A 138,879-nucleotide genomic window follows, 5' to 3' on the forward strand; every position below is an offset into this window, starting at 1 on the left:
CGCCAGGAACTGGGCGCTCACCTGAGCGGGGGGCTCGGGGGCTGCCTAATTGTGGGCATCCCCGGCGGGCGGCGCGGGGAGGGGGCCGGTGGCCGGGCGCCCGCAGCACGCCAGATGTTCGCTGCTGACAAGCAGAGGGCTGCCCTCGCACTGAGCTAAGCGGTGGCAATGAGATCGGTAGCAGGGCATTGAGGGAGGCGGTGAAAGGCTTTCCCACCTGAGCCGATGGGGCTCGGCCGGGAGGAGAGCGGGGCTTGCTGGGAGGGAAGGCGAAGGATGAGGGATGGGAGATGCTGCTTCATCCCACAGTGCCCACCCTGCCAAGAGGCCCAGCATCCTTCTGGGTGTCCCCCCAGCCTTGTTCCTCTCTGGGATGTCTCCCAGGCTGGGTGCAGCACGCAGGGATGTCTGTCCCCGGTGCTGGCTATACGGTGTGTGCCTGCGCTCGGTATTTCACACAAGGCCATGGGCGCTATGGAGGGTGGCAGAGACCCCCCTGCCCTCCATCCACAGGGTGCTGCCACTGCTCCAGGACAGCCCCGGCCTGACGCACCACCCCGGCCTCCTTCCACAAAGAAGGTGCTGCTGCTTTCCTTCTCTCCCTCGCTGAACAGGGCGAAGCACGGCTCCTCGGGTGCAGGGAAAATGGAGCCTCTTTCTCCCTCTCCCATGAGATGCCCCCACCATCTTCTTCCCCCTCCTCACTACACACCTCCCTTTTGGGAGGGGAAAAAGAAAAAAAGAGATAATAAAGTTCTTATTTCCACCACATTTGCCATTTCCTGGTCTAAGTAAAGAGTGTCATAAGAGTGACAAGCTAAAAGCCACTGATTACTGTGGATTCATGGCATTTATTCTCCTCGTGAAAAGAGCAAACATCAGAAATAATGTGGTCCGGCCTGCCTCGGAGCCTAACCCTGCAATTAATCAGCATTCATGTGCAGAAGGTGCACAAGCATCTGATATGCAGAGAGGGAGTAATTAAAGGCAGATGCAATCTCTGCTTCCCGCAGGCCTGGGGAGGGCAATGGTGCCCCATCCCCACTGGGGTCCAGCTCCCAAAGCCACCACTGTCACCCCTTTCCTCTGGCGCAGCCGGTTGTGCTCGCTCCATCCACCTTTGCTGGGTGCATCGGGGGCAGGCTCTGCTCCCGGGAGCAAGCGGGGTGATAGGGATCTCCCATCCCTCATCCCTTGGCTGTTTGGCAAAGCGAGCAGGAAGGTTTGGGACGTGGTATTTGGATGAGCTTCCGATGCCTTGAACCCTGACACAGCTCGGTGACACCACGAGGTCCCAGGAGAGGGGGATTGCTGTGGGCTGGGGCTTTCCCGGGACTATCACTGGCCTCCTCCCGCCGGGGTCTGCCCCGCTGCTCCCGCTGATCCTGTCGAGACCTTTAATCCGTGGGGGATCAGCAAATTAATCCACTAAAGCATGAAGGGCCTGAGCTGTGTTTAATCGCTCCCTTTTGTGTCAGGGGACGGCTAAATGACCATACAAGAGAAAAACCCACAGAGGGGTCAGAGGGGAGGCGGTGGGCGATTAACCCCCGTCACCTCCCTTCAGGCTGCGGCGCGGGGTGAGACGGGGCTGAGCCTGCAGCCGACGGGGCATTGCGGGCACCGGTTGAGCTGGTGCCCCCTCATGCCTCCATGCCCTGTGTTACGCATCAGGGCCATGGCGTTGTGCAGCCTCCCAGCATGGCCAGAGCAGCCCCAAGCGCGGGCAAGGCGAGCTGTGCGAGGTCTCAGCCTGGCTCCCGGCAGACAAGCTGTTATCACGGCAATTACCCCCCAATACGCCCTTTGGGAGCTATTTCGGCCGTGGGGTCAGTTGGTGCCGGCAGCGGCCGAATCCTCCCCTTGCCCCCGGGGAGGAGGAGCCGTGGCGGGGAGGGGATGCTGAGCGGGAGCTGTCTGCCTGCTCCGGCACAGATTGTGCCAACGCGTGGTTGAGCTCGGCGAGCGCTCGCAGCCAGCACCCTTCAAAAATATCACTCGGGGAACAAATGACACCACCTCCCCCTCGCCATCCTCACACCCCAACGCCCTCACCACAGCAGGGGCGGCCACGCCAGCCTGGGTGCCGTGGCCACCCCCCTCCCTCCCCGGCCCCTCACGCCCATTTTCTTCCAAAGGAGAATAACCTGCAATATATATATATATGTATTTTTTTTTTCCCTTTCTGGAAACTAATGGACTCCTTAAATAGCAAAAATTGCACCCTGTAATTAAGATCTTGCTTTTTAAATGATTAATCATTCTAACCCCTTCCAGCGGCATCCCACTTACTGCTGCTCTCATATTGAAATGCAGATCTGAGAGGGAGGGAGCCGAGCAGGTCTGCAGAGAGGAGCAATTAAATCTTCCAGCTGTCGCTGGTCCACCCCATCCTCCTGGTTTTGTTTCCTCAGGAAGCCCTGGGCGTTGTCCGCCAGGCTGGCTCTGTGCCCTCATCCACGTCCCCCTTTCTGATCCTCTCATCTCCATCCTCCCCACCTCCATCCCTTCTTGTTCTGTTGTCTCTTGGTTTCTGAGCTCAGCAATACCTTGTCACGGCGAGGTCTGACCTTCCTTTCTTTGGAAGTGCTGTCAGCTCCCCAAAAAGCCGCTTGTCGCCCAGTTCCCAAATGAAAGGGGAAAAAGGATGTGAACACAGGGTTATGGTAACGTCGACCAACAATCCCAATCCAGCCCATAACAACCAGCTGCCTGTTTGGGGATTGCATCTCTGCCTGTGCCAGTGTTTGCAGCCCTCCGAGGCCTCACCCCCCTGTCCTTGCCTTGGCTTTTCCCTGAACTACATACCATTGTGGAAAATCAAATCCCACAAAAGGCACCCGTGAACATGTGCCACCCCCCTGCAAGGGGTTCCCCACAGCCTCGGCGCGTCGCCTCCCTCATTCACACCTTCCAGGGAGGATGTCAGGATGCTTCAGCAGGAAAACTGCTCAGCTGTGTAGGAACCATAACCAGAGCAGGTCCTCTGGCCCAAATCCCTCCTGCAGACCCTCTTCAGGTCAGAGGGAATCAGCCAGGTGTTTTCTAGAAGCACACAGTTGATTTTCGTGGTGAAACAAAAGGTGGATGGAAACCAACCAGGAGAAAATCATCTGGTTTCAGGCCCCAGCAGTGTCGGGCTGATGGCTTGGGAAGGGCAGGCTTCCTCCTGATCCCTACCTGAAGGGGAAGGCCCTGGGATGTGTGTTTCTGTTTCAACGCTCTGCAATAAATTCTCCTTTCTGTCACCCCCTCAAGCCAGCCTTTGAGGTGGCCAGGGCTCCAACCTCCATCTCCACGGGCCGAAGAGGAACCCGGTGCTCTGGGTGTATTGAATTCAGTACAACAGACACAGAGTTTCTGCAAGGAATCAGAGAGACGGGTTTCCAGAGCTTCTGTGTTTCTCTGCCAGTTTGATTTTTCTGATACCAAAATAGAGAGGAGGCAGGAAAGTGCGTAACCATGTGAGATTGGGGAAGGGGAATGACAAAGAATCAGAAAATGAGGGGCTGGGATGGAGAGAGGATGTACCTCCCAGAGTGGAAATGAGAGGAAAAAATGCTTTCCCAAGAAGAAGGAGTGCAAAGAGGGCTCTGTGTTACTGTTATCCTTAAAATGCTGCACTTGCCTTCTCAAATGTTTCCAAAAAAAAGAAGATTCCCAGAAGATCTGAGGAAGGGAGAGAGATTGCAGCTGCTCTGGACCATCCACCCCACAGTCACTACATGGTGCTGAGCACCAGGGCAGTGCACGGGAATGATGCTCCATGGGTTGGGGGAGCAAGGAGTAAGCCCCTTCCCCTCCTCAGTATATGTAAGACACTGTTAGCCCTCAGCACCACTCTGATTTTCAGGCTTATTCTTTGTTTTCTGGGTTGCAATATCTGGCTATGACAGGGCTATAATAGGATGTGGTTCTCCTCAGCAGTACCTGTCCCAGGACACAAGGCAATACTGCCAAGGAGGCCAAGGGGTTTTCCAGCCTTCCATCCTTGTCCTCTTGGCATGGATGTATTTGAAAGGGAAGAAGGTCCCTGGGTACCTTGTCCCTGCTGGAGAGTGCTTTGGTCTTTATGATGCATTTAATAGTGTGGACAACACTGATGTGGGACTTTAGCCCTCCCCCCTCTTCCCACTGGAACTCAGAGGCCTTTTTCCCATGACAAAACGGAGACAATATCCACAAGCCATATAATAAGCAATGGGGAGCCACGCAGAGCATGAGCTGCCCTCCCAGAGGAGTGACTCCTTGCAGTCTCCATGCTGCTCTGACACTCTCTCTTGCATAGTCTGGATGCCACAAAGCACTCGGTGATCCTCCAGGATTTTAAGGCATTAAATGCCTGGTTTGGTGGTGTTTTGGCTTTGGTATTGCTGGGAAAAACCTATGCAGCCAGGCACCAGCCAGTTAACCAGCAGAAAGCAGTCAGGTACAGAGTCCTGAAGGGACCACATTCCCAGAGCACCAGGAGGACAGTCAGCAAACCCCACCAAGCTCTCTATTTATGGATCCCCGCTCCTCTGCACGGCCCCTTTCTTCCTCCTCTTTGCTTTCCTCTTATTGCTCCCTGCCCAGAGTTGCAAGGACCCTGTCCCATCCCCAAGCCTTCTCCATGCCATCATTTGCATTTTCACCAGCCTTGATTAATGCCAGAGCCTGTTTATAGAGTTACAATCTCCAAATTAGGTTGCCGAAGGCATCCCGGGCCAGCCCTGGAAAAATCTCAGTGGCTGAAAGGAGCCATAACTAAGCCTCGAGCAGACGTCTTTATTCAGCTGTAATTGACGTTTAACAGACGTCTGTAACTTCGTCTGGACTTATAAAAAAAACCCGAAAGAAAGTTCTCCCCTCTCTTTATGTTCCCCCCTTTTATCCAGCAGTCAAAAGTGTACGAGCCCACCACACCGGCCCCACTCGGTCAGTGTGCAGCAGGGGCCGTGACAATAGTGGTGCTGAGACAAAGCCGCAGCCCACGCTGCACACACTGGCGCCTTGTATGTCTATTTACCTCCTAGAGTGGTTTATGCTAATTTATTGGCGAGAGGCGACCACTTCTGCATACTGATGTGCTGCCACTTCTTCCTGAGCGGGGGCCCTCGTCTGCAGGGAGGCCCATGGGGGCACCCCCTTCCCCACTGCCAGCATCCCAGAAAAGGATGCTGCAATGTGCCCCCCAACCCAGCCAGACTGCTGGGTTGATAGCATGACTGCTCTATATTTCGTTCCTCTTTGGATACAGGGCGCTGATGCCATCCCCTCTGCACAGGGGATGTTCCAGGCACTGGATCCAAACCAAAGCAAACTAAACCCATAGTCATAGGATGGAGCTAAGGGCACAGGAAGAAATGCTACAGATAGCTGTGGAGACAGCCAGATTTTCATATAAATATATCTCCGCGGTGTTCTGCTGACATGTGTGAGTATGGAAGGGTGCTCACAAGTCAGGAAGACACTAGAAATCAGGATAAAATTATTTTCTTCTTTCCTGAGTGCTTACATTGTGTACTATTCTTTGCAGCACAATGGTTTATTTCAGCACTGGGACATGAATTCTCAGATCAGGTTTTACTGACTAGTCCTTGAAGGTGTATTTTCCTTTCTTGCTCCAGAAGACAGGGTGCTGCCCAGCCCCTGTGCTCTCCCACAGATAATCAGGACAGCCAGGCCTCCCTCTGCAGACCACATCCTGCCCAGAAAAGGGTTTGATAGAGAATCTTCAATGCAGAGACTTGCCAGAGTCAGAGTCAATTGGTTTTAGTGGTTCAGGATTCCCCAGAGGAAAACGAAGCCAAACAGGATGCTGCTGCTCTCACCCACAAAGCATCCTCCAGCACCTTCCAAGCCAAGGCAAAGCCAAGGCCTGGAGGCAAAGCCAGGAGAAACAACAGAGGCAAAAGGAATAAAGTCAGGAGCAATTTGTTTTGTCACCGGGGATTTACTGTTTGCAGCACATGGAGCACCTAGAAACTTGGTCAGTGCCGTGATGGTGTGGACAGTCAGACGTGGGTCTTCATGTCCATGGAGTGAGCACTGGGTCATCGTATTGCAGACAATGAAGTGAATGAATAGAAAGCATTAAGGTGAAGTCCTTCAGCCTCACCAGGAGACAATGACGGGTGTGTTGAAGCCCTCCAGCTCTCCCACTGCTCCTCTGAACAGGCAATTCCTGGCTGCAGAGCAAGGCAGATCTGTCTGTGCGATGGAGGATGTGCTTCACGGCTGGCAGAGCCACCCAAAAGGAGTGAGAAATGTGGTCTGAAGATCCAGAGCAGTGGTAAGGTCCCAAAACTGGGAGCCAGGGAAAAAGGGAGACATAGTTGTACAGGTGGGAGTGTGGGAGATATCTCAGAGGTTATCAGCCCTTGCCTGTGCTTTGCTGGCTCAAGCTATCTGTGGCAATCACAGACTGAGAGAGCTCCTGCACTGTACCACCACCTTCCCCAAGAACACCAAATGTAGGTATTCCTATTCCCAGGAACACTGGAAAAAATCATCATGCCTCCGATGTGACTCAGGACAACGTTGGGGCACTGGGAATCCTGTCCCGCTGCCCACAGTGCTGGAGGTGGCTGTGGCATCGGCACAGGTACCAAGGGACCCCCCTAAACTGGAGGAGAGCTCATCTCGCCAGAGAAGCCAGTTTTTCTGCTGATTTGTGCTGCTAAAGCTACAGGAAGGGGCTGAATCACAGCCATGGATCCGGCCTTTTGTGCTTCAAACATGAAGGTTCGGGGTTTCTTTCCTTTTTGTGCTGCTCAAAGCAGCAGTAACTTTTGCAGCCCCTCTGGCACCTTTCCCTGGAGCTTTTTGCACCAGTTAGGTGCAGGACATGCCGTGGGGAGGGAGCAGCTTGTGGTGCTGTGCCACAGTGGTTCCTCTTTCTCATGGAAAGGGAAACAGCCTCCCTGCTGGTCTTTTCCATAGCCCTCCTGCACGTCAGTGCAATGAGCCCTGGTCACCTCCTTGTGCCATGAGATCAAGGGCTTGCAGTGGCCTGGGGTCAAGAAAGTCTTCCCAGGCTGAGGTAGGGATGAGGGAATGAAGAAGGAGGATTCCCTGCATAGGGCTGAGCACAAAGAGCCTGAGCTGCCGAGCACTGGTAATACTCAGGGGTGCCTTTGCTCGGGGTCCATGAAGGAGGTTTGGCAGCGGCACCGAGAGTCGCTGGGGGGGCACATGCACGGAGAAGAGCCTCCTTCCTCCCCCCAGTACCCTGCCTGCGAGGGAGGGCAGGCAGGGCTCTGGGAAGGTGCCAGCCCGGGGCCTGGCAGCCTGCAGCCCTGCTGCACTGCTGCCTTGCAGGAGAGGAGGATGTGAGCACCATGTCTTAGGCGAGGGCACCTCATGCTGGCAGCTCCAGAAATAGCCTGGAAAGCCTTTGTTTTAGTGCTTTCCCTTCTCTCTCGCAGGGTGGTTTGCCCCCGCTGGTGCTGGCAGGAGGAGAGGGTGCTCTGAAGCAGCATGAGAATGCGGGAGCCAAAAAGCTGGATCAAGCCTGGAGATCATCCTGCTGTTTCCTCTGGCACATGTCCCCCCGCAATCCCATGTCCTGAGCCACCCCTGCACGAGGCCAAGCCAGGCTTTTCGTCGGTCACCAGTACCGAGCACCCTCCAAGTCCATGTCACCAAGGTCCCGCTGTGCCCCAACCCACCAGGACACGGGGGCTCTGGGTGTGTGGGGTAATTGCCCTTCTGCAGCCCACTGGGGACACTTCATGCAGCAAACCCCAGACATTTAGGGCTGAGCCCCTGACCCCAACACCTCAAGCCACCCTGCAAAGGCTTCTGCATCTTTCCTTTCCTCCCAGGGTGAGCTGCCTCGGCAGCCTCACCAGCCAAAGGGGAGGGTGAGAAAAGAAACCCCCCCCCAAAAAACCAAGATGTCTGGTGTGAATCTCCTGATCCTGCTAACCCGAGGGCTCCGCTGGAGCCGGCCGCGTGCAAGCAGCGGCCCCGGGTCTCGCTTAGCAACAGGGCACGGAGCAGCCTGCGGCTGGCGTGGAGAAAAAAGGGTCTTTTCTTGTCGGTGAAAGATTCATCGTTGGGCTGAAAGTGGCCCCTCCCCTCTTTCAAATACTTGTCAGCAGGGAGAATACAGCTTAGATACTGGGCTGATCAGATCATGGCTAATCTGTTATTCCTGGCCGCGAAAACTGCCAGAAGACTTTCAAACAACTTCACTGGGAGCGTGTGCGGCGGGAGCGAGCTGCAAGGAGATGCCGAGCAGCCCCACGCCGGCATCCCGAGGGCATCTCCTGCTCGTGAGGTGCACAAAGCGGGTCCCCACTCTGTGCTGGCAGGGCTGGTGACATCCTCTGTGCCATGGGCAGGGCTGGTGGAGGGGAAGAGGTCAGCGCTGAGCGGTGGGAATGGAGGAGATGGGTTTGCAGAAGTGTCCCCTGTGGTGAGAACCAGGCCCTCTTGGTTGTCTGGCTTTTTCTCCCAAACAAGGTGGTTTGGAGATGTTGGTGACAGTGGAAGAACATTTGGCATCTGCAGAGAGTACCAAGAAAAAGGTGTCCAGCTCCGAGAAAGGTGCTTTCCTGGTTACTCCCTCCCTCTGGGGTGAGGTGTTTGCAAGGGAGAAAATAGACCAGACAAATCAAACAACTCATACTCAGTGGTCTGCAGGAATGTTTCATGGTAGCCCAGATCCTGCTTCTGTCCATGGGGGTACATTAAAGACATGCAGTTAGCACGAGAAGTAGGAGCACACTCAGAAGTATGTCCTACACATCCTGCTATGCCCAGCACTGGGCTCCGTGTGGCGGGTAGCCCAGGGGACAGTGGCAATGCACCCAAACTGCCAGGAGCATCCTTCTCCCTACAAAAGCGGGGTAGATGGAGCTGCTTTAACCATTGCCACTGCACACAGAGGTAAGAGCTGACCCCCAGGCCTGGCACACTCTGCTCTGCCTCTCCCCAGATGCTCTGCATGCCCATGGATCTCATCCTGCTCTCTAGCTGCTGCTGCCAGCCTGACTTTACCCCTAGCTCTTCAGGGCTCAGCACTAACTGCGGTTATTATGCAGGACGTGCTGCAGCGATGGACCTTTGATGGGACAGTTCTGCCTGAGATGGAAAGGAAAACTAAATGGCCAAAGTGGCCCAAGCTGATGGGAGCCTGTGGGAGGGGGATGGATGCCCAGTGAGACTGGGGACTGGCCCGCACCCCGGCAGGCTCCTCTTAGTCAGGAATAATGAATTACCTTCTCGAGGATCTCAGCTTCAGCCCTTCCCTGCTCATGCCCCAGCCCAGGAGAGGAGGGAGGGAGGAGACGGCAGCGAAGAGGGTAGAGAATTAATTGGACATTGTGTTGGGAATCGCCTCCTGGTCGCTGTCAATCTTGGGAGTGAACAGCCTCTTGTCTCACTCAATAGGAACTTTATATGCTCCTTTAATCCTTCAGTCCGTATTGTCAGAGCTTCCCCCCTCCTCCTGTCTCTCCTTCCCACCGCAGGACTTTTGATGACCCCAGCTGTCTGAGGCAATACAAAGAAGCCCCTTAACTAACACCCTGTGATCTATACAGGCAATAAAGAGGCTCCCCTTGACAAGGATTTGCAGGCAGAATACATGCAAATGCTGGGAGGTGCGCGAGTGGGGAGGTGTGCCCAAAAAGCCGCCGTGCAGCGGTGCATGGCTCCCGACTCTGGGGATGCCATGACCTAAGTGGGGATGTGGTGCAGGTGAGGAGTAGCGAGTTAAAACCAGGGCTGGCTGCGCACTGTACACCCTGCCATGGGCTAAAGCAAACAGGAGTGCCACGTTCATCTGGCCTGCGAGGTCAAGGCATCCCTGGGCACGTAAATGGGGGGGTCCCGGCCCGTGCCCCCCCTGTGCTTTGCTCCTTGACGGCCACCTCCCGAAGTTAGGAGGCCATGCTCCTTCCCACATTAGCACATGAATGGGGTTAGGGGTGGGGGGGAGGTGGGAAGGGGGGCAAGCCCCCACTGTCCACTCAAGCAAACAATTTGGCTAGCAAATTGACATAATTACAAGGGACAGAGAGAAAAGAAAGGCGAGCCCCCTCCCCTGCGCTCCAGAGGGCCCGACCCCTGCCGAGTTACTTAGACCCTTTGTGCGACTCAATGCTAGGTACTGATGAGGGGACGTATGCCCTTTTCAAGGGCTCTAAGCGACCGGCTGCCCTAATCTGATTACAATTTACAGCACTCCTTCAGAAGGGGCTGCAGCGGTGCTCACACAGGCGTGGACACGCCGGGTCCGACATGCAAATGCTTGCACCAGCGCAAAGGTAGATGGATGTGCACAGCAAAGGTAGATGGACGTGCAGAGCAAAGGTGGATGGACATGCACAGCAAAGGTAGATGAATGAGCACAGCAAAGGTAGATGGATGAGCACAGCAAAGGTGGATGGACATGCAGAGCAAAGGTAGATGGACGTGCACAGCAAAGGTAGATGGATGAGCACAGCAAAGGTAGATGGATATGCACAGCAAAAGTAGATGGATGTGCACAGCTAAGGTAGATGGACATGCATAGCAGAGGTAGGTGGACATGCACAGTGGCACCACGGCACACGTGTGCGAGGGCACACCGACACCACCAGCAACACAATGTGGTTTTCAGTGTCAGTGTTGCATGATCTAGAAGGCTGAAGGCACATCTGTAGGGACACACGGCCCTGCACACGTGAGCACACTCCCAGCAGGAGATCCGCCGTGGCCAGCGCGTGGGGCAGGCAACAAGCTCATTTCAGCCCAGATCTGGGGCTTGCACCACGTACCTGCACCCACACATCAACACACACATGGGCACAGATGGAAGCATGCACACCCCCTTCTCCCGGGCAGGCTTGTAGATGGGGACCCTCTGCAGAGGCACAGGGGTCCCCATCAGGAGTGGGGGCCAGCAGAGCTGAGCAAAGGCCTTCCCCCAAAATCTCTGCAGCAGCTCCCAGGAGCAGGAGTACAAGCAAAGCCACCACCTGCCTATTAAAAGCGGGATTAAATGATGCTGTTCCCCCCCCTTCTCACTCTCTCTACTATCATCCCCTTGGGGAAACCACCACCTTTACATGAGATTTTCCTCTTTATTTTCTAACTTCTTTTCTGCTCCGTGCCCATAGATCCCAGGGGATTAGCGGCCAGGCTGGGCCTTCCAGCCTCCTTGAAGGCAGGTTGTTTCAGCCACCCCCCCCCATGGGAACCTGCCCCAGGACAACTTTGGTCAATGCCTCCGGTGCTTCCCAGCCAATTTGTACCACCTAATCCCCGCGGGTATCGACAGCCCCTTTCTCACACATCCTCCTGCCTGCCGGAGCAGCCCAATCCTCTGCTCCCCGCGCTCCCCCATTGAGAAACCCTCCGTCCACCGCTGGGGCTGCGACCGCACTTCAAACGCGCCAGCCCGACCCCGGCATTGTTTGCCAGGGAATTAAAAGTGCAAGGCCAGCCCCAGCGAGTGATTTAGGTACTGAGACCAGACTGAGCCCTGCAAGAGCACGGGCAATAAAACGCTTCGCTGCCCAGCAGCCTGGGCAATTTAGGGGTCTTCCCACGAGGAGGAGGCAGAGCCCAGCAGGCTGGGGAGTGGGATTGGGGCTCCAGCACGTGCGCATAAGGCAGGACTATCTCCTGGTGCCCACAGACCTGCCCCACTGGAGATACGGGCTGGCCACCTTGCTAAAGCAATGAAGGTCACTCAGTCATTGCCACTACTGATCCTCACGGCCCTTTGCGAGCTGCTGGGTGGAAAGACTAGATGCCATGGGGGCCAGATGCACAACTGGGCGCTGGCTCATCTGGAATGTGGCCAGAGCTCAAATGGTGTGGGATAGAGGGATGCTGGTCCGGTGACACAGTGGGAAATGCTTGCCTGAAAGGTCTGCTGCTGCTTTCAGGTTTTGCAGACTTGGGGCAAAAAGTTCAGGACTCCCTTTCTGAAATGAGATTGTGTACAGTGCTTGTCAGTAAACATCCCCATCTCTGGGTGAAGCTTTGAGCAGAAAATGGCTGTTAACTCCTTTCCTCAGTGCAAAGAGGCTGGGAGGAGATCTCCTTCCTTCAGCAGATCCCAGCACATGGAATCAGGAATTGCCCTTCATTTTCCCACCCCTGCCCTGACGAAAGGATGCAGCTCAACGCACGCTCATCCTCTGCGGGGATTGTGCTTGGGGGACCATTTCTAACACCTTTCAGACCTGCCTTTGCCATCATAAAAGAATATACACTCTACCACCCGCTGGGAAGAGGGCCAGAGCTCCCGATGGCCCCAGCTATGGTATTTCCAAATTCCCCTTTAGCCATCAGCCCTTTCCCTGCATCCCACGCTGCTGCCGTGCTCAGGACCATTCCTGTGGAGGATTTTAGGCCTTATTATGTTGTAAGGTTATGTTGTTACGCTTCTTTTTTCACCAGGGAGGTTATCTCAGGCCAAACAGAGGCAATGCTGGTACGGAAGAGAGTACCTCCTGCGCCTGGCTGTCCCCATCCAAGCGCCATGGCGGAGGAACAGAGTGTTTCAGCGCCTCCTCCTCTGTCACAATGTTTTTCAGCTCCACCAAGCAAAGTGTCCAATTAGAGCAGAGCCTCTTGCTTCCATCTTTGCCGACATTTAATTAACATGCTGCTGCTGGCAGCCGCTGACAAATTCCAGAAACATGTTGTAAAGGGTTTTTGTCTTTACCCAGCATGGAAAATGAGGGTGTCATATCCCAAGGGGATGTGAATAGCTACTTTTGACTCCCCCCCTCAGGTGTGAGAATTACAGCTAGACGCAGTGAAGAGACCTATCAGCCCTCCTACCTCCTTTTTTTTCCCTCCCCTTTTCCTTTCCTGCTCCTCACATCGTAGCACCCTGGAAAACACGCAGGTTTTAGGCCTGATTTTCATTCCCGTCTCCTCCAACTCTGGTTGAATCCTGATGGTCTGGTTAAGAGCCAGGGGCTGTGCTCTGACTTCGGGCTCTTCCCATGAGGACAGAACCAGCAAGTGGAAGGAGCAGCCTGATGAACAAATGGCTGAAACCAAAGCAGAGGAAAGGGTCGTGCCAGCCTGTGCTTTACACACAGACAAGGCTCCCAAGGAGCTGATGGAGGCCTCAGTAGAGCAGGTCAAGAGAAGGTGATGGTGGAGGCACTTAAAGTGTAGCCAGACTCTAAGCTGGCCCTCACCCAAGCCTGCGCTTCCCATATGGGCTTAGCTATGGCTGTGGCAGGTCTGCCTGCTGCCATTTATGTTAACATAAGCCCAGTATACCCTCAGCCCTGCAGTGCCATCGCCTGTACATCCACACTGGAGTGTCCCAGTGGCTCCCCTAGACCCGGCAGCCCAGAGCATTCCCAGTCTCTGCACTGTGCCGCCGGCACCTGGGTGCCATTCCACCCTGTGCCACCACCGACATGAAGGAGCCCAGCCCTGGAAAGAAGAACACACTTTTATTTTATTCACAAAGCTCGTTACAAAAGCAGAGAGAAGGGCAGAGCCGGGCATCTTGTCCTCACGGGAAGAACATGAACCATCGCCCGCCAGAGCAGGACCCGGGTCCCTGTCGTGGGGGGGGACAGCCCCGCAGGCGGGAAGATGGCGGGCAGCCCTTCTTCGTCCTGAGGGGGCAGCGGCCGTGTGTCACGGGTGCTCACGGCGAGGCGGGCTTGTCGGGGTTGTGCATGTGGTACACATCGCTCTCCTCGTCCTCCGGCACCTGCGGCGCGGCACAGCCCCCTCAGCGCCGCGGGGCGACAGCGCCATCTTGTGCCGCCCGCCACCCGCCGCCGGGCTCGGCCCCGCAGACCCCGCCGGGGCGGCGAGCCCCCTCCTCACCTCCCAGTAAATGTCGTCCTCGAAGCAGTTCTCGTCCGAGGCGTCGCCCCAGATGGGCAGCTTCAGGATGGCCCCTGGAAGCAGGATGCCGTGAGGGGTGCAGGCAGGGTGCGGTGGATGCAGCCCACCCATCCCGGTGGCACAAGGGGCAACTCTGTGCTGAGCCCCGTTTGATCCTGCTCCCATGGTTTCCCCCGCTCCTCTGTGGCGGTCCCACTGAAGGGTGTCCCCTCCCCGTGCTCCCCTCCTGCTCACCCACAAGGGCACCCCCGGCAAAAGCCATCAGCAGAGACACCATGATGCCGGCCGCCTGGAACCCGCCTTGGACACTGGGTGTCCGTGTCTGGTACGGGCCAGTGAAGTCAAACGCCTTGATGAACCTGCAGAAAGGGAGAGAATTCCCCATGGCAGGAGATCTTTCCAGGCTCTGGAGGAGCCATGTGGCCTTACTCCTTCAGAGACTCCTTCCTTATCCCCATCCCTCTTCTGCAATGGACCAGGAGAGTGTCACAATGACACGAACCACTGCTGATTTCCTTCTCCTCTGCCCCCTGGCAAAGATTTACTCAGGAGGAGCCCAAAATATAAACGTTTCCTTTGTATTTCAGACCTTCAACTTTACCTGACCCCACAAAACAATGCAGGGATGGAGGGAGGAGCGCTTACCCACCTACCGTGCTCCGGAATAATGCCAAGCAATAAGGTTGTGGCTCGCTTTTTGAGGCCACCACAAGTCAGCTGCAAGAAATGAGTCTTTTATACTTCAGTAAGCCCCACACAGTCAGTGCACCCCATGTTTTTGAGGGGGAAAGGGGCAAATATGGACAATTAACAAGGGCTGTTAATTGCTCCTTGTTCCCAGCCCTAGGAGCCCCAGGTAACATCTATTCTCAGGGAAGGTTTTCAAGCTGTCTTACCCTTCCTTTCCGTATACATCTTCTGTGGCTGCGGCTGCAGTGATGGCCCCCACAATGCCCCCAATAAGGCCCGGCATGCCGTGGAGGTTGTGGATGCCACACGTGTCCTGGATGTGCAACCTGGACTCCAAAAAGGGCTGAGGGGAGGGGAGGTACAGAGAGATGAGGGACACGAGCATAGCCCTGGAAAGGATTAGTTCATTCCATGGAGGACTGGGATAAGCAGAGAAGGAAGAGTGATATTGTGTCCCATTAAATAGCTAAGAGCTTATAGACAAAGATGTGAGCCAAGCTAAAGGTAAAATACCAACATATCCTCCAAACACTCTCCTGTTGGGAGACTGAACCTTCCTGAGCATTTTGGGGCAGTCAATGGGAGTCAGAAGTGCATCTACATAAGAGATGGTGGAAAGCAGGAACCCTCAAAGGGAAGTGAATCCATTTCTGGCCTGCTTCGCAGGACCAGGGCTGCAGACCCCTGGAGCAGCACTCACCGTGAGGTAGACATACCCCACCGTGGACACAATCCCACAGGTGAACCCGACAATGAGGGCGCCGTATGGAGTCAGCATCATCTCCGCGCTGGTGCCCACGGCCACGCCGCCTGCCAGCGTTGCGTTCTGGATGTGGACCTGCAGAAGTAACCGCCCTGCCTTGGCATCTCGGGGGGACTGCAATTGCTCAGGGATGGCGCAAATGGCAAAGCAGGAGAATCAGCTCTGAAAACGTTCCCAGAGGAAACTTCAGGGCCTGTTTTCCTGCTCGCTGGTGAAAAACAAGAGAAGAAGAGGCAGCCTCTGTCTGCAGCACAGGCGCACAGACTCCCACTCCCCGTACCACACACGTTCTTTGCATCCACAAATCCGGGTGGGGAGTTGTGATCAGATGGAAATTGTCTCACCCATGTGTCACGCAAGCTCTGCTGTCACAGAGACATGTCACCCACACACATAACACGTACAAGTCAGCCCCCCGATTGCTCATGAGCTGCTGCGCAGGCCCTGCTCTGCCTTGCTGGAGAGCACTGCCAAACACGGCTCTGCAACGTGCCCATCAGCAGCAATCTGGGCACAGCAAGTCCAGTCCCTGCTGTGATTTAGGTCCACCACACGCAAGGGCATCACCCTGCACCTCAAACACTGCAGGACCCACTTCCCCCTTGCTTATTCTGGGTTTCTGCTTGGAGGCTGGTTTCACCATCACACCCTAAAACCCAACATCCATTCAGCAAGTTCCAATCATTTCGTGGACCCTTGATCAACTTCACTATAAGTCCCCTGGGCTCCCAGCTTACCATGTCCAGCTTGCCCTTCTTCTGCAGCATGCTGGAGAAGGCCACTGTGGTGAGGACACAAGCAGCCAGCGAGCAGTACGTGTTAATGGCAGCACGGTGCTGGGTGTCCCCATGCTCGGATATTGCTGAGTTAAAACTGGGCCAGTACATCCACAGATACAGGGTTCCTGGTGGGATGGGGAGAAGGGGACAAAGAAGGGAAAAGAGAGAATATGGGAATTGAAAAATCCTCTAAAGGAGATCTTTCTGCCCAGTGGGAAGTTAAATCTTGTAGTCCTGCTGCCCCAGAGCTGCATCCCTCAGGATGAGACCAGCATCAGGAGGGGCTGGCAGAGAGAGGGAACCAAAATACATCCTTGTCTTCCCACGTACCATCTCAACCCAGCCACTGATGAAGGGAGCTGAGTAGCTTTGAGAGGTAGAAGACTGGGATGCAGAGCTTCTCACCCCCAGATCCTGGCTTCAGGTTGGTTTTCCCAGAGACCCAGGAGGGACCATCCCTCTGCAGCCAAGTGGTCCTCAGGTACCAGCACCCCTGAGGCAGGGGCTGACTCACCGATCATAGCGAAGAGGTCAGAGTGGTACATGGAGCCCTGCTTGTCCTTGCTCTGCTCCAGGTTGGGTCTGTACAGGATGCATGTCACTGTGAGGCCGAAGTAAGCTCCGAAGGTGTGAATGGTCATGGAGCCACCTGCATCCTTAACCTGCAGCCATGGGGAAATAGAGGTTTGCTTCTGCAGTTGCTGCTCATTCTGGAGCTGAGATCTGGTTTGCATCATTCCCAGCTTGTCCTCCCACTCTTCCTTCCAGCCTGCACTCAGTCATGGGGAGAGGTGGACAAAAATGCTCTGGTCCTGCTGTCTATCCCACTCTCTTGGTCCTGTGCATAACCTTGACATTCCTCTTAGCTTCCCCTTGGAAGGCATCAAGGCAGGGGGAAGTTTCTGACCTGTCCCAATGGCAAATGGTTGTCCCGTTTCTGACCTGTCCTAATGGTTGGCTTCCAAGTGCACTCAGTTCTTCTGGCAACTTGTTTGTTTCTCAGCCCTCCCAGCCCTCCCTTGGAGGGCAGGAACCCTGCCTCTATCAGCAGACATATCCTCTTTGTCACTTAATTTCCTTCTACAACACCCATATTCCAACAGGGGAAACAGATGAGAGAATCTCAGGCATAGAGTGACTGGTTCTTTGTATTAAGACTCATCGTCTGCCTTTGGAGCTGCAGCAGAGGGACCCAGTGCTCTTTGTGTGTAAAGCCCTAGAAGATCTCCTTTCTCAGGGAAGTATCACCTGATGACCCTCTCCTTCACAATCTGTCTACTCTTCCTACCTGAATGCTTGCATTTTGAATGCTTATGAGGCAGTGGCTTGGTGGAGCCGTAGTAAAGGGAGATAATTTGGCGAGATATGGAGAGGAAGGAGCAGAACCAACCTGGTTCTGCTTAAAACCTTACATGAAGCAGGTTGAGGAGGATGTACTCATTCACTGCGAAGAGTGTGACTTGAAACAGAGTCATGACAAGGAGCTGTATGGGGCTGGTTTTTCCTAGGATGGCCCCAAAGGCAATGCACACAGAGCCCACGCAGAAATCAGCATTGATCAGGCTGGAAAAGGGGAAGGCAAATGGTGGTTTAATAAGGAAATACTCTTCTGTAAGTCACCCTCACCCACCCCAGCTCTAGAGATCCATCCCAGAGATGAGCAGATGATTAGGAGACAGCCCAGCACTTCCCACTGACCTTCCTCCCATCCTTACATACTGTCCAGAAAAGGTGCTTTCCCCCATCTTATTTCAATCACATGGGTCATGTGTTCCCAGCACTGGTGTTCATGGTGCCTAGCTTGGGACTAAGGGGTGATGCTCCTCTCACGTTTCCCTTTGAGCACCATAATGGCAGGTACTTTGGGCTTAAAGGTGGAAAGCAAGTGGAGGTACATGGAGGGAAGACAACATTTTAGAGGCTTGATTGCACATAATAGAGGGACAGATGCTGCCAGCTTGCTTCCCATCCCAGCTCTTCCACGCCAGCACCCCAGAGCCCATCCTTACTTCTCCACTTCAATGAGGATCTTCCCATTCTCGAAAGAGTGGAACCAGCCTTGCATCAGGAGAGCCCACTGGATCCCAAAGGCAGCAAGGAGGAAATTGAAACCCACGGCTCCAAATCCATAACGCTTGAGGAATACCATGAGGAAGCCGAAGCCCACAAAGATCATCACGTGGACGTCCTGGAAAGCTGTGCAGAGGGAAGGGGCTGTCAGCTTGTGGGGGGCAGCAGAGCTGTGAGTGCCATTTGGGTTGTGTGGTGAAAGGAAACTCCCCCCATCAGTGGCAGTAGGGGGGAAATTCAGGAGGAAACGTGTGTTTGTTCCAAGTCCCCACATTTCTAAGTCTGAGAATGGCTCAGGTTTCGTAAACCAGCTTTTGGTTAAAAGGCTTTGTCTTGGAAGTATGCATGCAAGAGAAGATCGGAGACTAACGGAGCGTACAGAGGAAAGCATTCTTATATTCAGATTGGGTTTCTCCTTTTGCAAAAACCTCAGAAAATGCATGTAAAATGAGCCGTGAAGTTTTGTTAAAAACACAGGGATGGTCATTTTGGGTAGGCCCATCTCATGCAGGGTCTGGGGGAATGGCTCAGAGCAAGAAGAGTACAAGAACAAGGGAAGTTTATAAACATGTTTTTCAACGCTGCTGAAATCAGTGGCAAAATAACCTTGAGATCAGGATCCTCCTTGTGAGATTTGGAGTGCTTGAACCAGAGGGACCCAGTTCTTCCCATAAATGCTCTGACCTAACTCGAGCCCCTCAGATGCCCTTCCCTGGGGGGAAACCAAACGTGTGTGAGCCTCCTGAAAGACCTTCTCGGTGCAATAAACCTGCTGTACTTTCAATGCTGCACGTTTCTACCAGATAAGCATCGCTTTGCAATTAAGCGAGCGGAAACTCTGCATAGGTACAACTGAACCATGCAAACCCTCACACTGGAGGCCCACGAAAAGAGCAGGAGACCCAAGGGTGGGATCCCCTGCTGGGAGACTCCCACCAGCACACCCTCACTTTACAACAGGTAAACATAGCATTAACAGAGCTACTCCAGCTCTGTGTTATGCAGCACACACACCTGCATAACAGTTTATAGCCACTATAACCAGGAGTGTTTGTGCACCTCAAAGAAAGCATAAGCTCAGGGCAAAGGTTGAGAACCTGCTGTACTCCAAACCTGTGCTGAAATCCAGCAGCCCCATATCCACTCCTGCAGGGATAGTGGGGTTGTACCTGCTGCATCCACTAAGGGCTGGGTGAGGATTTGGGGGAGGTGTTGCTCTGCAGAAGCCATGGCTTTTGTCCTTCGGTGCTTTACAAGATCTTGCAACTTGTTTAAGGACAAGCATTTGGACAGGCTCCAGTGATGTAGTGTCACATTGCAGAGACAGGTTAACCTGCTCTTTAAAAATGCTCCCCATGCCCATGAAATCACTCATAAAAAAGGGAAGGAGACAAGAGCAGGGGCTGGCACTGTTCAGCAGAGGTTACTTCAAACACACTTCACCGCATGCCCAAAGAACCAGTGTTCCTAACTCTGTTTCACCATAAAACCGTACAGGCTCTCCCTCTGCAGCTGTATTTATTCTCCCCACCTCTCTTCTCCTGTGCAATCAGCACAATAAACAGCCAGAATTATCTGCTGCCATTTGCATTATATATTCCCACTTTCACCCTTAAAAGCAGAAACAGACAGGTCAGAGTCAAAGCTAGGGACTGTGCGCCCTCTGAAAACACAAAGGATGCCCACTGTGTGTTAGACCCTGTACAAACCCAGGAGGAACAGCAGGTCTTTCTTCAAGCTGAACCCAGTCTAAAACCTTTTTCTAACCCTTGCATTTGTTTTCCCTGAGGAAGAATAACCCTGGCATCACTCAGAGACAATGAGTCTTTAGGTGCTGCCATGCCCTAAAGGTTTTGTGACCTTGCTCATGCGGGAAGACAACTGGGAAGTGTTTGGGCTTTGGGAATGCTACCTGTACCAAAGTATCTGGTTTCTTTTCCCTAGAAAGCAGACGAGTCACCCATTGAGGAATATCAATGTGTGATTCAAAATGAAAAGGAATTGTCACACTGACTTGACCTGGCAATGGGCACCACTGACACGGTCGTGCATAGGCTCCCCTCTGCCTGCCTTCCCAACCATCTCTGGGCTTGGAGGACCTGCCAGTTCATCACTCCCATCCCACTGCCATTGGGGACAGGTCCTATGGACAGCTGAGGTTGCTGTAACTGGTCCTTGAGTGTTCCACCACCACCACACTCTGTCCTGAAGAGCACTGAATGGAAAGAGAGGTCAAAACACCAGGGCTTGGCTGCCTTGCCATGTTTGTCCATCTTTGCAGAGAGAGAATAGCTTTTATTAGAGAATGGACAAAGACCCGCTGTGCCTTTGGGCACGTGAGCCCTTCTTCAGGTCTGCAACAGAAATGTAATCCGAAGCTAAATTGATCTAAGCAGTTGCTCTTAGGTTCATTTAGTTGTGTGAATCCATGCAGCCGTTTGAGGGGGAATATTTGGCGCTGCCGAGCAGGGGTGGGATATGAGGACAGATGAGATATCATGTCCTTAGCTCCTACAAGCTCTTTCTTGGACCCCTGATGAGGACATCCCAGCACATCAGTGACAAGAGCAGCCCTCAGGCACTGATGCTGCTTCATCCCAACCTGCCTGGGGTTAGTCATAAGGGCAGCCATAGCCATCCACTAACCCGGAGGCCAGCTGAGCAGAGGTTTTCTGCGAGCAAATCCTGTTCTGAACTAGCTAATCCTCAGCAGCTACAGGTTGCTATAGCTCCTTTGATTTAGCAGGTGTTTTTAATGGAAATGTTCTAAATAGATGCATGACTCAGGCCTGTTGCTTCCTTGGAAACAATTGCCCACAGAAGCAGCCTGTTCTGAACGGCTCACAGGGATGACCAGCCCCACAGCCCAAAGCTGGCCAAAGGCACTGCCTGGCCAGGAGGGCTTTAACCACCTGAATAATCCATGGGACAACATGATGCAGTGACCCAAGAGCCCTGGGAGCCTGGCAGGTTAGGAAGATTCCAGCATCGAAATGCCAGGAGCTAAAGGGTAATTTACGAGCGAGGGGGAGGATGTAGGAAGGGGAGGAAGATGTCACAGGATCTCAACAGCCGTTCCTCCGTATGCACAGAAAAGCTTGCTCTGATCCAGAGCTGAGGGAGGGGGCTGCAAGCCGAAACTTGCTGGGTGCTGGGAACACGTCAGCCCTATTCCTGGAAACAAGACGTCATGGTACCCTGCTGACACAGCCCCAAGAGGGGCCGCGAGGCTCTTCTCTTACTCTTCAGTGTACCCCAAAGCAGCCTCAAGGCAGGAGCCTGACTTTCCAGCAGTCAGTGGAGACAGAGCTTCTGGCAGGCTCTTCCATGGTATGGGATAGGATGGGATGGGATGGGATAGGATGCGATGGGATGGGGACTGGCCAGCACCGGGACTAGGCTTCCCAAGTACTCACACGGGTATCGGTAGTAGAAATCGTTCTCTATATCGCTGGTCACGTTCTCCTTCTGCTTCTCTTCCTCCCAGTGTGCATCAGCTTCGGGGCCGAAGCGCACGAAGACCCCGAAGAGGACGACCATGGCCACCTCCCAGAGGAGGCACACGAGCGGGAGCCGCCAGCGCATGTAGGTGTTCTTCGCCATGCCCTGGTGCCTCGGCCGCTCCATCCACAGGGCTCCCGGGGGCCCTCGTCCCCTGCGCCTGGCCAAGGCCAGCAGCATATATAGGAGCGGGCGAGGTGGGGCCCGGGGAGGTGCCTGCGGCAGGATCACGTTTCAGAGCCCGGGAGCTTCAGCTCCTCTCGCCCTCCTTCCTCCCCGGGAGGAGGGACGGGTCTCAGCACCTTTCCTCCGCGCTGCTCAGCGCACCTTTGAGCCCTGCCTCCCCAGGGACCTGGAGACGTGGAGGTCAGCAGAGTGGGGAGTGGAGCCCGGGCGTCCTGCCCCCTGCTCTACCCAGCCACACGCCTCTTCCCTTCCCCTTGCAGGAGCACCCTGGTCCCCATTGCCCCGAGCATCCTCCCTCGTGCACTGGGTGCTCCCCTCGCCACCCCACAGGGCTCTGCAGGCACCCTTCCCCAGCGAGCACCAAGGGTGAAGGCAGGGTGCCCCTTGCTCCAGCTCTCTGCTGTCTCCCCTGTCTTGCAGGGCATGCAACAGCCCCAAGAAGCCCTTTGTCCCAGGATGAGACTGCCCCTTGCTGTGCAGCATGCTTCCAGACAGCTGGCTGCACCCTGCGAAGCATGGTGGAGATGAGCGGGAACAGGCTTGGCACCCCATGCAGGGCAACTCCCAGAGCCTCTTGGGCAACACCAAACTGTCACCAGGGTCCTTTTCCTCTCATGAGCCTCTGTCCTGGGTGCCAAGATGGGGGGACACAGCCCTGCTGCAGCAGGGCTCTGCCAGGGGCTGCCTACCCCCTAACCAGAGCAGTTGGCTCTCTTTGACCAAGAGCATATGGGGCTGAGCCCAGGAGTCACTCTCCCTTGTGATGACCAGAAGACGAGCTGTGGGACCTCCCCACATCCTTGCTGAAGCAGCCTGAGCCACTGGGCTGGCTGCAGGTCCCACTGTTTGCTTTTGGAAAAGCAGACAGTGGAGGAGTTCCAGGAGGAAGAGGAAGATACATGCTTCAAACCAAATGCCAAGATCCTGCATGCATGCACAGACGTGCAGTGGCCCTGCCAAAGGCCCTGCCATGGATCTAGAAGGATTTAAGTGACACGTCCCATGATTTCCTGAAGTGAATTAATCAGCGCATCCTCCCAGCAAGACAAGCTGGGGCTGCACGAACCAGGGCAGTGCTCTGAAGTAGTGCTGGAGACGGGGCTGGAGACCTCAGTGCTGCAGCCTGAACACCCCCTCCTCTGGTATGGGGCCTCCTTTAATTCATAGACATAAACACAATCCTCCTTTTTCCCCATGGTTTGGAACCATATGCTCTTCTCCTAAAGAGCTGGGCAAATCCTCCGAAGGGATCCCAGCTCCTTCCTCTGCCTGCAGATCTCGGAGATGCCTGTCAGTCAGTCTTCACGAGATGAAAGACTGCAGCCCAGGCAAGCTGCCCAAATCTGCTGATGACATCTAATTGTGTCCTGCAGGCTGAGCAAGCAGCGCTGATTGCTGTGGTGATTAGGCAATAATTTGAGTTTATTACTATTTTTTTCCTTGTTTGCTTTCTCCTCCAAATGACAGATGGCAGAAAAAGCTGTGGATGGTCTTGAAGAGACTGATGACCATACAAAATCATTCTCCAACCTCATTCTGGGCCCTGTGCTGGCTGTAGGACATAGGCAGCATCGGGAAGAGCTGGGGAGATGCAGCTCAGGAGCAGTTCTGTGTGGCAGGGGAATGAGGTAGTGATCCAGACACACACTATGGAGCGTCAGCAGGAAGACAGCAAGTGAACAGCAGACCATGGCAGAGCATCAGGAGAGCACTGGGAGGTCAGGGCTGCAGACCAGTGCTGTGCTTCTCCTAGCAAGGGTCCAGACCAGCACCCCTCTCTTCCTGCCTATGGGGTGGCTGAGGAAAAGAGAACCCCATCTGCCTAGCCCCTGCATGAGCAGAGCTCCATGTGACTGCGGTCACTTGGTGAGGACTCATAAAGCAAGTGGATGTTGCTGTTGTCCCGAGGACGGGCACTCCTTCAGCAGCACTGCTCAGGGCCCAACCAGGGTGGTTTTGGGTCTCTCATTACACGTGGTTTCTGCAGGTCGGTCTCAGGTGTTCGCACCAGGAAAGAAGAGATCTTCAGCTGGAAAGAAGCTGAAATCCCTAAACAATACCTGAGCCTTAATTGCCAGAAGCGCTGTTGATAGTTGCGTATTCTCCTGCCACCTATGTGGTAGGACCAGTCTTCAGCCCTACCCTGGAGCAGTTCTTAGACGCCTTGAGAAAGGAAAGACAGAGGCACAAAGGAGCATTTTATAACAGAAGGGATGTTGGTAAGGTAGCGTAGCCACCAGCAGTTGTACTTTGTGATTCTTCTTTAGCAGAAGGAACCAAACTGCAGAGCTTCTCTAATCCGTGGCCTCACTGAACCGACGGTGTCCCCAGAAAAGCAGCTTGTGAAGCCCTTGCAGAGCCCAAGAGGCAGCAGCTCTGTCCCACCTGCTGTCCCCAGCCCCTCTCCCCTGTGCCTGGAGGCCAAAGACAAAGGTTAGTGGCTTTCCCCTGGCTTGATAGTCTCACCTTGCTGCACTGCCTCATGCTGCCCCTCCTTATCGACGTGCAGATCAGCACTTCAGCACTGCAGTCCCGTCCAAGCTGGCATGTTCCACTGCCCGCCCGTGCTGTGAGAGCCCATTAAAGGAGCAGCTTCTCTCTAAGCTCCTTTGCAGGGCCAGGGTAACACTGGAAAGGCTGACAGGGCCATGCCAGCTCGGGTGCCTGCAGCGATACTGGCACAGCGCTTCCTACACTGGGTTAGATCAAGTCCTTTGCATCCATCCTGCAAGGTTCCTAACTGCCTGGTGGGATGCATGGGGCAGATTTCAGGGTGGCCCAGTCACAAATACCTGCTCCAACACTGAATTTAGACCATCATGTCCAGCACCCATAGGAGGGGCAAGGTCTCCCCAAAAACCTATTGGGGGAATAGGGGCAGGTATGTTTGCCCTTCTGCTCTGGAGATGTGGTACTAGATCTTGGTAGGTACAGGACTGGTCCCAGCTGGGTCTTTCCAAGTTTCTCACTTTTATGAGCACTAAAACTGTTTGACAGACGTAAAAACCAAAATCTAAAAGCACACAGAAATCTCTTCCTCTTGTCTGGAGGCCTCGGGGCAGCTTCACCCTAGAGAGGAGAGAATGGGGGCTCTTTGGGTCACTGTGAACTGTCCCAACAGTGCCTGCCTGCTTACCCTCACCTTTCCCTTCTTTATCTCCTGGCAGCTCCAAGGATTCACTGGAATGAGGAGAACCAGGTAAAACCAGGCAGTACCAGGGAACAGACATGCCCACATACAGTGGGCAGTGATCCTTGCTCCTGGCTGCATCTACCCCAGAACTCACACTGGCTTGCCTAGCTCGCTGCGGGGCAGAAGCTACCGGCATCAAAGGTGACTCACTGCTTGTGCAGGTCCTTGAGGAATATCCCAAAAGTGAAGCATTTGAGTTAATCCAAACCCAAACCTTTTTTGGCTGCCTCAGCACAATGGCAAACAAACTTCCCCCCGAGGTGGGACAGAGTGATGGGATGGGGGGAGATCACAAGTTCATTTAGGTCTGGGTTTTCTCAGGCCTTTTTTCAGCCCTCACCAGTCAAAATAAAGCAAGACTTTTTCTAAGTTTAACAAAAATGAATCCCATCTGGACCAAAATGCCAACCAAATGTGAGCCCCGTTTACAAATGATGTTTCTTGTGCCCTTTCCTTCCTTCCAAGAAACTCCATTTATCAGCAAGTAAATGATTGTCCAGAAAGAAGCCAAGGGCTGTGTGTGAGAGAGGAGAAGTCAGTGTCCTTGGGCAGCGTGCAGGGAGGGCGAGCTGCCAGCCGAGGTGCGAGCAACTCCAAGTGTCACACCAGGAAACAGGCGGGTCACCGGAGCTCAGCCAACATCTCTGATGGCTTTCCTGAGAGCTGGATGGCCTTTGAGAGCAAGAACGGAGCAGGAGCTTGAGCAGCCGGCGGCAGTTCCCACGTCAGGAGCGGCCAGGCTTTGCTGGGGAACTCCCCCTTGCCCCCAGTTTGTTTGTGGTCCCATGGAGTGTGATAAGGCAGGTTTTGGTCACACTCTGCTAAGTGTCCTCAGCAGGCTGCTGGGACGGGCGCCAGCGGCTGGGCAATGCAAGCGGGAGCATGGTGGGATGCTCCTCTTGAGAGCTTCAACAAGGGAGTGATGCACTGACACACATGGGATGTCTCACGGGGTTAAAGGCAACCCCCAGGCAGGAGGAGGAGCCCCCATCCCACAGGATGCCCACTGCCCTTGCAGCCGGGCAGCCCTGGTGCCCTTCCCTTGCTCCGGGTGTGCAGCCGAGCGGGTCAGCTCCTGGCTCCAGCTCATTACACCCTGTGTTCAGCAGCGCAGCGAATGGTGCTTTGCTCCTGCTTCTCTTTGTTGCTTTATAAATACGGCTGCTGCTGGTGACACTGGTTTGGGCTGGGGCATTCAGGCTCTGCAGAGAAGGGAGCTGCGGACATCCGGGTGGCTCTGGTCTGCAGGGTGTCCTCTTCCTCCTCCCGGTTACCGGGTGAGATCCATGCACACTGCTGCCACCTCTGGGGTAAGCGGGGTGCCAGGGCCTGCCAGGGCAAGGGGGTCAACGACAACCCAGGGACTTCATCCTCACCCCCCCAGACATGAGCCCATGTCCAGGCCACGCACCTGCTGCCTTTGCACCCATAGGGGGTGGATTGGGCTGGACTGGGCTGAACTGGACTGGGTTGAGCTGGGCTGGGTGGGGCTGAGCTGGAGCAGCTCATCCCAGCCCAGCTCAGCCCTGTTTAGCCCAGTCCAGCCCAGCTCAGCTCAGTCCAGCCCAGCTCAGGCCAGGCCCAGGCTATGCTGGACTGGGCTGAACGGGACTGGGCTGGCCTTGACTGGGCTAAACTGGACTGGGCTAAACTGGGCTGGATGGGGCTGAACTGAACTGGGCTGAACTGGACTGGGCTCGACTGAACTGGGCTGGCTTTGACTGGGCTAAACTGGGCTGAACTGGACTGGCCTGCAACCGAGCCCAGCTCAGAGCTTTCACGGCGGCAACATCATCGTGACGTCACCGCCTTTACGACCAATGAGAGACGAGCAAGACAATGACGTCACCTCCAGGCGCGCCCCGCCGCCTTTAAAATTTAAACCTGCTCTCATCGCGCGTTGGCCCCGCCCTCCCGTGTCGTCACGACCCCCTCCTCCAATCGAAATGCCGCGTTTGTCCCTTAACCGTCCCACGCATGCAGCGGCAGCCAATCGACGGAGAGCAACGCTTGAACAGCCCCGGGTGGGCGCCAACGCGCGCTCCCCACCGCGCAGGCGCGTCACATCCCTGCCGCGGCCGCGGGCCAATAGGGAGCGAGGAGCGCGGCGAGCGGGCCGGGGCGGCTGCGGTTGTACCGGGGCTATGGCGGCCGCGACGTGATGGGCTGAGCCGAGCGGAGCCGGGCCCCGCCATGTCGTGCTCGCACAGCGTGGTGTTCCTGCTGGACACGGCCAGCCCGGGCCGGCGGGCGCGGCTGCAGCGCGGCGCGCTGCGCCTCCTGACGCAGCTGTGCTGCCGGTTCGGGCTCCCGCGCCTCCGCTGGGCGTTCAGGTTCTTCGACTCGCTCGGCGGGCGCGGCGGGGCCTCGCGGGGAGGCGGGTTCCGCCCGCCCGGTCCCCGCGCTTGGGTCCGCTTCGAGGAGGAGCTGGCCGAGCGGTTCGGAACGCGGGGACCCGGCGCCGTCCTGCCCGGGCCGGCGTCCCGCGCCGCGCTCACCCACCACGGCCTCAAGGAGACGCTCCTCGACTTCCAATGGGACCGGCCGGAGATCGCGTCCCCCACCAAGCCCCTGCGCAGGAGCCGCAGGACGGGGCCGGCCGCCGCGGAGCCCCCCGAGGGCTTTGTGAACGCCGTCTTCCTCTTCTCCCCCTGTCCCCGCTCGCGGAGGGACCTGCGGCGGTTCGTGTCGGGGAGCGACGCCGTGGCCTCCCCTGCGGACCCCCCCGCGGCGCAGGAGCTGGCGGAGAAGCTGCTGCCCAGGAGCGTGCAGGAGCTGATCGCGGAGCAGAGGATCGCGCTCTTCTGGGTGGACACCGCGGAGGGCGCGCAGGTAACGCGCTGGCACCGCACCGCTCCAGCCGGGAGCGCCGGGGGGCTGTCTCCTGCGCTGCCTCCCGGATAAGAAGGGAGAACAGTGGGATGCAGCGGTAGGGAAAGGTGTTGATCACTAGCGCAGGATCGTGGCCAGCAGGAGGCTGCAGGCGGATGGTGTCACCCACTGATGGTGGAGGTGGGATACAGCTGAGTGACTGGGCAGGGGTCATCGGGGTGTTTTGGGCTTTGAGTTAGGTGGGAGCTGCAGCTATTCCAGTCAGATGAGCAGTCTGAGAGTTCAGGTGTCTGGACCTGAACCCGAACCCCATCTTGAAAGTACTGGCAGCTCTTAATCCACTGGGAATGGTATTTTCTCTATTGTGTTCCTATGGAGGCTGATAAAGCCCATAAACCCACTTGGGAAGCACTGGGTTTAGATGCTCTGTAGCCATTTCATACGGCAGTTGATTTCTGCATCAATCTTGATTTGTTTGTGAATGTTCTCTCTCTGCCAACACTAACTGGAAACCTCTCTGTTCCTTGATTTCAGGTGATGGAATCCCCAGATCACGTTGGATACTGGATGATGTTGGATCTGATCTCTCAGACCGGAGGAACCATTTTGCCAGCTGACACCTTGGTGCATTTTTTGAGTCCACACAACTTTGACTCCAGTTCCCCAGTGCCTCAGAGCGTCCCTTGGACCACGCTGCTGCCGCTGGATGCGACTTTGAACTGCTTGTTCTTGAAGCCCGCTTTCCCTCTGCTGAGGGAAGCAGTTTTCCCTCAGCAAGAAGGAACATTGTTTCTCAGCATGCCAGGTAATAAGAAAACTCATACAAGTGTCATAGTAATAACTGTGATGTGCCAGGCAGTGCGTTGGAGCAGCTTCCCTTGGAATAGGAGGCGTAGAAGTAACTTCAGATATTTAAGAGTCTGAGTTTAACGCGAAAGTCCTGCATGGCCTCTAGTTCCTCTGATATGAGAGCTATTAGCCCACATTTCTGATTTAGTCTCTTTGGTTTTCCATGCTTCCATAAGTCTTGGATGTATGAAGAACCCTTTGCTAGTTCCACCTTATATAGGTGTATATATGCTTTTTATACATGCTTTGCCTCAGCTTCAATTTAGCTAAACTAAGAATACAAATAAAAAGCCCCTTCAGAAGAAAGCTTAGCTTCAGAGCAGCATGTGGTGTGCATTGACTCTTTCGTTAGTGGTCCCTTGGTGCACTCAGCTTCTTGAGAGCCTGGGGAGGAGGTCAGCTCTGCAGTCACTTACTGGAGAGCTATTCCCTGTTTAACCTTGGAACTTGAGGTTTTTTTGCATTGGAATGCTTTTCACCTCGATGAAAACCTTTTTTTTACTTGTTTTAGGACTTTTGCTTTATCTTATCCTTTGCTTGTCTTATCCAGGAGGAAAGAAGCAGGAAAGCTGTCCTGTGATCCTGGAACCTCTTGCCATGAGCCAAAGGCAACTGCATTGTCCAGTCAATATCTTCCTGAAAGGCAGCTTGTCGGGCTGGAGCTTGGCACAGGCTGGGCACTTCCTCACAGAGAGCTGGATACTGCACCCAGGATCACAGGCTGAGCAGGCAGAGTGTAAGAGGTCACTGTTTCAGCAGCTCTTAAGGGCTTTAGTGACTGAAGAACTGCACATGGTAACTCTTTCTCTTTGCCTTAAACTAACACCTATTCTGAAGTGAGCTGTAACAAAAAGGGTGGCAGTGTATGATGTTGTGACATTGCACATTGCTCATTCAGAGCTAAATTCAGAACATTCTTTAGGAGATCATCTAAGTCTATAACCTGTTTGTAAAGTATCTGTACCCCTCAAGCCTCTATTTCTAGGTAATGTAAACTTTTCCTCTCTCTTTTAATGTAGGTTGCTGAGGTATCTCTGTCCACAAGTTGGTGCTCCTGCACTGCTGTTTTGTCCCCACTGTCTGAGAGCACTGCAGTTCTGACTGTACTTGGTAGCGAGAAGGCTGCTGAAGCTCAGCGCCGCAACCTTGAAGGAGCTGTAGTGGAGAACACTTCCCAGGACCATGCTCTGCACCTCCCAGATATTGTAAATAGTGTGTTGAGTAAAATTGACACAGTGGTGGACGATTCTCTGGCCAGGATGGGTAAGTGTCAGGAAGTGCAACACTCACCATCTTTTGATCATCTCTAGGTCTGATTTGGAGTGGAAGGATCTAAAGCTAATGATTTGCTTTGTGAGGAGTCTCTCACTTCTTTGGGGCTTGTTTATTTTGCTTTGTCCTCTGTGGCTCACACCTTCTGATATGATGCAGGAATCTGCAGTGATGTATCTTCCTGTTTTATTGACAGAGCAGTAATTTCTATTAGCTTGTAGATAAAATGCAGCTGCTTGTGCCTGGGCATGAGTTGTTTGAATGAGATTTCCTGAAATGAATTACAAGCCATCCCTGGCCAGCAGAGCCTTTGTGTAGAAGCAGGGAGGTTGCTTTTAGCTCAACTGTTTTGTGTTAGAGTGAATCTTCTTATCAGTCTCCCCACCTGATGTATTGGCCATTAAATTGCCCCTCCAGGACTGGAGGTTTGGAAACCTCTGCTTTAGAGCGTCTGTGAAGGCAGGGGCCTTCTGCCACTTCATTTAGTTGTTTCTAATAATTTTCTGTGTGTGTGTGTGTCTGCTCACAGAAGAAGAAGCTCCTGTGCCAGAGTGGGTCCAAAGGGAACTGTCCCATACAGGGGGCTGGCATCCTTCAGTGCTTGAAGCATGGTATCCTGTGTCGAATGCTTGTGGAGCGAGCTCAGATCTGATGGAGTCATTCAGGTATGTTTCTGAAACATCTCTCTGAGTAATAATCAAGGATTCCTGCTTCCTGATAAGTGGTATGGTTGTAGTGTTGCTCAGAATTCTGGAATTGAATGCTCCTCTAAGTACTTTTATTTCTGTACTCAGTTTACTGTGTGCTTTTGCTTCATTATATCTTGGTATATGGACAAAAGGAACTGGGAACAGGATATTTTGGTAGTACTTTGAGTGGGTTAAGATTTTGACAGTTTCAGGAGTGATATAGGCAACTTAAAATGACCTAAGGTACTTGGGGAAATGTCAGGCTTCAGCTCTTCTTATGCTATAAGATTCACTGCAACAACTCACAACTACTGAATATGTTATCATAGTTGGTATCTAGTGGGAATGAATAATCCTGCTTTCTTCAGAGAGCTTGTTGAATGGAACATTAACAAAAGCCTAATGCAGGATAGATTAGGTAGCACAAAGCTGCTTGTGTAGTTTTGTGGCATGGGTCAGTGGCATATCCACTGTACATTGGGCTACTCTTGTAATGCTTGTTTCCAACTTTGTGTGACCCTTCTCAGTGGGTGGTGTGGGGTTCTTGTGTCTGAAGAGTTTTGGGGAGTAGGCATTGGTAGTGTACTAGTATGTGTTACTGGTACCTAGAAGAACGTGATTCCTGTCCACTGGGAACAAGGGATAAGCCTCCCACCCCCTTCTTTTTTGATAACTCTGTTGAATGGGTCTTTTATATAGGCTCCTGCAGGTTCCTTGTGACGGCAGGAAGGATGATGTGGACCAGTCTGAAGTGGAACTCTCAGAAAGTCTATCTGAGCTGTACCAGAGAAAATCCAGTGAAACATCTGCTGCAGCTGGACCAGGAAATAGCAAAAAAAGACGTATGTATACTGTGGCATTACATGTGCCTGTTGTCAGTTAAAGATGATGAAGACTTCTCAGCAAGCCTTTTAATACAGGAACCCCGGAGAGCTGTCTTTTGCTGAGTTGTGGCATGCTTCAGATTTTCTTTTTTAATTTGGAGACAGCAATATTTACATATAAATATTAAGATTGTCCTTTAATAACAACCCAAATGCTCTGATTCAAGGCTGCTCAGTGACTGACAAAGCTGTTCCAAAGCAGATGCAGAGCTGTGCAGTTTCACTATTTGTTGACATAGGGACTGCTCCAACTACTAGTAAATATTGCAACCTCTCAACTTTGTTCTAATTTGGAGAAATAAAACATTTCTAGAAGAGAGTTTAATTGTTGCATTTCAGTACATTAGCCACAGTTGATTATACTCTAAGCTGATGTGTTCCCAAGTCTTGCCCTGTTGGCTATTTCTGTGATGTGAGATTGCTTTCCTACATGTAACTTATATGAGTTCTTGTGCGGAACAAGTTTTCACCTGTATTTTACTTAGAGAAGCAGCTGCCTGCTATGCTGCCTATACACTTGTGTAATGGAGAAGTACAACCCCTCTGGGCCATGTTTTCCACTAGAAGATTACTCATCTCACTTGACTTGGCAGTCCTGGGGTAACGGTTGGACTTGATGATCTTAAAAGTCTTTTCCAACCTAGTTGATTCTATGACAGTAACACTGAATTCTGTGTTATGGTCTACCTTGGGTGGAGATCCTGCTCCAGTGTGTGTGACAGTAGAACTCCCTTTCTGTGGTGTTGCAGGTGGGGTTCCCCCAACTCCAGTCAGGCAGAAGATGAAGACCATGTCCAGATCCCTGCAGATGCTCAATGTAGCAAGACTAAATGTAAAAGCTCAAAAGCTTCAACCTGATGGTGAGCCACCAACAGTGAATGAGAAGGTTCCATGGAAGCTTTCAGCAAAAAAATTGAATGAGAAGGTGGAAGAAAAGGAAAAGGCACTCAAAATATCAGTAGGTGTGTGTCGAATTATCAGTCCTCACATTTGTAGGAGGTCATATGGGATTTTTGTGGAAGGGAGAGAGAAGAATAATAATGAACTATAAGGCGCTAGGGAGCAGATCAGTGTTTGGGTTTCTGTATCTTCAGCTTGGCACAGAGTGGTTCCACCCTTCTCCCGGTTAGTTTCTATGAATGTTTACATCCTGGTGTTACAACTACTCCTGGGGTTAGTTTCCTGCCTTGTCTCCATCTGAAAAAAGCAATAAGGAACTATCTTCTTGCTTTTTATTGTTAACCAAAAGAAGTAGAGGGAAGCACCCATCAAGGTGTAACTGGAAATGTCCTGTTTAATCATTATGCAGAAATAAAGGGCATTTCTTGACTGCTGCAGTAGCCCAAAAGCTTGCCGATCTACTTGGAGCTGAGCTTGCCATTTGTCATGGGTCTGAACCTGGGACTGTTTCTATTGGTGTTCTGTGGTCTGGATGCATCTTTGCTGGAGAAAATCTTTTTGGTGACCTCCTGTGTTCCCCTCCTCAGCTGGAATGAGTATTTCATCAGTAAGGTAAAGGGTGGTGGAGAGGATTTGAATTAACTTTGACCATTTCCTTGCAGACTTCAAAACTGAGGAGGAACTGCAGTCCCATTTAATTGCAAGCTACCAGAAGGCTGTTGCTGAGGGGGTTCTTTCGTCTGTGTGTGCCCAGAATATGATCATGGCCATTAAAAGGTTCTTGAAAATACAAGATGCCAAAGAGAAAGAGGTAGGTAAATGCATATGGGTTGTTATTGATCTGGTAATTAAAGTTTTTACTATTTCAGGCTACTTTTCCTTCATGTTACCTGAAGTTCCTATGCACAGTTGCACGTAATCAAAACCACTACTAACTACTATCTGTGCAACTCAGTAACTGTAAAGAATGTGGGAAAATCCAGTTCAGTTACTGGCTTACACGTTTGCTATAGATTTCAACAGATATCTTTCCTTTATGTTGACCTCATTTTGAATTCTGATTTCACTTGTGCAGAAACAGTATTAAAAACCCACACATTCTTGCAAACTATACTTTAAAAAAGTGCATCTTCCAGTTTTGCTTCCTGTGGCAAATCTAGGCCTGTTACTTCTCCAGGCAAGAGAAATGGTTCAAGGTATTTCTTACAATCTTTAACACTATTTATAGACTTACAATAACTCACTGAAAAATTAGTAAACTTGTGAAGAATTGAAAAAAAATACTGTGAAAGCCAAATCCATAGTTACTGAAGGCCTGAAGCTGCAAGCAAGTGACCTCTGATTTCCAGTTAGAAGTAGTTCTATGTCTCATGTCGTTGTGACTTTGTTGCTGAAGGAAAAAGAATCCCTTTCCTTGAAGGAGAAGTTAAAAATGAAGCTACTCCCAAAAGACAAGGAACTGACTTAAAGTTTTTGCTGTAATTATGTATCTCTGCAGGTGGCTTGTGTGGAAAGAGTCAGAAACCATCTCCTGAAGACCAGCAAAGTGCTCAGACAACAGCATGGCTCACAGAAGGAGACCAAAGTCAGAGAGTATGAGATGCTCTATTTACTTCAACTGCTGGGATACTGTGGAGTTGGTTAGCAATTTTTAATGGTGGCTTTTTTTGTGCAAGTGGAAAAGTATTTAGATGGGCTAAATATTCCAAGGAGAATCCCTGGTCACAGTAAAAACACCTCATTAAATTCGGATACACATATGCTGTGTGATAAGTATTGCAGCCTATATCTGAAATGAGGCATCTCCCCTGCCACCAAAATGAAATGCTAACCAAATTATGCTATCAAAAGGAGCCACTTTCCTTTCCACTGCTTTCTTGAGCATAACTTTTGCAGTAATTATGCTGTTTCCCCCAGAAAAAAGGCAGGGAATGATATCTGGTTTTTTCTTAGGTGCCGACTTCAGGTGTTTTTACGCCTCGAGTTATGTCTTCAGTGCTCTTCACTGCAAAGCAACACAGACGAAATGGAGCAGTTGTTAGAAGAGGCAAGTAAATTATAGACCAGGTTGTGTTTCTGGATGGCACTAGGAATGCAGACCTGGAACCTGGAGCTTTTCCTTGATTTTACTGTAGCGCTTAATATTGCTCAAAAAGTTTGGTGTTGCAACTGTCCCAACTTAATCCATTTTCCCACTTGACTTTCTCTTCCAGATGACAGATATGCTGCGCATTTTGTGTCTGACTGAAGACTCGGGGTATCTTACCAGGTTTCTAGAGGAAATATTAGAATTGTAAGTTCTTCAGCATGACTTTAAGTACTTGTTACTGGGGTTATGGTTTTGGTTGGATATGTTCTTTGGGTAAACAGCAATCTGCAGCTTTGATTTACTGCATCTTGTCAACAGTTCAGACATGTTCTGTTTGTTGTGCTTATCTTGATTAAAGAAAAAATAGCTGATAAGTGAACTAATGAAAAAAACAGTTGATTTTCAGTTGGTTTTTTTTAATTGACTTTTAAGAACAAAGATTTAGTTCAAGCATTAAGATTGAAACACTGAAAGTTTTGTGGGGGATTGTATTTGATGTGTGTTCTTTGATGCTCTAGGTATATGAATTCTATGCCAAAGACCCTTGGAGATATTTACTATGGTCTTGGTACACAAATACCCCCGAAGCTGGCATCTGTTCTGCCTTCAGACTTCTTCAGTGATGACTCCATGACTCTGGATAGCAAATCTCCAGGCCTTCCACTGTCTTTATCATCTGCCTTAACTCCCACTGCTGTTTGTCTGCCCACTGAGAGCGATCAGCTGGAGGAGCTGCGCACCAGATCTGCCAAAAAGAGAAGGTAATTCCAAATAGGAGGCAGCTTGTTGCTGCCTGGGCTGTGGCTGAGGAGTTATCTAAACCACAGCTTGGTCGTCTTTGTTTCTGTTGCTGGATAAATAAGTTGAGACAAGCTGCTGATAGCTCTGCAGGCCTGAGAGAAATATTAAGGGCTCCCAAATTTCATTGTAACTTGCCATGGTTGACTATATGAAAGTGTAATATTGATTCTGTATGTGCACTAGTTTGTGAGCATCTTCCATGAAAGGATGTTCCACAGTGCAGTAGGTGACCCCTGTATTGTTAAAACTGCAGTTCACTGTAGATGTTGATGTTGGGGACCTTATGTATATTTTAGCAAATGGTGTAATGAGTTTTAATACCAAGCTTAACGTTAGGTACAGCTATTTAAATTGCAAATCATCTTTCAGTGTTGTAACATAAGTGAAGTACAATTTGGAGTCTGAATTTAGGTAAAGACTTCCTATCTCTAGAGTCAACCCTAAGTTGTTATTAGGTTGATAACTGTGCTTTTGATCTTATTTTAACTTAACCTTTATATACTTTCTAAAGGAAAAACGTGTTAGCCAGACACAGGAGCATGACAGAAGCACCACAGAACTTGCGTCAAATTGAGATTCCCAAGACAGCCAAGATTCCCACCCGAAAGGTAAAACCTTTCCGAAAGGATTGTGTGTGTGGGTAGCTTCTGTCAGGGATGCAGCAATGTTGTGAAGTGACACTTGAGTGCAAAAACACTTGCCCTGCATCCAGTTAGCAAGTTGTCCTGTATCAGCTGTACAGAGATCAAAATTGTTTTGGAGGAGGAATTGAGATAGTGTGGTTCAGAGCTTAATAATAATGAATATTATTAATATTAATAATTAAATGTTACATTACACTTCTAGTAATTCTAGTGAAGCTAACTTATGCTTTTTTGTTTCAGGAGAGCTTGCGTTCTTACCTTGCCTCTGAGAAGCCCCAGCAGATGCCTTCGTTGCAGAAAGAAGCTGTGCAAGGTATATTGACTTCTAGCTTTGCCATGGAAAGGTGCGTCTTCAGCACATGTTCTTCCTGTAAATTCTGGTCATGATGGAATTATGCTGAAGCATGCTGGAAATATGGACAAAGTTTTGCTCAATTCTGCAAAAACTTTGAGGAAAAAGAATGGCTGTATTCTGTGTGCGCTCAAAACCTTCAGACATGTATCCTGAAAAGAGAACCTCTCCATTCTTCTTTTGGATCTTGCAGTTATTTCAGTCTTCTCTGTCCTGTAAAGAAAATGAGGACAAGAGTGAACTCCTCTATCTGGAAACAGGATATCTCTATCTGGAAAATAATAAAATTAAATCTCACATGTGTTCTCTGAACCAACATGTGCTTCAGTGGAGATTTTGTAGCTCCTTAGTGTTGCTCCATATGCGACACTGCCTGGCTGCTTTTCCTGCTATGGCATCTGCTTATTGCTGGAACAATGCAACTTAGTAAGAGAAGTCCAGGATGGATTCAGAGGAGTACGTGTTCCAGTAGCAGAAAAACAATTTCCAGTGCTTTTTGGCCTCTAAAAACTTGTTTTTCTGTTCCCATCTCTAGTGGCCTGACAAAATTATCTTTCTGTGATTTTTCTTTTTCCTCTTTTCCCTGTTTTTACCCCTTTGATCTGATTATTTCTTGCTTTTTCATGTGTCACAGAGGTTACAAAGGTAAGGAGGAACCTCTTCAATGAAGAGATACTTTCACCATCGAAAAGGTCTATGAAAAAGATGCCTAGAAGCCAGTCAGTATCTGCTGTGGAAGGCTTAAGATACAAATGCACTGATGAAGGCACTAAAGGTAGGACATGACTGGCACGTGTAGGATCGTTGTGGAAGAGCTTTTCCTAAAATTCCTCTTCTTGCATCGTCAGATCTATGAAACAATTATGACATGTTTTTAATGAAGGAGAAAATACTCTAGATCATTGCTGTGGCGTTTGGAGGGTGAATAGGATGGTTTTGAAACCGAAACCTATTTTTTTACTGAGTTTCCTATGTCTCAGAACTGATGTCAAAATGCTTGGTTGAAAAAGGATTTGTGAATGGAAGCTGAAGAATGGAAGTTATCTCAGTAGGTTAATTATGTCTGACACAAAGTACTGTTAATAATACTGAGGGAGTGGGAAGCAAGTGGAGATACTGGACTCTCAAATAATAGCTTATGGGTACTGGGAGAGCGATGCACAATGATTCTGTATTGGCTGCCATTCTTAAACTGAAGCCTAGACAGAACTACTTATTTGTCCTAACTGCTTTATGATTGCGTGATGTTATAGCTCTTGCTTGATTTCTAGATCATCGCAAGCTGTTGACCAAAAGAGTGGCAGAAACACCGCTACACAAGCAGGTCTCCAGGAGGCTATTACAGAAGCAGATCAAAGGCCGGTGAGTAAGCTCTTCCTGAATTTCTTCAAGTATTGGATGTATAATTAGTGGCTGCGAGCACAAGAACCAGGGATCTTTGTGGTCGAAGTGTCATCTTCACCTAAGGCAGTAAGAGAGCTAGTGGAGGCTAAGTTCTGTTGTCTGAGTGGGGAGAAATACTGCTTGCCTCATCATGTAAGTCAGGCTGCTTTAGTTCCTGCAGCTAACTTCTGTTTAGGCTCACTTGCTGTTTTGAGGACTTCTGAAGAAAAGGCCTGTGCTGTATTTTGTGGATTCCGGGCTGAAATTTAGCATTTGCTTCCTTGTGGTACTGTTACCTATACAGCTATTAAGTTACCCATACTCAATCCTGTGATAATAGGAGGCAAAGTGCTTACTAATTGCTCACTTAGAGTAGCCCACAAAGCAATACATCATTGTAGAATACAGTGTACTGCTTTTCAGCCTGTGCGGTAAGTTCTGGCTTTGTAAATGTGAACATTATGCCAAGTCCATAATGTCTGCTGTTTCTCAAGGTCTTCTGATCCAGGCTGTGACACTGGTGTTGTAGAAGAATCTCCAGAGAAGGCCATAAATGGTAAACACTGTTTTTTTTATTATAGGTGGCTTTGCTGTGTTGTAATATGTAAGTTAAAGAAAAGGGTAGTGACTCTTTTAAAGGAAAATACAAGAAGGACTTTGAGGGTGAACAAGATTCAGAGCTGCTGTACTTATTGTCAAATCAGCACATGTAGGGTTTTTCTTGATGTGTCTTCAACATGTTGTGCTGTGACCCTAACACTGCTGTGATTTCTACTGTAACAGATAGCCACTTGGCTCTGTGGAGTGACTGTTATGTTGGCTACTGCTGTTTCTTTTCCCCAGGAAGGAAGAAAACAGCATGGCTGAGCAAGCAGGAGTATGAAATCACTAGTAAAAAGAGAAAGGAGAATTAACTAATAGTTTAACCTGGATGTAACTTGCTTTGAACATGGCTTTTCTAGCATTCCTTTCCATGTAATTGCTAGCGAGGAATGAGAGTAATCATGACATAGAGGAGGAGGCCTTATGATTGAAAGACTTGTATGCGTTCATATTCCAAATCTCCAAGAAAGCTGAATCTTTCTTTGCATGCTTGCCTCCCTGCATGTGATACTTGGTTGTGTGGAAGTTTCTTCTTAGCGTGTTCTTTTCAGTTACAAACTGTTCCTGAAGGTGTCCTCATTGTTGAGGGAATCGGAAGTCTCAATCTCCAATCTCCTTACCTTTGCAGAAGCAGGGTTGAGAAGAAGCCCACGCATCAAACAGCTGTCTTTGAATAGGACCTGCTCTGGGGTTTTCTATTCCACTACACAGCCCAGCTCCCAAAATTCACAGCAAGTCCATCAAGGACAAGAAGAAGAGAGCTGTACACTGCAGGATGTGGAAGGTACCGAATGGGATTTGAGCAGGCTGGTGTTGCTGGTCTGAAAAGCTGGCATGGATAGCTCTGATTTTGATTTGATTTGGCTCTGCAAGAGATTGCAAGAAGCTGAGATTTATCATGTAATATCTTCTGTAGACAGAAATTAATCCCCAGTAATTTCTTTTTCCATTGGCAATCTGAATTTGGAGGATGGTGAGGCAGCTATTTCTATGGGGCATACACTGCCAACTTAAGAAACCAGTCAGGCCCATCTAACAAAACCCTGCTGATTGTCAGTCTGCATTCCTCAAATGCAGTGAAATCCCTGTAAAATGTGGGACAGAAATCCTAAAGCTTTCTTTCAGTCTACTCTGGTAGCATAAAGCAATGACTGATGGGATGTTCTTTGCTGGCTTTCTCAGTAGGATTATCAGCTATAAATGGTGACATTTAGTTCTTTATATTGTACTTACTAGAATCCTTAGTCACGAACCAGAACTTTAAGCTACAAGCTATAAATAGAATTAAGAAGCTGAGCTACTTTGTGCTGCTTTTTCCTATTAGAGCACTCTTTCTACAGGTGGGCATTAATTTCATATTGAGAAATAACAATAATTCTGGAGGAGCTTTAACATTTGGCTAGAAAAGAACTAGAAAAGAACATGTACAGGGCTATAGCCTTTGTACATCATTTGTCCATACATCCGAGGTGATTGTGACAATTGTTTGTGGCAGGTTACTTGGTGTTGGTTGAATTGTACTGTTCCAATTTTTAGGCATGAAGCAGCATTCGGAGGGCCCCCCTGTCCACACTCCCAAGAGATTTTTCTTTGGTGCTGTCATTGACACATGTAGTCCTCCAGCAAATCCTTCACCTGGAAGGAGGAGAACAAGAAAAGATTCCTTACACTCAGAGGAGCTGGCTGCTTGTCAGGTAGAAATGCTTACCTCTCTTTCTATCCCTTTTCTCTATTCATGCTCGGTGAGACCTACATATCTTCAATTCAGTGTTTCTGTTAAGTCTAAATGGTTTTTGTTTTAGATCCTGAAGTAAATATCAGGAGGGGTAGATGACACTGCTGGAGTAGAGCAAGCCTGATTCTATATTTTTTTGTCCCCTGCAGACTCCTAGAAAAACACCTCATAAACTTGCCCAGAAGCCACTGAATTCTGCCAGTAAGCTACCAAGGAGATCACCTCGCATCCTTCACAGGACACCACAGAGGGTGGAAAAGAGTCCTGGCAAAAGCCCAGCTGCTAAGAAGACTGCAGTTAAGTGTCTGGGAAAGTACTTTTCTCATCTTGTACAAAAGGTCAAGTCACCATCTGCATTAGCTGAAAGCAAGAGCGTTCACTTACTGCAAGGAACTTCTGAGGACAGTTCTTCAACAGAAAGACTTTCCCCTCCTTGCAAAGAGGCTGGCTTACAAATACCACAACACGAAGGGTTCTCAGGGCTCAGTGCCTCACTGTTATCTCTGACAGATTCAAATCCAGCTGTTTCTCCCGCCACTGCCATCCAGGAAAGATGTTTTCCAGAACTGCAAACTCCAAGACGTTCCTTGAGATACCTCTCAAAATCAGCATCTCCGCTTGGTACTCGGAGGCAAATCCTCCCAAAGGAAATTCAGGTGCAGTCAGATCCATTATCTCAAGCAACTAAAAGTACTCCTAGAAAACCTGAAGATCCAGGTTCAGAATCATGTACCAGCCCACCAAGTACAGAGATAGCCCAGCTCGCTGTGAGGTTAGAGCCTGCCTTCAGTTCTCTCACTGAAAGCTGCATGGACAGTGTGATACTATGTTCTCCTTCCCACGTGGAGACTAGGGAGTCTGACTGGGAATTCTGTGCATCCAAACCATACTCTCAGAAATCTCCAGGTATTACTGGCACTACACTGAGGTCCCTGCTTCACACAGACAAGCAGGCCAAATGTGAACTGAATTCTGGAGGAGAGAATCTTTCAGTTGCATGTGCAACATCTGAAAATATGGACAATTATCATGAGAGTGGTGGTAACTCTCCTGTAGAAAGCCTTCAGCTTTGTCAGTTCCAAGTTACTGAAAATACCCCTCTATTGGAGACAAATAAACAGATGGAGGTAGTGTCCCAAAAGTTTTCTCCAAGACAGGACTCTGAAAACTTAGAGAAGAATCTGTCTCCAAAGCCGCCTCCTGGAGAGCAGGTACATGCACAGAATGTTGAGAGAGAGTGTGAGCAGTGGTTTAAGGAGGGGAACTCCAGTGCAAACACCCGTGAGTCCTTCCTAAGTGGTTCCCAAACAGTGAGTGATGACTTGGAACCAAGAACCTCAAAAGAATACACGGAGCTGAAGGCTCCAAGTCTTAAGAGACACTCCAGATTTGCCCTGAATACTTCACCTCCTATGCCAAAGTCTCCTCCTGCCTATTCTTTGCGCTGCACCGCAGACAGGAGGCAGCGGGAGGCTGCAGCACGGATGGGAAATCCTCAACTTCTAGCCAAGTTCTCCACTCCTAAAGGTCATTGTAAGCTGCCTTCTGCTAGCCCACCAACCTACGAAGTTGAACTTGAAATGCAAGCTTCAGGCCTGCCCAAACTGCGCATCAAGAGAATCGGCTCATGCTCGTCATTGGAAGTTCAACCTGAAGCAAGTGCCAGTAAACCCAAGGGAGGAGAAAGCCCCTTTGGTGAACTGGCTGGGACCTGGTGTAGCAAACACCCAGGAAAGCTAGCAGCTGCTTGTGTTTCACCATCCTGCTTTCGCTCTTTCCACAGCACGCCTGGGAAAGGTGCGGGACAGACCTACATATGCCAGTCGTACACCCCAACAAGCTGTGCCTCTAACACCACCTCCCCATCGCCCTTGGAAGCAGGAGTTCCCTGGACACCTTCTCCAAAGCAGAAGGGGAAGACTACCCCTGATGCTATCAATGATTGGCCTCGGAGAAAGAGAGCAGCAGGCAGCACTGCTAATGTCAGCTGTGCTCAAAGCGAGAAGAATGCTGATGAGTGGAAAATGATGTCAGCAGGCAGAGAGGTGAAGATCTTGGAGCACTGCAGCAGCAAAGGAACAAATGCTCTTGAGGAATTTGAGGTGGAAGGGGTTTGCAGGCTCCAGGACCTGGCATCTCCTGGTGACTCTGAACGCAGGGCTGATGAGGACCCTGCCAGGGCAACTTTTGGCCTGAAAACACGGAAGCGGGTCTTAATGTATCTGTCACCAGAGAAAGAGGAGAATCACGATGCCAAGAGATCTTGCACTGATAGCTGCAATGTGGATCTCGCTGGCTTTTCCTCAGGTGATGGCAACACAAGCAAACCAAGGACGGACTCTGTACTCCCTGAGAAACCAGGAGCATGTGCGCTCGTGACTCTTGAGCAGCACAGTTGCGTAGGGGATGATGATGTCTTCCTTTTGTCAGGTAATTCAGTGGCATGAGTGACCCTCTACTGAAATTCAGAGGTGGTTAAAAATGTGGGGTAGACAAAAATAAGAGCACAGTTGTTTTCTGTCTGGCTACGTGAGGGAGAATAAGGTGGAGGGGGAGAGTGGCTTGTAAATGACATGGAAGTTAATTATGTGTAGAGGCCGACTGGATGTGATGGAGTATTAATGATGGGAGACAGATCAGAGAAATACAAAGGAGCAGGAGGCTGGAGGAATTAAAAGGAAACTTTGAGAACTTAGGGAGAGAACACCCCAATTGCATCCAGCTGGCAATTTATGTGGGTTTGTGTTGATGCTGCTAGCTGTTTCTGCCCAGCATCCAGCACTGAAGCTCTCTTAAGTCTAAAGCTTGGCTGCTTCAGCATAGACTGGAGCCTTGATCGGTGAGTCCTGTGGATGTTGATATTTATTGGTGCTCCAGTTCTACCTGCCCGTGGTGGCAGGCCCATTGGAAGTGGGTGTCACAGAGGGTTGCCTTGCTAGCAGTTGTGTGGCATCAGTTGGTATTTAAGCTTAAGGTACCTCTTTTGCTTTTGCTGTGGGTACAGATGATGCAGCTGACCATGGTGAAACAGGCTGTCTCAGCTCTCTGAGCAAGGGCTGTGAATTTCAAATACTTAACCCAGCATTGTTCTAAAATGAAACTTACAAGGGACTACAGCAGATGTTGTTCTATAGTCAGTGCATGCCCTGAAGCATTAGTGTTGTTTCCCCTTTCTTACAAGGAAAGGTTTGTATAGAGGCAGTGTCTACTCATTCAGTGGATATCACTGAGAAAAATGGGCTGATGTTAAAGCAATATTAGTCCATGTTCAGGACAGGAAATGAGAGTGGTATTTAGCCTCAAGGCTTTTGTCCTGTAAGAGCTAATTCCAGGCTGCTGTTTGCCTTTCTTCATGCCAGAAACCCCCTCTGCCAGCCTAGATCTTCTTTCAGATAAAGTGGGTATCACTTGTGCTGGTGGAGGTTTTGAGGTAGAGCTAAGGCTGCGCATGAGACTTACCTGACAGCACCCTTGAGTTGTCAGTTTGCTGCAGCACCTCACTGTGCTTCTCCAGGCTCAACCCCACCAGTGAAGAGCGCGCTCTCTGCTAGCAGCCTGCTAGCACTGACCCAGTCTCCACTGCTGTGCCAGGGACAGACACCGCCGTCTCAGAGGAAGCGTGTTCAAGGTAACCCCTATGCCAGAGGAGAGGCAGTGCTCTCTGCCTGCAGCTAAATGACAATGTCATTTCAGTGGCTCCATCTCGCACGCTTCCAAGAAGCTTGGCATGAACTGGGAAGTTTGGAAGGGAGGGGAGGGAGGTAGCAGTGAAGAAAGAATAGCCTAGTAGACATTGCAGCTGACTGTTGTTTGTATCATGTTGGTATTTCTTGGAGTCACCAGTGAACTCTGGCAAACTGTAACTTTAATTTCTTCTTTCTGTTTTGTAGAAGAGGAATCTGATGCTTTCCAAATTGCTGCCAACCAGGAGCTGTCTCCATTCCACATCACAGCTTCCAGGAAGCGTCCCCTTAGCAGGACTTACTCACGGAAAAAGCTGCTCAGTTGAAGCTTGGAGCCAGAACAGCATGGGAAACTTTGCATTATCCCTGCTGTATAACGTGCCTTGTTACAAGGACCTTGTCTTTGGTGCTGGGCTGGAGCTGTCTTGTGTTGGTAGGAGACTAGATGCAAGCATATGACTGGAAATAAGGACCACTCCAGAAGTGTGGTGTGCTTGAATTACTTTTTACCTCAATTGCAGCATCTCTCCATCCAGTCAAAGCCTAGCTTGGTCTTTTTGGCATTTCTGCATGTGGTAGCTGAGTTTTGCAGTGAAGGCTCAATTCTGCTCAAGAGGGAGAATTGTCACTTCTCTACAACTTCCTTGTGAAATAAACTGATGTGAATTTGCATTGTGTCACTTGATCAGGAATCTGTCTTTAGCCCAAGTGATGGGTGTGGGATTGGGGCTGCAGGAAGGATGCTGGTGGTGAGTGGGTACAAAACAAGCTGCATGCTCCTGCTCTGTATCTTGTCCTGATACTAGCTGGATCTCTCTGTTAGTTCCAGAGAGCTTAGTGGGGAAATAACAAGCAGATTAACTGCATTAATGAGGAAATTGCTCAGAAACACTTGACAAATGCCAAGAGTACAGAGGAGGGGAAAGATAACAGCTGGGAACAGGGAAGAGGAGAAGTTTGAGTTTTCCCTCACTGTAGATCATGCCAGGCTTGGTGTATGTGCTCCTGGCCACAGCTGGGTGAGCTGGTGCTGGTGGTGAGCTGCATTGTCCTTCTCTGTGCATTGCAGTGAGCCAGAGGCTGAGAGTTGGATGGAATAACTGGAGATGGCAGTTCAAAGACTGCTCTTAAACTGTGTCACTGATTAAACAGCGACTCAATTGCCTGCGATGTGCTTGCAGTCTAACCCCACGAAGACAGCAGGAGCTGTGACTGTGGCCAAGATGTGGCCTAAAAGGGGCTAAAATTTTGCCTTGGAGGGGCTGATTTCTTTCCCTTAGGATAGTGACCTGTTTGTGCCTGGCAGGATATAGGGGAAGTCACCTCACTGTGTCTAGTGGATGCACAGGAAGCAGAGAGCTATGAAGATAGGGTGAGGTCACCCTAAAACCAGGCAAGGCCATGCAGAAGTTTAAGTGGCTTTGCGGGGCTTAGATGGTATTGAATGGGATTTGTTTCCTGGAAATACTATTTCTGCAGGAAAACTAACTTTGCTAAGAGGGGAGGAATGGTGTGTTTACCAGCGAGTGTTTTGCTTGTGGGAGAGATGCACTAGCTTTGAGGATGTGGATGGATATGCAAGCATAGACCTCCAAGACTACTACTTACTTCCAAGTAGGATGGATTCTTCTTTTACCTACTGGAGATCTTTGGTTTCAACAGCAGAAAATAAAGCCTCGACCACACACAGAGCCCTCAGTAATGTCCCCCTCAAAGCCACATGCCTAAAGCAAGATCAAGAATGTAGAAGGAAGATCAGAAGGTGAGTCCTACTTCAGATGTTGGCTTTGAACTTGATGTCTGCTACTCCTCAGATAGTGGTTGTGGTTTGGGCTGAAGGTAGGGGCTTGCTTTTTGGGGGTCAGGTAGCCAAGCTGCTGTTGTCTCCTCTTAAAGTGGGGACCTTGGCTTTCGTTTCCTGCTCTGCAAGGGTTAAACTTGAGTCCCCCTTCCTGAGGAGGATGCTGTCAGTGTTAAGTTGCAAGGTTGCATTTAATCTCCCTTACATCCAGCCAGGAATTTTCCCCCAGAAAGGGAAACGCTGCTTAAAGCAGCTTATAGGCTGCAACAGAAAAACAGAACCAGAGATACTGTTATCCTGGATGCTTCAGAAAATGCTGCTGCTGCCTGGAGATGCTTTTCCTGCAGCAACTTGATGTAGGAAGCTGACCAGCTCTGGCTGTCAGCATTTACAAAGCTGATACTTAAACTTCAAGAAAACACTCTGACAGCAACCCAGTTCCCATAGGGTAAGGCTTAAATAAAACTCCTTTCCTATATACCTAGAGCAAGTGACCACTGGACCCTTGACTGCTTTATAAGACTCTGCTTTATTAGAAAAGTTACAGTAGAAATGTAAAAAAAACCCCCAAAGTCGCTACAAAAATCTATGTACAAGCTCTGCAGGAGTGCAGAGTATCTCCTCTGAGGCTGCGAGGGCTGAGCAAGCCCCACAGCAGAGGTTTGCAAACTGTAAACATGTTTTTAGTGTTAGAGGCCAGGGTGCAAGGTGCCCATCTCCCACTTCCCAGTGTTTCCACCTGCTGAGGATGCCGGAGGAAAGGTGTCCAGTCAGTCCTGTCTGGATGGGCAGCAACGTAAGCTGATGGTCCCACACCTTATATGCTTTCCTCCTAACAAGTTATGTCTTCTCTTCCTTAGGGCTCTGAAATGTAACAGGTCTGCAGCCAGGGTGGCTCGTGGGGCAGGAGGCTCACGTCAGCCACATCACCTCCTCCCTGCCCCGTGCCAGGTAAGCGTCAAGCCTGTACCTAGAGTGGGTTTTTCCTCACGTCTATCATGGCTGGGTGGTGGGGCGCTGCGGTCAGGCTGGCTCTGCGCAGCTCCCGCCGGGGCTTGGAGGCAGGAGGGAGGCTGCGGGGCGGGTGCACCTCGTGGGGCTGCCCTGCCCTCAGCAAGTGCTCCACGTCCCTCTGCCGAAGGTCCCCGGGGCCGTCGCTGGGCAGGGAGGAACGTCTCCATGTGGATGGCAAAGGCGCGTGCACCAGGTCCCTGCTCTCATCCCTGACCCGATGGCTTTCTTCAGCGATGGCCAGAGGCATGGGCTGTTCACCGGGGTTGGATTCCTCACAGGTCCCAAGTGCAGGGGGAGCTCTGTCCCCAGCCCCAAGAATGCTTCTCTCCATCCCTGCTGGGAAATATTACACTGAGATGAGTATCCACAACTCTTCTCATCAAAGTCAGTGCACGTAGAGCGCTTGCCCAAGGCCAGCAATGACCTGCACTGCTCCTGACTCTGCTCTAAGCTCTTGCTGCCAAGGAAAGGGATTTAAACTCCCATTTAAACTCCCTTCCTTTTAACTTGCTGGGAACAGCAAAGCCCCAGCCTGGCTTTCCTCTCACCTTTGGTCTGTCCGGGATGGTGACTCATGCTACCCAGCCTCTGGTTCAGCTCCTGGTTTGCCCACATGTAACGGCTCAGCTCTTTCTCCAGCACCTGGATCCTTGCCTCATACTGCAGCTTGCTGCTGGCCAGCCCCTCATCCATATGCTCTACAAGATAAAACAAGGTCATTTCAAGCTGCAAGCCCTGTGAAAGACAAAAGCAGTGCCACGGCTGCCTGTGTGAGGAGCTGAGTGGTTACCACGGCTCTGCTGGAGCAGTAACTGCATGTTCTGCTCGTGCTCCTTCTGCTGCAGGGTGAGCCGCCGGTCCATCTCCAGGCGCTGCCGCTCCACCGCCGCCTCCAGCCAGTACACGAGCTGCTGCTGCTCCTCCAGCTGCATCTCCAGCTCTGAGAAGGCGATGTGCTGCCTGTGCTGGTCCTCTCGCAGTGTCACCACCTGGCCAGGGCCAACAGCAAGGAACAACTCAGCTCTTTCAGAGCCTGGGAAGGCTTCCTGCCCCACCGAGCTGCAGCAAGTTAGTCGCCTGGTACAGTGTATGAAGGTCAGTAGTTCTGGGATGTCACAGCTGCCCCGTTAAGGGAAGAAAAATACACAGCTACAATGATGTGGCAGAGCCGCTGCAGGGATCCATGAATCCTAAGACTAGTTAAGCCCCTCTCCCATGGGTTGGGCCATGTGGGGATCACAGTCCTGTGGCTTCGTGGCCTGACTTTACAGGGTAAAAGTACAGCAGGAGGCACAGAGAAAGCGTGAAACAGAGGAAAAGTCAGACATACTACAGTTCCCAGCAGCACAGAGGGCAGTTGTCTCCTACCTTGTCAAAGTACTTGCAGAGCAGAGCTCGGGTCTCGGAAGAGGAGAGGTAGCTGAGCTTGGCCATGAGGTTCATCTCGCACTGGGACAGCAGGCTGGCCGAGGCCCGCAGGACTCGCTGCCTGCACGTGATGGACTCATTCTTGTACTCAATGGCTGCATCCAGAGCCTCAATTGCCTCGTCCAACTGGAACAAGATCCGTTCTTCCTGCCAGGGCAGAGCTGCAGTTACTAGGGAGCAAAGGGTTTGCTCTGTCTCACAGAATCATAGAATAGTTAGAGTTGGAAAGGACCTTGAGATCATCTAGTTCCAACCCCTAACCTCACCATGCCACTTGTCATCTCAACAGTGCTAGCAAGAAGTTGGGATATGCAGTTTGGGGATGCGGGGAAGTATCTGCTAATGATGCCATGCTCAGGCCTTTCCTTCTCTCACTACCTCACGCTCCTGCAAGCAGAGGACAGTTACCTCTGGGGACAGCAGGGTGCCGTGGCGCAGCTTGTTGTCGAGCTCCAACCTCTGTTTGAGCAGCTGGTCCTTCTCCTGGCGCAGGTTGTTGATCTCCTGTCGGATCTGCTGCTGGTTGTGGGCACTGCCGTGGCGCAGCTGCCCGTTCTTCTCAGTCAGCTCCTTTTCCAGGTGCTCCAGGCGGCTGGACACACGCACTATGTCATCTGTCAGGGCCTGCAGCAGAACATGCTCAAGGGATCTGCTCTGAAGGCAGGTCAGGCCCTCAGCCTCTTTCTACTCCTTCCATAGGCCAAGTGACCCCACACGCACACATAAGCCAAGGGCTATCAAACCAAGTAGGCTCTTCTGTAGAGGCAGACTTCCCCCCCACTTCCCAACACCTCCTCATCCTGACCTGCAGCCCTCTGCCAGGATGACACCCAGGTCTTCCAGCCTCCCAGCTCTGCTGGAAATCAAGGGGTTGAGGCGTCATGCTCTTGTCCTACCTGGCTGGAGCGCAGTCGTTTGCTCTCCAGGCCGTTCTTCTCCTGCAGCAGGGCTTCCTTTTTGGCCACAATAGTTTCCCGCTTCCTCAGCTCATCTTCCAGCTCATCCAAGGCCCGGCGCTGCTCGAGAACTTTATCCATCTCCATGTCCAGCCACTTCTTCTGTTCCTCGATTTTCTGATGGAGAGACAAAGGGCATGTGTGTGTGTGCAGACAGCAGCAGTAACGCCCAGGACTGCTAGTCTCCAGAGTAGTGGACTTTAGATCAGAGCGAGAGTCTCAATTCTATCTCTGCTAACCCCTATAGCCCAGACTTCATTGGTTTTACCCTTCCAGCTCCTCCGAGAGGCAGAGCTGAGCTAAATCCCCCAGGAGTCCTTGGGGGCCACATCTCCTACCATCCTTCTGCTAACAGACAAGAATTCACACCTTCTTTACTAACGCTGGGATTTAGAAGAGGTCCTGGTGGTAAGACAAGTCCTCTGCTACTAGATACAAGTGACATTACAGACAGCCCTCCTCAAGGGCAGGATGGGCTATGTCCCTTCTCAGGCTGAGCTTCCTGCTTCCACATCTCCCCTGTCAGCCTGCAGTGTACCAAGCACTCCCCTTTGCACAGGCAAGAGGAGGCAGGTCCGCTCTGCCTGTACCTGCTGCTGCTCCAGGCTGATCACGGAGCCGTTGCTGCCGCTCCGTCTCTTCCTCTGGAAAGCCGCGATTTCCTCTGTCTTGATGCGCAGGATCTTCTGGTGCTGCTCATGCTTCAGTTCCAGCTCCTGCATGGGGAACAGTGGCTGTGAGCATCGAGGGAGCAGAAGCTGTTTGCCCTACAGGCTGAGGGACACGTTATGTTCTCTGCTAGCTCTTTTGATACTCCTAAGGTCCTACCTCCGTGCTCTCCAAGACAACCATCAGAGCTACCCCAGCCTGCCCAGCAGCCTGCAGAGCCCACCCATTGCCATCCTCACAAGTGCCATAGTGGCAGAGCAGCTGCTCCTGCCCGTTCCTACCTTGACTTGGTGCTGCCGCTTATTCACCTCCGTCTCCAGGCGCCGCTTCTGCTCGCTCTCCTCCCGCAGCCGGCGCTGCAGCTGCCCCTGCTGCCTCCGCATCAGCTCGATGTTCCTCTCCAGCTCCTGCACTCGCTTCTCGCTCTGCGCCGACAGCGACACCAGCCTCTCCGTCGCCTGCTTCTTCTTGCAGAGAACCTGGTGGAGGCAGAAGCTGCCCTTGGGGCACATTGTCTCCCCTGTGCCCTTTGCAGGGATGCCCCCAGGGCTGCCCTTGCCCACCTCCCCGGCTGGACAGAGCCCTTCCCACTCACCCGTGCCTTGCTCTGCGCGGCCGCCACTCGTGTGCGGTACTCCTGCAGCTTGTGCTTCTCCCCGGGATCCCAGGGCTCTTTGCCCTCCAGCTCCTGGAGCTGCTTCTGGCTGTCGCTCAGCTCTGCCCTCACCTGCTCTGCTTCCTGCTCCAGCTCGCCAATCTTCTGGCAGTACTGCCTGTTCAGAGCCTGGGCGTCCTTGCCTGCAACACATCCCCTCTGCTGTGACCTCCAGGCTCCTTCCCTTGCAGGCAGCATCCTGCTGAGGGATGGACCTTTCATCTCTTTCCCCATTGGCCTACTGAGATGAATGCTCCCTTTCCCTCAACTACTCCACAGAGGGATGGAGAAACAGGGCTCTGCTGCCTACAGGAAAAGGGACTGAGCACAAGCAATGTAGGATAGCAGTAGGAGCCAAGCATCATGACTAGGAGGAGGTTTCATGGGTGTGTATTCCCACCAGCAGCTCTCACCTGTCTTAATAAGCTCTGTGATCAGCTCCTCCTTCATGCGGATGTTGATGGCCAGCTCTCGGATCTTCTGCTGCGCTTGCACCAGCCTCCATCCAGAGTCCTTCCCTGGCAGGCGCTCCCGCCTCCTACAGACCTCTGCAACACAGAGTCCCGGGTAAGGAACGTTCTGTCTTAGCAGCCAGGTGACAGAAGGACAAATCCCATCTCTGATCTGTAGCCAAGACCTGGCACAGCATCACCGAAGTCACCCGCAGCTTCCACCAAAACATGCAACTCTTGCCAGACCCTGGCAGTTCAAGCTTCTCCTTAACAAAAGCAGCTAGGCTGTCATCTGCTCCATTCATGTCCTCTGGGCTCACCCAGGTGCACATCAACAGCACCCAACAAAGCACCCCCAGCCCGAGGAACGCTGTCCAACAACCTCCACTTGCCTTTTGGCAGCTCCAGCTGCTCCTCCTGCATGGAGTGGGCATTGCCTCCACTGGGCTCCTCGCTCAGCTTGCAAATCTCTTTCTTGCCCCAGCTTTGGATCCCATTCCTAAAAGGAGCAGAAAACGTATCAGCTGGGTCTGGGCGCTACTGGAGCTGTTCCCAGTCAGGACTCTTCATGATCCACAGGCTTCAGAAGGAGACAGAAACAGTAGCTGTGGTCGGGAAAGATGGTAATTGGCTCCCCAGTGAGCAGGCAGCTGTCTGCAGCAAAATCGCTGGCCCCAGAGGCAGCATTTAGCATTTGCTTCTTCATCCTGCATGAGAACTGAGCTGCAGCGGTGGGACAGGTCACAGGACAGCCAGGGCACCGTACAGCGCTGGGACAGCCCCAACTCACCGGTGCTGCGACAGGGACCGTTTCTGTTCCCACTCCTCCTCCTCTCCTGAGGACAGCTCTGATGGTTTCTCCGGGTCGTGGCTGAGCTCTCTCCTCAGCACCACATCTTTGAGCTCTGGAGTGCCAGCCAGGCACTGTGTGTGGTTTGGATGCCAGCCGGCCAAGTCCTCCTCCTGGAAGGAGGGTTTGCTGTCGAGCTGCTGGGGCAGAGAGAGGAAACATGCTGTGTGAGGGCCGGTGTTAGAAAAAGCAGCTCTCAGCTGGGCATTGCTGCTAGACACAAAGAGAAGCAATCACATGGAGCTGAGCACAGTGTCAGAAGAACTGGTGTGCTGCCAGACCCAGCTGCCCACCCTCCTGCCCTCTGCTGCTCAGGCACTGAGAAAATCTGGGAGCCATCCATAAAATCAAAGTAAAAGCCTCAGTTTTGAAGCTGGGCTGGTTGTGCCAGTTGTGAAACTCTGGGCTATGTCTCTGATAAGGTTCATGTTTGACAGTGGAGGAAAAAGCAGTTCCTACGGTGGAGGACACCCAAGTGAAAAGGCAGCAGTTCCTTAACAGCACAGACTTGTGCCCTCACCTTCCTGCCATGGGCTTTTCCACTCTGCTTGGTGGGAAGGAGCCCTGAGGGAAGCCCGTTTAGGCCATGGGATGGGGCAGCATCCAGTGGGGCTGTGTGAGGTCTCTGGCCGGCGGTCACCAGGTGAAGGTTTTCCAGCAGCCCTGGCACACACAGGTTTGCCATTGCCATCTCCAAGCGCACGTGCAGCTCTGAGATCTTATCCTGCTGCTCCTGCAGTTTGTCGCTCTACGAAGCAATGAGTTACATACACATGGATCCCACGGCAAAGGAACCCAAAAGCTGGGCTGCACTCTCCTGGAGAGGAAGGGGAGGAGTGGGGCAGGTCCCTGCAAAGAGCAGAGCCCAGGAATACCTGCAGCTTGTACTGCTCCATGGCATCCTCCAGGGCAGCCAGGAAATCGCGGTTCTCCTCCTCCAGGCGCTCCACTTGCCTCTGCAGTTTGGCCACCTGCTCGTCTTTGATGGACTCACATCTCTTCTCTGTGTTCACCTGCCCACCCCAAATACAAGAGAGGCAGCATCAGCATCCACCTTTGTCCTTCCCTTCCCATGGCTGCAAGGGCGCAGCAGCTCTGCAGACCCAGATTTTTCCTGTGAAATAGATCTCTCGGCCACAGCTGAATCCAATCCCTGCCTGCTGTGAGGACCACATCTTTCTGGCTCTCTATGGCCTCTTGGCTGTGTTGCTTCCCTCCTTCTCCTGACCCTTCTACCACGCCGTGCTGAAGCTGTTGCCTTCAGTGTCCATCAGATCGTAAAATCAGAGAATGGTCTGGGTTGGAAGGGACCTTAAAGCTCATCTAGTTCCATAGGCAGGGTCACCTTCCACTAGACCAGGTACAACCCAACCTCAGAGCTACAACACCCCAACCGTTACCTGGGCTTTTGCCACCTTTGAGCCTTGTGCCTCGGGGCTCTGGTCTTCCGCAGAGGTGCTCTCGATGCCGCTATCCAGCCCGGCTGAGGTCAGCTCGCTCCTCTCGCCCTCCACCGTGCACAGCCACTCCTTGACCCGCAGGATCTGCTCCACCGTGAGGTTACTGTCCTCCTGCAGCTCCATCAGCAGCCGGTACGCGGCGTCGGTGCAGGTGCGGTAATGGGCACACTCGGCCAGCAGCCGAGCCGTGGGGTCCGGCCCGCATCGCTTGGCAGTGGACGAGCGGTTGATGATACGGGTCTCGGAGCGGTGCCGCTGCTCCAGCGCCTTCTGCAAGTTCTTTATCTGCCGGTGAAGCTCTTCCACGTGCTCCATCTCCTTGCGGCAGTTCACCACGGCCTTGTTCTGGATGTTCTGAGCCCGGTTGGCGTAGTTCAGCGTGTTGAGGCTCTCGTCGAAGTCAGAGGAAGATGGGCTGACACAGGCTATCATCACGGTCTGGGCATTCCCCCCCAGGGAGTCTTTCAGGATCCTAGGGAAGAGCACAGTGATTAATATAGGTATTATATAGTATATATACATGCATAATACACAATAATGCAGGACCCAGGAGGTTTCCAACCCTTTTCACAGGTTAAGCCCAAGGAAAACAATGTTCTTGCTCTGTGTCTGGTTTGGCACCAATGCACTGAGAGGAACCCTTAAGCAGAGGAATAACTGTTCACATTGTGGCAAGTTTCCATCTGGGTAATTCCTGAGGTTGGGAGCTCCCTGAGCAGCCAGTCTGAGAAGCCCTGGTGTGAGAGGAGAAGGGTAAACTGCAAGCTCCTCCCGACTAACCTGGGGACTCTGCCACCAAACCTACCACACTGGAAAGGTAGGGAGAAACATCACCTCCTTCCTCCTGGCCCAACAACCCATGACACGTGTGGGTCCCGCTCCCAGCTGTACCTGGTGATTTTGGAGTCCCTGTAGGGGATATGGCTGCTCTTCCTCCGCGGGTCTCCCAAGGCACTGATGACGTTGCCCAAGGCCAGGAGGCCGCTGTTGATCTGGATGCTCTCCTTCAGCCTCTCCCCCGTGTTTCCCGTCTTCACAATTCGCTCTGAGCCAGCCAGGTCCACAAAGTGAAACTTGGAAACCAGGACCTGTCCCGAGGCGGGGACGGAGGGCGGGTGGCGGTGCAGGGGGATGCGGCCGGCCCCGCGCCGCTGCTCCATGGTCACCGTGAAGATGGTGTGCGAGCGGCTCGACTGCTTGTTGATGTGGGTAGCTCCTGTGTGCTTGGCCGTGTTGCCCATCTCCAGCAGGCTCAGCACCTCATCCAGCCCTTCCACTTCTGACTCCTTCACACCGCAGAGCACTGCAACAGCAAATGGAGTTGTGGCTGGGAGGGATGTGCTGACTGAGGAGGCAGCTCCTCTACACAGCCTCGTGCCACCACCCTGTCCACGCAGACCAGCTTTCCACACCAAACAGACTAAGCACAGCAATCTGCTGCAGGAGAAGGATGGAGGGAGAAGATTTGGCTCTGCCTTTAGGGGTAGACATCCCAACCCTGGCCTTGGGCGTGAAGAGAAAAGTGAGCCCATACACAGCTACACGTACCAATGTTCCCCTTGTCATCCTCCCGGATCTGGATGTCTTTGCTGGCTGTATCCACCTGCAGTAAGTCCCGAAACTCCTCCTTATACACTTCCAGGTAGGACACTCGGACTGTGTAGTCGATGAGGTCGTTCTCATCGATGAGCCTGAAGGTCTCAGCCATGGCTCGCGGGATGATGCCCTGCTCATCTTCATTGATGGAAGCTGGCACAGAGATGCACATGGTCATGGGGAGCCCGTGGTGGCCAGGGACAGAGCCATGGGCCGGAGCCTGCCTGCAGCATCTGTTATCTGGAAAGGAGCAGCCTCACAACCCCCCCACAGCCTGGATTAAACATCCCTCTGAGTGTTTCTAAGCCACAGGACCTTGGGGTGAATCCTATCCCACTGCTGTGCTGGATTCCAGCAACGCTGCTTGCTTCCAGTCCCTTCTCAAGAAGGAAAAGGCCTGTTAGTGTTTCAGCAGGTAGCAAACACCATGCCTGCAGCTACAGCATGCTGTCCTTTGAAGCCAGCGTGACTCCACAACCTTTCCCAGCTCGGAGAAGTTCGGGGTATTTTGTGCTTGCAGCCTGCTTGGTTCTGGCCACAGCACTCTGATTGTTAAACAGTTTTGCTTTTGTCTCTAACAAACAGCTATGTAAAATGGCAATCCCCAAATCTGGTGCTGTGATAGCCCCAACTGGGAAACTGGAGGTAGACTGGAAGTATGGAAACAATTTAGTGTTTACAAACTGTGCAATTAACTAAAGCTGACTGAAACATTTACAGCACATCCTCTGTAAGGTATCATAATACCATTCAACTTCTAGGGGGGAAAGGTTTCCTCTTTCCTCATCCCCTTCCCATGAACAACCTACAGGATTAACCCCTGCAAACCTCCCTCTCCTTACAGCTTATTTCGGGACAAAGCCGACAGCTTCAACCCAGCTGAAAGTAGCGGTGCCCAGGGAAGATCACCACCACCTCCAGACCAGACACGGTCCTCTCGCATGTCCTACAGCGGTAGAGGAGAAAACCTACACGCTGTGATCCCAAAGCAGGTATTGTCCATGGAACGGGTGGTTACAGCAGCGTGGGAAATGGGAAGGCTGTTGGGGTGGGCAGGATGGGGATGGGTGGTTGTAAGCCTGGGTTTGGAGGGCTGGCAGGGCCAAGAGGGTGGGCAGGGTGGAAGGACTGGTTGGGATGGTGATGTTGGAAGCGATGATGGTGGGTTTGGGTGGAGAGAGCAAAGCTGACGATGGGGATGAGGGGGATGTGAGGCTGGTGGGTTGGGAGGGATGGAGGAGATGCCAGTGGGACAGCGGTGCCGCCGGGACGCGGGGCAGGCGCGGTGCCGCTACTCACCGACGCTGGCCTCCCCGATGGTGTAGGTCTTGCCGGAGCCGGTCTGCCCGTAAGCGAAGACGGTGGCGTTGAAGCCGCGGAAGAAGGCGCGCAGCAGCGGCTGGACGCAGGCGCGGTACACGGCCGCCTGCCCCGCGGCCTCGGGCAGCACGGCGGCGAAGCGGAAGCGGCGGCGGCCCAGCGCCACCTCGCCCGTGCCCGCGTCGCCGCGCAGGCAAGGCCGGTGTCCCCGCAGCGCCTCGCGGGGCAGCAGCGGCCGCACGCGCACCGCCACCCGCACCGCCGCCCGCTCCGCCGCCATGGCCCGCGCAGCGCGGGGCCGGTGGTGCGGGGAGGGGGCACGGCCCGGCGCGCCGCGATGGCGTCAGGCGGCTGCGCGAGGGGGAGCGGCCACCGCGGTGCGGGGCGGGCACGGGCGCGGTGCGGAGCGTCCGGGTGAGGGGAGCCCGGGGTGATCCGTCACTCGTGAGACATCGCGCACAAGGGGCTCCCTCACTCGTGAGATGCTCCATCAGTCGTGAGATGCTCCCATCACTCATCAGAAAATGCTCCACCACTTGTGAAATGCTCCATCACGCACAAGAGACATCACTATTTGTGAGATTCTTCATCATGCACAAGAGACTCCGTTTGTGACTTGCTCTATCACTCGTCAGGTTACACTCCACCACTCGTGAGATGCTTGATCGTGCACAAGAGACTCCACCACTCGTGAGATGCTCCATCACTTGTGAGATGCTCTGTCATGCACAAGAGACATCACTATGTGTGAGATTCTCTATCATGCATAAGAGACTCCACCATTTGTGAGTTGCTCCATCACTCGTCAGACTACACTCACGAGGTGCTCCATCACTTGTCAGTCATCACGCACAAGAGACTCCGTCACTCATGAGATGCTCCACCACTCGTGAGATGCTCCCATCACTCATCAGAAAATGCTCCACCACTTGTGAAATGCTCCATCATGCACAAGAGACATCACTATTTGTGAGATTCCCCATCATGCACCAGAGACTCCACCATTTGTGAGCTGCTCCATCGCTTGTCAGACTACACACCACCACTCACAAGATGCTCCATCACTCATGAGATGTTTCCATCACTTGTCAGAAAACTCTCCACTGCTTGTGAGATGCTCAATCATGCACAAGAGACTCCACCACTCATGAGATGCTCCATCACTTGTGAGACAACATTCCATCACTCACAAGACGCTCCATCACTTACAAGATGCTCCACCACTCCTCACAGGCATTCCTGTGTGGGATCACCATGGGGAAGGGACAGTGGGCTGTGTGGCCATGCCAAGGGACAAGGCGCTGGATGCTCAGGCGTGGGCAGCCTGCTGGGATGCAGTTTGCGGAGCAGCTGGTGCAGGCAGACGGTGCTTCCCATGCGCCTGCTGTGCTGGGGGCTGGCAGGACACTGACGTTTGTTTGGGATGATCTGAGCAAGAGTGAAGTTTTCCATCCGGCCGCCCGCAGCTCCCGCTGCACCGCCCCTGCGGTGGCGGGGAGGGGATGGCCCTCGCGGGTCCCCTGGGTGCTGTGGGAAGCGCTGGCTCCTCAGCTGTGCACAGAGGAGTTGCACACGGTGCTGGGACCGCTGGCAAGGCACGGCCATGGGGCTGCGGCTCCCACTGCGCCGGAGCACCAGCTTCACCCCCGACCACCCTGCCCTCATGGAGATGCCCAGCCCCACTGCCCTGAAGATGGAAGCAAATGTCCTTGTCATGGGAGCAGATAACGTGGGGAAATCAGGTAAGAAGTGTCCGTGAGCTGGGAGCAGGGGGTCCAGGCAGGGAAACCCCCCCAAAAGAGGCTGAAAACTGCAGCAGCATTTGGAGAACAAGCTGCAGAGAGAAGGCCTGTGGAGCAAGTTGGGGAGATGGGGCTGAGCTTTCAGGTGCAGCAGTGATTCGAGGGGGGAAGCTGAGCACAACCTTGTAGGGTGAGCGATGGGGAAGGTGTTTTCCACTGAGCTGCAGTTTGCTGATGCTCTGGTTTGTGCTGTGCCTCCGCTCACAGACCTGCTGGTGGCTGGGGGAAAACCAGGGGTCGTTCCTGCTAGTGGGAGTTTGCAGGGGGATGGTGCAGGACTCTGCTTTTAAGAAGGACAATCCTTCATGGTTAGGGTCATTCTTATGATTGTTTTCCTTCCCTCTGTAGCTCTGACTGTGCGTTTCCTTACCCGGCGCTTTATCGGGGAGTATGGAGACATGGGTGAGTGCCAGGGCAGGGCCAGACTGGTTACTGTTAGGGATGGGGAGCAGGATCTGATCGCGGGATTTCATTGCTTCCCATCCTCTCCAGAGCCTTTGCCTGCTCTCCGGGAGGGCTCAATGGTTGTCTTTGTTCAGCGACCCATTTCTTTGCTCCACAACTGCTTCTCTGGGGTGCAGAAGGTCTTGGCTGGCAGCTGGTGGCACCAGTGTGCCTGGGCTGAGTGCTGGAGGCAGGCTCATGTGAAGGCCACGGTGCTCCCTGGGGTTGTTGCTGCACAAAAAGAGCCCTGGGATGTGTCCTTGTGGAGCACAGTCTCCCAGGGTGGACGTGACAGTCTTGTCCCCAGGAGAAGACCTGGGTTGAGGGAGCATCTCTTGGGTCCATGAAGATGACTGTTTTTTCCTTTGGCAGAATTCATCTACAGCCACAACCTGACCATGGATGGCCGAGAGATTCTCTTCCACATCTGGGACGTCCCCAATTCCCAGGTGAGAGCACTCTGCTCCTGTCACCCGTTATCATCCCAGGGGCAAAAAAAATCTCTGTGAAAGTTACCAATGAGGAACTATAGGCTGGGAGCTACAGCTGAGCAAAGCTCCCATGTCAGGTAGTTTGTAGGTGACTGAATCCTTCATGCCTGCAGTGCTGCTGGCAGGGTAGCAATTGTCACCATAGCCCACGGCCCTCTGGCTGAGGACTATAGAGTTGAAGCACTAATATTGCCAGCCCAGACTGAGCACAGGACTCTGCTAACAAAGTGGAAGTGCCGCTCTGAGACCCCCATGGTGTTATCACCTACAGCCTGCAGTGCTTGGCAGCTGGATAAACCCCCTCTTTCCTTTTCTCTTTCCCCAGGAGCAGGCAGAGGAGGGCTCCTCAGAGGAGAAGCGAATCCAGTGGGCAGACAGCTTTGTCCTGGTCTACAGCATCTGCGATCGTGCCAGCTTCAACATCCTGCCCCTCAAAATCCAGTTCATCAAAGCGGCCAAGGAAGGGCAGAGCCAGGAGAAGGTGCCCATTGTCATTGTGGGCAACAAGCGGGACCTGCACCACCAGCGGGTGGTGTCCAGCGAGGAGGGCCGGCTCCTGGCCCTCTCTTTAGACTGTGGTTTCTACGAGGTCTCTGCAGCTGAGGCTTATCACGGGGCCCTCATGGTCTTCCACGGACTGGCCGAGCGCATCCCTGACACCAAACTGGCACTGAAGAAGGGTACAGGGATCCGTGGCATCGTCAAGACCATGTCGGCTGTGTTTGCCCGTAAGCGAACGGACTCCCTCTGAGCTACAGCATGGATGTTGCTTCTCTCTGTGCTGGACCAAGCCTCCTCCCTGGGTGCCTGTGGAGATGGTCTGTGTGTTTGCAGAAGTATGATGGGTTCCTTGCTGTCCTCCTAATGCTGGGGTCTGGGTGATCTGCCTTACGCAGCAGTGCAGCTGAGAACTGTAGTGCCTTAGTCTTGGCTCTGTGATGGGGCATCTCTGCCCTTTGCTGTACCAGCTTTTTAGGCACCTCCTGCTTTCTCCTTCCATCCTCCAACACTGGAAACCACCAGGTGATTTTGCCACAGCTCCAGGCAGCATCATCCCCAGCTCCTTCAGCAGGAGGTGTTGGTGAGCAGGGTGTTCATGCTGCTTCTGCATGGCTGCCCGGTTCCCTATCCTCCCCGCTCCTACCCCAGGATCCTTATTCCTGTTTAACGCTGATCAGGGTCCTCTCTGGTATCCCTGGAGCACCCATAAGCTGGCAAGGTGGGGGTTTCTCTATCAGGGAGCCACTGGCAGTTCCCATACGTGCATCACCATGTTGGAATGTCCCAGAGCCCACAGCACCGTCTGACCCCAGAGGACCTCAGTGGGACCCCATCCCACCCGCTTTGCTTTAGAACTGTCTTGCTCATGGTCCTCTCTCCCACAGCCTTTCAGTGATCGCAGCCATTTCCCCTGTGCAAGCACCGTACGGGCTGTGCCTGGGAAAACCCAGGAGTGTGGCTTGTTCCCAGCATTGGGATCGCACTGTGTGCCTTCCCAAGCTGCTCCATCTGTAAGTCTGCCTGTCCCTGGGGAGGAGAGGAGGTGGGGAAAGGGGTCGCTGGGCTCGTCACCGAACCCTTCTGCTGCTGCTGGGAGGCTTTTCCCTGCCTCTCCCCAAACCCCTTCCCCTGGGAAAGCAGCGTGTCGGAACAGGGTCTGTGTGTGCAGTACGGACACTGGTGTCTCTGCTGTGAAATGCAATAAATTGTCTTTGGCAGGAAGCCCCCGGTTCCTCGGGGCTGTGAATTTGTACTTGGAGCATGGGAAGAGACACGTACTGTGCTGGGCATGAGCACCCACCATCGCTGTGGCTGTGACGTGAGGATGAGTTTCCCTTGGCCCTGGGTTGGGTGTCTCATCCCACTCTGCTCCCTCATTTCAGTGGCTCGCTCTCATAAAGCAGCCGAGCATTCGGGAGGGGCAGCAGGTCGGGAAGGTTTATTATTGCAGCGGATACAACAACGTGTTGTGGGAAGCCCAGCGCGGTCCTGTGGGAGAGAGGGGCTCTGGGAGCTCCATCTGTTCCCACTGGTCTTCTTTCTGACCCCACCACCAGCTGGGTGCCCACGGCTTTCTGACTCATGAGTCTTGCTGGTCGATGGAACCTTCAGCTCCTCCATGGAGGAACAATCTGTGGCCAAGGGATGAGTCCTGGAGAGGGGGATGGAGGGAGGAAGGGTGGGAACCAGGCTTGCTATGGTGATGTTTGGTGGCTTTGCTGTTCTTGCTCTGTTTCAGCGCTGTTTTCAATGTCTATACCATCTAAGTCCATGCTATCTGCTTAACGGGGACCAGGGTAGCCCAGTGCCAGCCCTGAGTGGTCCCTTTTTTCTGGTCTCACTGCTCTTTCTGCATCTCCTTCACCTTTCTGATCCCCTCTGTTCCCACCTCCCCCTTCCTTCTCCTTCCACCAACAGGGCTTTTGGCTGCCTTTATTCCCCCACCCTGGCCCCAATAGACTCCATGGCACATGTACCACTTTGAGCTCCTATCCCAATACAGAGGTGCGTGCAGGCGGCTGGCAGGGGCCCGGCAAAGCGTGCTGGGGAGGGGTGGGATTAGAGTGGGGCTGGAATGTGCTCATCCTCCCCACCGGCTCAGTCCTTCTTGAAGACAGGACTGTAGAGGCTGGTGTAGTAAGGCCGGCTGTACACGGGCTCGGGGCTGAAGCGGTAGGAGCCCTCGCTCACGCGCCTGTTGTAGGGGGAGAAGGCGGATTTCCGCGGGAGGGGACACTCGGGCTCGAAGGCAGGGCTGCGGTAGAAGTTGTGCCGCAGGAACAGGGGGTCCTCCAGCCCCAGGAAGGAGAGGGGGTGATGGCCGCGGTACAGCCGCCAGTCACCCCTCAGCTGGGCTTTCTCCTCAGCCGGGGGGGTGGCAGGCTTGGCCTCCTCCTCCTCCTCCTCCTTCTGCTTCGTCTCCGCGCTGGGTTTGCTGCTCCCGGCTGCCTCCTCTTCCTTCGCTGACTGCCTGCGGAGCTGAGAGGTGGGATGAGCACACAGCCAGCCAGGCTGTACCCGCCTGCCAGCCCTGCTCTGCCTGTGCTACACAGCCCCCCGGAACTGGGAACCTCAGGACAAGCCAGTTTGCCCCCAGAGGGGTCTGCAGTGGAGGGGAGTGGGCAGCTGCAGTGGAGAGATGGTCCCAAGAGGAGCAGTGGGGTGGAGGAATCATAGAATGGTTTGGGTTGGAAAGGACCTGAAGATCATCTACTTCCAACCTGCTGCCGTGGGCAGAGATGCCTCACCCTAGACCATGTCGCCCAAGGCTCTGTCCAACCTGGTCTTGAGCACTGCCAGGGATGGAGCAGGAAAGGAAAGGGGGGACAGTCTCAGCCTGAACTTCCCTGTGGTTGCATGCTCGCTTGGGCATGAACCATGTGAAGGTTCCACTGCTGGACAACCTGCTGGTTCTGTGGGGAGACTCGCTGTCATGGCTTGGGGGATGCTCAGGAGGAGGGTGGGACTGATGTAGCCTGGTAGCACCCCATCTCCCTGCTCTGGTACCTCCTGTAGCTATGGGGTGCTCATGGGAGGAGGCTGGACAAATGGGGTTTGCTGGAGATGGATGTGACCTGGCTGGGGACAAACTCACCGGCACATAGCTGTACAGGGTGCCCAGCAGATGCTTGGGGGCACTGACAAGGGTTCCCCCAAGAGCATCCACCATCTCCATGGCCTTGGACAGCCTGCGGGGGGTGAAGAGGATCAACCCCTCTGCTGCATCCCAGGCCACCGCCGGGACCTTCTTCACGCTGGAGATGCCGGAGGCGCAGGCGGTTTGCAGGTTGTGAGCCATGCTGCCCACCAGCCCGGGCTCATCCCCTGCCTGTGGGAGGAGCAGCTCAGACCCCGGCCGCGGCTCCACCAGCCCCCCCCAGGCAGGGCAGGGCTGTCCCTGCGCTCCCATCCCCGCTGCAGCCCTTTGCAGCAGGGTCACTCCATGTCTTCCCCACTCCCGGGCCCCCGGGGACCCTCTGCCCCGGGCTATGCTTCCGCTGCAGGCAGAGGCGAAGGGCAGTGACCCCAACCTGCTGCTTCCTGTCCCCATGTCCCAGCGGAGCTGCTGCTGGGGACTGTTCCCAGCCTCCTGGCTCACACCATCCCTCGCTATAGGGATAATGGAAGGGGAATCTTAGGGGCTCAGGAGGGAGCTCGGTGCTGACATGCTACAGCAGCAAAGGAGTCTTGAATATACAAGCCAGGATACCCTTAGCCTTGGGGATTCAGGGAAGGGGAGCTGCTGGGGCTGTCCCAACCTCCCCTCGCCTCCTCCAAGCTGCAGTTCAGCAGGGATGAGAGCCTGGTCCCAAGGGTATGGTGGGAACATCCCTGTTGCTGGCATGGTCCATGGGCAGGAGGATGCTTTTGGGCACCCCTACCTCACTGCTCCCCCTTTCTCCATACCTCCTTGGTGTGGTGCTTGTCTTTCTTCCCCACCTTCTCCTGCTTCTGCTCCGGCACCTTGCTTTGCCGCTGGCTCAGCCAGCCAGTTGAGGAGCCCTGCCCATCACTATGGACCCGTGGTGCCTCGGGTGCACTTGGCTTGGCCAGGTTGCCCTGGAAGAGGAGCAAAACTCCACCACTCAGAGGGAGCTGGTAGGTCCCATCCTGCTTATACTGAGGGTTTCAGGGGGGCCTTGGGGTGTGCAGGGAGCAGGGGGGTCATTGATGCACATGGGAAGAAATCCTGAGGGCAACTGGGAGCGCTGGGATATTGGCACAGGCCGGGGAAGGGGATCCCATGGCAGCTCTGGGTGTGAGAGGAGAGGCACCTCCTTCTCCTCATCCTCTCTGGGAATCTGCAGTGGCTTTCGGCTTTAGGAAGGATGTTACGGCAAGGCCATAAATCAGCGGTGTACATACATTGGGAGCTGGCTAAAAATAACTTGTCCCACTAACACAGCACAAGGTTGTGTGTGAATGTACTGCGGGAACTGCCGGCCCTGGCTCACCCTGCTGAACAGCAGCACTCACCGCCCTGCTCTAGGATGTGCTCCAATGAACCCGAAATGTCCCATCTGAAAGCAGAATCAGCCCAAAAGAGGGTACGGGGGAGCAGGAACCCAGCACTCACCACGATGGGGATCCATGTGGCCAGCTCCTGCCCTTTAGCTTTGGCTCGCTGGAGGCCATGGGTGGTTTGCTGGTAAGCACGGTGGGAGGCAGTGCTAACCAAGGCGCCGATCCGGCCCAGGGTACTGGGAGCACTGGAAGCGCTGGGCTGCTGCTGGGAGGCCTTTGCTGCTGACCCACGTGTATCTTTAGGCTTCTGATCTAAAGGCAGAAGAGTAGAGCGGGGTTTACACCCTGGTGGAACAATGCTCCTAAGCAGCCCTATGACAAAACCCAGGGACTTCCTTCTGCCACATGGACCCAGCCCTTTTCAGACGCCCTCAGGAAGGATTTGGGCATCAGGACTACCTGCTTCTTCATCCTCCTCTGGCAGCAGGTACTCCATCAGCTTCTCCAGCCCTCCCAGGGCCGTGTCAACTCCGGCGGCTGCCATCTGGGTCACTGAGTTCCTCCTTGTGTACTTGGCTGTTGTCTCCACTGTGTTCTTGGTGGCCTCGTAGCCCTCTGCTGCCAGCTCCATGATCTTATCCATGGAGTTGCCAATGGTGCTTTTGGCACTTTGGAGCGGGGTGGAGATGGTGTCCTTCAGTTCAGATGCAAGCTGCGGGTGGAGAGACGGAGAACAGCCCTGCTGGGGTGCTTGGGGTGGCATGGGACTGCCAGAGGGGCCACAGGGACCTCAGCCATGGCCATGCCAGTAGATAGCCCTGAGAGGGGCAGAACAGCTCTCTCCAGTCAGGGAGAGACATAAGATGCTGTTGACCTGTATTTGGGAGCACCCCAACCATCCCCTGTGCTGCAGGAGCCCTTGCTTGGAGGTGCTGGCTCCAGCAGCCCATCTCCATCCAGAAACAAGCCTAGAGGAGACATGCTGTGGGCTTTGTAGAGGGGCTGATGGGTCCCAGACTGTCCTGTCTATGCTTTACCTTGTCAACCGGGTACTGGAGGGCAGGGATCTTCTCCTCCAGGTGGTCCAAGCCCCTGCAAGCCAGGTTGTTAGCCACAGCAACTGCCTTGGGCAAAGCATGGGGTATGTTGGTGAGGAAAGCACCGGGGCTGTGCCAGGCACATGCTAGTGCGAGCGCAGTCCCACCACGGGAGGCTCTGGTGGGCTCATCCCTGCTGTGTCCCCCCTGCACTCACACTGGGGCTCCAGCCTGCGCACCACCGGCTCCACGCTCCACATGGCCAAGGCGCTGGCGCCCTGCACACCGCGCTCATAGACTTCGCACACGGAGGCCATGAGCGGATGGGCCTCCTTGGTGGTGGTGTAGGTCCGCTGGAGGCTTTCGCAGGTTGAGCTCACCACGGGCAGCTGCAGCACCCTCCGCAGCACGTTCTCCTGTATGTGGCAGATGGGCACTGGTTACCAACAGCCCTTGTTTCCCGAGGAACACCACATCATCCACACACCGGCGGCATTTGGTGTGGTGCAGTGAGCACAGAGGATGCTGGAGGAGGAGGAGGGCACTTCTTGAACCACACTGAGGGTCTCAGCACAGCCATGGACAAGCAGGCTGGCTGCTGCTGCTGAAGGAACAGGGATGCCACAGGCAGTGTCCCTGCATCTTGTGCTCCCTCTGGCTTTCTGCCTCTTCTTCCATCTGACCCATCTCTTGCTCCTGTTCTTGGACCAGCAAAGACCAGTGCCTGTGTGGCACCTGTCTCGTCTGTGCCATCACCACTGTGACAAGTAAGGTACATGGACCTCAAAAAGGAAAAGGGGAGAGGAAGAGGTCTGTCCCTGAGGGCACTCAGGGCTTTGGTAGGAGCCATTGCTGTGAGAAGAGGGCACCAGGGAGCCAGGCACTGTGTCCTGCAAGCGCAGGTGATGGGGGATGCCACATGTGCTGCCAGTGCTAAGGCATGGCTGGAGGTAGGTCCCTCAAAGCTGGGTGAGCAGAATAAACCTTCGGCTCCAGCCCTCTGCTCCTGCTCTCACCCAGTGCCCACTTGGTGAGATGAGACAACAAAAAGAGAGATGCTGTAGCCCCAAGGGAGGACCGAGGTGAACACTGGCTCACACAGTAACCAGGAGGCAAGAGCTCTCTTGGTTGCACAGGACAGAGCAGAAAGCTCAGCCAGCTTTGCTGGAGGTTTGGGGTCCACAGTGGGGATACAGATGAGGGACAGGCACTGCTGTCAGGCACCACCAAGGGTTAACTTCCTTGATTCTGAACTATTTAATTTCAAGCGAGTGAAAGGTTTTATCCTTTCCCTTTCATGATGCTCTATATTACTGCAGGTAAAGATCTATGTAAAGAGGTGGACACACGGGACAGCGTGAGATGTGACTTGTATTCATCTGGCCAAGTTGGTACGTGCTACCCGGCACCTCTGCCCTCCCCTCTCTTCCCACACCCACCTTGGCACTTCCATTCTGCAGAGTCTGATTCTTCTTGGCTGTCATCGTGACTCATCCACCTGCAAAGCAAAGCGGGGAGCCTCAGACCCTGCTGTGAGGGCAAGACTGGGCTTGGGCTCCCCCCACTCACTCCTGCTCCCCCCCAAGCATGGCAGGGCCGGGAGCTGGGCTGAGGCATCTCCCATGGGTGCAATGGATGCGGCATTGCCTAATGCTTGACTTGTTACCAGTTCAGCTGCAAAACCAATGTCTCCACACAGCCCTGCCCTGCTCGTGTGTTTTAACACCCAAAAGATGCAAAGTATTAGTTGAGAGGCATCTAGTTTGGAGGAGCTACAGTACAAGGCAGGATAAATGTCACTGCTGTAAAGCAAGCTTGGAGCGACCGGAATGCTAATAGATGTGCACGGAGGCTGGGAGATGCAGGCTGGGAAGGGGCAAGGCAGCAGGATGGGAGCAGAGAGAGGAGCTGAGGGTAGGGATGCGCTGAGCTGCCCAGCTGTGCTCAGCATCCCCCTCCCGCACATCTGCACCTCTGCCACTCACAATGCCAGTGCCCATCCCTGTGCATCCCAGCTCGATGCAGGGGGCAAAACCATCCCAAAACACCCATCTCCACTGCTCCTGGCAGGGTGACAGCACAAAGCACAGCTCCAGCTCCCAGCCCTGGACTCCCTTTCCTTAGCAGCAGATGAAATTCAGGAGGTTTAGGGATAGCAGCTGATCCCTGCTCTCACCCCCCCTCCCACTGAAGCTGTCCCTGGTGGGACACGCTACTCACCGAGGGGCAGAGCAGGAGCAGAGGGTGCTGGCTGCACCGTCCCTTCACCCGGGTCCTGTGAGAGCGATGCACCGTGCCCCAGCCACTACCACCACCAGGCCCCACCTCCCGGTTGCGTGGGGTTTGGGAGCTGGAGCGTTGTGGTGGAAAGTGGCCAAAGAACTCCATAAAACCACCGTAATTTGGAACAAATGACAGCAGAAAATCCCCTTTGTTGTCTTCCCTGCGATGCTGGGGCCCAGCTGGGATGCACCAGAGTTTAATGCTGCTCCATCAAGAGAAGGTGAGAAGAAGCTGCCCTTGGACCTCACCACCTCAAAAGCAACAAGTCATGAGTAGCCAGGGAGAAGGTGAAGAGTCAGGCAGAGTTTCCACAGAGATTAAAACCTTCCTGTGTTTCTGTAGCCCCTGTTACGCCCCATGGTGGACCAGGATCTTATCCTGTTGGGAAATGCAACACAGACCAAGAACACAGTTTCTCCCCAGGAGAGTTTACTAAGCACAAGGAGCAGAAGGTGGACACAGCGGACACATCCTGCATAGAACAATCTGATTTGGGCAAGTCCAAGGAAGGGAATTCATGCAGGGTTTTGGTGAGGCTTTTAGCTGAGGGCCGGGTCAGACACTGCATTAGGAAAACTCCAGGCCTTTGGAGTAGGCAGAGATGGAGGAAAAAGTCAGGTTGGAAGTGGTGTCTGGAGGTCACTTCATTCTACTCCTGCTCAAAGCAAGAAGCTAGCTTGAAGCTAGACCAGGCTGCTCAAGGTCTTGTCCAGTCTTGAAAAGTCTCCAAGGATAAGACCCCCATCTCTCTGGGGCCCAGTTCTGTGCTAACCATACTCACGGTAAACTACTTTTCCTTATATCCAGATGGAATTTCCTCTGTTGCAATGTGTGCCTGCCATCTCTTATCCTGGCTCTGTGTGCCTCCAAGCAGAGTTTGGGCTCCAATCTGTGCTGGTTCAGCATGTGCTCTGTGCCCCTAAATGCCTTACCCTCATAGTGATCCTCTGCTGGAGTCAAGATCTCCTGTGCTGACGGAGCCAAAACAGGACATGGTTCCCCAAATGTGTCCTCACAAGTGCTTCAAAGAGAGGAACAACTGCTCCCCTTGACCTGCTGCTATGCTCTCACTGCTGCTGCTCCCTGCCAAGGGGATTGCTGCAGGTAAGCCTCTGATACAAGGCTGCTCTGTGTCCTGGACCAGGCACCAAAAGGCAGGGAGACCCCTGACATGCTGCTCAGCATCGGGGAGGCCCAAACAGCAGAGCCAAGTCCTTGAACACCCCCCGTGCAGGACGTGGAGGCATTCACCCAACACAGCTCCACCGCTCCCTGCTCCTGGCTGCGCTGTTTGTACATGAAGGTGGGACATTTCTCATGGATGGGAGGAAAATACCCCCTTTCCTCCCAAAGATCCTCAAGTTTGCTTCCAGCCCAGGGCTCTGCAAAGCTGGGCACAGAGGTGAGTAAATGTCCTCAGCTGCCTCCAGCTCAGCAGTCACTGCTCTGCAGACAGCAGGACAAAGGGCAGCAAACGTTTGCTGTCTTGGCACTGAGACTTTTTCCATCCCCGCTGGCCTTGCTCACAGTGCAGGGGGCATGCCAACCTTCCCTCTGCCTTGGCTGCAGCCGGGATCAACACACAACACAGCCTTTGCCCTACTAACGCCTTCGCTCATCCTCTCCCCTTCCTCCAGGGCAAAGGCTGTGCCAGCCGTGGCTCTGCAGTGCAAAGGTACCACCACGTCCACCTCCCCCTTGTGTTTCTGCAGGCAACAGTGAGAGCTCACCCTGGAAGCAGTTTTACACCCTGGTCTCTGCAATCTGCTCCATACCCATTCATATATTGTGGCTGGATCCCCAAAGACCTGCAAGATATCTTTACACTTGGGTCTGGAGAGGTAACTAATTCATTTCCATGCCCTATGGCAGGATTAGCACCCCCTAAACCACTGCTGGCAGCTGTCTGTCTGCTTTCTTTTTAAGGACTGCCTTCCTGGGCAATGCATTTAGTCTTCTATTGTACTTGCAGTTCAAAAAGAAGTGTGACTTAATTCTCCCTTGCTGCAATACACATGTATTACCCCCTGGATGGATTTAAGGACCAATTTATTGCCTTCCTCTTGACAACCTTTTAGACACTTGACGTCTTCTCACACCCTTCCCCAGTCACCTTTCCTCTACAGAACCGGTTCATTTGGTCCCTCCCTGGAGATGTTGGGTTTTAGACCTTTGATCATTCTTGCCACTCTGGGAATCCCAAATGGCTCACTGATGCCTTGAAATACCACACCAAGCATAGTATTAACATTAGGAAGGCCTTGTCTGTAAGTAGATTACTTTGCACATCTCACAAAGGCCACTTTCCTGTCAACTGTTTCCATTACACAATGTGTAAGAGATCAGTAATTCAGAAGGAAACGCTTGCTAAAACACTGCTGAATGCCATGCTTTGTGCATTGTTCAGGAACTGACATTTTGGAGCTCTCAAGCTTGCAAGACTCTTACTGCAGGGAATAGGAGGTAACAGGACGCTTGGTTTTCATGTTATCCTGGCTCCATCCCTCACCACCTCCTTCAGCATCACTTTACACCACCTTCTAAGTTACACACACAGACACAGTGTCAGGCTCATCTCAGTTTATTGCTTGTGTTCAAACAGCTGCCCTTATTGCAACTGCTGTATTAGAAACAGATACAAAAAAAAGGCACTAAAAGGATTTTCTCCACATGATTGTGATTCTATGGCTTCAGTCACACTATGTTAAGGTACATCAAATCGCTACCCTCCAGCTAGGGAGCAGAAGGCAACTATTAGTGCTTAACATCCAGTAAAGAGAGTTACTCCTGCATGTTCCAACCCACATCATGAAGAATGGGACAGGTAAGGCTGAGAGAGGCTAAAAATTCCCTGCCCCATCTCCCACATGAAGTCTGTACTTGCTGGTGCAAGCCAGCCCCTACAGGAGGAACATCAAAGCCTGGCTCAGGGCTTCGCACAGTGTTTGCCTGGCACAAGGCAGAAAACACCCTTCTCCTTCCGCAGGGCACAGAGAGGTGCAGCTGGCTCAGTGCCGCAGCACTGTTCAATATCAATTTCCCTTTACCTACAGGTAAGTACAAGAGAAAAAGAGAAATGAGTTCACAAACCAGCGAAAGAAGTAGTTTGTATCTGAGAGCTCCCTGAGAGCAATTCAAAATGCACTATTTTTTTTGCAATAAGATGAAATTCTGTAGGCGAAAGGTGGCCAAACCTCTGCTACCAGAACATCAATGCTCCTCTTCCTTCCTCACAAGGGTTGCTACTCACTGGGATAAGGATCAAATCTGACCAAGGGAGGGATGGGCTCTGCATTGCCAGCAGCTGAAAGGCAAATGGAGTAAAGAAACAAAAAATATTCCATTGTTATAAAGGAGAGGAAGCCCTTGAAGACAATATATCTCATACATAATGCTTCACTACGGTCTGAACTGCCAGCACACTCTACTTTTAATGGTATTCATTTCCATATCAAAAAGAAGAGCTGCTGCAGGCCACATGTGGTCTTCAGGCACATTTATGCTGCCCAACAACCTCTGTTTTTAGAACACTTCACTGGCAGGATAACACTTCAGATTCAAACTGGAAGTAATTCAAGTCTGACCACAATGACTTAACTGGGCTCTGCCCTACTGTGCCTACTCAGTTCCAGAGCTTTTGCCTTTTAATGAAGGAGACCAGCACCTTTCAATTCCTGTTTTCAGGCAGCATCAAAACCAGTAAGAGAGTACCTTGGTCCAGGTTAGAGTAGCCTCTGTGCACATCTCCTGACACATTAAACAAGGAGTCCTTGTACCAGAAAGTAGCAGAACACACAGACCTAACTCTGATGAAGAATAATGATCATTTTATCTCCTAGATAATGTGCAGATTTTCCTCAGATGGCGTCAGAACTGCAAAGTCAGGAGCAACAAAGATTTCATGCCACATTAGACAGCTGGACACAGCATTTCTCTTTTAACCCAGATGACACTGCCAGGCAAACATTCCCAGTGAGGGAAGTAATGAATCATAATGCAGTTGCAGGGCAAACATAAGGCATTTTCAAATGGTAGAACCCATTCAACCAGCGAGACAACACACAAGAAACCTTGTGGTCATGAGAGAGGAGGGGAGGGAGGACTAGAGAGGAAAATCTAACCCATGAATGCCCAAATCCAGTAATAAGCTTCAACTCTCACAGGGGATTCTGATACTATCACAGCCAACTCCACTCCCTTCCCTCTGGGAGCTTACACAACTAGAAACACTCCCTTGCAGTTTTCCTGACTCAACAAGCTCTAAGCCAGGCTCAACTCCTGAACTACACATCCCAAAGCTCCTCATTATACTGGGATTTTTCACATCAAATTAAAACAACAAATCACGTTCCTTATCACAATATGATTAATGGAAAATTGTTGCACTTGGAACCAGAGGGGTTTGGGAGTTAAGGTGCGTGTGTAATAGGATAGTTAGTGCTTGTGAGTGGTTCCAGATTCACAACTTTGGAAACCCAGCTCCCTACAAATCACAGCATCACCAGCACTCACACAGGCTTCTCCCACGTTGCAGCCACGGGCTGCTGGAGCAGTCAGAGCCAGTGGGGAATGGTCCTTGGCTCACATTACTGAAGTAAAAGAAGACAGTGCTGATTTCTTGCGACACGAGTTGGCACTCACTAGACTACAGCTCCAGTGCCACCAGTGCATGTGACAGAGATCATACCACTCTTTAGTTATCATCACACTGCATTCAAACCACTACCTACAGATAGCAGGATCCATCAGCCCAAACCCATGAGAACACCTCTACTTGAGTTCAGGCCATTTTAACAACAGCTCTTAACTTGCCTGAGCCCACTATAGGAAACCTGACTGTAGGAACCTTTGATCAGGGAATTCCAGCTTTCCAGTGTAAACACAATTAGTTATGAGTCATATACCTATTGCAGTTGTCTAAACAGCTATTTCACAACCCTGTATTAAAATATAGGAACATCAGTATTTCCTTATCTAGCAGCCATGTTCCAAGTCCTGTTTATGCCTTCTCCCATCTCCACTTATGCTATCAGGGAGTGTGTCATGGCACCAAACTCATCTGCAAAGACACAGGGAAGGATAAAGAGTAGAAATCACTTCTTCAGAGAACAAAATTAATCTTGAGGTTACTGCGAGACACGTCCACTTTGAAAGTGCCATATGGAGGATAAAAACCTATCAGAGGACCAAAGGTGTTGGCTTGCTGCATACTGTGCAGCTCCTTTTATGTCACTGTTTCAGCTTCAGATGTGGGCTTGCTAATGTGAGGATCCCCACCAGGGAGGAGATGACACCACAAAAACCAACCACTCCTGGGTTGGTCTTGTAGATCCCCAGCGTATCCAAAGGACCTGAGAGATCACAGAGATTCTTCACCAAGTCCAGCAGCAGAGGAGGATGTTTCTTCAATATCTGAAACAGCAGGAGGAAAAAACCATGCACACCATCACTTTTCACACCATTAAGTTCCTGATTGTGTTTGTCCCAGAAGGAATTTCCCTTTATCTTTTCTTCCTGTACAGCTTGTTCCAGCCTCCAGGAGATCTCATACCAGTCCCTGCCTAGATTCATCAAGAGTGAAATGTAGTAGCACTTGGTAGCCCAATTCCGCCACTTTGGCTTATCAACATCAGGCTGGAGCCCGACACTGTTCAACCACAGCACCGCATCGCACACGAAGTAGAGGGCACGGGTCAGGTTGGAGGCTGTAAGGCAGAAGCGAGGAATCACATCTGGCAGCTGTGTAGCTCTTCTGGCTGCTACCAAGGCGTGTACCATGTTTCCCAGTCTGAACACTGCAAGAAACCCCACAAAGGTTAGCATGGCATGGTCTTCACTGCAGAGACACAGCCCTGCACAGCACAACCTGGCATGTCACTGTCCACGTGTACTTTTAAATAACTCAGTGGCCTTTGGGCATTTGTATCCTTAAGAGTTTTCTTCTCACAGCATGAAGAGCTACTATCAGCAAGAAAATGGGTGTACACGTCTCAGCTCTGACCTGCACCAGCCCAGGCCCTGCACACAAGTTCTATCACTAGCCAGGTCCTGCAGCCCTCTCCTACTGCTCCGTTCTCAGAGCCTGGGTACCCTCTGAACCGGTGTCAACAAATGGGACACAAACAGAGCCTCCAATTCCAGCTGTATGTATCACTGGATCCCGCCTAACTGTGTGGACAGGAGATGTTACTGCACTAACCCTGCAGCAACCATGAGCTACGATGTTCCTAAGCTTCTGTGGAAGCTGTTGATTCACATGCCTGGCACCCTAAGACCCAAATCTCTCCTCAGCCATCAACTTGCCAGAGGTACACATAGCCCTGCACAAACAGGAACAGTGTACCCCATTTTAAGCTGTAACATATGATAAGCCTGATTTCACGCACTGCACAGTTTGGGGTTTGCCCTGTGAATGTCAATGCAGTATTATGCAAAATGCTTTTCATAACCTCCTGCACTGTGACAGTGACAGATGTCGGCAGCACCCAAGCTTAGTGGAACTGGAAGAGCCCTGAATTCAAGCCTGACATTTACTAGCTATTTCTTTAGCAGAAGCAGGAGAACCATGGCTATGCTGATAAACCAGTTGGCCTCCCTGCTAGAAATTGCCATACACTGGGGCTAACTGGAATAGTAAAACAAATCCATGGTAACACATTAAACTAGAATATTTGCCTCGGATATTGAAGTTGTTCCAAGATCGAGCAATTGGTAAGTAGGTGGAAGGTCAACGGGAAAGCAAGCAGTACAACCACAGCAACAGGCTAACCATAATGTATGCAACTGTGACACAGAATGAAGTGACTGTGAGAGAAGTATGGAAGGGTATATGATTTAGCAGAGAAAAATGGCTAAAGAAAATTACTGCGTGAAGCACGATATAAAAGGCATACTGAAGGACGGACCTTCAGAGGTGATTTTATTGGGACGATGCTCCTTAACCTCAGGCTGTCTCAAACCATTAGCTGGAAGGACTAATGAGAGCGCAGCAAGCCAGCCTGGCATTGTGACTCTGTGGTCTGTCCTTGCACAGCGATGACAACTTGAGTTCTGCAGCTGACTTCACTTAATTCTCTCGTTCTGCCAGCAGTAATTCAGGCTGCCTGATGGGAGAACACGCTGAGGGAGTAATAAATGCCTATTTGGCCCTATCAAGCTGAGGCAGGGATAAGGTCTATTGACCACTTTGTGAACATACTAAAGAGGTTTTGTGGCCTGAGGTAAGTTAACTACAGAAAACACACGGCCAGGAGCTGTTTTGCTGGAAGGAGCAAGTGAAGAAGGACTTATCCCCCTCGACACCAGGTACTTACTTTTCCGGCCAGAGCTCATGCTAGACTCCAACTGCTTGAGTTTCATTACCAGCTTCTCTTTATCAGCCTTACGCTCTATTAAATAGCTAAGCAACATGCATGTGTACTGAGTGGCTCTGGAATGGAAAAAACGAGGAAAACGGTACAGAGGTGAAACACGGACAATTCACAGGCACGACAGCACCACGGCACCGCTTATTTCCGAGCTTCAGGCCGCCCCTCTCGCTCCTCGGCAGCGCCAGGGCGAGTTCCAGCCCGGGGCAGGGGCACAAAGAGGGAGCAGCGGGCCCAGTCAGCTCTCCTGCCCGAGGCAGGGCGCGCTAAGGCGGCTGAGCGCCCCGTCCCCCGCAGCGCCATCCCTCGGGGATGCCCGAGGAGCCGGCCCCGAGGCCGCCCGGCCCCGCACTCACCGGAAGATCTGGTCGCGGCCTTGGCTGCGGTTGGTGAACTCCACGAAGCCCTCCATGGCGGCAGCGGCGGAGGGGCGGCAGCCGCGGGACGTGTGCGGGGACCGCGGCCGCTCCGCTCCGCCCCGCTCCGCCGGGGCCGGGCCCCGCCCCGCCGGGGGAACCTTCCGCTGTGGGGCGAGTTCCCGGCCGGGCCTCGCGGCGACGCCCCGTTGCCACGGCAACCACCAGCGGCGGGGTTGGTGTCCCCGCTAAAGGGTCCCCCGTGCGGGCCGCGGAGGCACCGGTTCCGCTGCTGCCCGGCCCTGCCCCGTGGGTCCCGGCTCCCACCCCGAGGTTAGGCCGCTGTTAGGGGGAGACAGGCCCCGCCGCGGAGTGGGAGGCTCAGGAAGCACCCGGTGGCTTGGAAATGGAGTTTGTAACTTCCAGTGTAATCACCTGTGCTCCGAATTAAGCGCTGGGGTTTGATCCGTGCCCAATAAGTATTTTAATGAAGAACAAACTTATAGTTTTGAATGCATTAGGATAATTCTTATATAAACCGGTGACAAAGCTTTTATACTCCCTTTTCCTGCAGTCTGTGCGGCTGATATTCCCAGAGCAGGACAAAGCCCCTGAGTCACAGGGGTTATACAGGCAGCAGAAACAAGGGTTATCTACATCTATATGTAGCTTTATATATATAAAACATGGTTATCTATACTGAAATGATCCTTCTTAGAGATCATTAGTCATCTTTTCCCCCCATTACCTTATGAAAGCAGATACTGCTGGTTAACTATCTATGTATCTATGTATCTTTGTATCTATGTATCTATCTATCTAGCTAGCTAGCTAGCTATCAAAACCACAGTTATCTATACTGAAATGATCCCCTTTCCTTCTTAGAGATCATTAATCATCTTTTCCCCCCATTACCTCATGAAAGCAGATACTGCCCGATTCTTCGTTCTTCTGCATCCATTGTGATTCCTGCATCTCTGGTGTGGTTTGCATCTGGAAGGGCACCCCCATGGCTGTGTATATCCGGAAGCATCCCCTGGAGATTCCTCTGCCATCTGAAAAGGACTGGCTAAAGGATGATGAGGAAGACTTCTTCCTGCAGGATCCCGAGCGAGAGCGCGATGCGTTGCCTCAGCCCGTCAGGATGGCCACCAAACTGGTGATGCTGGTTTTTGAGAATGCAATGGAAATCATTGAAAGAAGGGAGATGCTCCGAGAAGCAGAAAAACTAAAGGTCCAGCCCACAAAATGCTTTGCTACAGCTGAATTCCAGGTACGGAGCCCCTTACAGCAGAGAGAGCGTTAATCACTGAAGCAAGTTTCTCTGGAGAATATCCACCCAGTGGATTTCACATTCTCCTGTTCATCACCTTCCTCAGAATCCACCACCAGCTCACTGATTCACCTCATAAGGTTGCAGGTTCTGAGCTTGTCTGACAGGTTCTGCTTCCCGCCCATCTATCACACCTCTCTGAAAACAGAGAAGCAGATATTAAACAGCACTAAATTCACCTTCTACTTCTCAGGCTGGCTCCACCCTTGCTGGCTGGGGAGAAGGTAATTAGTCAGTAGCATATAAATGGGCAAACTCAGCTCTGTGTGATGGTGAACACCCTAATGGGAGCACTGTGAGCAAAAAGGCAGCGCTGCCTTCCCCATCGTTATGTGGAGGTATTCCAGGAGGATATGATGCTCTCTGCTGGAGTTCCATGGTGGTCCAGAGGAATTCAGCATCCCATCCCAGCTCTGCATTAGCAGTGGCAGGGCTGAGTGCCCCTGAGTTCTTGGCATTTAAAGCCCCCTCTGTTTACTGGAATGGGAAATGTGGGAGCAAACTTTCTCATTCCCAACACATGGCAATCTGTGGGGCAGAGATGAGAGCCCCTTCCCTGCTCTTCTGATGGAAGTTCAGGCAAAAATTTTCCCCCTTGTAGAATAAATGAGCATTTTCTGTTGGTGAAAGATTGGGAGTACTGATGTATCCTCCACTGGGGAAGCAGTCGGGTGCACTCATCTTTTCCCTTTCTTGGTAGGTAACAGGAACAGCCACTTGCCTTGCAGTGTCTGGGAAATACATCTTTGTCGGCTTGTCCATGGGCCTGGCTGCCTTCAAGGTGTCTGACTATACAGAGGTCTGTGTTTGGGATGAAGTCAAGACAGAGATTTGTGCTATCCGTGCCTTGGATCTGGGAAATGAGGGCCACATCCTGTTTGCTGTGGATGAAATGGGTGAGTGTGACGTGGATTTCCTCGACCTAGCTGGGGATAGCTGTACTCTGGAGCTGGCAGCTGCATTATGGAAGAGTGCTAAATCAGGAGGAACATTAAATGGCTGGCAGGTTTCCTAGAAAGCTCTGCAAAGAGGGCGTTGGAGAACAGGTTGTAGGGTGGCAAAGTGGCCCTAGGGCCTTGTGACTAGTAGAGGGTGTGGGTTTGGTGTCCTATCTGGAGCAGCAGAGGCACTCGCAGAGCTGAAGGTGATGCACAGTAAACTTGGACAGAAAGAACCATTGCTTGGTATGACCTCCTGCACCTGCAAATGCACAGCCCTGTTGTTAGTTTCTTGATTCATCTGAAGCCTATAAATTCTGGTGGAGATACTTTTCAAACTGGTTTATCCATCTCTATACACAATCAAATGTTTGCTGGTGCTGGCATAAGGAAGCCAGCAAAAGGTTAGTGCTGGAAGCAGTGAGATATTCTTCCTTCAGCCTAGGAAGAAACGTAGTCCTGTTCACTGTCCTGCACGTGTTGTCACAGCCATCTCAAAGAACGTGGCTGCCATCTGCTTACTTTTCTCCTCCTCCTAATGCTACTTCTGTATTTCTATTCCAGGGCTTGTCTGTCTCTTCTGCTTTCACAAGGAAAGCTTCCTACTTGCTAAAATCCTAAATGAGGTGGTAAGTACTGAGTTAATTCCATAGACACTGGGCACAGGCTGGTAAGTAATCAATCATAAGGAGGACTAATTGCCCTCAGTAATTTCTCTCATGGGCAGCAGCAGCTGCCCAATATTTATTCCTGGTCTTCCAACAATCTGTCTGGCCTTCCCCCCTCTGAGGACTGTGTAAGGCCATGGGGCTCTCTGAATCAGTGACCTTGCTTTGGTGCCAGCCTATTTATCTTTGGCAGGAGGATATCAGCAAGCGAAGTGCTTGTGTGGAGGTGGTGCTGTCCCCAGGAGGTGATTATGCAGGAGTCCTGCTGCAAGGCAAGTGCACATGGTGTGAGGGATGATGCCTGTTGTGCTGTAGCAGAGAGGCCAGCAGTGCTTTTAAAATGCTCCAAGTGTTTTGGCTTCCCAGGGATCCTGTTCCTAACCCTCCCAGTCCCTTTTCCAGCTTAGAGAGCTGCTCCTGCTACTCCCTGTCTTCTCCAAATGGCTTGGTGTGAATCAAGACTGATCCCAAAAGTGAGGTCTCTGGGATTGGTCAGTGTAGTTCCCAGCTCCCAGAAGGCTCAGTGAAAGCAGGTTTTCCTTCCTCTCCCGAAGTACCAGACTCAGTTCTTCCTCTGGTTTACTATGGCTCACTTTTACACTGGAAATATGTAGACCTGAAGAATTTTCTCTGCAGACATAAGCCAGACAGCATAGAGAGAGTCTCTGAAAACACTACAACAAACTCCTTGCTACAACATTCTCCTGTTTCTTGGCAGCTGCCCTTGTCAACCCATTTGCTGCCAGCACGTTTTCTGGACCCAGGTTTGGTGGAATCTGCCTGAATATATGCTGTGAATGAGATACGTAGCATCAACAGAGAACCAGTGTGTGACCACATCTCACTTTCTACTTTACCTCAGAGGGTACAGGTCAAATTCTTTGACTGAGTTGCTCCATGAGGTTTCTTTGGTGGATGTGGGACCTCGAGGACTTGAGCTAGAGGCTGAGATGTCGGCCTCAGACAAGCATGTCAAGCCAGAAGTGAGAGGGGAGCTGTGCTGCATGAAGCTCACAGGGATTTTATATTTTCAAAAATACCCAAATCTTCTTTTAAGGCTATAAGAAAACAGCTTGAAAGACCTTTTCTCCTCGTTTCCAATTGCTCAACATGGTTTCCTAATGCAGACAGCACAAAAGCTTGGCTGGAGATCTACCGATTGCCTAAGGATTCCTGGCTGAAGGAGATGGAGGAGAGCCCAGGAGCTGCAGAAGGACTAACTTTTGGGGAGAGGAGGTTAAGCCGGGCATCTGCGGTACAAACAAGTTCCATTTCCTACTCTGCTGTTTTTTCTTATAGCCTTTTGCCTATAGGTCTCTCCCCAGGCCTTGCTCCTGCAAACAGTGACAGCCAGATACAGGCTGAACAAGTCTGTTGGCCCAGAGGGATGGAGTGTGTGTCTCTACAGCTGCCCATCCCACATTTCATAAGGCCTTTGTATTACTGGGACATGTTTACTCTCCCAAGACAGGCTTCCCAACAAGGTTCCCTTGGTCCCAAGGGCTAGTGTTCCTGCTGCCCCTCCCTGAAACTGGCAGCTCCTTTCCCAGCAGTATTGCCCCATCTGAGGAGGCCCTATGCAAGGCTATTCCCACAGGGCTTTTCCCTTATGTTACTGGGGAAAGGTGAGGAAGAGTGGAAATTGGGCCTGATACCTCCACTTGGGAGTCTGGTCCTGAATCAGGGTTTGTGTTTTAGACTACCTACAAGAGGAGCCTGGTGGGATCATGGATGAAGCTGCCTGAGCAGGGCAGGGTCTCTGCCTGGTTGCACTAACCACTGTCATCTCTGGTTCTTTGGCAGAAAAGTCTGGAGCTGCATAAAGATGTTCCTGCACAAATGGTAAGTGGCCTCAGTGAATGGCCTGAGCTGTTACGGGGAATTTAAGATGCTGAGTCAGTGCTTAACCCTCTCCTGCATCACTTTCACCCTGCTGGGTTTCACCTCTCAACACACAGGCACCTTCTGCCCAGCACCTCCAGCTATAACCCTCTGTGAGACCTGCCTGACAACTCTTCCCTCTTCCTTCAGCAAAGGCTTTCCTGGCCATTTAAGAGGGAGTTGCTTCTCAGCCCTGTCTTCAGGACAAGCATCCCTTTAACTTAGCCAAGCCAAAAGCAAACTCCCAGGCTTTCCCTCTGCTGATTCCATGTGAACTACCCGAGTTCCTGCCGCCTCTTCCTTCTCAGACATGGTTGATTATTTAGCCAGACCTTTTCTGTTTAGCCAAGTGTCAGTATGTGTGGGATGGGGTGGTGGTGGGGACACACTGGTGCTGGTCCCCTGTTAGGACTATCTATTCACAGTGAAGCATGTATGTGACCTCCTCCAGTCCTGTGCTCTCTGATTCTTGTATTCAGCAGCACTCTGCAACCTTTAGTCCTGCTTCTTTTTTTATCCCTTCTTTATGTTTCTGAGCCTTGCTGTGCCCACAGGAGGCCTGTGCTGCAACAAGAGTAATTTACAGAGATTAGGAAGATCAGAAGGGGAGGTTATTTAGGACACAAAGACAGGAGGTGTTAGGGCAGGGCATCTTTTGTAATGTTGTTGGGAAAGTGGTGAGTTCCGTCAAGCTTCTGGGCTGAAGAATGAGCCTAAACCCAGTATCTCCTAGGGAGTGTTAGCCAACCTTTGCATACACTTTCTTTGGGAAGCATTTGATTCCCATAAACAGGTGAAAACTTCACAGTGTAGGGCACAACACAGTTCTCAGGCTGACATTTTCTGTTGCAGGAGTCTCCTGTGGCTGCAAATAAAGTTGATCTGAAGTTGAGTCTCCCAGTGCTGCTGCTGATAGTGAAGCCACCCAAACCCATTACAGGTCAGGACTGATTCTGTACTTGCAACCCACAGCCTCCTTCAGGTAACAAAGGAATCATGGCCCTTATGGCTACAGAACAGGTCAGAAAGTTTCAGTAACGTGCTCTCTGGTCCCTTCCTGACCTGTCTTTGTAGTTACACGTAACCCTATAGCAGGAGTTGTTTCTTACCTGACCATCTCACGTGTCACCTTTGTAGCATGTACCCTCATATATGGTGTCATATACCCTCGGCTGCATTGTCACTGCAGAGGGAGGAGGTTGTTTCCTAGTCTCTAGCAACCTGACAGCACCCCTAGTTCATCTCTCAGAGTCCTGGGTTTTAGGTAAATTTAGGTAAATGCTGAGGATGAGGAGGGAGCAGACCTTGTGCTGGGACACTGTCAGGGAGAATGCCACAGAAATGCAAGGCAAGCTGTGTCCTCACATGACTTGCCTGGTCCTTGCTTTCAAATACTGGAAAATGGGCTAGTGATATGGGAAGTCCCACAGGAGATGCAGTGTGTCCTTCTTCCAGACAATGCCAACCTGAAGGAGGAATGGTCAAAGTGCCTCTGAGCACTCTGTGGTGTCTGCTCCATGTGTCTGCTCCTCCTTTTCCCTTTCGTTCCCAATGCAGGCAGTAGTTTTAAAACCCCTTTGGATGCCTTGAAGAAAGTGGATGATGACAGCGTGCTCGGCTTGGGGCACAATCACCTAATCAAGGATTCCCAGTGGGAACAGTGGGAAGCAATCTTCCGCAGCATGTATCGGGAGTACCTGGAGGCCGAGGATGAGAGCACGGAGGAGATGGCCAGGTCAGTGGGAGCACCAACCAGGATTTCAGCCCATGAGCCACCAACACAGGGCACTTCTCAAGTGTAGATGGAAGCCTCTGTATTAGCTTTGTCTTCTCCCTCCCAAGGCTTCAGGGCAGGGGCTAGAGCCATTCCAGGTCTTGTCACAGTGCTGCCTACTTAGCAAAGCCTGTATTATAGACATATTTCTTCCTTTCTTCTTTTCAGACATGCTACTTTTCACTTTCTCCTGCCTAGCCAGATCCTACAGGTTCAACCTGGAATGAAACTACAGCCAGGTAATCCATAGGTTCACAGCTTTTTGCCCATTTGAAGCATGTCATTCATTGCATGTCTTTGAGCTCCAGTTAGAGCTCAGTGGCTCTGGCTTGGGTTCACTGTATACATTCCATCTCCAAGGACATAAGCCTGGATAAAAATTTTGTTATGGCTTAGTTTCTGTGTGAGCAGAGTTTCTGTCAGGAAAACTGAGAGAACTCTAATGAGAGCTTTCTTATGCTGTTTTGGTGTTTTGGATCGTTCCTTTCTTTGTCTCCAGTCTCTTTCTCTCTTGTCATCCCCTTCTCTGTACCAGATATTCCAGCTGGCATCAGCGTGCACTGGGATGGAAGCCACAATCTCTGCTTCTACTTGCTTAACCATTCACTTAAGGAGAAAGTTGGTAAGAACATCTTGCTTTCTTTAGCAGAGCACTCTGTGGGGAGTGGGAGTAGTCAGTGGACAGTGCCTGTCTTTCAGCCAGACTGCCACGGTTCAGGGAAATGAGGAATGGGGAGCAGAGCTGCCTCATACTGTGTGGGTTAGGCAGGTGTTTGGACTGTGGGGCTCCACGTTGCACAGGCTGGCAGTGTTTTAGTGAAGCCACACTGGCAGGAGGCCACAGAATGGTGCATGTTTTATTGGGAAACTGGATGCTAATACCATTAGAGATCCCTCTGCACCTTCTTACAGTTGGCTCTCTTCATGTCCTTCTGTTTAGACTCTGATCTGAATCCTGATGTTGTGTGGCCATGTGCAGCTCCAATTGTGTGCTCAGCTGTTAGTTCCTGCTCCAGGTACCTGGCACTGGCATGTGAAGATGCAACTATAACTATTTGGGATAAACAGCTAGGTGAGCTTACCCTTTGGGACTGTGTATTGGGTTCACTGTGGATAAGCTGCTCTTTTCCCTAGGAGTTTAAAGCTCTGGCTTGGTGGGAACAAGGGACTGGCAGTGAGTTTACAAGCAAATCTGAAAGTAATTGGGACTCATTTGTTCATTGGGTGCTTGGCCAGAAGCTGCTAACTCAGCGTGACTGCCCTGGCCTTTGCAGAACCACAGCAATGCAGGGGCTGTGAACTGCTGCAGCAAGGACTGAGCTGTCTTGCCCTGAGGCTGTGACACAGTGACAGTCACTGCTTTGCCACTGCACCCAGAGGTCACCTTTGAGGTTGTGCTGGCATCGCAGTCCGGGCTGCCATCAGTGCCAGTGTTACTCTGCCATGATGCGGGGATTCTCCTGGCAGAAGAATCTTCTGCCATCAGGATTTTCTGGTGGCTGCCGCCCTGGGCAGACCATACCCCAAGTGAAGCTTTCCTTGGATAAATTGTCAGTTCCTTTTTCTTCCTAAACTGCTGTCCCTTTTTTGCATCTTCCCCAGGATACCCCCTGTCTGTGACAACTATTCTAGAGGAACGCCTCATCCGTAGTATCCACTTCCTACGGAGTTCAGCAGTTGCCAGCGATGAGACACCACGTCCTGGTACAGATCCTGCCTGTCCCATCGTGCAGCTTCTAGTGCTATGTACAGATAGTGCCCTCTACTTGGTGAAAGCACCCAGGGCTGAGAAGTCCAGCATCACGCTCCTGGCAGACAGGTGAGGTAGACTCTGACAGAGCTCACTCCAGCCAAAGAAGCCATGTGGAATAGTGATCAGGTCCAGCAGGGAGCCCCACATTTCTATGGAGTAGAGAACTTTCTACTGCTTTTACCCAGATAGCTCTGCCATACTGCTGTCAGCAGCCAGTGTGGTTTTGCTAGGAGTCAGTTCCAGTGCTAAAAGCGATGGTTATGGCAGAATTAGGGGTTTTCTGGATTTTTCTATACACCAGAACACAAGTGCTTTTAGCACTGCGCCTAGGGCTGATGTTCAACTAGCTGGGTCTCTGCCAGGTAGTCAGGGCAATTTTTGCTTCTCTTTTCTGCCCTTACCAGAAGTCAGAATAAGCATTTCTTGCTGTCTTTCTGTCAATTTTATGTTCACTTATCCCATTGTTTTGAGAAGAAGGGTCAGCTTTGCAGGAGGTGCTGCTCTAAAGGCTATGGTTTCATGCCTCCTTTCATGCCAGGCAGGGGATTTGTATCTCCAACATAGTTCGTAGGCAGGTTTTCACAGGGGTGGGCCTCAGGGGCTCCTGCCTGGGAGGAGGCAGGCTTTGTCTCTATAGAGAAGGGGCTTGGCTGGAACTTTAGGCCAGCCAGTGTGCCACAAACTGCCATTGTCAGTATCACAGCCTCCCAGTACATGTCAAGTATGTTGACAGCGGCATAAGTCTGAATCTGTTTTACAGGCCTCAAGATCCAAATCTTGCTGTCAGCGCGGTGGTGCCTGTCCTGGCATTCCCCAGTGCAGTAAGTATTACTGCCAGCTCTCTTTAAGAACTGGGTGAGAACACAGGTCCATCTGTGCTGGGATCCTGTTTCCAGTAATGTCTGCAACTGGGTGCCTAGAAGATAAAGAACAGGGCAGATATGGTACTGCCCTCACATCCTTTCCCAACTATTTTTAGCAGGGGGACTTCCTGCACCAGTTACAGGTCTGTATGTAACTGGTCACTCTCAAAGGATTTCTCTTCCATGATCTTACTTAGTATCCACTTGCACCAGTGTCTTCTAATTGACCACTGAGGTGGGAGGCACTGGAGGGCCTCTGCGCACGGACAGGTCCAACTGCAAAGACGAGAGGGTTCAGCCATGAAGCTTCAGGCTTCAGGGTCAGGTATGAGAGGGCATCATGGAGAGGAAGTTACAAGCAGAAGTCCAGCCAGACCTTTCAAATGGCCTCAGAAAGTTTTCAGACATGGGGAGAAAAGGACTAAAGGCTGCTCACCAGAGCCAGCCATGCAAGAGGCTGATCTAGTTCTTTTCTAACCTGCTCTGCTGCCTTTTCCAATCCCAGCCTGCAGCAATTCCAGTCCAAGTTCCCTGCACAGCCTCTTTTTTGATCTGCTGTGGCCTGGTGACAACTGACAGGGCAAGCAAAACCCCCCAGCATCATAGTTGGGGATATGAAGTCCTGCATGTCATTCCTATTCTTTCCAGGAAATGCTTTTCACTTGTTTTACATCTAGTTCTGTCAACTTGCTGTTTCAGGTGCTGGTCTTCTCTTGGAATGGCAAAGTGTCCCTGATGAACACTGACACATCACAGATTGTTTACTGCTTCATTATTCCACCTTCTCATGCTGTAGCATCCCCCTGGCAGCCAGTGTTCACAGTGGATAGTGTGAATTGGTACTTGCTGCTGCGAGGTGGGTAGCACCCTGAGGTGGTCTTGGATACATGGTCACTGGGTGCATTCAGCTGTGTACTGATCCTAGATAATTCTTCTCACTGGATGACTCCTGATGCAATAGCCCACTGTTCTTGTTTCTGTCTAGGAGATAAGCAGCAGCAGGCAGATGCATTGGCCAGTCACAGCACCATCTTCCTTTTTGACTTCAACTCCTACCCACTGAAGGAGGCTTTCCCAAAGGAACCAGATTTGCCTCTCAAATCCTCACAGAACCTGACATGGTTTGAGAGATGTAACATTTTCTTACATGATAGGTAAGGTTCTCCTTCTGCCTGACGAGTAAGTGCACTTGCATTATTGTAAGCCGTGGTGTTGCTCAAGTCCATGCAAGATCTCACCCTGGGGCTTCTGGATTCTTCTGTGTGCTGTGACAGATTTATGTCTGGGTAAGGTTGATGTTCAGGAAACATTGTCAGGGAATATGATCCTCACTTAAGTGTCTACATCTTCCTTTTGACCCCATAGCCAGGCAGAGCCGGGAACTCTTTGTACCTTGCTCCTCCTCTCCATTCATAGCTTCATTTGATGTTTAAGTAGGTTTGTGTTGGAGGTTTCTCGGTTTGAGAAGGTCCCCAAGTATCCTGAGGCCGAGGTTGCAGTTTAGCTGCTGCATTGAGTTCATGCCGTCACTAGATGGCAATGTGACATCTCTTATTGAGTGACTTTTCCTTGAATTCTTTTGGGAACGGGGAGCCAGATCCGTGTTGATGATATTCTTCTGTTTGTTCTTTTCACTATGCCTTAATTCTCCAACTTGAAATGGAACAGGCGGGTGCAGCTATGACCTTACAGCAGATATTACATGGTAGTCTTCCCTAATTCCTTGTCTCCAGAGTGAATACTGTGGTGCTGTCTGGCTAGTTAAGTGCAGAAAAGTTTTATTCTATGCTACTAGCCACCATTCTGTCCCTTTTTCTCATAAAGCTGGAGAGGAGACTCTTGTCTGCCTTATACCAGAAAAACTGGGGAGACATCACAACCAGGGATGTCTTGCTCCCTGGATACTGAGAGCTGAAGCCAGAGCAGAGCAAATATAACTGCAGTGAGATTTATGTCTACAGAAGCTAAGAGGCAAAGAGAAAAGTGGAGGTTGTTGCTGTCAAGAGCAGTAAACTTGAGTGCTGAGTGGCATGAGGGAATCACTGAGGGTTTTGGATACAAAAAGTCTGAGCTGCTTAATTTGTAGTGAGCCCCAGGGACCCTTTGGGGAACCAGCTATGATTGTCTGTGCACCAGGGCAATGACAGGCACCCTTTTAACCACCCTCTTCTTCCCCCATTAGGCAGCAGAGCCTGCTGGGGCTCAGGGAGCAGTTGCCTGAGTTCTGGACCCGGCTGCAGACACAAGCAGCTGCCATGGATGAGGAGAGAGAGAAAAAGAAGGGACAGAAGAAGCCGCAGTGAGCCTTGCATCCTGAGCGCCAGGCTTTGCACTATCACAGTCCTGCAGCCCCACGATCCAGCACTCATAGTTTGACAGCAACTCTATTCAAATCTATCCTGCTCCTTTTCAGCCTGGGGCAATTTGTCATCCCAAGTATCTGTTTGCCTGCCACTGCTCAGCCACAAAGATCTGCATCCTGCCTCTTTCCTTACCTAGCCCTCAGCGTAAGCCCCTCTTCATCACACACAAACACTACTGATGGAAGAGTCTAGAGGCAGGAAAGGCCTCGCATTGAAGTGGCAGGCCCAACCCCTGCGTGGCTCAGCTAAGTATTTGTGCTGGATCTCTGAGTCCTCCCAGAGGCCTGGAGCATCACAGATATATGGTGTGTTACAATGTCCCTCTTTAATAAAACCTTTTCTCTGGTTGAAGTCTCTTGCTCATCATGGGGCTGGTATTTTATCGGACTGATGCTCTGTCCTGCTGTTGCCGGGGCTCACCAATGTGTCTCATCTTCTGCTATGACCCAGATGGGCAGCAACATCCTTGTGCTTAGCAAGAGACCTGCTCTTTGCAAACCAGGCAACAAATCCGCCTTGAAAGTGTCCCCCAGAGTACAGCAGCACCAAGCAGCAGGGACACGCTCTGCAGTGTGAGCTAGGCTGTTCTGCAATTTAGTTGTTTCTTTTGACTTCAAAGCAGGTGGGTTTGGGATAAGACTGCTAGGGGATTGCAGCCTGGAAAAGTGCAGGCGAGCTCTCTGGGTTAAGGTCAGGCTAGAACTGGTGTCCGAGCCAAGAACTGATGTCACTGAAGAGCAGGACTGAAGCTGAAGGCTCCAGAGAAGTCAGGGCTGTGCTGAGCCAAAGACAGGCCAGGAGCATGGCCAGCACTTAGGTCAAAGGCCATAAAAAGCTGAAGCATCGCTCCTACAGGCAACACAAGACAAAGAACTAGCAGTGACAATGCAAGGCCAAGCATCCATGTATTTTTTTCTTGCTCCAGAAGCATATTAAGTTAGCAGCTTGCCCTGTGTATCTGACAGATGGGGCAAAAAAGTATGCAGGGTCCCTGGTCAGTCTTTCACTTGTCGATATTTTCAGGTCTATAGTCCCATGGGAGATTGGCAGCATCTAAACATTAACTGTAGAGTCTGACTGCTCAGCAGGGGGCTCTCAGCCTGCCTGCATGTTGCACTGGGTACCTTCCAAAATAATCCACTCTCAAGCAGATCAGACATATGATTTCTTGAGCATAAAACCCGGGAGGAAGCCTCCGTCTTTTTACAACTGATTGTGCTTCCAGGGTGTCTGCCTAATCCACAAGGAATCTGACAAATCTGCCAGCAACCTCTCCAATCCGTGTGCATGGGTGAGCTGTGTGTTCTCCGAGTCTCTCTCTAGTGACTCCCCGAAATGCTCAATGCAGGGAGCATCATTGCAGGGAGCCAGGGATTCAGCAGAGACTCAGCTCTGTAGACACTCCAATGTCAGGTCCCATTTAATTTTATCATAGCAAGTTGTCTTATTTTGGATTGGGTTTTGATGAGAGGCCTCAGCTCATCCTCTGGACACAAAGTCCTCCAGTGTGTTGTGGAGGTAGGGAAGGGGAGAAACATTCTACTCGTTTCAGTCCCAGATGCCTGGTTTTGCTCTGGAGAATGAAAAACTATCTGAATTAAACCTTTCTATTTGCTACCTTTGTGAAGGGCTTTGAGGGCCATAGTAAAGCCTTTTGTGCTGTCATTTTCCATCTGCCACAGATTACAGCTTCACAGCTCATCTGATTGTTACAGATATTGATACTGGGTTGTGTGAGCACTTGCCATCTGCTTCAGCGCAAAGTCAAGCGGGTTAGCTCAAACCACCCTCAATGCCTGTTTAAACTGAGCCACCTGGTTCAGCATTGAAGTGAACAAGGAACAATCCTCTGTCCTTTCCTCTGTTCTCACTGTGGTGGCAGTAACAATTATTGTGTTTCTGTGGTTCTTTGAGAAAACAATGGGCCTTCTGCCACAACTGGGCACAGGGGATTATTCAAGGCAGGAATTCCTATTCCTACATTGCTTCCCATGCTGCAGAGAGCTGGCACAACTAATCTGTGGCCTCTCGAACAGCACTGGGTCTAGTTCTTGCTATTTGTGCAAATGTAAAGGGCTTGGGGATCTGTGCCCTTAATGCTACCCCATCTGCTTTCCATCCAGAAGAGGAGCAGGGCTTGCCAAGCAGCAGAAGAAGAGGTAGGACAGATCTGCTAATCAGTTAGATGTACTGTGCATCCACTAGTTTGTGTGTATTCATCTCTAGATGTGCTTGTTTGTTTGCAGTTTGAATTTGCTCTAAAACTCTAATCATGTGCTTGGCCAAGATAACCAGGAGCTGGCAGGCTCCACAGAGAAAGGAAAACAACAAGCAGCTGCAGGAGGCTGATGAAGAGCCTTTGTTTTTGCTCATGACTTCAGCAGGGGACCATTTGTTTCCTGCTTCTTCGAAGGGATGCAGAAAAATTGCTATGATCCGTGTGTTGACATGTATGTTGGTGATGGAGCTGTGTGCTGAGCTACACAGCGCGTTCTGGAGAGGACCAGAGGCATCTGACTGCTTATTCCAAAGAAGATGCCCTTGCCAGCTCTTCTTCTATTCCCAGTCTCTCAGTGAGCCTTGGCAGCTGTAAGTCTGAACCAATTTGAGCTATTCTGCTGCTGGAAACTATAGAAAGGCCTTGAGGGATACCACATATATCACCATCAAAAGATGGAATTGCGAGAGTTCTGGCTGGGCCAACTCCTAGCTCAGCGCCAAGCTCAGTGAACTCAGAGGTGCTACCTGGGTATAGGAGCAGTTTGGCTCTGTATTTTAAGAGTAAAATAAAATGAAAAGCTCAGTTTGTGGATTGAGGCTTGTGAGAGCTTGAGGGAGAGGAACTCAGATCCACACAGAGGCGCTCGAGCCGCATCTTTCCAGCAGAGCCAGGTCAGGCCAAGCAGAGATGGTTTCTGTGGGAGAGGAGGCTGTACTTTAATCTCACTAAATTATCTGCTGTTCTCTGCAAGAAGCCAAATGTCATCTTACCTCTTTGCCTACTTGCTTGTGCTGTGGTAACAGATGAAATCAGAGGCTGATCTGATAATATTCCCCCACTCCTGAGGGCCAGAAAACCCTTGGGCTGTTTGGGTAAATCATGTCTGTGCTGTTGGAAGGAGTGTGGTCCTCCGGAAGGGCTGAAGTGTTGCGTGCTCCAGGACCTTACTCCTTACACCCGTTTTGCCAGCTTTCATGCAACAATCCACATATCCCTCAGTACCTCACCACGTACAACCTGAAGCCACCCTCAGGAGAAATCTACAAAGACCTCTGAGTCCTATCTGGGGCAAATAATGTCCCTGCAAGACACTGTGGGACATGCAGCGTTCCCTAGGACAGGGCAGTCCCAGCAAGCATTTGCTCTGTTTGCTCTGGAAGTAGAGGCAGCGCAAGGTCAAGCCTCCTCCCCTGCTCTACAGATTTGAGCCTAGATATAGGAGAACCAGGTACCACATCCCATTCCTAATTGCTGAAATAGCTCTCGTTGTCCAAACTAGTGTCGCCTCATTACCTCTAATGCCAATTCCCTGGACCAGAGTATAGTTTCTTGTCTTCCTTTGAGGCCAGGCTATAGCTGCCTAGTTGTGCTGCTCAGCCAAGCTATGCAGATTAAGTCTTTTAATCTTCCCTAATGCATTGGGCCAGACATCTCAGTCTGGTTTAATTTGGGGTTTCTGCAAATGCTTTCCAGTTTGTCCCCATTTCAGTTCCAGTTTGTTGTTGTCCATTGTTCCCGGTACTGCTCTATCTAGGAGTTGGTACAATATTGAATGCGTGGGGAGCCAGGTTCTGCTGGCCTTTATATCTGATTTTGCAAGAGCAGAACCATTGGCTGGGATAAGAAATGAGCTGTGTTTTTGAGGCCAAAATACAGGAGGAAGTTGGCTAAGCCTAGCTGTGGGTTCTAGGGAGATAAGAGATTTGCATGATGACTAGGGTGATGCTGTGTTTTGTCTATCGCCCTGTGGATTTACAGGCACTTTACACAGCTGAAGGCAGACAAGGGCTTGTGCTACCAATAACTCACACCCTACATAAGCCAAGTGCCGGGGCACAGCAGACTGGTCATGCAGTAGGGGAGGATGTGTCATCGCAAGAGCCATGTCTTCACACGGCACACCTCTGTGCAGTGCCATGTGTTGGCTGGGCCCCAGGAAAGCCCGTGCTTTAAGAGGAAGGGAAGGTGAATGACTCATGTCACTGCAGGGTTGCTGGTTAGGAAGGAGGAAGATGTACATGTCTGAATGGCAAATTGGCCTCTGCTGCCAAGTTTGCAACACTTGAACTGCCTCAAGGTTGTTTTGTTAGAGACTTCGTGTCAGCCCAAACACTGCTCTTCTGCATTGGGGTTCATTTTTGGGGGGGAGAAGGAATAAGTTTGCGTTGTGAGGGGTGCGCATAGGACACGGAGATCTATAGGGGGTAAAAACCAAGTCCTGCACTGAGTCATGAGGAAGAAACACTAATTAGACAAGGAAGAGGAACCTGCCAGGTTACAATCCTGACCTAGCAACCAATTATAGGATAATACAGCACGATAATGCAGGGTAAACACTAAGTAGAGAATGTCTGAATCAATTCCTTTTCGAAACACAGTGATCATTCAAAAACATCCGGTATCCTAATTTTAAGCTGTCTATCATAGATGCCAGCACAGCCTGTGGTAAATTGTCCCAGTTGTTACACTACCTGTGCTGTTTGAATTTGCACCCTGTTTCTAATCCAAATAGGTCACATTCCAGCTTCTACTCACTGGATTTTGCTGGATCTCTGGGAGATGGAAGAGCCCACCAGCAAAAGATGAGGTTTGTGTGGAGGGACCTGCAAGCCATGTGTGTGTGCAAAGCAGATGTAGGGAGACTGAACTCGGGTCCTTGCTCTCCATGGGGGTTATAACATATTCCTGCTGTGGTGGAAGAAAATGAGAAAAGCATTTCACCCAATTGCTGGGGCAGTGCAGAGAGGCAACAGGAGAGGGGAGACAAACCAGGAAAAGGATTTGCCATTGCCCAAATGGGAATTGAATGCTCAATTCCATTACTAGTAGCTTTTGCCCTTTATGGATCTTCCCCATGACAGAATCCTGGCAGAGATTGCAGCAGTGATGCTGGATGAGACAGGACTAAACAGATATGCCAGGTTATACCTCCCTCCTGCTTCAATAGCTCCTACCTTTTACAGCGCTACTTTGCAGCGAGTAGGCAGTTGATACTACAGTTTTGCCATCTCTTTTGTTAATCCTGGTGCTGCCTCTGTGGAAGTTCATAATTTAGCAATTAATTTCCTGAAAATTATTTCTGCTAAAAGCATTCCCAGAAGGTCCCTTGGCACTGGTAAATGTTTGCAAAGGCTGATTGGGTTGATCAGCATTGCAGACAAGCACCCTTCCTGCAGATTAAGTTGGAGCCAGCGCTGCTGAGTGGAGTAACAAGGGGTAAAGCAGATATGAATGATAAAAGAAGGAATCCCTGAGTTATTTGGCTTTACTATGATCACTTTAATCAGTGGTTTTCAGTAACAAGTTGTATATTTCTTCAGTGCCCATTACTAGTGTTGTAAATCATCATTCCTCAGGGATCTGAGAAGCTGAGGTTATTTACTTGTTGGAACTAGAGTGAACAGATAGAGACTTACACATTTCCTTTACAAAATGAATCTGAATCAAAAGCCTTCCTCTGTATATTCTCCACCTCTTGAGGGAAAACCTGAAATCCAGATCTGGATTTTACACTTGCTTCTCTGTATGACCACACTGATCCTAATCTTCCAGATTGGGGAACACAATACAGAGCCTGACTGTCATTTAGGCTATGTATTCTGCTTGTGCACTTCCATTTAAGTCAGTCTTAATAACAGTTTCTCTTTCTGGATGCGTTAGGGCAGTCTCATTATAACATAATGATTCTGTTGGAAGACATGCATCTTGTTGCCTCATTCCAAAGCTTCCGGAGGAAAAATGCTGTAAGAGTCTGCAGTGTGATTATCATTGTGGTGACAGTTGTTTTCCCATTTAATTTTGATTTTGCTTTCATTCTCTGGGAATAGAACAATGGCCAGAGCTCCTCTCCCTCTTCCAAAGATGCCATCCTGCAGCTAGGAAACATTTAGCAAGGCACTGGGGCAGCAGAACAGACACATAAAAGGCACATAACGAAATACAATGCGTTGTCAGTGGCAAGATCAACCAATTAATGCTTTTAGCTGTTGCAGTGCAAAAAAGACTTATTCCCTCCCCTAAAGGTAGATCAAGAATGGTTATGAATTCCTAAAGCCTCTTAAGAGAATTTAAATGCATCTTCCAGCTCTAAGCTGTGGACTCACTTAGCATTCCAGCAATAATATTTTCCCAAGGATGAACTGTTCCTGAACAGAATGGCCACTGAAGTGCATTTCATATGTGAGGGATTTCAAGTTAGCAGGAGCTTATAGTTCTATAAGTAAGGAATGTATCATCTGTTGGAAAGCAAAGCATTTCCCCGAGAAGTTTAGAAAAAGCCTGTGAAGTCGTTTTCAGCTTTTGAGTATAAACCCTGTATTTTTTCATTTGTCTTTATTATCTAATGAGAGGCACAGCGTGAAGAAGGAATAAGGACTCTAAGGAAGTAGATTTTATTATTTATTTTCTCTCAGAGGAGAAATATTGTCATATTTTGTTTCATTAGTATAAAAAACCACAACCCTCTTCACTGAAATGGTCTTCTGAGCAAAAACTTGTTTCAGCAAGCTCCATGCACATGCTCAGTATTTTGGGAAGAATGGAGGTGTGGTTTGCAAGAGAAAGGAGTGATCTTGGATGACTTTGCCTCGTGATACTCAACTAGAGTTCTTTCAGGTGGTCTGTTTTCATCATCCCCAAAAGGCCTCCTTCAAATCAAATCAGAGTCTCTTGAGGTTGTTCAGATGCCTAGAAAATGCACTGAAGATTTGGCTGTCATTCATGTGAAGAAGCAACTAAATTTTCCATTACCCATTAAATTGCACTGGGCTAATGCTACAAGGGCCATTCAACTTGGGCAGTTTCCATCTCCATCCATGAAATGAACTTACCTGGGTTAAATTCACTTCTCACGTGGCTTCCTTGTATGTGTTGGCTTCAGTGGATTTACACCAGGGAAAAACCATTTCTGTTTCAATCAACAGGGGGGAACTTTAGTTACTTGCAGCCACACTGTGGATTTATAAATGAGCAGCGGGTGGGTATTACTGACGTACTCTCTGAACGTCCATAGGCATTGCATCGGGGGTACATTTGCAGAGCCTTTGGACTTCACTGCTTCAGGGCAAGGATTTGGTAATCTATGGTGCTTTAGCTGGAAGCCCTTCTACTGCAGCAGTGTGGCCACCTCAGCTCTGAAATGCAGCAAAGCAGAGATTATATTTGTCAGCCTACTCGAACATTGAGTTCTGGGTAAACTGTGAGCTAAGCCTCGTGTTTGCTGCAACCCCTTGGACAGAGCCAAGGGCCTGGAATAGGAAAAGCTGAGCAGGGCTGAAACTGTGAACACATCTGCAATTGTTATGCCTCCAGCTCTGTGCCAGTGACAAATGGCTCATGTGAATGAGATCCTCCAGCGAAGACAATGCAGCCAGTGCCCAGGCAGGGACAGGAACCTGGAAACTGCCTTCCCACTGGCAGCACCTTGCTGAGAGTAAGGGGAGTTTGAATTCAATCTTCTGGAGACTCTGGGAAGGATGGTGAAGAGGGCAGGGAGCTGTGGGATACCTCTTTTTCAGGAGCAAATGCCTTTAATGCGATCATTTTAGACCACTTCTTGGCTTCAGTGCCCTCCCCACGACAGCGAGGCTGGTTGTTTGTGCTAACGTCCTCATCTCTGGTGAACAATATTGCTGCTATATTTAATATGAGAGAAGGTTATTACAGTGTTATCTAGAATGAGCCATAACTGTTATAGGTTGCTCTGTATCTCAAAGCTAGTTTTAATTAAAGCTGCCAATAACCTTTGAGGTGTTTGACTTCTGGAGTTGAGGCGAAGGAACAAGATGCTCAGGTGGTTTCATTTGGCAGTACAACTCATTATTAGAAGGATGGGATCAGGTTCACTGGAAGCTGAGCCCAGCTGTTTCCATGCTAGTTGTGAGGGTCCATCAGAGCCTTCCCAACACACGTGTATATTAGGGAGTAGGTTATCATTTCCATAAGGCCATGGGAGTTATCTTGCCTCACTTCACCCAACTTGATTTTATTATGAGCCAAAACTGCAGGACCTCATCTTTCCTGGGATGCTATGTGATCAGGCACCCCACCAGGCCAAAATGGGTCTTTAGCAATTGCTTGGTCTGAAGTAAATGCAAAGAGTTTTCCTGCTCCCTCATGAGCTTCAGCAAACCTGGACATCACATCTGCTTCTCCGCCAACACGTGTGACAGAATATGAGGACACATCTCCCTTTACCTGCGGGAAGCAGAAAAAAGCCTCACAAACATGATATTAAAAGACTGAAATGAACATGCAATTAGAGATCAGAGAAGCCTTCTTGCAGGAAAGTGCTAATTAGTCCAATCAGAGATTTCTGTGTCTCTTTACCTGTGCACATCAGAGTTCAAGCTTTTGATAGTCACAGTAAACTTGGAAAATCCATTTATATCCAGCACCTGATGGCTGGTATAAGGTACGTAATTGATCTTCTTTACTTAGACCTTTGCCTATGACCTCCATGAGATCAATATGCACACGCAGCAGCGGCGAGCTTGGGGCTGTAACTGACACTTCAAGGCAGTTTGCAGTCAGATACACTCATTGGTTTGAAGTGATTCCCCTTTTTACCATGTCCCTCCTCCACCTGTTATATGGAGCAGATTTCTAGCAGGGAAAAGGACTGGGATTTCATGCACGTTAATGCAGCTTTGTGAGGCGGGGACCACTTCAACCCCAGAATTAAAGGGACATGATGAAGAATTGAATGACCTTTTCCTCCCATTTCCTCTGCCTGTGTGTTGTCTCCTGAGTATCACCTGGGGCATAGCAAGTTTTCTTCCCTGATGTCAATCAATGGGCAATTTCCCCATCCCAAGTATGGATGGGTTTCCACTATTCACTAACACCTTCCATGTGTCAGTACACTTAGTACTGTAATCACTACCTCCAGGAGAAAAGTCATCCCAGATTTACCCTTATAGGAGACTTACACACAGATTTACAGCCTGTCCATCTCCTCAGAGTGTAGAGACAATCCTCCACCATTACATTGCTTGAGTAATCTGGAATCCCACCAAGTCATCCTTCCCACTGCTGCAATGATATGATTAGGGGCCTTTGTGAGAAACTGTGTGTACTTTGGCTTTATTTTGGTATCTAATCAGTTCACATTGAATCAGAATTAGCACTGTAATATGAGGAAATAGACAGCATATTTGTTTGGGAAAACAAAGGCAGGCAAAGATGGTATGTGTGAGTGATAGTCCTTCTTAACTATGCGGTGAAACCATTTTTTCTCAGCCTGAAACTTCAGTCTCGATTAACCAGTTCTTTCATTTTATTCTCCTTGTTCAGCCTTAAAAGTTATTTACAAGGTAGTTCTAGAAGCGGGTGGTTCAGGCTGCTCTAATGCTTGGTTTGTTTTTGTCTCAGCAAATTGCCTGCTGACCTGCAAGCAATGGCCAAATCAGACTGAAATTAAAAAGGTGGTGGAATATGCCCCAGTCTCTCCTCAATCAATACCAGCCTAAATCACTGCAAACCTGGAGCCATGGTGCATGTAATACATCATTTTGTAACCCCATAAATTGCTTTTGGTCTGTCTCTTCTGATTTCCTTGTAATGGCCTTTCAGCTGAGATCAAGTGTAGCATGAGTTTCACATCAGCTGTGTACCCTACCAGGGAACCATCTCACACTGGCACTGGGATGAGCTCAGCCAAATTGCTGTAGCTCCTTGATGCTGGTCATTTGGAAGTTGCTCTGAGATGCTTTCCCTTTGTGACTCACATTCAGAGAGGCAGTACTTGCCTGCCAGGGACTGTGAAGTCCTGTCCAGGGACTTATCCTGTTTTAAGGAAGAAAGGGAGGTAGAGAGAGGATATTTGAGTTTGGGATTTAACCCCTGGGTTACACAGCTCCAAGGCACTAGCCCTTCCTAGGGTTTCTTTCAGCCAAACAGAGCAGTTTCAGTCCCCAAAAGCCGTGGTCTTGCAGACCTCTTGCCATGGCCTCCAGGAACCACATCTGGGGAGATGATGCTCTAGGTAGTGCGTCTCCTGATCCTGAATCATCCCTTTGCTTGCACGGAGCTGTGTGAGACTCAAAGAGCAGGTGTTGAGCCTCCCCTCCTCCTGAGACAGCCCTGCGGCTTGTGCTGAGATGGAAGATGCTCACCATCTGCTAGTGTTGCTGGCCTGGCCATGCCACTCTCCTCCCAGCACGTATGTGCCTGTATCACAAAACCCACTGCAAGAGAGGCCCTGACCTGCCTTTAGACCAGCCACTGCAGATGAACTGGAAACATGATGGGCACAGAGAGATCAACTTGATCGCCTCCGCTGGTCCTTTCTAGAGGTTGTTGTTTCAAACAGCTTTTAAGAGAGGAGTCAAGCCCAACCCAACCAGAGGCAGGACCAACACTGCATCCCTTCTTGCTTATTGATGCCTTTGCCCATCCTCAACCTCCTTTTCTGTGGCTGTTTACACAATGCTCCTGGTTTCAGGATACACCTTCTCATTTCCCATGAGATGTGCAACAGAGAGATGTCTGCTCTGGGTGCAACCCCTTCACCTATGCCTTTCCAGCACTTCCCACTTAGGTTACCAACTCTTCTGTAAAATAAGAAGCGGGCTTAATTTCAAGGCAAGTGTTGGGGGAATAAAGAATAGCATGCCTTTTGCATTATGAGAGTCCCACTATCCCAGATCTTCCTGGACATCAGTAGCTGGGAATAGAAGTCAACTGGAGGTTGGCTACTCTGCTTGCTCCGAACATTAGTTGAAAATGAAAACTTTCCCTCTCATTTCAGTGACATTCATCCCAGTTTTAAGCAGAGGGGTGGGTGCAAGGGAACAAAAAACCCCATTTTTACTGTGAGTTTTATTTCCTGGTTATGCACCTAAAGCCAGTTATAGAGCTGGATGGGGCTTCTCACCTGTATACAGCAGCAGATGTTTCATTGGGGGGTTACTTTGGAGGTGCCAACCATCTCCCCGTCTTTTTACCTTTGCTGAGAGCCAGTAAATTTAACCATTCCACTGTTGTAGCAAATGCTGCAAGAAACCAAACTGTGCTCAACAGGAGACAAGAAGGCAATTCGTGGCAACAGGTAAGAGGAGGAAGGACTCATTTGGGGGTGGACCCACTCACCCACCCACCCTCCCTTCAATACCTATGTGCTCCCACTTGCTTCTGTTTATTCCCTGGCGACTGGCTTAAAGAGCCATTAAGAAATCTTGGAAGAACTATGGAATTAGCTGTAATTGAAGCACAGCCTCAGTCTGTGTTGGTGCTATGTGCCAGTGAAGCGATTCCCTGGGCTGAGAGACACATAATGAACTGAATTACCCATAAGATGCTTACAATTTGTTGACTTGATCTGTGCAACTTATAGCACTCTGAAATGAGAATGTAGGCTGTGTTGCAAAGAGCTCAAAACACTTTCAGATGTTCAGAGATGGACAGAGATCGTTTTTTCCTATCAGCAGTATCAAACACCCTCTCCTTCCACCAAAACACAACCTTTTAAAGAACATCTTAAGAGGAAAGCTATGCCTGCTGTTGGGGGGCAGAAATGCAAATGTCGTATTTCAAACTGGCGTTTTAAGATGAAAACTTCCCTTTTGGCTTGTTTCCAGTTTTCCCAAGGGGAATGCCAGCATTTTCCCACTGGAACTGCTGGCTTCCTTTCAAATGATTTTTAATTCAGAAGAAAATTAATTTTTCTCTTGGGAGAGTTAGAGGGTCAATATTGAAAGCAATAAAACACTTCTGATACTCTGAGACAAATGTTTAACCCTGCCAATGCCCCCTCTACTGCATAAGCCTCTTCTATCCTTTTACATAAAAGAAAGGTGCAAAGTGAAGCAGGTTTGTTGAGGGAAAACACATGCAAGCAGTGGTGGAGCAACCCGTGAGTAACTGGCCCTTTTTTTCCTAGGCCCTTACAATTAGATGGTACCCCAGGACAACCCAAAGGAAGTGAGGGTGGGATTTCCCAGCTCTGGCTGCTAAGGGAGAGAGCAGCGTAAATGCTTTGATGCTACTTCGAGGTTTGCTGTTCTTCTGCTGCCTTTCAGCAGGAGTTGGCAGAAGTTTCAAGGTGACACGGAGAGGCCATTCCTGTGGCCTTTTCCTCTTGGTGGGCTTCAGGTGGATTAACAGAAGCTGCCACACTTTACAAGCGATGCAGTGCTGCCTGTGCAACCAGGATGTTGATAGCAGCTTTGGAAGAGGGTACCACTTATCACCGTTATTCTCTATAGAGAGTCTTAAAGCTCCTCAGATCTTCTGTAACTGAATAAAATGCACATCCAGCTGCAAACTTAATTCCTTTTCCTTTCTCTCTCAACATCAGGAGCAGAGTGGTATTGGCTATAAGCGCCAATGCCTTTTTACATATCTTTATTTGAGACTGCAGTATTTAAAACTTTCTGTTAATAACAGTAAAAAGCCCTCTTAATTAATAGAGCTTGTAACAGCGACACTTGCACACAGAGCAGTTTGGCAAGAGAAATTACTTCTGTAGAAACATGATAATGAACTTGTGTGCAGATCACAATCCTGATAGCCATAAAGCACTGCATCTGGTTTCAATCTGCAGGTTTGACCTTTCACCATAAATGAATTTTAATAGGCAATTGACTTAAATAATTGGTATGTGTTCAAATCAATACTGAAATGTGATGTCTTAGTGGTTAAGATAATTGAGGTGTATGAAAGGGTTTTCAAAAGATTTTCATATTCAGATCAGAGAGATGATGTCTGGGGAGATTGGAGCTCAGTTCTGTGGCTGCATTACCACCAAAGCACCCTGTACGGCCATCACTTTAGCAAAAGGACCTTTTTTTACCTCCTGGTGCCTCTCCCAGCCCGACAGGAAGAGGCTGCAGTGCTCACTCCTTCTGCTGTTATGCAAAGGTTATGGAGATGAGGAGGATGCTGTGCTCTCTGGATTGCTATGGGAAGGACAATCTGGGTGCACATCCACCCTGGTGTAAGTTAGAGCTGCCTCAGGGATGCTGTAGCGCATCTCAGCCCCTGTGCCTGCTCCAAACTGGCCACACACAGGGGTTTCAAGGCTCCTGCAAATAGTGCCTGTATGATCCCTGTAAGCTCACATTTTACACATACAAAGCAAACCCATGTTTTGCAGAGCATGATTTCTGCAATGGTCCACAAGAAGGTTCCCTTTGCTTGCAAGGCACGGCTGTCACACTGGCCTTCATTTATCACGCATGGCTACGAACAGGGTACTGACAGGTAGGAGACCGCTGAGGACCTGTTCTTGCTTCTGAAACAAATGAATTTAACATCTGCACATTAAAAATGGGCTGATCAACGAAGGGCAAGGCAGCATACCGTGGTCTGAGATCCCATTCTGACAGGTGGAGGCTGCCAACCATCCCTGCTGGCCACCACACTCGGGTAGCAATGCCAGCTCGGCTGTTTCTGCCTCTTCCAGCGAGATCTTCCCTCTCAGGGCAATTTTGTCAGTGATTTATGAGGCAGGGTAGACTCCAGGTTGTTCTTCCATCACTGACATGGCTCTACAGATGGAGCAGCAGTGCTAGGTGTCATCGGTGGCATGGGCAGCTATGTCCACACTGGTGAAGTGCAGAGCGAGATGCAGCTGCTTGTATATATATGTACACATGTATTATGTTTTTTAGCAGATGTGTGCTTTGCTTCTGAACCTACCCCTCATGTTTTTATATTTCTACCATATAGAAAAGTTTGTTTCTTTGCTCAGAAAGAAAATAAAACCCCCATAAACTACCAAAAGTATTTCAATTTGGACTCTCTCCCAGCTCTTTTCTCTGGGCTGGCCTCTTCATATATGTCCTCCATGAAGGAACACAAGTGTTTTGTCATGAAAGTCACACATTTCCTCTCTGGGTAATCCAGGAGGCTGGGGGAAGAGCTCTCAGGTGGAGCTGATAGGCTTTGTTTTTGGTGCCTTGAATCCAGACCACCTGATAATCATTAAGCACCATGAGTTTATAAAGGACTCCTCCCTAGCTCGGAAGGGTTATGGTGGGTGAGGAGTTCGTTTTGGAGGCCTGCAGAATGAAGAGCCTTTTCAGAGGAGGAGATAGCTGTGGGAAGAGGAGCGGCTTGGGACCCTGGGCGGTAGGTCAGGGTGATGACTGCTTTGGTTTCGCTTGTGTTTGAAACAGCTACTTCACTTTGGGGCTCAATCTCTAGCTGTGGGGTGCTGAGGAGCAGGAGGTGGCTTGTACTTGGGCAAATCAAGTGAGAAAGCAAATCTGTTTAAATATGAGGAGGTCCTCTGGTCTTTCAGGGAATATATCTGTGGAGAGCAGGCTGTGCCAGTGCAAGCTCTTGCAGTCGAAGCAGCTTTCAGTAGAGCTGCTCCATGCGATGCCAGGCAGGTCAGATGTTGACCTGAGTTTGTAATGACCACCCAGAAGGGATTTTCAAGCATAAAGTGCAGCAGTGACTCTGTTGGTAGGTGGCAATGTGGTGTGTGTCCTGGCATGCTTCCTCTCTGATATGTGGTTATATTGGGAAAAGGAGGCTGAGCTGCAGTGCTGGTTCATGTGCTTGATTTGGGGTATGGGAGCTGGAAGGGGAAGGGCTGTAGACTCTGGCTGTAATATAACAACTTCTTCCTTCTCTGTGTTTTCCCTGTCTGCTGCTTTTTGGCTGCAGAGAGATGACTTTTGTGGAAGGTATAATTGCATGTTTCAGCTGATCAGGAAAGCTTATATGAAATAGCAAACCCCAGCTTTTAGGGGCTTCTGCTGTTGGCTCAGACTATGTGACAGCCACCAGGTACACTCAGGGCAGGTCAGAAGAGGTACCTTGTGATGCTGTGTGGCTGTCTGGTGTGGCTACGATGGGGTGGCCCAGGGGAGGACCAAGGTGTCTCTGGGGACACTGGGCTCTGCTGTGTGTGATGCTGTTGAGCACAAGGGCAGCACAGAGAAACCCCATGTCTCTTGGGAGGAGATGAGCCTGCCATGGTGGGCACTGCCTGCCAGGATGAATCTTCCTCCCAGCAGACCAACTTCATTCAAACAGAGTTTTGCTGCATCTTCTGAAGCTAAATTTAAGAGACTATTTTGCAAAGAGTTGCCCCTATTTTTAGCCCAGAACAGTTCCTCAGTCTGCTCTTGTTGCGCAGCTGCATGTGCATCTGTACGGGGGTGATAGAGGGAGCAGCATGGGGCTGAAGGATCAGCAGGGGGTGTCCCTGTGGCTGTGCCCAGTTCATGTGGGGGGTCTGAGCCCTCCTTGGGATTGAAGTGGGGGATGCCTTTAAGACTCTTTATTGAACAAGTCGGCAGGAGTTGAAGGACTGTGAAGAGAAACATGTTTTGCACATGGACTTCTATAAGAAGTTGTATATTTTGTGGAATAGAAAACATTTTTAGCTGTGTTTGCTCTCAAAATGGAACGGCTGCTGGCTCAAATATTTTTGTGGTGCTTTTGTAAATAAGGTTCACAGGTATGACTGATACAGCAATCTATCATCATGCCAAGTGGCTGCTCTGCTCTGTGACTGCAATTGGATCCTGATGTGGAATAACTCCTTTAATATATAGGGGAAATAATCATAGCTTGTTTTCCTAGGATATTCCTTCTCTGGAAAGATAAAGAAACTAAATCCTTCCATCAAACCATGTTTCCACTTAATTAATGCGTGCTGCAGACCCTTTGGTAGAGTTGCAGTTCCCAGGCGTGACAAAGATGAGCGCAGCAGTGGATGGCAGATGGGTCTGACACAGATAGAAAGGCATAGGGGAAAAAATTTACCCTTTTCTCTTTGAGTAACTGGACATTCTCAGCAGTGCATCCGTCATAATGCTGCCGAGATAATCTATCTTCTACAGCCTGAAATCTGGTAGGATTTGAGACTGACAGCGCGGAAAATAGAAACTGTCTTAGCATTCAGCAGGCTGGCAGGGAAACCTCTTCCTGGGGGTGGGATTGGCAGGGCAGTAAAACCAATTACCATGGACCCTGGCCTTGGTTTGACAGGGCTGTGCTTATGCGGACACCACTTCTGATTGCAATGGCTCTGCTTGTGCTCAGGTGAGCAGTTCCCATATGTTGAGGGTTGCAGCTTTCAGGGCTGTTGCGGCATTGCTGTATGGAAGTCACTTTTAAGTAATGTTTCTTGCTGCTATACATTATGTACTTGAGCTGTATTCCAGCTCTGAAGTGATGCCTGGAGGAGCAGTGCCTTCTGGAAACATCATTCCACTCCTCTATCTTCTGGAAAGTTCATTGCTGCCTTGACAAAATTCAGTTTTTATTAAAAATGATTAATGTCTGTGAATTTAATCAAGGAGTATTCACACAGCGATGGCTTTACTATAACAGCTTGATTTTAAACAGCTTGTGTCCTGATGCGTGAGGTGCGTTATGTTATTTGACAGCAGTGACATTTATATTTGTAATTACTAAATGGTGGTAATCCATTGGAAAGCCTGCCCCACTTGAAGGAACAAAATGGATGGAAATGCACAGCACTGAAAAAGCACAAAGTGTCACAATACATCAGCACATCCCAAGATTAAAAAAGCCAGGGATGACATTTTCCTACCAAAAAAAGCACATACATGTTGCCAAATAAATTGCTGACTTTTAATTATTTCTTTTGTATTCATGAAATACTTTCTTCATGCTTATTGCCTGACACAGTTACTTCTTCATTTCATAACACAGGAGCATCTCAAAAGCAGATGATGTCATGCGCAGCAGTCATGGGCCTCCCGGGGTTTGATTACAGAATGCTGAAAAATTGGGCAAGTCAAGCTGGAATAGAGAACCCAAATCTGATATAAATCTTGATAAATTGGTCAGGGAAAAATGTTTGGAGCTGCTGTTTTTAAAGTGCTGAGTGGCAGGATAAACTTATCAGCCTGCACAAGCTATTCTGAAAGTGGCATTAGACTATTAACGCTTTGCAGATATCCCTTCCCCTGCAAGAGGGAGCTTACTCAGTGCATCTGAGATTGAGGTAGTAGGGAAAGGAGATATTGTTAGGCCTGCTGGTAATCAGTGGTACCTATCGTCTAGTTAACAAGAGCTGTTGGATGAGGTTGTTACCTGGATTGTGCACATGTAGTAAGAACAGGGAGATCTAAATGAAATCCATAACTCGGATGATTTGTTTCACCTGCTGGGATGCCGGGTGGGCTGCTCTTATCCCTGACACCAATCTCCTTTTCCTATCTTCATGCTCTATTACAGAATTTCCAGTCCAGTTTGGGTCTCAGTCTTGGCTGCACAACAGTCCATAGGAGGAAAACCAGACCTTGTTGGACCTGCACAACATGCAGAAACCTCCTGCAGAACTGCTCCTCTTGAAGATTTAACCCTTTTTATTTCCATCTAGCCCTCCAACAACCTCTGAGTTGGGTGCTGAGCATCTGGCTTTGGTGCAAGAAGCATGGACAGGACCTGGCGACCAGGCAAACCCAGCAGCATGTGGGAGAGGCTTTTCCATATTAGCTGGATTATTACGGCAAGACACACAGTTCTTTAGCTATCACAGGTCGTTGCAGGGTCTGACAAGGTGGTCTTCAGAGCAGAGGGCCTCTGCTGTCTTATGGTGCTAGAGCCACGCTCTTGTCCTTAGCGGTTGGTATAGGTGCTGCTCAGGACTCAGATGCATCCATCTATTGTGGGTGTATGATTCTGCCAGGAAAAGAGTCTGTAAATGTATGTTAAAGCTAGCTTGGTGCACAAGGGAGCTGGGTTTGCCTAGCTGTGGTGGTGTACACCTATATTCATGGTGTCTAGACATGAGCAGAGAGCCTTGTTTTATTGCAAAGCTCCAGTTGCTGTAAATAACAATCTTGTGACTTCAAGTTTGTGTTGCACCTGGATTTTTTCCGATAGCCATAATAGATATTTTCTCTTTCCTTGTGTATTGGATGTATCTCCTTTTCAGGTGGTAATTTATGCTGATTGCAGCTCATCAGTTGTGCATCTTGTCTGCCACAGGGTTTCTTATGCTTCCCAATTTACTGAAGGAAATGTGTATTGACAGTTCTTGATGAATTCCACAATACAGGAGGTGCATGTGGTGCCGAATCCTTGCAGAACAGTGAGTCCCAGAGAGTCCCTGACAATGCCTAATGGTTTTATGCTCACATAAATGCTTCATTATACTAATCCAGCAATGGCAAAAGTAGCAAAAGACTTATGATAGTCCTCCTAGGTTGCTTATTTTTGATAGTATTTTTATTTTGACTATCATCTTGCCATGTGTTCTTCAGTTGATAGCAAAATCTGTCCTTTAGATAAGACTAAAGTGCTCTTCCCCAATGGTTTTCTAATCAAACTTTGCTTTCAGGAATGTTCTACAAACTCTATCAGTATTTATGTAAAAAGAGGTTCATAATTCAGGAAGAAATGAAATATTTAGGTAAGACTAATCCTGAAAGCAGAGCTGCTTTAGCTGTGTAATCATTCATCTTATGACATGGGTGTATTTGTTTGGCTACAAACTTTTCCTTTGGAGAAATCTAGTTCCATTACAGCTTAAAATGTTACAGGGAGGAGAAAGAACAAGGTTTGGGTAGGAACAATATGGCAATAGAAGCTGATGGCATTTAAACCAAAAGTAAAATGCCATATGTCTGACATGGGAACAAAAATAAAGCTGTGCTTCGAAGGTGGTCCCTGACCATGTGTGCACACTTAGTGCAGCTCTACAGTTACTGCCCAGGATGTCCCTACAGAGCAGCAAGACAGTGTAGTCACGTTGCCTTTCTCAGTCTGGGGCAGATGTTCTGATGGTCCTTTTCATCCTGGGATAGATTAAAACTTTTAAGGCAAGAACTGCCTATAGGGGCATCTTTACAGCAAAGAAAGTACTGATTTCTCCAGGGTGCCCTTTGGGACCTGGTGGGTCCCCTCCATCCCGTGGGTGCTAAATCTCTGTGCTCCAGTGTCATTTTGGGCTGGGGCCACTGCAGAGCTCTAATGCTCTAGCAAGCATCAGCATGTGCCTTGCTCTGCCCATGATGCCAAGTCCTGAGGCTGGCAGGGTCTATAATATTTCCAGACCTAAAGCCTGATTGCTGTTGTGGCAACCTTGAACTTTTGTATTTTGTCATCTTCCAGATGAAATGATTCAGTCTGACAGCAGGCTGGTGAGGCACTGAGCTGCTTACGAATGTGTAGCTTGTATCAGTAAGGGAAATTAAATAATTCCTCAAAACCATGCAACGTGTCAGTTCTGCCACAGTTTAGTCAGCTGTTCGATTTCTTGTTGGCTTTTCACAGTTGAAATTTCCTTAAAGTGCACTGTGGAAATTATGCTTTGCTTAGTTTGGGGTGACTGATAGTGCACAGGCTGAGCTTGTGGTTTGACTGGGGTGGGTGACTCGAAGGGATCAGTAGCCCTTCAAGTGCAAGGTCCTGTGAATCCTGCTGGAAAATAGATATCAAGTAGAAAGGTTTTAGTGAGCAACTTTATGTTTGAAATCAAAATCTACCCAGGTCTCAGGCAGGTGGAGTCACATGGATCTTTGAGAACACTTTGAATTCCCATCTTGCAACAATCAACTCAAAACAGGACTTCAAAGGAGTACAGGGGCATGAGGCTAACAGCACACTGAGCTCAGGTAACTGTACAACGCATCTCTGGTCTGGAAGATGCACACAATATCTGTCATATCCCTAAATCTCTGGGGATTGAAGTACAGCAGGTCTTGCAGATCATAAGAGCTCCAGCACTAGCTGTTCTGTCTCCTGGGATCAGATGTCCTGCTGGCAATTATTTGGTACCCAGGCCTCCCCTTTCATAGGCAATTTGGGACTCGGCTGGATAAATCCTGAGGATGGCAGCTTCCCTGGTTTAAACACCTTATAATGCACCTGACCTCTGCTCCCTGGCCAAACCCTTTCGTGATGCAGGATGGTACTGGAGTGGAGATAAATTAAAGGCCTGAGGGTTTTATTAGACTAAATATGAAAGGTAAAATTGCACCAGCATTCCTGCAGTTGTATAATTTAACGTAAGATTCTATCATTTTTATCCTGCCCCACTAAATTTTTAATTTTTCAATATGTTAAATCTGCTTCTCCCCTTCCTCTTCTTAAAAACTTGCAATTGCTTCATGGAAATATTCAGTGAGAAGGTGACTGAAAAATACGATGGCTTTGCAGATGCTACTTGGGCTTTTGGTATCCACACAAGTTGCTGTGTGGGGTCATGGAAAAAGGGAGGTAGCTGAAAGTTTAACTGTCTTGGTTCAAGGAAGAATCCCAGTCCTGTTCGGGGAACTTGAAGGCAAGTGTTACTGCTGGGATGTGCTCAGACAGCATCCAGGAGAAAGATAGTCATCAATGAAAAGGTGAAAGATGTTCTTGAAGCAAAAGCAAATGAAGTATAGACCAGGCTGCTACTGGCAGTGCTACTGTGTCATCCTCTCTACAAGACAAGATGCCCTTTAATGAGAGATGCCTACTTCTCCCTCTTCTCTTATGGGAAAACTTTTCCAGACTTGCCCTCATCTAACACTTAGACACTTAACTAACAAATTCTTTTGTTCTGGAAATTAAATGCAAAATTCCTCTTGAGCCAATAATGGTTTTTGTCTTACACATTGCTGTTGGAGGCAGGGGTCACTCCAGTGCCCAGTGTAAAAATAGGTAGGGTCTGATGCTAGTAATCTCCTTGATCTATTAAGACTGTAATTGTATGCCTGGTCTTTCATTTTTTTCAAACCAAAATGAGCTATTTTTAGTCTCTTTTTGTGAGATTAACTAAGCGTCTATGGCTTTTTGTGCCTGTTCCAGTCTGAATTAGAGCTTTCCTGAATTGGGATGCCTGGGCTCATCCTGTTTTTCAGATCCCCTACTGCTGCCTGAGCAATGACACTAATCTCCAGCTTCTCCTGAGCAGACCTTCTGTAATAATCACAGAAACTCATTAGCCTCTCTTGTGGCCCAGTCGTATCATTGGCTTATTCTATCAACAAATACACAAAGGTTGTCATCTTCCCAGGGGCTATCTGTTACACTCAAATAGAAAATACTTTTTTCCTGTGGGTTATATTTTATTCCTGTTCCAGTAATTTCCCTGAAATGAATAGACAGTGGTTTCAGGATCTGTGCAGGCATGTGGCAGGCTTGCAGCCATCAGTACAGTGTGTCTGAGAAGCATCTCTTGAAACTGAGAGGGCAAAGGATATCAGTCTGAATATGTTGATATTGTCCAGCAAATCTGATGCCTTGATAGCAAGTCAAAGCAGCTGTGTTAAGGTTAGTGTCTGGCTGCTCTGAATGGTAAGAGGCTGAAGGATTATTGTATAGATGCTGGGGAGATGCCTTCATGGTAATGCTCTTTCTCTTCCTGTGTGGGTATTTATACAGACCTGCAGATGTCTGGTGGGAAGGTTGCTGTGGGCTTCCTGGCCTTTTTCTCTAGCTGGTTTAGGAAATATCTGGTTACCTGACATGGGAATTTGCATACACGAAGGTGGATCTGGGTTTTACCACTGTTAACTACCCTTGACTATTTGGAGACTGTACTGTTGTCTCTTTTTGAGAAGGAAAATCAGAAGGTTCTTCTGTCTCTTGGCAGGAAGGCTTAGAGGTGGCGTTGTCATGACCTTAGGGAGCTGTGTGGAGCTGCTGGGTTTGCATGGTCCAATCTGCCCCTCTGCACTTCAAGCTATCACAGTTTAAAGCTGTTTAATAACTATGACAGTTCTGCAAAATCACATGAAAAGCAAATAGGTTGTACAGTCATTCTTAGTAGTACCAAGTGATGCTTACTAGGTCGGGTTGCCTCAAGCACCCAAAATTGGCCACTCATAGCAAGCTACAGTTGTGTTTTTTTTTTTTTTCCTTCTTGCACTGGATGAAGTAACACACAGGGCATCATCTCTAATCATCGGGTCAATTCCTGTGAAAGAAAATCTGATCAAACCCTTAATTTCTCTTCAATTGATTAGATAGCACTGGCATGTTGAGAAGACACTTATAAAGACCACTTCAACCTTAATAAATCCCAGAGAAAAAGCAGCAGTTCTTAATTTTCCAGTTGGCTACATAGAATTTGTTAAAGCTATATTCTATGAAAATTGGCTCACCCTAGAGAGCTTCCAGTCAATCACATGCCTTAACAAAGGGCCTCGGTAAAGCAGCGGATAAGCACTGAAGACATGAATGGCTGAGTGTGGTACATGGTTTAAAAATTACTTATTAAAAGATTTTAGTGTCCTTGTGAGTGATGCAGCTGCTTTAAAGTGTTTGGTGCTCTCCAGAAAGTAGACCTTGGTATTGGCAGCAGGAAGTACTAATTGATTCAGCCAGGATGGGTGTGTTTTGCATCACCAATTACTTAGGGCTTATTCAGGGTCTTAAAAGAAACTTCTTACTTTTGGTTTTTGGCGTTGGTATATAGCCACCCAAAAATGCAGTGGGGCCTGTGCAAAGTGCATGATCCTCATCAATAATGGGAGGACGCACAGATGTCCAAGTCTGTTCCCATCTTCCAAAGAGTCAATCCATGCAAAAGGAAGCTGCTCAGAGCATGGTACAAGGCACAGCTATTTTTGTGGTCTCCCATTTGTAAATAAAGACCTTTTCCACTGACTTCAGTGAATGGTCTCGTTCCTTGCTGGAGCAATTACCTTACCAGCAGTGTGAATGTACGAGTTCCTCGCAGTTTTCTTTTGTGGATGTCTTGCTATAAATCTGCTTTATATTGCTATTGACTAAGCTGATACCCATATAGAGGGGACTATTGCAGAGCAAGGGTATTGTGGAAGGTAAGTGGGATACTTTATGTATGGGAATGATGCATTCACCTTCCAGCTGCTGTTCTTGATTCCAGAGCTGTGCAGGGCTGTGGTATTTGTAGAACAGTCCTTTCAATATTTGTTAAACCTATCTGCAGTATTGGGTAGGGTTTCCTTTTCTGTTGAAATAGTTACTGAATGTATGCACAGAGATGTTTCCAATAGGATTATTTTATAAAGCTGAAAATAAACTGAAACGCTGTTCAGCTTGAAAAACAGGCTGGATTTTTCTTGAATTCTTACTGAATATAGAAATTTAGGCTATTCTTACAAGATCTTTTCCCCCTGCAAGGCCAAGTCTGATCTTGGTGCCATTTTTTTTCCACTGGTTTCGAGGAGCTCCGAATCCTAATTTGTAACCACAAACTTTCTACTATATGAATTAGAAGTAGTAATTAAAATCTAAATGGGCTATTTCTGGCTGAGGTCTGTGGACTTCAGACACTGAACTGCTGAAAGGAACATCTTTTAATTGGCTGTAGCTGAGCTTTGTTCCTCTTTGGGACTTGCAGGAAATGGGAGTTCAGTAAGAGGATTGTTGAGGGCAAATGTTCTTCTCTTCCCCACATTTGTTACCATTCCTGTTGCTCTTGGGTGAAAGCAGGTGAATGGAAGGCTGTTTTGCGTGGGGGGGGAGGGGGGGGGGGGTCCAGAACAGGTTAGGAAACTGGTGGTGTGGTTTACTTTCCAATTCACTTCTCATGGCTTGAAAACGAATCGAAGTGGCAAAGTTAAGGCAAACAAAGTTCCTCTTGATCTAGTGATCTAAAACAAAACATGAGGAGTGCAGGCAAACACCTATGAAAATAGCTGAAACCACTGTCTTGATGTAAACTGTAGCAAGGTCTTAATTTTGTTTTCCATAGGTGTGTGGGAACAAATGATGTGAGATGAGATCTGGCCAGATCCTGGGTTTTCATTCTTTCCCACTCTTTCCCACCTTGAGCAATATGTTCTCAAAGGCAAGTTGGAAGTACTGGAGAGTTTCGCCTGCGCTGCAAATATCACAATAATGAAAACTTCAATTCAAATCTTTGCTTAACTCCAGGACAATTGGACTTTTTTCATTAAAAGCAAGTATATGTCTAGCTCTTGTAGGCAGAAACCTTGAGCTAAGTATAGCCTAAAGCATTTAAACAGGCGGCAGATGAAAATAATGCAGTGGTTGGAGCTCTTTTAATAATGACTCTCAGGGCTTAATTCATGACTTTAAAGCTCTTGGGGTTGGAAGTCTGAGGACTCCTGGGGTCTGTGGCACATCAATAACAGTAATAGCCTCTCTATGGATTGATGAGCTTAACTGAGAAATGAAGGAAACCAGCTGTGTTCAGTAATGAGGACAGATAAATCACAACTCTTGAACAGTGCCCTGTCTGCATGTACCTGGGATGCTTTTACCTGGCAAACCTGGACCTGGGGCTGCAGTTCCCAGTTGAGTTGGAGACTTCTACATCTCCAGCATGTGCATGTCCTTAAGGAAGGCAAGTATCAAAGAAGGTGTCCCCGCCCTTCACAGTGCCTCCTGCTTGTATTGTGGTCCTTTGTCTAAATGGAAACATGTGGTCCTGGTTGGTGCTCTTGACACCTCTGTGTTGGAGCCATCACCTGGGGTTAAGTAATCTTTTGCATATCAAAGAGCTCTGCTGGAGATGCACAGAAGTCAAATCTCTGGACCTAGATGATTAATGGGAGGGGTTGTAGCTGTGAATCTGTGAATTTTGTTGTTAGAGTAGTAAGGCAATATATCCTGCCTGTCAGGACAGTGGTAATTCAGGCAGTGCTGCTATTGCTGGATGAGAAAGCTGTTCCCTTCCAGTGAACAGCTGTATGAGATTTCTACTCCCTCCTCATCTGAATGGAGTTAAAAACCCAGCCCACCCTGTTTAGCAGGCAAGTCAGCTCTCCTGCAGCCTGATAAATACTCCAGGCTTGATAATCTTGCTTCCTCCAAAGGAGTGCTAGTAGCCATTTGCCAGCTGTTCGCTCTGACCTACAGTTATCAGTGTCTGTCAACCCACTGTTTTTCAGAGGTGGCAAAGTGAGATCTAGCAACAATAATCAGCAGTGTTGCCTGAAGATCTATTGGGCAAACTGAGTGAGGCAAGGGCCAGAGCGGGAGACTGCCTTATGCTCCCAGTCTTCACTGCAAGAGGTGTCTAAAAAAGACTTTCAAGTCAGTTAAAAGTCATAAACTGGGCTGCCTAGAAACAGCTTATATGAGAGCATGTAATTGCACTAATGTTGATTGGATTTAAAATATAGGAGGGAAACAGAGCTGTTAAGTGGGCTTTTATGTGCCTCGTGCATAAGAGCAGGACAACTGTGTGTTGCTCTGGCTAAACTAAATTTCGGCTCTGTTTCCCAGGTGAGATCTGTTTGAAGGCTTTGCTGTATGCTGGATAAAGTAATGCTGTGGCTGAAGGGCTCTGGCTGGTGCTGCTGTGGCTGGGCTGAGGCTCTGTGAGGAGCTGGGGAGAACCTGGGGGCTTTGAAGCAGCAGTAGCTCTGTTAGCTGATGTCCCTTTGCAAGGTCCTCTGCCTCCTTGACTTCAGCCTGCAGGGACTGTTGAACCCCCAGCTAACAGGATTTGATGGACATGGATGATTGCATTGTCTTGTGCAGCTCCTGTCTGCACTGTCTAATGCCCCTTGACAGTCGTGGTCCCATGAAGAAGCGGGGAGCTGGCCCATGTGTGCAGCAGAAGTGCCAGCCTGTTGGATCTCTGGGAGGTAACATCTCTACTTTGTCCAGATAAAACATCTGATTGGGAAAAGCTTGAGCTGTGCTGAGTGTACAGGGGGTTTTGTACATCCCATAAATATTCTGCAGCAAATAGTAGTGGCTATGAAACAAAAATGTATATTATTTTATCAGCAGAACACTCGCGCTGTCGCTTGAATCCTCAAACAGAAACTTTGCCAAACCAGCATTTTTTTATTGTTGCAGCTGACAAAGTTTCTTGGGGAGAAAAAAACCCACACACTCCAGAATTAATAAACGCTGATCTGAAAGTTCCCTTTCAAGGGGATGATTTGCTGGGCAGGAATTCAAGTTCTCTTGTTTGTCTGAGGCAGCTTGTTCTGTCCTGAAGCACTACGTGTGTCCCTATGCTGCTGTGAGGGTCCTATGTCCCCTGTGCTGCCATCAGGGTCTGGGACATGAGGTGCCACCAAGACTGGGATTGCAATACATGGCTCTGTCCAGCTCTGCAAAGCAGCTGGTGCCCTCGGTGTTCTCGCTGCCTGGCACAGTTTGCTGTTTGTTCAGCATCTCCAGCAAGGAAACGGCTCCGGTTCTCCCTTTGTCTTTGCCAATGGCTTTGATACAGAAAAGTGCCTTTTTCTCCACCTTTTTGCAATGTTTCTTCTCTTCAGGTGATGGTGGTTGGTATTGAAAAGCCTCTCTGTGTAGGGACTCATATAAGCAAGCTGGTAGCACAGATTGAATGCATGTTGGTGTAAAGCATGCTGCATAGATTATCTCGTTTGGGATTTTTTCACTAGTTATGTAGTATGAAGATGGTACTAGAAGCCCAGAGTGTTTCTGGAGCTCAGTGCCTCTCTGAACCTTTTATTTCTGCCGTGCATTGTCCCCACTAACACATCAGGTAGGGGCTGGCCAGCACAGAGTCAATGGATGCTGTGGGATGGAAGAGCTGGTGGCACAAGGCAGTGTGACATGGCAGGAGGCAGAGCATCTCCTGGCTTTATAGGGCAATGGATGCCCTTAACATGGTTCCCTTTGCTGTTAAATATTTTTGGTGGCCCAAAAGTAAGTACAATGTGAATATCCAAAATTGCTGTCCTAGAGGAATGAGGTAGTGTTTTTTGGATTCCCACCCTCTAAGCTTCCAGCTATATAAATTGCCTTTAAACCTTAGTATCTCCTTCCTTTCTTTCCCTCTTTTACTATTCCAAATATTTCCTGAAAAGTCTGGAACAATGAAGAAACTTAATTCAGGAAAACAAAGGAAAAACCACCATGGTTTAAACGAGTTAAATTTTCTAGCAGTGTGTCTAAAGAAATGACTCCTTGGCTGTTGCAAGGGAGAGACATTGCTGCCCCAGCTAAGGGGTGCTGGTGTGCTTGTGGACCATCTTTGCAGGAGATATGAGGAAGACTCATCTTCAGGAATAGTGCAGCACTGTGCAAAGCTCCTATAATAAGCCAGAGCTACTGGATGGAGAGGCATCTGAGCTGCAAAGCTAAGACAGAGGTTTGTGACCGCAGGTCCCTGCTGTGAGTGCCTTGGCTGAGCTCCTGGTTTTCCTTGGTCTCTCCACATGAGTTTAGAGGAAAACCTTCTTGCTCACTTACCCTTCCCAGCTGCACCCAAGCTGCTCTGTCAAGACCTTGACATGCAAAATGAAATGGTATTGAACCTGAAGAGCTAATTTCCCACTTCAGTGCTGCCACTTGAGGTCATTGGCCATCTTGTATTAGACCCTTAATGAACTTGAGTTACATTACCTCTGTCTAGGCCAGCTAGGTGTCTGCTGGTAATTACATGGTCTGCATCTCTAGCACACTTACTTTCCTTACTCATTTTCTCAGTTCTCTTTCAGCCTTTTGCTCTGTGTTCCTGGGGACCCAGGGCAAGACCAGCAGCCCCTGTAAGGCAGTTTGGCTTGAGCTGTCTTAGACTGTCTGTCCCTCTCTTGTCCCCAGCCTGTGGTCCTAATTAGTGTTACCCTATTGTAATGCCAAACCTGTCTGCCTTGGAGTGGCCTTTAGCTGTTCCTGCTCCCTATCACCTAGTAGCTCACCTGATGCTCTTGCAGCAGAGATTCATCCTGGCCGTGTGGGCAAAGCAGTCCTGCCCCCTTGTTGCCAGCTACTGTCACTCAGATGACTGCATTGGTACAGTACAAAATGGGAAAGAATTGAGAAGGCCAGTCAGCATAGCTGTCCCCAAACACCTGCCCCTTCTGTTCCCATCTCAAGTTGATGTCAAGCACCTTGGCTAACCCACAGATGTGAGCCTCCATCCTTGTGAGCCATTAACTGCAGCATGAAGAGACATTGCAATGCAGGACATGGAAAGCTGGGGCTTTAACAGTGTCTCATCTTCTGAGCTACAAGAGCTTGTTCAACAGCCATGAGTAATTTCTTTGGCTTAAGCGTGCATTGTAACTCATTTTTCTGAGTATCACTTGAAGAGCTCTTGAGGTTATGGGCTTACCTCAACTCTTGTACTCTGAAGTGCAGAGGAAGCATCTTTGGTTTCCTATTTTCCCTGATGTCTCCTGTCCTGCTCTTGCTTTCCCTGATGGATAGCAGGATTGGCTGAACATAGGCTGGTAGGATCAAATTAAATACCTGATGAAGTCTGTTTTCATATAGCAGCTGACTGCACACACCTCAATGGGCTGGTGTGCTCTGTACAGCATGAAGGTACCTCATCTCGCAGCTCTTACTTGTGCCTTCAAGGATAAGCAAGTTCAAGCTGAGGATACCACACTGGTGTTGCCACTACTCCAAGCACTGGGGTCTGAGCTCCCTTGTATGACAGCAATAATGACAGGCCATGATGGGCACAGAGGTCCCACCTCAAGGCTGGCATTTGGGGAAGCACCTGGTGCACTATGGACTTGGTGGAGATAGACGCCATCACATGTGTGCAGGGACCTGGACTATGGCAGGAGTGCTCAGTGGATCTCAAAACACTTGTCTTCTATCAACTGTATATCAATACCCTCCCAGCATGCAGAGCAAGTGAATTCAGGCTAAAAGTGCCTCATTTCACAGGGCAGTACAGCAAAACCCAAGCTGAGCAGAAATTGCCATTTAATTCTTGGCTGATGAATGAGCTAGCATTTTCCTTGAGAGCAAGTGCAGGTTTATTTTCTTTGGGTTACGTTCATTTTTCCTCTCCTGTTGTATTGTTTCTAAGCCCATAGCCTACAGCAGTAGGTTAAGAAAACAACTCTACTTGGTAAGATGCTCAAAGCCTCTGGAAAATACACCACATGGAGTTGGTAAGCTGATGCCTGTATTTTGCAGAGTAATCTACACCTACTGTTTTGGGAGTGCTCTTGGCACTGGCTGTTTGTGTTCATTGGGCATCACTGCTGGAGCCCTAAAATGCCTCAAAAACCTAATCTTCTCTGCTCCCTTGTCTCCCTGGCTTACAGCAGAAACCTGTAAAGGTGATGCTTTACATGTGTTGTATTTCCGTGTCACATTGCAAAGCCTTTAACACTGCATGCCAAGTCACTGGCACTGAATAAGGTTCTGTCCTTGGGATGATGAAGTGGATATATTCCACCTTTCCACCCAGGCAAAGACACAGCTGAAGTTTTGGTAAAGAGACCTGGGGATGTGGCGATTTACAGGGCTTCCTAATGCTGCTGCTCCTGCTTGGGACCACTTTTCCTGCTGTTACAGGCTCTTTCCTCCCTTAGGTAAGAACAGATGGGCGAAAGTAGCTATTAATCTGCATCTTGTTAGCACTTCTCCGCCTTTTGCTGAGACTCAGTGGCTAGGATAATATTGCTAGGATAATATTGCTCCATTTTAAGATCTGATCTAGCTGATGACATTCAACCCTGATTCCTCTTTGTCCAGTTTTGACTTAGGGAAATTATGCCAGGGCAAAGCTTCACACTAGCTGCCAGGCTGCCATTGCCCTTTGCTGTGTGCTGCTACTAACTCACAAAGAGGTCTGTGCAAAGATGTTTCTTAACAGTTTGAGCATGAGGATGCTTTCAAGTGCCTGTGTAAATCAGGCTGTGGCCAAGCACCATCTCGCTGTGAAGTGCACCCCGACCAGTGATTATGTGGGATCAGCACACACTGAAGGCAGATTTAGCAAAAGGACCTTGACTTGGCCAGTTCATGGCCATGCAAGTGAGCCCTGTCCCACTGTGAGGCAGGGAGGTGAACCTGGACATGTGTGTGCTCCACGGCTATGTCTATTATGTGTGGGGATGGGAGAGCCAGCAAGGGGACCCTTTGGGTGCCCCACAAGGGAAGATGAACCCTGGACCTCTGCATATGTAGCTGATTTCCCATCCTTTAAGAGCTGTTTGGAACAGTAAAGTTCCTCAAGAAATCTTTGCTAATGCTGGCATTAACCTGAAGGAAATACTAGACTGCATCTCCCAACAGAGGATTTTAATGTTAAGAGATCCTGTATTTCAAACTATCAGCAGTGTTTGGAAAAACAAATTCCAGTGAAACTTACTGAATAAGCATTAACTAAGTTCACTAAATGTGATACAGGTTATTTTCAAGTAAGCCTTAATTGAAAAAGGAACTGGAGACTTTTAACTACTTATCTGCCACTCTTGGCCAATTATTTTCTGTAGCCAGAGTTAAAAAGGATTAGGATAAATATCTTTCCACTGAAACAGGATCAACATGCAGAAGATGAAAAGCCTTGAAATATCCTTGCTTAAGATCTCAAAGAAGCTTCTCATCTGATAAGACGGATCTTGGAGATACTCCTGGAGTGCGATAGCCTCATCCAAAGCCTTTGATGTCAGGAGGGCTGGGGTGGGTTGTGAGAACATCCATAAAGTACTACCATGATCTGCCTCACTTCTCTGAAGCATTTGCTTGAGCATGGAAATCCACATGTGATCAAGGAAGAATTCTGTCATCATGTCTTGTATAGGGCCTCTCTGCCAACACTGAGGAGACCTTGTGCCACCCTGTGAGTAATGCTAAACTGAGGAGGCATTTTAACTGCTCTTGGGCTGAGCCTGGGCAATCGGTTGGACTTGAGGGCACCCAATAATAGCTTCTTCCAACTTAGTCTCCAAGACTTCAGGAAAGACTTCCAAATGAACTTCTCAAACCCTTCATGAAAAAACTTTTCCCACTTTAAAGAACTGTGAAGCATTTTAAGGACAAACATCTTCTAAATATTACAGCGGTTTAAATCCTCCCCCGCTCATTCCATGTATTTTCTGCAAAGCAATTACCAGCCTTGGCTAATTTTATCAGCATTATTAAATGCTCATAGTCTTAAGAAGATCTTCCATTCACCTAACTAGTGAATATTCTCAGTATTTAAACCCTCTCATAGCTTTGAACTCTGGTCCTGCTGTACACTCGGAACACGTCTGTGCTTCCTTGATTGCAGATTTAGCACCAGGGATGATTTGCTGGTACCTCTGTAGGACTATTAGCTGAGCTATTTCATAGTGCCATGGAGACCTGGCTGTCATGAGTGGTATCTTGGGCTTTCTTCAGGACTCAGCATGGCTCTGGTGCTTGGGGCAAGGCAGTCACAGTGAGTTCAGCTCTTGGCGAGGGAACAGAACAGCTCCTGGGTGGGAGAAGCATGGACCACGCCAGCCAAAGCTGTTTGTTCTCCGTGGGAAGCAGTGTTAACAGAAATTGAAGTTTATAAAACCCTGCTACACAACTATCTAAGTGTGTTTTATTCTCTCCCCTTTTCTGCCTCTTGTGGGTTGACGCAGATCTTGCTCTGCTTGGACTCCAGGGGAACCAGATGGCCACTGCTATCTGTAATAACTCTAGGAGCAGTAACAGGAGAAACTGCAGCTTAGCAATTGTTAACTATGTTCTTTATGGAATTTTGTTATAGCTGTGCAATTAAGCTCTGCATAGTACGTTACACCTAATGTGTTTATTAAGAAATCTAGTGAACCAAAACAAACATATCCACACCTGATCTGCCAAACTTATTTTCCACTAAAGTTAATTAAAGAGGATTCCTCCTGACTTAAGTACCTTCTTGCTTTGCACCTTAAAACCAGCTAATCGGATTGTTAACCATGCTCAACAGAGAGCAATTCTGACTGCAGGGGTTTCTCAAGCACATGGGGACATAGTGGGCACCATGCAGGTTAAGCAGGGCTGAGCCTGGTGCAGGGCAGCAGGACAGGGTATGTTTTGATGTATAGATCAGGCAGCAAGGTGAAGGCTGGTTCTCTGAAATCAGGAGCTGAGATGCCCGAAGAAATCCTTGGGGAATCGTGGCTTGTGTGAGCCCAGCGCTAACCTGGAGGCCACAGGTTGTCTGTGGACTGCTGCATTTTGTCTTCATCTTGGAGGATTTTTGCAGTCTCTGCAGTACCATTCGGTTTAGCAGACATGCTGCTTTTTGACAGCAATGCCTCTTTCAGGTGCATATTGTTGCAGGATGGCTATACTGAGAACTGTTGTGTTGAGGTGGAGACCATTTTCATAGTGTTCAGCAAATCCTGTATGTTCATATATCTAGAGAAGGAGGTTTGCAATATCTGTATTAAGGTAAAAGCAGCAGTCAGGAAGGCTTCCAGGCAAGTATGTTCCTTCCTATTTTGCTTTTTCTTTGGACTACATCACGATTCTAATAAAATACAGTGCTTCTTCCTAGAAGCCTTCCTCATAGACCAGAGGATATAGTTTACTTTAATCCTTGGAAGGGCAGATGTGCCCAAAAAGGTGATAAGAAGAGGCAGCATTGGTCACTAGCACCCAAGCTGCTCTGGCTTCCCCAGTGCTGCTCAGCTTAGCAGGAGGACAGGCACAGGGGAAGTAATGGCTGTGTTGAAGTGGGGATAAACCAAAAGCCAGAGTGGGATAAGCACCCGTAGGAAGTATTTTCAGTGTTGCTGCTGTGATGGTTGCAGTGGGTCTGGAGTGGCTGAGCCCTGCGAAGTGCCAGGGCTGTGTTACCCTGCAGCTCAGCAACACGGATATCCTCTGCCCCTGCTGCAGCCTGTCCTCACGCTGCATGGTGAGCACAGGAGCCTGCATGCAGCAAATGGCTGGTTACAGGCAGGATATGAAGAAAGCTGGAGTTTTAATTGTGGGTGTTTTGTTAGTGATCCCATAAGCTTCACTGAGGCTTATGGCTGTGTGCTCTGCACAGGACTGTGAGGGTCCAGCTGGATCGGACACTGGAGAAGGCATATGGAGGACTGGGGAGCAGCTGAGCAAGCTGCCCTTACGTCAGAAACAAAGTGCTTTTTTAATCTTTTAAGGCTTTTTGATGAAAGCTGTTGCAGTTTTTCAATGGAAATATTTCAAGGTATCTCTTTATAGGGATGATCAGAAACAAAAAAAACTTCTTGGCAAGCTGATGTATTGCCTTCCCCCACAATTATTTAAGTTAATCTCAACTCTTAGGATGAGCTGCTCACATTAGCTTTTGGAGAGAATAGTAGTGTAAGAAATAAGAGATTGGTTTATAAATTGCATTAGTTTTTTGTGTCTTTTTGAAATCTTTTCTTTAACTTTCTGCAAATAGAACTTAATTGTCTTCTATAAACTTCTGAACATCTGCATGTATAGCAAATCTTTCCTAGAGAGCTGCTGAGACAGCGAGTTAAACATTTGCAAGCAAACTTTGTTTTCTAAAGACCACTGAAGAGGTACTGTCAGCTCTATCATTTTGTTCAGCTTAATACTGCAATCTCTTTACAAGCTATCATTGTGTCTGCTGCCTGCTAAGTAAGAGTGATATTTTTTTAATAGTGATAAAACTGTTTACTTATGTTTGAATGTCATCTAAGATTAAAAACTTTATTCAATTACTTTCTGAATGGTACCTCAGCATGGCCTGATGATATACATGTAGTAATGTGAACTGATTTGATTTTCTCCGACTGAGATACTCATCACAGGAGGTGAAGAACCAAAATATTCTTCAGCAGTAAATTAATAATCTTTCCCCTCTCATAAAAGATCAAATGCTCATGGTATTCATATATTATATGCTTGTTAAGATTCAAATTGTGGATGGTCTTGTGAAGTTTTCTATTGCCCTTTGTGAGGAGTAGCTGTTTATTCATTATTTCTGTAATGAGAAGTGAGCTCTGGCTCATTGACATTGATTTCCATTCCACAATGTCTGAACCTCTGGTTTCAGGGAGGGCAGAGCCATGAGCCAGTGTGTAGCTGAGTCTCTTCAAAGCAGTTAAACCATAAATTACATCAGGACTGGAACTTCTGTCTCCTGTTGGAAATCCAACTTCTAATTTTAAGTGCTGTTACTCTTTGCAGGTGCTTTCCAGTCTACTGAGCACCTTCCCACCCTGCTCCCAGCCCCCTCCTTGCTTTCTTCAGGATACCCAGAAGCTGCAAGACATGCTGCTGAACGTGCAATTAAACCAAGTTATCTTTAGCATCCTTGAGTGATGGTCTGGAAAGCCTGGCTTGACCATACTGCTCACATCTTGTCTGTATTGTTCCTGTCTGGTCTGTGCAGCAGTGTATGGAGATATTAAAGCACAAAGGCACGTGCATTTCAGGAGACCCAGCGAAGGCTGCTTCGTGCGGGACTTCTCTCCTGTAATCTCTCTGGTTGCTTGCATGCTGCTGGCTGTTCCCATAAATAGCTGCTGAACCTGAGATTGGGATGCTTTTGATTAGAGCATGCTGGCATGGGGACACGATGTGCCTGCCTGATGTTTCCAAACGAGGAAACCTTCCTGGAATCGCCACATTATGGCCTTGAGATGGGAAAATTATACATTGGCTTTCTCAGGAATGTTCATGTTATTTTTCCTCTGCAGCACTTAAGTCACTTCCATTTAATAACCTTACTTGGGGTGCGTTTGGGGGGAAGTTTGTGCAGTGTAATGCAGCCTGATTTGAATTTTATAGCAATTTAGTACCACTTGGTGTGTGCAGCCTTTCCTGATTTTTGTCTTTAATAGCCATACAGATCCTTTCATGTCACTGAAGTGTCAGCCACTTCTAATATAGGGAAAATTGTGCCTTCTGCGCACTGGCTTGTGATTGTAGAGCTGAAGAGCCGCTGTGCTTGGCAAAACTCAGGATAGAAGCGTGGTCCTGCCAGGCAAGGAGAAGGTGCCTTTGTGGAGAGGTCTTCCAGGTGGCAATGCTACAGCCCAGACCAGTGTCATTCCTGTTTGGTATTGGACTTGACTGGCACGGCCCAGGGAAGTTGTGTGTTGGGCTTTTCCACAGTGGAAAAAGGGTATGACTGGTGCCATCATGGTATTAACTAATCACCATAAATAAACACTAACTTTCCCTGTGTGATGGCAGGAGAATGGTCCAAGTCCTTTCCTTTGCCACTGAGTGTCTTTTTCTAAACTACACTCATAGCAGATTTCAAAGGGTTCCCTCTGTAAGGGAGAACAGCCTTAAGAGCTGCAAAACATCACTGAAGGGAGCCCAGCTGTGGTGGGGGCTGATGCTGCTTGCCCTCATGGAGTAGATGTTTTGCCACGTGCTTGGTGTCCCTTTTTCCCCCAGCAGTATCCATAGCTCAAAACTGGGGACAGAGTATCTGGATCTCCTCTTTGTCAATGTGAAGCAAACTTCATATCTTGCCATTTGCAGTGATGAGACTGAGCTTGCAGACAAGAGAAAGGATGGGCTGAAATAATGTGAAAAACCAACGCTGTTCTGCAGCTGTAGAGAGAACTGTATGTTGGGTGCACCAGAAACTGGATATTTTAGAACATAAAACTTCCACAGAACTTTTCTAAAACTTAGGATGTTTACACCACTGTCCTTGTCTACTTCAAAGGACAATAAATTGTTATGTTCCCTGGAAAAAGCTTATTCTGCATGTAGGTTTATCAAGTACCTGAGATGTGAGAATTGAATTTCATCAACCACAGAAACCCAGCAGTGGTTTTAATTTTTTAAGGTTCATCTAAGATAAAAGATGGGAGGGCAAGAACATAACATGGAGGAAATGCTTTGTTGGCCATCAGTCTGTGCAAGGCGGGATGCACCTGTGAGCTAGTGAATGCTGAGCTGGGGCTTGTGCGTGTCACAAGGAAGGATCTGTTTCTTTTCAGCCAAACAAAAGCTGAGGGGGTTTTGGGTTGGTGACTTTTCATTCACTTGTTTATTTAACAACAAGATCACTGATCTCAAGGTGGTGGTTTTATAGCCATCGTGCATGTCTGAGTGATGCGTGGCATCCAAACTTTCCAAAATGTGAGTTATAAACTGTGCACACATCCCTAAGGGGCACCTCACTGCTTCCTTCTGTAACACTATGCAAAAGGTTTGGGTAACTTCTAGTATAAATCCCTGACTTGGTATATTTTAGGACTGAATTTCTCTTTTTCATGGCTGCCTCATTTGTTGTCGCATTTACCCTGAGATGGGCTCATGTCCTCCCTTTCCAACTGATGAGCTTTCATGTCAGCCACAAATGTTCCTTAATGCCTAAATGCATGACTGAATTTAGAGATTTTTGGTTTTTAATTCTACTTTATTAATCCAGTTGTGGAGGTCACTGTGGCCTTGTTAGAGCTGGTCTGTCCCACCCAGGTTGCCATCAGTTTGCAGTTGTCCTGCCTGAGCCAGTGCTGGCACCAAAAGTGCCAGCTTTGTTGTTCTGAAGCTCAGCCTAGGAGAGTCAAGACTCCCCTGGGACTAATAACCCTGCTGTGTGTATCCTGGTCACCCCCTGGGTGAGTTACTCACCTGCTACTAATTCTTGTAGCACCTCCTCTTTTCTAGTTCCAGCTAGTGATTTCCTGTGCTCTTTTATTAGCAAGTTCCTTACAGATGTCCAAATAGATTAGACCTACCACATTTTCCCCATTGAAAAACCAGTTATCTCTTTAAAGAAAGACATTGGATTCAGTCTGGCATGAGCTTTGCTTTGTAAACCTGTGCTACATTTTATACCACTTTCCATTAACCACCGTATCTTTTAATTATTGTTCTCTTCATAACTTATTCAGGAAATCTTGCACGCTATTGCAGTCAGATTAATGGGCTTCTCTTAAAGAGTTTTACATTTGCTGTTCTCTAGCACACACTGCCATTTCGCCTTGATAGATTTATTTTTTTAATTATCATTATCCTCAGGAATTACCCAGTCCCTCTAACTTGAGCACGTTAAGCTCTGGGTTTTACTTCCACTTCAGATGGGGTAATTTCCATTTCTATTAACCCATTCATATTAGTCATCCTTTCTGTGTCCCAGAGCTCAACATCCACCTTGCTGGGTGCAAATTGAAGTTGTTTGCTTAGTTTTGGGACCATACCATGTTATATTTTTATTTTTATTATTCCATTCCTGCTATGCAAGTGCATGGTTGATGCTGCATTGGTGATACCTTGGTCTGAGATGGAAGCCCACAGAGGCTGTGCAAAGAAGAGTACAAGAGAAGCAGGGCATGCAATGACTCTTCCCTGGTGTAATCTTCCAGTCTTTATTGATTTGCTTTCAGCCTGCCTGCTGCTGCAATGAGCCCTGTGCCTTTTCTGCTGTCTGCTTTATACACCCAACAGCATCTCAGTGCTTGCTCTAGTTTGTTTGGGCAGCGGTGTTTCAGTTACCCTAGGGATGTCTTTGGATTCTGCTGAGGTCTTCTGGATCCTGAAGGCTCTTGATCAGCATCTTCGTGTTATCACATACATTCCTTGGTGGTTTTTCCCTTGACAAGCTGAACTCTCATTAACTCCATCACCCCCCTGAGCATGCTGCTTGTAACATCTCTGGGGTTTTATTTCACTTCACCTCTCTGTGCTCAGGGACCTTAACCCTGCTTTGAGTGAGGGGGGAAAGCAATACTCTGGGAATCCACCTGCCCCTTGAAAAATGATGTTTGAGATGCATCAATTTCCCAGGTCTGTGGTGACATGAGTATCACTTTACATCTCGCATTTATTTTCTCCCTTGTATTTTGATGTCCTGCCTTATTAGCCCATGCAGAGCACCTCAAACCTGTGCAAGCAGCACTCTCCACCCACTTCCACTGATTAGACCAAACGGATGAATGACATGGTGTAGTATAACACATTCTTTCTGATGAATAGTTCTCAATAGCTTCCTTAGGTTCCCCCTACCACATACACAGTGTGTTTTCATACTCCTTCATGCAAACCATTACTTAAATGATGAAGCAGGAGATGCTGGATAGGAGTGATAAGTTCAGGATGGAAATGTCCCTGAGGAAGGCTGGTAAATGGGATATACTCAGGGAAGGGGACCTGTGTCTGAGCTGGGGAAGACAGAGAGATGACTGTAATTGGGAAAAGGGAGGAGAAAACAGTGTTCCTGCCAGGGCTTTCTGTAAGTTGCTGTCAGGGCAAGTAAAGAAGTTCAGAAAAACCCAGAACCCACTGGAGTATTGAGAGCAGGACATTCTGTGATTAACCACAGTTTCCCAGTCCCCACGCTTGGCCAGAGAACAAGTTTGTGTTAAAAGATGTACTGGCACTGTGCCTCAGAGCTGAGTAAGAACTGCCTTGGGGTTTCATCAGGGAGAAGAAATGGAAGAAAAAACCCATCCTTCCTGATCTGATATTCAGTGCAGCTTGCTCTGTGTTTAACACTGCCTTAACATGCTCTGGGAGACACCGTTCCCTCCACACTGCTGTTATTTGCTTTATAGCTATTTATTTCTATTTATGCTATTTAAACTGCTCCTGCCCTGGGCACAAGTACAAGACATTTTAGAAAGGGCGAAGTATAATCTAAATTGTCTGGGTGTTTTTGAGCAGGGAATGGCATTGAGGTGACAGCAGAGGAGCAGTGATGGATCCAGAAGCAGGAGCTGAGCCTGAGATCATCTCTTTTTTTGTACAGAAAAAAGGCACTGCTTGCTGGGTCTGCTGAATTGAAGATGCAGGGGAAGTTGCACATGAGGAGGGTGGCTGTACAAATTGCCTTGAGGAGGTGGTTTGGGCAGAATAACATTGAAACAAGTCCCTGAGCCAAATATTGCTTAAAAACACACAAACAAAACCTGCAGAGGGTTGCAAACTGAATGCTACTCTGTGATGTTAGCACCAGGCTGGAATAACTGTGTGGGCTGTGATGCTTCCTGAGCACTCCCCTCTGGACCTACCTGTTTGGAAACATCACTATCTTTTTTACTGCTGTAAGTGGAGGGGTAATTTATCAGTGTGTTTTTCTTTGTTTCTTTTTTTCTTAAACACCACTAACCCTGCAAATTAAAAAGGATCCATGAGTAATTAGGCTTTTCTTTTGCCTTTGTTAAGTAAGTGATGGTGACAGCTGAAAAATGCACGTGTTTTCTATCTGAGTCTATGGACCTTGAAGGTCCCTGAGTGCGGGAGAAAACGTTCTGAGATACAGATTTCCTTGGATTCCCCACAGAATATTTTTCTCTGGCTTTTCAATTGTCTGTCTAAACAGGTTATAAATCTAGTTCAGTAGAAGCAGGACAATTTTTAATGGAAGTTTTTGTTAAAACTAATTAAACATCTGCCTCCCTCATCGCCACAAATGGACAGAAGATTAACTACAAAATAATGGCCAACTTGGAATTTGAACAAGGAGTTTTGGAAGTCTTAATAACTAGCATTCACCTTCTGCTTTATCAGTTACTGTGGTTTCTGGCTGTTACAGGAAATTACTGGCAACTCGCGTTTCTTTGGTCACTTGCAAATGGCCTGTAGATCACACTTTACATTGGCATTCAAGGAATGGAAACTAATTAAGACCACCATCTCCAAGAGTGATTCTTATTCCCTTAATCATGTCTTCATCATCTGCAGTTTTGCAGATGAGTCTTGACTTCACGCATCGTGGTCCTGTCAAAAATCACACTGTTATGGAGATGCTGGGAGACACTTGACAAATTTGAACCAGACACCTTTATTTCACTCTGTTTTGATGTAGGCAAGGCCTAATTAGGTTTTGAGAGTGATTGCTGATCCTGTGGATAATGTCTTCCTGCAAGAAATGGTCATAGATTGCTCTGCCTCGTTAGGCTCTTAGTATGGACAGCAAAAAGCTCTTGCATTTCACTGTGCTTTCTTGGCTGTTCCCGCTGTTTGCTTCTGCATCTGTTATTTGTCTGTGGTGTTCTTGAGCTGGAACTTGGTGTTGAGTCATCTTCAAAGCAGCCTGAGCTGCCAATGGGTAGGATTCTCTGGCAGATGTCTGGACTTAATGCTGGCTCTGCACCTCTCTGCTTTCACAGTTCTCATCCCCATTTGCTCTTGGGAAGGGGTTGCCGACTGATCTCAGAGCCCTGAATCTGACCTGATCTACATTTGCTTGTTTAATTCCTGGCTAGCTCTGTCTGCTTTCAGACATCTACAGAAGATGCTGTTCCTCTAGTGCCTGGCACTAGAGGTTATGACTTGTGGCTGAATCTGAAATAGAGATAGTGTTGATGGTGAAACTTTATACCAACATGCAGTGGAAAGTCAGGCTCCTCATTCAGCAGTGCCAGGACACCCAGCTGACAGGAAACCTCTGCTCCTGGGCTGACATGGTTGTGTAGGCAGCTTTGTTTTGCAAAAGATGGCAAAAGACGGTCAGTCTGTGTTGTCTTCCACAACGAAAAGGATAAATAACTGTAAAAACATCTTTCTTGGCCGTGAGAAGAGCTGATGGCTGGGGAGCAGGAATTCCCCAAAGCATTTCCCAGAAGGACAGTGTTTTGCAGCTGGTAGTGTGGTTAGAAAGGCTGTGAATTAACTGTTGTTTGGTGGCTTGCAGGTGATAGTGTTTCACTCCCCCAGACCTAGGTTTTGATTAAAACCTATTCCCTCTGCTTCAGCTTTAGTTTTTGTCTGCTAGCTGCTAACCTCCCTGCATGTCCTTGATCAAGCACCATCAAATCCTCTTCTGCTGAACTTCAGATGATGTCTGTGGGCTTGGTACACTATCTTTCCTCCTAGTTATTGCATGTTTTGGGATGGCTGTCCTTCCTCAGGAGAAGCTTGTGTCCCCATTTGGTGTCACAGCAGCAAGGGATGGATGGGAGGTCAATGGTTTTGCTGTTGGGGATCCACTGCCCAGATGTAGAGCCAATAGAGATCCTTCTCTGTCGGAAGCTGGGATTTGGTGGCTTTTTTTCCTTCCCCTACTATCCTATGGTCTTGGAAGTAGAGAAAAATCTTTGATTTCACTTCTGCCTCCTTCCCTGTCTGCTCACCCTGTCACAGTGCTGTGGACACAGAAGATTTGGCCATGCCAGTCAGTGCCTGTGACCCAAACAGGACCCCTGTCCTCATGCTGCCCAACAAGGGAAGGGGAACTCCAGCCCCTGAAAAGTTCTTGGGCTCTCATGGATAGTGGGAATGCCTTGGGATCGCAGCTGAGTTTCTCAGTGAGCATTTCTGTTCACCTTTTGTTTTGTTTTAATTGTTCAACATGTTCATTTCATATTTTCAGTCCTTTCATTCTGTCTTGGTTTCAACTGTGAAAGTCTTTCAAGTGATTTTGGCAAGGAATCCATGAGTGCATTAGCTTGATACTCTCCCATGTTTAATATTTTGATGTAGCTTTTTATTTCTGTGTTCATAGAATCACAGAATGGTTTCTTTTTCTTTTTTATCACCTCCTCCTTCATTTGTTAAAGAAAGAAACCTTCAAAACCAAAGAATGTTTCTTGTTTATAATGGTGAGAATAAATGAACGTGAGCTCTGTGATTAATGTGTCTTTATATAGAGTATCATTGTAGAAAGGGAGAAAAACGCTTTATACTTGTTTTCTAGAAAGCTTTATACTTGTTTTCTAGGGAGCTGGAGACTTTGTCCAGTATTTTTGGGAGAAGGTAACAAATAAAAGGATGAGGATGCTCTGAATGCAGAAGGTTATTACCAAAAATATCATTCAATGATCCTGGGGCTTGTGCAGGGCAGAGACTTTTCCTTCTCTCATGTGACTGCTGTCATCTTTCAGACTGAAATTGTGGTTCAAGCCAGGATGGTTGGAATGTAACTCCTGCTGCCTCACCACTGGCATTGATTGATCCCACTGTGCTGGTGGATGGGCGCCCAATGGTGGCGGTGTTCATTGTCATTTCAGTACAGAAGTGAGGGAATAAATTCATGTGGAGATTCTCCCATCCCTTTGGTACCACTGTGTCCTCTGGAAGCACCAGGAGGGTGCTCTGGGGACAAGAGGAGTGTCTTCTTCTGTGGCAATTTAGCTGCCCCAAGTACTTAGGTTGGCACTTCACCTCCGAAGGGCTGAGCTCTGTGAGCAAGCAAAAACAAACCAGAAAGTGGCACTTTGACACTAATAGCAAACAACAATGTGGTGCCAAAACAGAGTAGATCCAAACCTTATAAAAACAAAGGCTGGAACCAAGATCAATGCCTCTGACATTCAGCTGCTTTTAGCACAGAAATCACATAAGCTATTCACTTAGGAGAAAATGAGGTTAAAACGGTTAGCTGAGGGAATAATTAGGCAATCTCCACTTCTTTTATTAAACAAAAACAATTCAATTTTCTGGCTGTGCAGTCTCCCTTCCATTGTTTGTGCCTGAGTGAGGGCATGGGATCAAATCTCTGCTTTACAGAGTTTCCATGCATGTGGCAGGCAGGAGGAAGCTTCAGCAGGGGATAGGGCATTGAGGTCCTGCTTGTGGGTCCCTGGGCAAGGCTGCCCTTGGTGCAGGAGCCCTCACGGGCAAGAGGATGATGATCACTTGGACTTGCTTTATCTTTAGGTTCATCTGCTATTTGCCGATAAAGAGTATGTCAAGCTGCTAGGAACTGGACCTACTCTTGTAGTAAGCCCTCTCTTTGAAGGAGGAGATGGAAGTGTAATTTCTTAGTTTGTTTCTCTGCCTCCCACTCTATGTGGTTGGAGCATGTTTGTACTGCAGAGATGAGCTGGGTATGAATTATATATGTGAGGGCTGAAAAACGGTGCAATTTGCTGAGCTCTGGCTACAGACCATGATCTTGAGACTGGATGGATTTCCTCTTCCTCCCCACCTCCCACCATTGAGTCTAAGCTATTATGAAACTTCAAGAGACTTTTAAATAAAGCATGGCATGGATATATTTTACATCATACCATTCACTTGCTATCCTGAGGGATGGTGTAGCTTTTGTGCTCATTTCCTTGGCATTGTCTGTGATGGATATAACTGCCTTCATCTTAGTGAGGCCTCTGAATCTGGCAAGTCTTGACATCTAATGCAATTTGAATAATCAACAGAAGCAGATAATGAAATGCCAGTGTAGAGAGGAGCATTCCCAGGGCTTAATGTCCCAGTGCAGAGCATGATGTACCAACAGCTTTGTAACCTGCTAAATTAATAATGGAGCCAACTAAGCCATACATATAAAGTATCTTCCAATGCGCCTAGAAATTAACCTTTCAAAGCCAGTGGTGGATTTTTGTCTCTCAAAGCCTGTGACTTGAGGCTGATGGATTTTCTGTAAGATTTGGAGGCTTTGGGTACATTAGGTGAGGTGGAGCTGGATGAAGCTTTGGGCTGGTTTGTCTAGGAAGACTCAAGGTTTCAGAGTGGGTGTCTTGTTGGGAGTTTGTCGTTGGGCTATTTTGTCCAGCACTGAGAAGCGTGGATGAGGCTACATCCCTGATAAACTTCCCGTAGCCTTAGCATCCACACCTGTAAGCATTCAGTGAGGTGTGTAGTAATATATGGCAAGAGGCACATCTCTGCTTTGGTAAAATACCTTTGTTTTGCCTAACAGCACTTCAGATAACTTTAAGTTGAAGTTTACCAAGTTATCCAGATCATTTTCTTTTATCTTTTTTTTTTTTTCCCTCCAAGAAAAAAAAAAAACTTCTAAAAGAGCAGTAAAACTATTGTAGTCCCTCTGGCCTTTCAGCCTCTCTTTCTGAGCTCAGAGAAAGCACAGGCATTTGGTGGAAAGCCAGGCCAAGTTGCTTTACCAGAAGTCCCAGCAGTTCCCTTGCTGCCTCTATCCTGCTGTGAGTGTCCAACACAGAACAAGGTTTGCATTTGCTGTTTGCTGTCATGAAGCCAAATCCAACATGATCTGAGCATTTTTCTGGGCTTTCCAGATGTTTGAAATCCTGATACAAACTCACATGTTGCTTGTACAAATGGCTGTAGATGCAGGATGGAAGAAAACAGGCTGGGGGCAGGTGAAGGAACTGATTTCATTATGCTTATGTGGCTTTCCTTAGCCCATTTGAGTTTTTAATACATTTAAATTAATGTACGGCAGCATTAACAAGACTCTAACTTTGATTGCTGACCTGCATGATAACCACTTATACTGTTTCCAGTTGGTTTTCAGTATTTTCTTTTGCTGTGCTCTTCTATTGGCAACTAATCTCTTTTATGCTCCATATAAACACATCCTTCTCCAAAATAACATGTTTCTCTTCGGAGGCATTTCAGGCACATTTAAGAGCAAACTTGCTCCAGTGACTTATTGCAAGCCCAGAGGAGTTCTCCAATGCTGCTTCCATATGGCATCTTTTCTTTCTCTTTAGCAGCTGTTTTCTCTGTTTTTCTACCCATGAAAGATAGGCTTTGTGAGATAGTCCCACATGGGAGATGCCATTTGATTAACCCTTCCACTACCATGAGCAGCTTGTGTCCATAAGGGAGTGACATGTCTCTTAAGCTCTCCCATACCCTATGCTGCCTTCTACAGTGCCAGCTCCCCTCATGCATCTCTTCCTACCTGCTCACTACCTGGGTCACCTCTTCACCTGGTTTAGATCTGGAGTTGTCCATCAGATCCAGCGGATCTGGGTTGCTTTGGGCAGCTGAAGACTTGGAACCAGGCCACCCATAGGATGTAAAACATTGGCTGTGCATGAGGGGCTTTGAACATTTGCTGCCTCCTGGTATGTGCTCCTGAAAGATGTGGATGTTTTGCAAAAGTCTGTGTAACAGTACTAGATGCTGTGAATATCCCCTCCAGAAAAGCCTGGGAGATTAAGGAGCCCAAAGTCCAGTAAGAATCGTCCATGGCTGCACTGAAATGAGGTGCAAGGCTCATAACTGCTATTAAACATCACCCTGTAATTACCTGTTCAGGAGCCCAGGGTTTGCTGGAGAAATAATTAAGCATTTTGGCTTTGTAATGAGTCTGCAGCACCATTCCCATACACTGTAGGGTTCCCTTGGGGAAAATGGTGATTCTGGGTGCCCAGTGTCCTACTGGCACAAGGAGAGCAGTCAATTGAGGAGAGCATGAAAACCCATCCCACAGGACCAGGGATGCTCGTGACTGTGCAGTAAATGTAGGTTTGGGGAAGAGCTGTGCTTCTGCAGCTCATGTTAGCTAAAAATGAGTGAGACTGCGATAAAGACAAGCTTAATCACATTGAGAAAAGCGGTAATAACCTAGTTTTGGGCAGGCTCTAGGCTCATTTTCAGTCTTTTCTGGAGTCACTGCCTTATGAGAGAGAGGATGGGGGAGAGAAAAACAGATGTCCCAGATACAGCCGGCATTTCTGATAACTTGACTCTTAAAATAATCTTGCTTTATAAAAATTGATTTATTTTTTTTTTCTTTTACAAAGAACAACACAGAGTGACTTTTTGCTTCCACAGTTCCTCTCTGAAGGAACAGTACTATATAAATCAAACTCTGGTTCAGGGGCTTTATTATTTTTTTAATATTTAATATTTAATTTAAGCCCTCACTTTGGACTGACATGTATTCATTTTGGAAGGGCATCATTATTTTTTTCTTTAAGAAACTGATATTTTTGCTTTTAATAGAACCTTTTTATCATGGTTGGAAGAGGAAGAATCTACAATATCCCCCCAAACAGTACTGCACTCATGAAACCTTGTTTCCTCTGCTATAGATTCAGATTAAAATAAAGTCTTTTATGTTTTTCTTCTCCTAAAGCACTGGCACATTAGGAAGATTTACAGTCCACTAGAATAAAAGCAAGGCTTGGGTGTTTAAAGCTGCCTTTGCTGCCATTTCGCCTTAGTCCTGGTGATGATGGCACCAGTTGGGGTTTCTGGGTTGGTGCTTAGAAAAGGGTGGGGTGGGTATGAGTGCGCTGAAGTCCTGGGACCCCCTGTACCCCATGTCATGCAGCATCCTTCAGTGGCTGCATCTACAACCCCCCAGTGACTATAAGTGGTGCTCAGCTGCATGAGGTATGTCATGTTTCAGAGGGGAAGTTCCAAGAGCAGAAGAGCTTTTAAGCAAATACTATCTTTTTCTTGAAGGTTTTTTTACTATGGACGTGTGTTAAGACCCAGCAGCAGGTATTAAAATGAATGTGTTTCTCTTCCAGGAGTTTGTTCAATGTGCGAACAAAATCAGCCCTCACGCACAGAGAATCTGGAAGGTTTCAATTTAAAATTCATTAGGTTTTCTGAAGAGGCATATGTTGGGGTGTTTTTTGTATGTGTAGAAATGTATTAAGAAAGATCCTCATCTGCATAAACCATCAGAGAATAAATGCCAATTATGGATTCATAGACTAGCAAAAAAATGTTACTCTTGATTTCTCCTTGTGATAAGATTTATAAAGAATAGTGATAGTCTCTGCTAAAAAGAATGACTCCATCTGGTATAAATAAAAACAATAAACTTAAGGGCAAAAGTGATATCAGCCCACAATATGATCTGAACAGTAAGCAGCAAAGCAGTAGTTGATGTCCAGAGGAAACGACTGCATTTCCTATTCGCATTTGAAGGATATATGAGCTCATTTGGGTCTGCAGGAGAGGTCTTATATGTGACTCTAAGCAAGAATAATGAGAATTATGGTGCTATTGCCCCACTCGTTGAAATATCATTATGCATTTAAGTCTGCTTCTGAATTTGACTCATTCATTGCTAGATAGTTTGGCACTTACCAGTGTGATGTGCAAGTGTAAAACACATATGTCTCAGGAGCCCTCCATCTAATTTCACTGCAGACTGCAACATAATGTAAAAGCAAAGTCCCACATTAGTTGTGTGTCATCAGATCAGCTCTGTTGTGATAATGTAAAAATACTCGAGAAAACGATGTATTTGCCCTGAGAACAAACTGGTTGGTGAAGATGCTAAAATATATTGCTTGGCGGAGAAAGACCAACCAGAGAGCGTGAATGTGCTGCACTGAAAGCTTCAGCGTGACAAAATGACTTCCTGGGCTGCTGTGCTTCCCTGCAGGGAGGGAGGTCATAGCTGTGGCTTGAGGAAGGCACTACAGAGCTGGGGAAAACCATTCCTGGTGCTGGTGTTGATCTCCTCTCTGACCTTGACAGTAATGACTTTTAGGCCTCCTGCAAGGAAGGCTAGAGCAGGATAATTCAGCTGAGAAGGGATGATCAAAGTGCTGAAGAGGTGTGGCATTGAGTTTCTATGCCTCAGTTTCCCACATATTGTTAGTATCAGAGTACATTGACTATGATTAGGCATGGTATTTTGTGAGTTTCTTAATGCTATAAGTATGCATAGTGATTCTTTTTTTTTTTTTTTTTTCTGTGATTTAAGTGTGCTCTCCCACCAGTGTAAGGACTGAGTCCACCAATTATGGTCTCTGATCCCCATTAATGTTAAACATCCCATAATTCTGAGCTCTCTTTTGTATGAACCCTTCTTGCTAAGCCTTGCTTCCAGTGGGTACCCACCTCTGTCAGCAGTGGCACAGGGCAACAATCAGCAGGTTGGTCCTGTAGTGATGAAGGGGACCCTGTGGATGTCACTAGGTCTCTTGGTAACCTCAATAGAGCAGGATAGAGGAGAAGGTGGCTCTGCTGGTCCATTGGGTTTCTCTGGGGACCCCAGAAAGAGGCGGCACTGGGCCACACATTCCCTCTGTGGTCCCATAGCAAGGCTGTGGGCAGCATAACTGAGCTGGTCTGACCATTCTCTGCCCTAGTGCTGGATCTGCCAAGCCCCACTGAGCTCTGCAGGATATGCCTGCTAGTGTCAGCTTTGTTACTGAGGTTCTTGTCCTCCTGTGGTGTGGGTTGAATGGAGGCTTGAAGATCTCCATGATATCACAGACACCAAAGGTCTTGTATCTGCTCGGCCTGAGAGTTTAGACATGGGAGGATGGCTTGAGAGCAGTGTCCTGTCATCCTACCCAAACTTGTCATGCAAACCTGCTCAGTAACTGAGCAAGGTTGGGGGTAGAAACTATATTGTCCCTGTCTATGTGGCTATTCCAAAAATTCACTTCTCTGAAGATTTTTTTTTTCCTTAGCCTAAATATATTCTTCATCAATTATTCTTCATCAATTTACATTTATTTGTTCTTGTGCCAATATTCTTCCTCAACTTAAATAGCTCTTCTCTCTCCCTTGTGTTTACCCCCTTGATGTATTTATAGAAAATAATCACAACCCCTCTCAGGCTTCATTTTGCAAGGCTAAATGAAGCAGCTTGTACAGTTTCCTCTTACAACTCTGGCTCATCTCAGTCACTTCTTGCTCTGAATCAGACATTGCTGAGCACAGAGGACCCCATGGGGCAGGGCATTCTCAACAATGTTGTGCTCATTCTTCCCAGTGATACTCATCCTGGTCTGTGTCCTGTAGACATGTCAAGACCCCTCTGCAGTACCTGTGTGCAGAGCTACTCATCACGCTACCTTTGCTTTTCTATGGCTACGCATGTCACACAGTCCTAAGCATTCTGTGCTAGACTAAGGCTTCTCTTTTCCTCTTGCTCCCAACTGCTAAGCTTTCAGGTGCTCACAGATATTCTTGGTGGTCCTTAAGTACAGAATCATAAATTTCTTTGTGTTAGATCCATCCCTTTTCCTCTCTTCCTGTGCAATACTCAGGTTTCCTCTAAGAATGCTTCTCAGCTTTCTGTCTAATGCTACTAAAGGTATTAGTGCTCTTCCAGGGGTAATTAATGAAAACAGTAACCAAAATGGGTCCTGGTCGTGGAGGAATACTTCTAGTAACCTCTACTCAACCTGCTCACCCTCCTTTAGAAACAGTATGTCAGCATCTCTCCCACAGAGTGCTTGGGGAACTAGCTAACAGTTGTGAATGAATCCAAATAATTTCCAATGAACTTAATTTTCCATGTCAGCTGTTTTGCTGAAGTCCAGATAGGTTATGTGTGCTGCTTTTAAAAAATGAGGATTCTTATCAGAGAAAGATAATGGCATAGCTGGGTGTGACTTATCTCGGTGCGTGTTCTCCTGATGCTACTTGCTTCCAGAGCCCTTTCCTTCAATGTGTATTAAAAAGCCTGGCTTGCTTGTGAAATCAGACTAAAGAGCCTGTACTTGTCCAGGTTGCTTGTCTACACTTCCAAATAAAAATTGGAATATCATATTTTCTTCTATCTGATTGTACAGATTTATTAAATAAATCCTTGCCTTGTAGTTATCTTACATCCAGATTTCCAAACCTGTGCAGGGAGAGCGCTGGTTCTTTCTTTGATGAAATCTATTGAAAAAAGGCCAACATATGAATCCCAGTCACTATGCCTTTAATAAGAAATGCAGACAAATAAAACAACCTTGAGGACTCTCATTTTTCAAGCTCTGTATAGGTAGTGTGGCTTCAGGCTGCAGCACTGTCTCTTGATGCATTTAACCACACTAAAAACTAGTAGTTCAGACTAACACACTATTATACAAAGCATTTGGCAAAGAACAGCCACAGAAAGGTTTGCAATGAGCTCTGTAATCACTAAGAGATTTGTCATGAAAGTGGAATATCCTGTATGGACACTCCAACTTCTATCATTCTCAAAAAACTCCAAGCTAACGCTGTATTAACTGAACAAGTATGATAGATGACTGTGTTATAATTGAATTAGTTGGGAAGCATTGACCTTTTTGATGTATAATGTCTCTGAATGTGAACAACAAATACAAACTGATGCTTTTATGAGTTTGCTGGGTGAGTTTAGCCATCAATTGACTCGTGATAAATAAGACGTATGTTCCAGTCAATGGAAAACATGTTTGCAGCTCCTGTGCTTGTATTTCTGTGCTCTGTGAAATCAGCTTTGCAGGCACATGTTACTCAGTTGGGCTTTTTATATTGTGAGCGGAACCCAAATGAGAATTCAAGTCCTCAGAGGACCTTATACTTGCTGGATAATAAGCCCAGCAGCTAGTGCTTTGTGTTAATTGTTTGCTCCCTTACTGTGTGGCCAGATTAGCTGACAACGACCTGATGAGATTTCTGCTGTTTCTGCAGCACCTCTCCTTGTCAAAATAGTTGTAGATCAATAGCTGTTACCTCCACAAGCCATACTGAAAGTGAAGTTAGATGTGAAATGCAATTAGAAGAGAGGAAGCTATTTGCAAAGAATTCATGTTGTTTGTTCTTGTTGTGTTTTTTTTACCTTGGTCCTTCCAGCTCCAGAGCAGAAAATGAAATTTTGCAGTTTATCTTTTATTGCTTGGGTTTGACAGAAAAATCACTATTGCTCTAACCTGGGACACTTTATTAGTGTTTATCTGACCATGATAAATTAATGTATTGCTACTTGCCACTGCAGCCAAAATAAATGGTCTCAAGGTGGACAGGGTGCTCAGGGATCTCATGAGTGTCTGATCTGCCTCTTCAAATCCAGCTTAGGTCAAGAAAGCTTGTCCAGGTCTGTTTACTATCTGTGAAATGAGCTGATGGGTCACAGCCAACGGATTGACACCTCCGAAATGGCATGTTTTCAGAGCAGGAAGATAGCCTGCTACCCTTTGTGCCTATTTGCAAGTGTGGCTAATTCCTTTTGGCTTTGGTTTTTCTCCACCTCACTCCCCCTTTCATGCACAGTTTGCAGGCACTTTTTTGCACATAAAATCACCAAACTCCTCTCCAGATCTGAGACTCACAGTCTAATAGCCCACAGCTACAGCAGCTTCTCGTAGTTGCTATTGATTTAGGTAAAAGCATAAATGTTGCATTCTTCTAGTTTGTGTGTCTGTCTCTTGCCTCAGGCTCTTTCTTTTCCTCTATGGGATCAATTACCTCCTTATCCTTCAATGCAGAGTCTGGCATGCTGTGCTGGAGCACAGATGCAGGGACACTGCCATAACAGTTTGGATCCAAAGGATCCCTCCAATGCAAGACCTTGTCACCAGGAGGGCCAGCAGCAGAACCTTTTAGGGGGCGCTGCAGAACTGCATTGTTATGGCTTAATTTTCATCTAAGGAAAAAACCCACTGTAGTGCCTCCAAATCAAAGTCAGAGTACGCCATGAAAGAGCAAACCCAAACTAACCAGTTACTAGCAGAAATTAAACTTCTCATCACCTCTTTTGGACATTTCTGCCCCCCTCTCTATCTTGGGATGCTTCTGATCATTATCATCCAAGTCTAGATAGTGTCATTGTCTTATAAGCCAATTCAGGGGCAAATTCTGGCTGGGCTATATGCGGATGTTCAGTGGCAGCAATGGGAGAAACCGCCTCAAAAACTGCATGTGCTGCAGTGCTGTACTTTCCCTGGGATGATGCTGCTCCTTGGACTTCCCTCTGTATCTCCTGGTGAGACTTTCCTGAGTCCTCCTGGATTTGATGCACACAAGCAGGTCAGATACAACACACCTTGTAGGTGTCCTCTGGTACAAAGCAGAAGAGCGGTCCCTTTCCCATGTGCTAAACAAATTGTGTCAAAACTGCCATGTAAAATGTGGTTCTACATGTTCCCCATTGATAAAGCAATTATGGAAGAGCTAGGCTGCAATGTGCATATAATCCCCCAGACATCACAAGGAAAGAGTAGAGACTAAGAATAACTTGCCCAGGGAACGAACCTTGCAAACCTAATTAAATTCAATAGAGATATAAAAGGAAGAGAGAATCTTTTTCTCTACAACCTGCCCATAGTCAATGGGAGAAAAGATTAAATGCTAGAAAGGTTTCAATCTATTTGTTGTGGTTAAAGAGCCTCATACAGGAAGCGTCACAAACAGTTCACTGTCTCCATAACGCAATTTAAGTCACTGGGATCATCAAATAGTTGATCCCAAACAGTTTACTGTCTCCATAATGCAATTTAAGTTGTTGGGATCCATACGGGTCATCTGTCTTTCACCTGCTGTTTTTTCCAGCATGGGGAAGCATGACTTTGGCTAATAAAGACATCTTGCTATGATGCATCTTATTGTCATACTTCATGCAAATAATCCGGTGACCCAGAACAGGGCTGTGACACAGAGGTAAGAAATACAAAAGAATGGGAATACCTGAAGCCACTGTTCACTTATTCTCTAACAGCAGTTGGATGGTGTCACACCACCTGCTCCAGCCTTTTCAGCTACTGGAGAAATCCCAGGCTGCTGAGATCGATAGGCTTTTTGCTGACAATTTCAAATGGAGTGACTTCACCCCAGCCAAGCCTGAACACAAAACCTGATGTGTGCTGCTGCCTGGATCTTTGGATTGTAGCCGGTGAATCTTGCACCAGATCAAGGTACAAAGTGGCCTGAAGAAGCCAGCAAGAAATGACTTATCCACAGAGATGTTCTGACCTACTCTCCACTCTTAGAGCACAAAACCATACATTGCTTCAAAGGATTTTAAGGCAGACAAATGCAGCTCAGAGGAAAGGATGCCAGGAGCAGTGAATAACTCAGAGATTTGGGACAAAACATGTAAAAGAGCTCCTTTAGTGCTTCCAGAAATCACCCTGCATAAGCCTGGTATGTGTGAGGTCAGGAGAAGGTCTCCTCCCAGGGAAGCTGACCTTGGTCCCTGCACAGCAGTTTCCCTCCCTTTTGACACTCCACTTTGTATGGGCTCAGCCAGAACATATTGCTTAATGCATGAAAGTCTTGGGGCATCTGGCTGATGCATGACCCTTATTCCCACAGTGAAAATCCAGGAAATGGATATAAATAAAAGCAGGGCCAACGAAGCCCAAGGTTAAGTGGGAAGTGCATTTCTGCTCACCATCAGATGTGAACAAGATGGAACTGGGACTGCTCCTGTTAGAAATCGTAACGTTTGATTAACAGAAGTTTAATCAAGTTTTAATTAATACATACATATATAGCAGCCAGCCTTACTGATTTGGTTGATTTGTGTTTTAGGTCAGGGAGACCTAGTACCTAGGATATGGACATAGATTTATGAGACTATTCAAGCGATATCCCTATAAGGTAGTGGTTTGGAAGGGACAGTACTTTAA

General features: G+C 49.1%; 7 protein-coding genes across 11 annotated transcripts; 3 read left to right on the top strand and 4 right to left on the bottom strand.

Annotated features, from left to right (window-relative positions):
• Positions 1-13,384: 13,384 nt before the first annotated feature.
• RHCG (Rh family C glycoprotein) lies at positions 13,385-21,776 on the bottom strand. The gene is made up of 10 exons (XM_030497391.1): positions 21,528-21,776; positions 18,051-18,237; positions 17,454-17,604; positions 16,556-16,703; positions 16,000-16,166; positions 15,200-15,337; positions 14,706-14,842; positions 14,044-14,168; positions 13,789-13,862; positions 13,385-13,669 (listed from the first exon to the last, which is right to left on the bottom strand). Exons 1-10 carry the CDS (start codon positions 21,736-21,738, stop codon positions 13,604-13,606), a joined length of 1,404 nt encoding a protein of 467 aa, XP_030353251.1. The 5' UTR covers positions 21,739-21,776; the 3' UTR covers positions 13,385-13,603.
• A 5,342-nt stretch (positions 21,777-27,118) lies between these two features.
• On the top strand, positions 27,119-44,379 carry TICRR (TOPBP1 interacting checkpoint and replication regulator). Of its 3 annotated transcripts, none has more exons than XM_030497393.1 (22): positions 27,120-27,823; positions 28,358-28,628; positions 29,223-29,467; positions 29,692-29,935; positions 30,474-30,609; positions 31,333-31,475; positions 32,267-32,479; positions 33,080-33,228; positions 33,916-34,010; positions 34,371-34,464; positions 34,631-34,710; positions 35,025-35,267; positions 35,819-35,915; positions 36,192-36,264; positions 36,938-37,078; positions 37,575-37,665; positions 38,181-38,242; positions 38,918-39,073; positions 39,826-39,983; positions 40,174-42,454; positions 43,539-43,652; positions 43,918-44,377. In XM_030497393.1, the coding sequence occupies exons 1-22, from the start codon at positions 27,185-27,187 to the stop codon at positions 44,031-44,033; spliced, it is 5,841 nt and encodes a 1,946-aa protein (XP_030353253.1). In that variant the 5' UTR covers positions 27,120-27,184; the 3' UTR covers positions 44,034-44,377. The 3 variants fall into 3 exon arrangements, with proteins under 3 accessions (XP_030353254.1, XP_030353253.1, XP_030353252.1); XM_030497392.1 differs by having other exon boundaries at positions 27,185-27,823; positions 43,915-44,377; XM_030497394.1 differs by lacking the exon at positions 43,539-43,652 and having other exon boundaries at positions 27,119-27,823; positions 43,915-44,379.
• Positions 44,380-46,013: 1,634 nt separating this feature from the next.
• Positions 46,014-56,200, bottom strand: KIF7 (kinesin family member 7). 3 transcript variants are annotated; one of them, XM_030497398.1, is made up of 19 exons: positions 55,888-56,200; positions 54,541-54,741; positions 53,884-54,295; positions 52,933-53,464; positions 52,408-52,545; positions 52,053-52,280; positions 51,473-51,672; positions 51,075-51,181; positions 50,644-50,778; positions 50,171-50,373; positions 49,857-50,054; positions 49,497-49,622; positions 48,847-49,023; positions 48,359-48,574; positions 47,891-48,097; positions 47,313-47,511; positions 47,071-47,220; positions 46,479-46,855; positions 46,014-46,372 (listed from the first exon to the last, which is right to left on the bottom strand). In XM_030497398.1, the coding sequence occupies exons 1-18, from the start codon at positions 56,186-56,188 to the stop codon at positions 46,479-46,481; spliced, it is 4,107 nt and encodes a 1,368-aa protein (XP_030353258.1). In that variant the 5' UTR covers positions 56,189-56,200; the 3' UTR covers positions 46,014-46,372. The 3 variants fall into 3 exon arrangements, with proteins under 3 accessions (XP_030353258.1, XP_030353256.1, XP_030353257.1); XM_030497396.1 differs by having other exon boundaries at positions 46,479-46,858; XM_030497397.1 differs by having other exon boundaries at positions 46,014-46,858; positions 51,473-51,669.
• A 105-nt stretch (positions 56,201-56,305) lies between these two features.
• LOC115612736 (ras-related and estrogen-regulated growth inhibitor-like protein) lies at positions 56,306-60,367 on the top strand. Its single transcript, XM_030497399.1, is given in 6 exon segments — positions 56,306-57,470; positions 57,472-57,509; positions 57,511-57,650; positions 58,059-58,112; positions 58,527-58,603; positions 58,971-60,367. Coding segments are annotated over 6 exon segments (795 nt in total). The 5' UTR covers positions 56,306-57,410; the 3' UTR covers positions 59,397-60,367.
• A 189-nt stretch (positions 60,368-60,556) lies between these two features.
• Positions 60,557-66,184, bottom strand: PLIN1 (perilipin 1). The gene is made up of 8 exons (XM_030497401.1): positions 66,087-66,184; positions 64,865-65,063; positions 64,648-64,730; positions 64,070-64,322; positions 63,723-63,922; positions 63,053-63,205; positions 62,241-62,474; positions 60,557-61,624 (listed from the first exon to the last, which is right to left on the bottom strand). The coding sequence occupies exons 1-8, from the start codon at positions 66,129-66,131 to the stop codon at positions 61,244-61,246; spliced, it is 1,548 nt and encodes a 515-aa protein (XP_030353261.1). The 5' UTR covers positions 66,132-66,184; the 3' UTR covers positions 60,557-61,243.
• A 3,311-nt stretch (positions 66,185-69,495) lies between these two features.
• On the bottom strand, positions 69,496-74,765 carry PEX11A (peroxisomal biogenesis factor 11 alpha). The gene is made up of 3 exons (XM_030497402.1): positions 74,654-74,765; positions 74,244-74,359; positions 69,496-72,725 (listed from the first exon to the last, which is right to left on the bottom strand). The coding sequence occupies exons 1-3, from the start codon at positions 74,707-74,709 to the stop codon at positions 72,160-72,162; spliced, it is 738 nt and encodes a 245-aa protein (XP_030353262.1). The 5' UTR covers positions 74,710-74,765; the 3' UTR covers positions 69,496-72,159.
• A 144-nt stretch (positions 74,766-74,909) lies between these two features.
• On the top strand, positions 74,910-87,115 carry WDR93 (WD repeat domain 93). The gene is made up of 17 exons (XM_030497400.1): positions 74,910-74,986; positions 75,582-75,926; positions 76,687-76,882; positions 77,489-77,553; positions 77,786-77,864; positions 78,720-78,847; positions 79,396-79,434; positions 80,326-80,413; positions 81,031-81,208; positions 81,416-81,486; positions 81,783-81,869; positions 82,188-82,319; positions 82,850-83,066; positions 83,761-83,821; positions 84,563-84,719; positions 84,849-85,017; positions 86,046-87,115. The coding sequence occupies exons 2-17, from the start codon at positions 75,663-75,665 to the stop codon at positions 86,164-86,166; spliced, it is 2,052 nt and encodes a 683-aa protein (XP_030353260.1). The 5' UTR covers positions 74,910-74,986; positions 75,582-75,662; the 3' UTR covers positions 86,167-87,115.
• Positions 87,116-138,879: the final 51,764 nt, after the last annotated feature.

The sequence above is a fragment of the Strigops habroptila genome, chromosome 9, assembly GCF_004027225.2.
Source record: "Strigops habroptila isolate Jane chromosome 9, bStrHab1.2.pri, whole genome shotgun sequence".
Classification (NCBI taxonomy): domain Eukaryota; kingdom Metazoa; phylum Chordata; class Aves; order Psittaciformes; family Psittacidae; genus Strigops; species Strigops habroptila.

Bases quoted from the DNA above. Each gene is read 5' to 3' on its own strand.
- PEX11A (XM_030497402.1), bottom strand. From the start codon at position 74,709: ATGGAGGGCTTCGTGGAGTTCACCAACCGCAGCCAAGGCCGCGACCAG. The intron at 74,360-74,653 runs GTGAGTGCGGGG...TTTCCATTCCAG, and splicing joins GGCCGCGACCAGATCTTCCG to AGCCACTCAGTACACATGCA. The intron at 72,726-74,243 runs GTAAGTACCTGG...GGTTTCTTGCAG, and splicing joins CATGAGCTCTGGCCGGAAAA to TGTTCAGACTGGGAAACATG.
- TICRR (XM_030497392.1), top strand. From the start codon at position 27,185: ATGTCGTGCTCGCACAGCGTGGTGTTCCTGCTGGACACGGCCAGCCCG. The intron at 28,629-29,222 runs GTAATAAGAAAA...TGTCTTATCCAG, and splicing joins ATTGTTTCTCAGCATGCCAG to GAGGAAAGAAGCAGGAAAGC. The intron at 36,265-36,937 runs GTATATTGACTT...CATGTGTCACAG, and splicing joins GCAGAAAGAAGCTGTGCAAG to AGGTTACAAAGGTAAGGAGG.
- RHCG (XM_030497391.1), bottom strand. From the start codon at position 21,738: ATGGAGCGGCCGAGGCACCAGGGCATGGCGAAGAACACCTACATGCGC. The intron at 14,843-15,199 runs GTGAGTGCTGCT...CCCTCCCCTCAG, and splicing joins TGGGGTATGTCTACCTCACG to CCCTTTTTGGAGTCCAGGTT. The intron at 13,670-13,788 runs GTGAGGAGGGGG...GCCGCGCCGCAG, and splicing joins AGGACGACATTTACTGGGAG to GTGCCGGAGGACGAGGAGAG.
- KIF7 (XM_030497396.1), bottom strand. From the start codon at position 56,188: ATGGCGGCGGAGCGGGCGGCGGTGCGGGTGGCGGTGCGCGTGCGGCCG. The intron at 50,374-50,643 runs GTGAGAGCTGCT...GATGTGTTGCAG, and splicing joins CACAGAGCTTATTAAGACAG to GCAAGGACGCCCAGGCTCTG. The intron at 47,221-47,312 runs GTAACCACTCAG...TTTATCTTGTAG, and splicing joins ACTGCTCCAGCAGAGCCGTG to AGCATATGGATGAGGGGCTG.
- PLIN1 (XM_030497401.1), bottom strand. From the start codon at position 66,131: ATGACAGCCAAGAAGAATCAGACTCTGCAGAATGGAAGTGCCAAG. The intron at 63,206-63,722 runs GTGAGTGCTGGG...CTCCTCTTCCAG, and splicing joins CCACATGGATCCCCATCGTG to GGCAACCTGGCCAAGCCAAG. The intron at 62,475-63,052 runs GTATGGAGAAAG...CTCCTCCCACAG, and splicing joins ACAAGCACCACACCAAGGAG to GCAGGGGATGAGCCCGGGCT.
- WDR93 (XM_030497400.1), top strand. From the start codon at position 75,663: ATGGCTGTGTATATCCGGAAGCATCCCCTGGAGATTCCTCTGCCATCT. The intron at 81,870-82,187 runs GTAAGAACATCT...CCTTCTGTTTAG, and splicing joins TTCACTTAAGGAGAAAGTTG to ACTCTGATCTGAATCCTGAT. The intron at 85,018-86,045 runs GTAAGGTTCTCC...TTCCCCCATTAG, and splicing joins AACATTTTCTTACATGATAG to GCAGCAGAGCCTGCTGGGGC.